Consider the following 144,179-nt stretch of genomic DNA (forward strand, 5'->3'; position numbering starts at 1 on the left):
TTTTTTTTTTGTATGAATGTTAGATTTTCCATTCAATAATTGACCTCAAATAATTGCTTATATGCTTCGTACCACTTCTTCCACATATTCTCTAACATAAATAACCGGTTGATTATATCATTCTTTTAAAAAAAATTATTTTTTAGTCAACTAGCCTGTTCAATTTAGGGTTTTAATCCATTAAGTTTTCAAAGATTGATTTTGATGCATTAATGTTTAATTTTCGATCATTTTGGTCCAATTGTTGACATGACATCCAACAAATCAATAATTTTCTAGGTATTTTTTGATACCATATCAGTATTTTTCTGGAGTCACATTAAGTATTGGACCAAAATAGCAAAAAATTAAAAATTAGTATACCAAAACCAAAATTTGAAAATTTAATAGACTAAAACCCAAAATTAAACAAGTGAGTTGACCTAAAAACAACTATTGAAAATATACATTCATAAAAAAATGAAATAATAACATAAATTACTAATATTTGGAACTTATTATTTAATAATTATAATTTTAAAAGTTTTTTATTGTAATTTGTGTCACGATCCGAGACCGAGACACGTCATCAGAATTGTTTCTTCTATCCAATGTTCGAATTTTGGGTAGAGTGTTTGCTTCAACTTGCAGAATCTGCTCTAATTTTGATGCTGCCAAGGGTTGCGAAGGGGAAAAAGATTCTTCTTGAAAATGAACAGAATTTTTGTTACAAAAGTTGACAAACTTTTTGCTGAAACATTCAGATTGTTTGTAGACGTTGTATAGCTTCATTGTGCAATCATGCAGGGTATTTATAGACCTAGAGAGATGATCCGAAGAGGTTGTCATTCAAGGCTATTACAACCCTTTTTTAAGGACTTCGTTAGCCTTAAAATGGATGTTACTTGTGATGTCAAAATAACCCTTTGAATGCCTCTTTTGAACATCATAGATGATACCCAATAGTTGTTACACGTTTGTTGAATCCTATTCAAATTTTCAAAAATTTGCATGGGTTTTGGGCTTCAGCTTTCTTCTTTTCGAATTTATTGGGAACCTTGCTAAATTCAAAATTTTCAGTGCTTCTATGTGAACAGTTTCATGTTCTCACAATTTGTCAAACTCAAAGTTCTTAAACAATATTTAATATAGATTTTCATTAAATTTATTTTTGTATCCATTTGAGATTTAAAAGCTTCACAAATTGAGCAAAAATTGGACCGACTCAGGTCAGACTAAAAGACTAATATCATAGTGTACACAAAAACACTGGTTGAACTTCTTTATCATGCAATGTAAACCATTTCTCTGTCTTTTCTTATAATCCATATGAAAGATCAGAAATAAGATCTTATTTCCAAGTAAATGTGCGATCACAGGCCAAAATGCCAAAAAAGTGGAGTTTTTCCATATAATATTGTTGGAACAATTCATGTTCGTAATCTTGCTTAATTTTGATGTTAACAAAACTTGTTATTTTTTTACTAATTAACTTACCTAAGTGTGCAGTTAGCTGAACGAAGCTGAAGCTGTTGAAGAATACAAACTAAAAGTATCAACAGATTAATCGAACTGAACCAGTTCAACTGATATATCGCAGACCAGTTCAACTTATTGTCCAGCTGATAGGCAGTTCAAGCAGAAGACCTTTAGAAGTTCGGCCAGCTGATGAAGAGTTCAACTGATGAAGAGCCCAGCTGACCAGTTCGAATGAAAGAGTGAAATTAGTTCAATTGACGAGTCGATTGATTTCACCAGCCCAACGTAAGATCGGTTCAGATGACCAGTTCATAGCATCAGTTAGAACCAATCAAGTTGCAGATCAAGACAAGCTTAAATGAATCCAACTGTGTACAAAGGTACAAAAGCAATTGTCCAATCAAAGGACAATAATAGAAGTTGCATCAATACTTAAAGCCAAAACATTCCTGAATAGTTGTCGGAAAGTACAAAAACATTTCGAGGAACAGATTCAAAATGCAACAGATACAATAATTGAGTCCCACTGTACTATCAAGCTTCGCGCCTATAAATAGAAGATGAAGATCAGTGAAAACACATGAACAAATAGAGAAGAATAGGAGTGTGAAAAACAAAAGGGCACGCATAATTCATATCAGCTTACAAGAAGCAATCAGCCCAGATTTGAGGGAATACTTCAACGCGTTATCAGCATAGTATAGAAGCCCTTTTCCCTCAGTGTGTGAGAACACCTTCTCGTTGTGTTCATTGTTCAGTTCTCACACACGCACACACTACCATTCAAATACAGTCTTGCACAAAGACAGTAAACTTGTGTATGTAGTCTTTGACACATAGACGTTAAACAAATGTTGGCTGGAAGTTGCTGTCTTCAGTCTAGACTAGGAGTTCAGTTAGGAAATATGGCAAGTCCTAAGCTGAGTGGGTTTGTACAAATATTTGTATAAATCAAAGTCTTCTAGTGGATCCAACCCAAGGTGGTAGAAGGGTTGACGTAGGAGCAGTTGAAGTCTCCGAACATCCATAAACATACATTGTGTTATTTCTGTTTAACTGCCTGTTTTTTGTTCTTAACTGATTTGATCAGTTGAGCTGATATCAGTTCAGTTCTGTCCATAACTGAACTGATATATGCAAGAACTGATCCCTTTTATATCAGTTAATCAGTTTACCCAAGTTAAAAGCTTTAAATTGATTAGCTTTCTTAACGAATGATTACTTCGAGTATTTTCCGCTTGGTTTGTAACCAAACTCGATTTAATTAATCGGTATTTACATTCTTAGAACACGAGCTATTGCAGCTCATTGATTTATAGTATTTGAAGCACCTTCAAAGCTGCAAACACACGATCCATAAATCAATTAACATGTCACGTCCCGAGATCGGGGTTAGTCGACACTGAAATTGTTTTACAACCAAACAATCGAAATCAATAAGTTTTGTAGTACATTATAAACCAAAAATCGGTTTATAACTCATAATCAAACATAAAATTGCTTTACAATGAAAATCCTCGAAATAAATAAAAATACACGCGAAAGTGTTTACTACAGAATAAAAAGGAGAACAAGTAAAAATGAACATAGATCTAATTTAATTTAGTCCATCACCAGCCCTAAAACTGGTCCGGTTCTTCTTCCTCTATCTGCTCTTCAGGCTTATCTGAGGAGGGAGAGTAAGGGGTGAGTGATATATTCGTCACTCAACAAGTGAAGGCCGTTCGAGTACATACATAACAAATATACATAAATTTCGAAAAAAATACATACCATGCCCATGATTCATATCATCAACATAAGCATATCTTGGACTAAGCACTGAGATTCTTCTATTTCTATAGTTTACTGATATAAGTCCCTAATTTTTAGAGCACTGAGATTCTTCTACTTTCTATAGTTTACTGATATAAGTCCCTAATTTTTACTCCTCTAATGGGGCGAGGCCGTATAACGATTACAATCCCACTGTGTAAGGGCCATAAAACCTCTCATAATGAGATTTCACCCATATCCAATTGAATCCTCACAGTGCCAACACATAAAACATACGATAATCGTATCAAGAAGGGGGTAGAAAAAGAATTTCACTCAACCGAATTTTCGAAAAAAGAAAAATGCATAACCAAAAATCATACTTTTAAAATAAGCCCACTTACCTCAGATCTGGATGAAAAGAATGTGGAGGGGTTCCGTGCATTGGGATTTTCGAACATTTTCCTGGATTTTGACTGCAGCAGCGCTTTGACACTCTGCAGAACTTGGGAGAGCAACATCTCGAAAATTATTAGAGGGAACTAGGGAGAATTTCAGAACTCTAAAATAACTTTCAGGTGTCATTTTCGAATGGGAGGGTCTTCTTATTTATAGGGACTGACTGCTATCTTGATCGTGTATTATCCTCGCGTTTGAACTTTTGAATCAAACTTTAAATCTAGGATAATTTATCATTCTTTATCCATCTTGGATAATTTTGAAAATAATCCCCTATCCACGCCTGAAATTTCGAATTTCATGTCTAATTTCCAGCATCCGATAAACATCTTATTTTGCATTACGATTACATCTTTCCCTTAAATTCCAAAATCTTCACTATTAAATTTCGAATTTAATGGTAATTTATCCAAAAATAGGATTCTTGATTTTGCCTAAAATCTTGGTAGGCAACTTTTAAATTTCTCGTACCTGCATTTCTTTATCATATAGACTTTTTCTTATATACATAATTTCGAAAATTATATATAAATACACGAAAAATTCGAAAGTCTCATATTGCATTATCCTCTTGCTTAATCTTGATCCATGCGTATCAATATTATCTCAAATCTTATACACTTATCTTGTATTTTCTTCCCAAATTCGAATTTATGTCTTAAAATTACTCGTTTGTATCCAATATCTCTTTATTTAATTTCTTGGATCATGATCTATTTATTTATCCCAAGATCAAAATATATGCACAATATCATCTTAAATTTCGAGCTCCCTAGAGATATTGTATACATGATTTAATTATCTCACACAACTATAGATAGACTTGACAATCTTAAATAAAATAATTAGATAAATAAATAAAAAATCTTGGATAAATTACAGAATAATATCACGAGTTTAGAATTAGTGAGTTTTACATAACCAGCTGTCCATCCTACATTATGCTCTCCATGGCCATGAAGTGGGGTGGAGGGGTTCTTCATATGCATGACAAATTAAACTTACAATTAACCATATCCTATCACTGTCTTGTACCAAGCACAAGCCCGACATCGCCAGGAAACATAAGACATGTTACAGACCAATTTTATTTACATATCCAAAGTTTTGTATCATATACAATTCCAATTCCACATTTTCTTTCAAATTTTTGAATAGATTAGTATATTTTTCTGTCTATTTAAATGTGTGTGTGTGTTCTTTTCCTTTCTCCATGATTATTCTTTTTACACCACAATAGATGCCCTTCTCTTTGCCAGTTGGAATGTTTTCTTCAAGAATTGGTTAGCCCCTTCCTCATTTCTATGGCAAAGGATTCTCAATATGGTGTCGGGATCAGACCGGTTCCATTTCCCTGTCCGCAGAATAGGTAGTTTCAGACCTTCAACCATGAATCCTATCCCACTAGCTTCACAAGCCACGATGTTGAAATGTTCGATTAGTTGCTCGGTTGATTCGCTCATCAATGCCACCACACCTTCGATCATCTCAGCTTCCCTTTCAAGCACATCTTCGACTATCAAACTTTCTCCACATGTACACAAGAGCTTCTTTAAATCTCTAAAATCTTCTTCAATCATGGCATGATCAGATCTAGAAAAGGCCCGCGAACTCCCACCGGCCAGCAAAACCATTAGGTAGGCCTCAAACGAAGCCTTCATCACTTCTTTTAGAGCTAGTACCTGAGCCCCGTTAGTAATTATTTCGCATAGAACAGCAATATTTTGCTTCAGTGTTCTCAGTGCTGGTATAATTCGTGCATTCATCACATCTCCAGCGTATAAACTTCCATAGAAAACCGAGCTCGAGTCAAGGAATATCAGACGATAGGCTGCAACTTCCGACACTTGTTGTAACCCGACTTGGATGGCAGTTTGGCAATGTTCGAAATAGGAACTTCCAAGTTGCTTGTTTCTTTTACGGCTTTTAGGTGAAGAGATCACATTTTGGGAGACGGATAGTGTTTTATCTAAGGAGTGAAGTTGGTAGATAAGGTACTGCAAGGTGTTGAGCCTCATGTAAAGACGTTGTGTCCCTCGACTTATGGAAGGATTAAAGTTGTTTCCGGAATGCCATACTTTTTCGCTTGACTCGTCTACACCGGTATTGCAAGATGCTATCTTCCAAAGTTTTGCAAATTTTGAGTCAGGGCTACATCTTGTCAGAGGAGGAAGTGTAGGGAGATAGTTTTGTTTTGATCCTGCAAAACAGAAATGACACACAATACTGAAGCAATCACAGGTAGTTTTATAAAAATTACACGTGAACTTTATAATTTTTTTTTTCACTTTAGGACTCGCCTCAACTAGCCCTCGTCTGTGCTTGACTAAATAGGAATTCAAGAATTCTTACCACATGATGCAACAAAATTAATGTAATCTTGGAAGAAATGCCCCAATCCATCCGTAAGATCATAAACTAAGTTCTCAGGTATGTTAGCCGGAATTTCAAAAAAGCTCTCCACAGCTTCCTTGGCGAATCTCACTAGTTCCACGGCCGAATGCGCGTATGGCTCACTTTTGCTCTTTGGATTCCATGTCTGCAAAAACAAATGTTGAAGTGAAGAAAAACCCATAAACTATCTGACCAATCTTTATGGATCCAATCGACAGGGGAGCAAACAAGTGGCGTTGGATTCATCAATCCCCTAAGTCTAAAATTAAATCATGGTTCAATGTATTTTATAATAAGCTTACTTCACTTTCTTTGGATTGCTCGATAAATTCCTTGCTTTTTTTCAACCTTTCTTGAATCCATTGTTTTAACAATCTTCTTATGATATAATCGACTTCGTAAGAAATGATTTCTTTGAATCCATCTTCACCAGTAGCAGAGCCATCAACCATCATTTGTATCAGCACCTTTTCGAGCTTTTTAGCCTTCTGTAAGACCAACACTGCTTCGTTTGTGAACGAGGATGTTCCAGTAAGGTACCGTTTCAGCAACGTGCCGTAGCAAGAATGCAGAGTCGCAGCAGCAAGTCTAGCAGCATGCTGGTTCCATTTCTTGAGAATAGGGGTGAATATATCTTTCTCCTTTGCTGCCAACTCTTCGGTTTCTCTGGTAAGTTTCATCAGCACCTCATTCACTTCTCTTGTTTCTTGACTCTTCCCATTGATGTTTTGATCTTCTAGAATCTTTTGATCATAGAAATTTCAGTAACAAGAAGTTTTATAGTTTGTTTTGTGGTCATATATATATCTTTCAAATAACATCAGCAAAGACTATATAAATCAGAGAGAGATTAGACAAACCTTAGCAAACGCATTTCTTATCGACGATCGGATGTATCGAGCAACCGTATTGCCATCTAAATCATCAGCCACTTCTCCCTTTTCTACACTAACATAGCAAGGTACATCCTCTTCCAAAATCTTTGTGGCTGAAATAGCTAAAGGAAGAACATTTTCCATTATGCGAGTTGTCCCGCGATCGAAATTCCCATGATAATCTAGCAATCTCTTCTCAGACCATCTCTTTACAGCATTCAACACACAAGCCAACATCTTAACATAAATGTCATCTTTTTCAACCCTTCTAGCATCATCTGCTACGTCATTCAAGATCACGATTGAAGCCCCCAGAAGATCCGACTCCACGTCCCCCGTCGCAACATACTGCTTGAAAAATACCCAAAAGAGAGACAAGTTGTGGATTGACCGGTTAATCCCCAACACAGGCCATGTTTTCTTAATCAGTTCGAGCAACTCATCAACCTCATCCAGGACTAGACTCTCATCCTTAATATCGAACACCGAGTACAACAAGGCGTTGTAAATGTAGACATTTAAAGGGTATCCATCGGCCCAATGGCATGAATCAGTTTTCTTGCCATCAAGGCCTCGGCTTGCTAAAGATACGACACAATGGCTAAGTGTTTTCATGGTTTCGGAGTTTTTCCCGGTTTCTATCGCCTTCGTTTCTGAAGATTGAATTATTTCTGTAAGTTTAACAGCAAAGGAGTCTGATTTTTCTAGTGGAACTGAAGGGTGGAGGAGTAGTCCCTCCTCTAGAATCTTCAACTTCCGTCTCTGCCATTGATAGAATTCCTCTCCGTTGTTAAATTCGGATGGTTTAAGATGGCGGAGTAGTTCGAGAGGAAGGATGATCGCCTCTGCTCGCTTACTTGTCTGTTCAAATTAAACAATTTGTTACAATCAATATTACAAACCGACACTTCATTTGAGGTAGACGATTGATGCTACAATATTTCTGAAAGAAAACTTATTTTTCAAGAACAGAAAGCCTCTCGCGTAAATTTCTACGTGACATAATGAATTGGACGTGAAAATTCTGCTCCATTTAGTGTTACAAACATTATTGTTTCAATTTATACAAATCACCACGCAGATTTTCTATCAAATAAATTCTTAATTGGTTATTTGGTTCAAAAGCATGCGCACACATACACACAAATATATACATATATGAATGCATGCCACATTACTTTGCCAACAAGGGTTCTTGTGATAGTTTTACGTAGCCTGTTGTCACTCTCCTCTGTCATCCTCAGCTGCCTCCTCATTACCTCCGCTGCAGTCATCGGCCGCCTCGCCCTCGCGGCTTGCGCCTCAGTGAAAACCATCCCACTCGACGGGTTCGACCCGCACATGCTCGCCCGCCTCGACGGCGGAGACTTCTTCACCATCTTCAATCCCAACGCCCTCTTTAACCGGCTCGTCACCGCCATCCCCACCCCAGACCACTTGACAGGAGACCCAGGACCCGATCCGATCCCATCCGCCCCATTATCAGCTGATGGATTGTGTTTTGTGGCAGCACTTCGGCCACCAAACCCGGGCGAAGACCTGCATGCAGTGAAGAAGATTTCTCCGGCGGCTTCAAGAAAATCGTCGCTGAAGACACCATCTAGTTTCCCGAATGGGTAAATGAGATCTGATGAGGAGTCCGAGTCCATGTCAGAATCGCATGGCATTGGTAAGGAAGCTGGAATTCCAAGAGAGATCGATACAACGGTGTCAGACAGCTATCAGGCGGGACAGCGCGGAGGCAGAAGCCGGCAAACACGAAATGGTTTTCTTCTTGTTTTTGTGGAGAGAAGAGAAGGGGAAATATGACACAGAGAAAGGAAGACATGCAACGTTAATTAAGATAGGGAAGGTGAAGATGAATGGACAAGAGAATATTCAGGGAGACGGGGTAGTAGAGAAGGGTTTATATTCTATCTACTATTTAAATTTCTCGTGTTAATATATATATATATATGTGTGTGTGTGTCAGTGGCGGTGTCACGCCCCGAGACTCGGGATTGACACCGGTTTAACAATCACACAATCGAAACAACAAGCTTTTGTAGTACAGTGTAAACCGAAACCAGTTTATATATCATAATTCAAATGAAATAACGATTGTCTTTACAATACCGAAATCTCCAAAAACGACGTAGTTTAAATGCGGAAACGTAAAACTAAATAACAAAATAAACTTTAAACTTAATCTAGACTCTTGAACCATCATCATCCCAAGAATTTTTTGGACTCTTCTTCCTCGAGTTCTTCTTCAGGCTTATCTGGGAGGGGTTGTAAGGGGGTGAATATTTGGGAATACTCAGCAAGTGGGGGAATATCGAGCACAATTAAACAACATGCATAACTTTCAAATTTTCATGACTTGCATACATACTTCATAAACATGCATAACATTTACCAGCCACTGTGATTTATCTAAACTTCTATGGTTTACTGACTGTCAGTCCCTAATTTTTACTCCTCTAAGGGGGCGAGGCCGTATAGTGGTTATATCTCCCACCGCGTAAGGGTACGTCATGGTTGGGATTCCCACCCATATACAGTCGACTCCTCACAGTGCTTAAAACAGTATGACAATTCGACACAAGAAAAGGAGTAGAAGAAGAACATGTACTCAACCGTGATTTTAAACCAAAACCGAAAATTACATATGAATAAAAATCGAGATTTTAATTTTACAAACAATCCCACTTACAGTGTTTGAATGCTAAAAAAACGTGGATGCTTGGCTTCGGGAATTAGGTCGCTTCTCGCTCCTCGTCCGGGCAGCGCTTCGGCTCTATTTTTTGGCTAATTTCAGGAGGATTTTCGGGCGGAGTTTGGCTATGGAGAGGCTGCTGAATTTCGAAAATATGCAGCAAGAATTTCGAAAATTTGGTGTAGGGAATGCTAGGGGTTGATGGACTATTTATAGGAGAGGATGGTGGGTCTAAACTTGTTACTCAAATCATACCAAAATTTGCTCCAAATCTCTCAATATTTGACTCCAATATCTTTGCCAATTTTCGAAAATTCATTTACCTAAGTTGTGAGATTTCTTGATCTCATGGCCCTTGATTTGGTTTGAAAATATGGTGGCTAGATCCAACGGTTTTGGTGCAAAGTTTTGATGATTTCCTTGCCAATTAACCAAACATCTAACCATCACAAAAATCTTGGCATTTATTCTAGGAGAATTTCGAAATTGCTTGAAATATTTATGCCTTAATTCCTTTAAACTTGTATGGTATTCCAATCTCACGAATTCTCTTCCCAATTTCGAAAATAATCATGCCTTGGTGTAGATATTATTATCTCGGTATCAAAGATTTCCCAATAATTATTTTTCCCATAAGCATATCTCCTTTTAATACAATAATAAAAATCCTATGCTAAATTTTCTTACAAATATTAATTACATTAGTGCAAGATTTTTCGGTTCTCACATCCCTCCCTCTAGAGATGTAAACGAACCAAACCAGTTTGTGAGCTATTCGAAACTCGATTCGATAAAAGCTCGTTTGAGCTCGTTTAATGAGGCTCGTTAAGATAAACAAACCAAACTCAAGCTTTACAGTATTCGGCTCGTTAGCTCGTGAACAAGTTCGTTGGTAAGTTAATGAGTAATCTTTTAGATGAAAAAATAATAGTTTTGATAGTTGATTTATTGATTTTGCATATTATTTATGAAATATATAGAAAAATATATTAAATTTATTTATTATAATAAATTTACAAATTTTAATGAGAAAAATATATTTTCTTTAAATATATAATTTACTTTTTAATTAATTTAATGAAAATTTAAATGTATAAGCATATTTATTAAGCTTGTTTAGGCTCGATAAAGGCTTGAATAAGCTCGTGAGCCATGCATATATTCGTTAAATAAAGCTCGAGCTCGGCTCGATTATAAACGAACCAAGCTCAAACATTCAAGAGTTCGGCTCGGCTCGACTCGATTACATCCCTACCTCTCCTTATGAGAAGTTTCGTCATCGAAACTAGAGTTGGCTTGGTCTCCAAAAATAGGTAGGGATATTCCTTTCGCATCCTCTCTTCAACTTCCCAAGTTGCTTCTCGCTCTGTGTGGTCGGACCACTGTACCTTGACGTAGGGAATGATATGTCGTCTAAGAACTTGTTCCTTGGTGTTGACGATTCTAATAGAGACTTCTTCGTATTTCAGTTCTTCTCCCAAGTTCCCTTCGACCAGGAGCGGTTTTACTTCTAATACGTGACTCGGGTTTGGAATGTACCTCCTCAGTTGAGACACATGGAACATGTTGTGGATTCTTGACATGTTTGGTGGCAGTGCCAGCCTACATGCTAGCGTGCCCACTTTTTCCAAGATTTCGAATGGTCCAACATATCGAGGATTCAATTTCCCGGCTTTACTGAATCGGACAACTCCTCTCATAGGGCGAGACTTTCACATAAGCCTTCTCGCCCACGTTGAACTCTACCGGCATTCTTTTAAGATCTGCCCAGCTCTTCTGTCGGTCTTGAGTTGCCTTGAGCTTTTCTCTGACAATTTTAACCTTGTCCACTAGTCATCTGTACTAGCTCGGGTCCCACCACAGCTTTCTCTCCCACTTCATGCCAGTAAAGTGGTGACCGACATTTCCTTCCATAAAGTGCTTCGTATGGAGCCATTCTAATGCTGCTGTGATAGCTGTTGTTATAAGCAAACTCAATTAAGGGCAAATGAGTGCTCCAGTTGCTACTGAATTCAAGGGCGCATGCTCGCAGCATATATTCTAAGGTTTGTATGGTTCTCTCTGTTTGTCCATCGGTTTGAAGATGATAAGCCGTACTTAGGGTTAATTTCGTTCCCATGGCCTCTTGAAAGCTCTTCCAAAATCGCGAGACGAACCTCGGATCTCTATCAGATAAGATTCTTACTGGCACTTCATGCAGCCTCACAATGTTGTCCATGTATAGTGAAGCCAGCTTGTCGAGATTGTAATTCATGCGGACGGGTAGGAAGTGTGCAGTCTTTGTGAGTCTCTCCACGATCACCCATATACCGTCGTGGCTGTGCCTAGACCTTGGCAATCCTGCCACAAAATCCATGGAAATATGCTCCCATTTCCACTCAGGAATTTCGAGAGGTTGCAGTAATCCTCCAGGTCGCTGGTGTTCTGCTTTGACCTGCTGACACACCTGACATCTGGAGACGAATTCAGCTACATCTCTTTTCATGCCATTCCACCAGAAATTAGTTCTTGAGATCCCTGTACATTTTTGTACTGCCTGGATGGACTGAGAATTTTGACTTGTGCGCCTCTGCCATTATCTCTTGGCGAAGGTTATCACTGTCGGGCACACACAGTCTTCCTTTCATACATAAGATTCTCTTGTCATCAATCTGGTGATCCTGAGACTTCCCTTCTTTGACTTGCTCCTTTAGTTTAGTCAGTACCTGGTCTCTATCTTGGTTTAACTTGACGGTCTCCTGAAGACAAGGCTGAGCTGAGAGGGAAGCTAGAGTTACCTTGCCTGGGCCATTCCGACTTAGCGCATCAGCCACTTTGTTTGCTTTACCCGGATGGTAGCTTATGGTTAAGTCATAGTCCTTCAGAAGTTCGATCCATCGTCTTTGCCTCATATTCAGCTCCTTTTGGGTGAACAAGTACTTGAGGCTCTGATGGTCTATGAAGGTTTCACATTTAGCACCATAGAGATAGTGCCTCCAAATCTTTAAGGCGAAGACAATCGCTGCTAGCTCCAGATCATGAGTAGGATAGTTCTGTTCATGCGGTTTCAACTGCCTTGATGCGTAAGCGATAACCCTTCCTTCTTGCATGAGCATGCATCCTAGACCTTCCTTAGAGGCGTCACTGTAAATAGTGAAATCTTTATTCTCTGCGGGCAGGATCAACACTGGTGTGGACGCGAGTTTCTCTTTCAGTGCCTGGAAACTCTTCTCACAATCCTCATTCCAGATGAATTTAGAATTCTTCTGCTGTGAGTCTTGTCAGTGGCACTGCCTATCGAGGAGAAACCTTCGACAAACTTCCGGTAGTAACCTGCCAATCCAAGAAAACTTCTGATGTCGGTGGCGTTCTTAGGTTTCGGCCACTCTGTAATCGCCTCTTCTTTCCTTGGATCCGCTGACATTCCTGGTCTCGAGGTCACGTGTCCTAGAAATGACACACTCCTTAGCCAGAATTCACATTTGCTAAACTTAGCATAGAGCTTATTCTCTCTTAAGGTTTGCAGAGCAAGGTGAAGGTGCTCTTCGTGGCTCGTCTCGTCAGAGGAATAGACGAGGATGTTGTCGATGAATACTACTATGAACTGATCCAAGAATGGCTTGACTACTCTGTTCATCAGGTCCATGAATGCTGCCGATGCGTTGGTTAGTCCAAAAGGCATCACTGTGAAGTCATAATGCCCATATCTGGTTCGAAAGGCTGTTTTGGGGATATATTCAGCCCTGACCTTCAACTGATGGTAACCTGTCCTCAGGTCCAGTTTAGAAAAGACGGCGGCTCCTTTAAGTTGATCAAACAGATCGTCTATCCGAGGTAAAGGGTACATGTTCTTGATTGTGATCTTGTTTAGTTCTCTATAATCGATGCACAATCTCATACTCCCGTCTTTCTTCTTCACGAAGAGTACTGGAGCTCCCCACGGGGACACACTCGGTCGAATTTTCCTTTTATCTAGCAATTCTTGGAGTTGTTCTTTTAGCTCCTTGAGTTCGGTGGTGCCATTTTGTAATGTGCTTTGGAGATTGGTGCAGCACCGGGAACCAGGTTGGATCTCGAACTCCACTTCGCGGTTCGGGTCCGTCCCCGAGAGTTCTTTTGGAAAAACATCTGGGAATTCTCTCACTATCGGGATGTCCCCCAGTTTCAGCTCGACTTCCTCTTTTAATTCACTGACCATTGCTAGGTAGACGTCTTCTCCGGATTTCATGGCTCTCCAAGCTTGAGATGCGGAAAGCACCGATTTTTGTTCCTTGGATTTACCGTGGAACATGACTTCTTCCTGATTTGGTGTCCTGAGATTGACTCTCTTACCCTTACAGTCTACTATTGCGTTGTTTCTGGCTAACCAATCCATCCTTAAGATGATGTCGAAGTCGACCATGATCAACTGTATTAGGTCGGCACTAAAAGCCTGATTACTGATACTGATTTTACAATCTCTGTAAATTTCGTGAGTTTCAATGGCCCTACTTGAAGGTGTGGCTTTTTGAAAGGGTTCAGCTAGATTCTCGGGCTTATGTCCTAACTTCTTAGCAAATCTCTTAGACATAAAAGAGTGGGTAGCACCACACTCAAATAATGCATAAGCAGGCACTTGCTGAATAAGTATGGTACCTGAAACGACTTCATTGGCTTCGTCTCCCTCTTCCTGAGTGATGGCAAAGATCGTGGCGTTAGGTTTGTCCTCCTTTGGTTTACTAGGGCCTGCTCCCGCATTTGGCTCAGTTCCTCTGTTCGGCTCTACTGGTCGGTTGGCGGCGGTAGGACACTCTGCAATTCTGTGCCCCTATTTTCCACACCCAAAGCATACACCACTGGCCCTTCGGCATTCCTCGGCGTGTCTAAAGCCACAAGTTGGGCATGGCTTGAGTCCTTTATGGTTATTGGTGGGGGATTGCCCTGAGGGAGGTCCACCTGACTGATTGGGCCTCTTGAACACTGATCTGCCTTGAGTAGGCTGGCTGTTAAGAGGTCGTTCGTTCCTGTTTTCCCCTTCCCTATGACGAATGTCAGCTTCGGCTCGAATAGCCGCGCCCATTAGGTCTGAAAAGTTAGCAGGTTGGTAGACTGCTAGAGCTGATTGGATCCTGATGTTCAACCCCTTCTTAAAGCGGTGCAATTTCAGAACTTCGTCCGCCATGATTGCCGGAGCATATGATCCAAGGGTATTGAACTGGGAGGTGTACTCCACAACTGACATGTCTGGAGCTTGACTGAAATTTTCAAACTCACTCAGTTTCTGCAGTCTGACCTCGGCTGGATAGTACTGTTTCAGGAAAGCTTCTTTAAAATGTTGCCACGTGATTGGCCCTGCAGCTGTCATGGCTGGCGAGATTGCTTCCCACTACTTGCCTGATTTATCCTCTAGGAAAGGCATTATCACGTCCACTTTCAGTGCCTCGAGGACTTCCAACAGTTGCAGCTAAGTCTCCACGCTTTTCAGCCAGCGCTGGCTAATTTCGGGGTCGGCATCCCCACTGAAGGTTGGACACCTGTTCTTACGGGGTGATTCATAATGGAACTTGACTCCGTGCTGTGGTGGTAGTTGATTGGCGTTCGGGTTCACCAACCCATGCAGTGTTGTCGCCACGATCGTGGCTATAGCCATTAGGTCTGCTTGGTTAAGGCTGAACCCAGGTGGTGGTCCATTACCTCCTTCGTTGGCATTATTGTTGTTAGCGTAGCGAGGGTTGCGGTTTTGCCTTAGAGGTCTACCGGCCATTTCCTACAATTTAACGTTTCTAAGAATTTGTTTGTTCATAACGATAGGTTTAAATGAATAAGTTACGCTGGGACAAATGGAATAAGCAATTAAATATAACTTTATTAAATTTGAATATCGAGAAACAACTGAATGTAAACAAATAGTACTGAATGAAAACAATCGTGCTGAATAACATAGCAATAAGGATAAAATAACTCCTAGTAATAAAGCAAGGTCACTAAGACAGCCTAGTCATCTATCTCTCCGTCGCCAACTACTGTTATAGGCTCATCTATCTCTATCGGCTCCTCCTCTTCGGTTCCTCATCTGGCTCTTCCTCTTGCAGTATCTCCACCATATGGGTGACCTGGGCGTTCTCTTCCATGAGCTGCACCACCTGTGCCTTAAGTCCCTGATCTCCGCATCAGCCACGTCCATCTCGTCATTCCAATGCTGCTGATACTGCAGATGGTACTGTTTCTTCTGCTTGATTTGGTCCTTCAGTGCTTCTACTTGGTGAGTCAGACGTTGGTTCACATACGCAAGGCTGTTCATGGCCTCACCTAAATTCTCCAATCTCCTCTTACCTTTGGCATTCTGCTGTTTCTCTTCCTCCAGCTCCTTGCGATAACGCTCCGTATCCTCTCGTAGCTTCCCATGTTGATACTTGCACTGTTCTATGACATCTCTTAGGTCCATGTTATCACCTCTAACTAGCTCACCCTGATAGATAGACTGGTTAAGTCGGACACGAATCTCTTCCTTCTCGGCGGCTAGAGTCTCGACCTCCCTCTTCCTCTCACTCAGTCTGGCTCTAAGTCGCTGAATCTGACGAGCCTGATAGTGAAGGGCTAGCTCTTCAAACTGAATGGCAGCTTGGGCACGGGTGTGGGGTCGCATGAGAGTAGATGGAGCCATTTCCTGAAATCAAAATGGAAATGCTCAGAATCAGAAAGAGACAATATAGAACAATGGACAGTATGCCCGCAATATATACGAAATTTTCGAAAATTACATAAATATATTTTTTTTTCAAAAATGAAAAGTTTGGAATTAGATATATGGGTTCGAAGCATATGTCGAGAGGATTCCAAAACAATCGACGGAATCGAATTCGGAATTTCCTACGAGAAGTTATAGGGTCTACAAATATTTCCTAAAACGGCAAAAACGACGTTTCAGAGGCCTAAACGAAGGAATTTCGCGATTTCGACCCCTACCTCACGACGAAGTGGTGAAAATCGCTCGTTGGGCCGTTTCGGAGGGGATAGCATCGGCCTTACGCAAAAATCCCACCGAAATTTTTTTAAAAAAATTTTTCTCATTTTTCCCAACCGGATTATGAACCTGGCTGCTCTGATACCATTTAAATGTCAAGTCCCGAGACTACGGGATTGACACCGGCGTTGTTTAACAATCACACAATCGAAACAACAAGCATTTGTAGTACAGTGTAAACAAAATCAGTTTATATATCATAATTCAAATGAAATAACGATTGTCTTTACAATACCGAAATCTCCAAAAACGACAGAGTTTAAATGCGGAAACGTAAAACTAAATAACAAAATAAACTTTAAACTTAATCTAGACTCTTGAACCATCACCATCCCCAGAATTTTTCGGATCACTACAAGAAAAATTTCATATGACAACGGTTTTTAACGTCGCAAATGATATTTGCGACGGAATACATATATAAACCGTCGCTAATTAGCGATTGTTTGTAACACCGTCGCTAAACTTAGCGACGGTTTATTAATAACCGTCGCTTAATATAGCGACGGCATTCATGTGCAAAACCGTCGCTACTTAGCGACGGTTTATACATTAATTCCGTCGCTAATATTTTAGGTAAAATAAAAAAAATTATAAATTTAATAAATCTGTGTTGTGAATTGATACAATCCTGTAAGAAATAAAAAAATTAAGTGTCGTGAAGTGATAAAATCGTGTAAGAGATAAAAATTTTAATTGTTTTGAAGTGGTAAAATCGTGTAAGAGATAAAAATTTTAAGTGTTGTGAAGTGGTAAAATCGTGTAAGAGATAAAAATTTAAGTGTTGTGAAGTTGTAAAATCGTGTAAGTGAGAAAAATTTTTACAGTTGTGAAGTGAAGTGGAAGAAAATGGAGCGAATTTTCATGTATTTATAGAGAGTGGTGGAAGAAAATGGAGGGAATTTTAGGCGGTATCGAATTTTTGAAATTAGCGACGGTTTGCCTACAACCGTCGCTAATTTGAAAATAGCGACGTTTTAGCTATAATTGTCGCTAACAATAGCGACGGTTGTAGGAAAACCATCGCTAAATACCGTTGTGTTTTATTCTAAACTCACACTAATCGACAACGGTTTTCTAAAACCGTTGTCGATTGTCCAAAAAAACACGCTAATAGACAACGGATCATGAAACCGTTGTCATAAACGTTCAAAGACAACGGTTTTACAAAACCGTTGTCATTGACCCTAAAAACCGTTGTCTTTGACTCCCAAAAGACAACGGTTTTATAAAAACCGTTGTCTTTTGCTTAAAAAATGATCTACGACAACGGTTTTAACCAAAACCGTTTTTAAAAAACTTTTAACAACGGTTTTAGTTAAAACCGTTGTCGTATGTGTGTTGTTGATTCTGAAATTTCTTGTAGTGAATCTTCTTCCTCGAGTTCTTCTTCAGGCTTATCTGGGAAGGGTTGTAAAGGGGTGAGTATTTGGGAATACTCAGCAAGTGAGGGAATATCGAACACAATAAAACAACATGCATAACTTTCGAATTTTCATGACTTGCATACATACTTCATAAACATGCATAACATTTACCAGCCACTGTGATTTATCTAACCTTCTATGGTTTACTGACGTCAGTCCCTAATTTTTACTCCTTTAAGGGGGCGAGGCCGTATAGCGGTTATATCCCCCACCGCGTAAGGGTACATCATGGTTGGGATTCCCACCCATATACAGTCGACTCATCACAGTGCTTAAAACAGTATGACAATTCGACACAAGAAAAAGAGTAGAAGAAGAACATGTACTCGACCGTGATTTTAAAAAAAAACTGAAAATTAATATGCATAAAAGTCGAGATTTTAATTTTACAAACAAGCTCACTTACAGTGTTTGAATGCTAAAAAACGTGGATGCTTGGCTTCGGGAATTAGGTCGCTTCTCGCTCCTCGTCCGGGCAGCGCTTCGGCTCTATTTTTCGGCTAATTTCGGGAGGATTTTCGGGCAGAGTTTGGCTATGGAGAGGCTGCTGAATTTCGAAAATATGTAGCAAGAATTTCGAAAATTTGGTGTAGGGAATGCTAGGGGTTGATGGACTATTTATAGGAGAGGATGGTGGGTCTAAACTTGGTACTCAAATCATACCAAAATTTGCTCCAAATCTCTCAATATTTGACTCCAATATCTTTGCCAATTTTCGAAAATTCATTTACCTAAGTTGTGAGATTTCTTGATCTCATGGTCCTTGATTTGACTTGAAAATATGGTGGCTAGATCCAACGGTTTTGGTGCAAAGTTTTGATGATTTCCTTTCAATTAACCAAACATCTAACCATCACAAAAATCTTGGCATTTATTCTAGGAGAATTTCGAAATTGCTTGAAATATTTATGCCTTAATTCCTTTAAACTTGTATGGTATTCAATCTTACAAATTCTCTTCCCAATTTCGAAAATAATCATGTCCTTGGTGTAGATATTATTATCTTGGTATCAAAGATTTCACAATAATTATTTTTTCCCATAAGCATATCTCCTTTTAATACAATAATAAAAATCTTATGCTAAATTTCCTTACAAATATTAATTACATTAGTGCAAGATTTTCGGTTCTCACAGGCGGAGCCAGAAATATGGCTCCGTCCGGGCTGAAATTTTAAACTCTAAAATCTTTTATTATTTTAAATTGATCTACTCAGGCTAATATCATATTATTTCAAATTTATACAAAATTTACATATACATTTTTTTAAAAAAATTGGGCCACCCGGGCTTAACCATGTGGCTCCGCCTCTAGTGTGTGTGTGTGTGTGTGTGGTAATTGAAGATTTTGATAATAATTTATCTTGTTAAATTTAGTCTTAGTTCTTGTAAGTTGCAATAATTATCTTTGCTTGGCAGAACAATCAAAACATAATAATTGAGTTGTTTTAAGACTTAAAAGATTACAGTTATATCATTACCGCTGGCTATAGTTTTTGGTAAAACAGCAAACGCTCGGTTCTACAATTTAAATCAGAGCCAAGTCCACGAGTTATATTCTCATTGATTGCAATGAGTGCAATTATTGGAAGATGAATTGTTATGGTTCAATAATTTCCTTCTTTTGGTAGCACAATTGAAACTTGATGTTTGAGCTGCTGTACGATTTAAAACATTAGAGTTGCACTATAACCACCAAATACTGATTTTGGTAAAGTGACAAACATTTAGTCCTACAGTTCGATATCGTTCAATTTTAGATTTTTTTCATCGGAAATATTGATATGACACTCACACATATTAGTGTCAGATTGATGTACGTCAATGTCATGTCGAAAAAAAAAAGATCTGAATTGGAAAAAAAAATGAAATAGTAGATTAAGTATAAAACATGACAAACATACGAGAACCAAAATCGCAAAACAACCTAAACCTACTTTACCTAATTTTATGCCTCTTTGTTCGCAACTTGCCAAAATATCAACTTGAGAAATTTATGTACTTTTGCTCTAACACAATTTTGTTCAGGTCTTCCCTTAGAATTTTAAAAAATGTATACATATGTGCATACCAATTCTTTGGCATCATCTGGCTTTGATATTTGTGTGAAATCTAAAGGGCAAACATAACATAATATGAACTTAGTATTGACATTGTCACAAGTTAAAAATTTATTTGAAGAGAGGCCAAAATGGTTTATTTTTTAAAAAAATTAATTAATTAGCAAAAAAAAGTACATGATAATAAGTATATATTATTCTATTGGCACATATATTCTAACAGAAAAAGTGATTATAAAAACAAACATAATTTAATATAATAAAAAATATGGTTTTAAAATAATTAAAGTGAAGCAACACTGTACAATTCTTAGGTTTTCAATACTTGATCATTCTATAACATGTTTCACAACAATCAAGTTGCAAAAGGCGATAAAAAAAATATTTTAATTATTTAATCCAATTCGTAATCGTTGCATAATAACATATAAAAGACAAAAATTTGTCTGAGACGGTCTCACGGGTCGTATTTTGTGAGACGGATATTTTAATTTGGGTGATCCATGAAAAATTATTATTTTTTATGCTAAGAGTATTACTTTTTATTGTGAATATCGGTAGGATTGAACCTGTCTCATAGATAAAGATTCGTGAGACCGTCTCACAAGAGACCTACTCCAGATAAATATATATGTAATCATAATTTTTGTAACTTATTTATCATGTTTAACAGTTTTAAGCTATGTTTGGATTTTTTTTCCATAATTTCAAACTCTTAAATAATCGAGTTACCACTAAGATTTAAGTAATATTTTTTAATATAAATTGGTAATTAAATGTTTTTATAATTAATAATCAGTAAATTACGATACTAAAATTTGTTTTTATAACATATACCCTTAAAAAAACCTGAAAACAGGAATTCAAAAAATAGCATAGAAGAGATTTAGAAATAAGAGATAATAAAAGTCTAAGATGGTCGTAATTTTGTCCAATAATTTTTAAATATCATAAGAATAGGTCTCTTGTGAGACGGTCTCACGAATCTTTATCTGTGAGACGGGTCAATCTTACCGATATTCATAATACAAAATAAAAATCTTAGCATAAAAAGTAATATTTTTCATGGATGACCCAAATAAGATATCTGTCTCACAAAATACAACCCGTGAGACCGTCTCACAGCAAGTTTTTGTCATATCATAAAAGGAACCGAGAAATAATTGTTCGGATGTATTTAAATCTGAGAAATTGCTCATCGGATTGTTATAGATTGTAAATGTCCTCACGTTGTTATAGTTTGATAAAGTTTTAATTTTTATTTTTATAATATTGAATTAAAAAACCCTATTTTCATCATTCTAAATTTTATTATTTGTTTTTTATTTTAAAAATTAATACTTAAATTTATTTTTCCTTGAAGAATTGGGCAAAAATTTAGAGTGTGGGATTGTTGCATATCCAATAGAAGAAAATTTCCCGTAATATTTGATCGATTGGCCATAATATTTGATGAGATGATCGTAATGTATATATAATAAATCAAGTTAATTAATTTAAAAGATAGTAACACTCAACTAATATTTAAATATTTAGAATTTGATGTTACATTTATCAATAATAAATTCAAACTATTACTTATAAGGTATAATAATGTTTCCAAAAGATTTTTTTTAATAATTACAAACAATTCATTGCTATATCAACTCGATATTACAAATGATAGAGTGAACAAACAATAACACAATATATCATGAAAGATCAGATATAGCATATTAGTGTGTGCTTTGAGAGGTTGATGTGCTTCTTTAAAGAGTACTCAAGCACTTAAATTTTTAGAAAGATGCAAAAATGATCGATAGTCGCAGTTGATTCAGTATTCTTCAATGTCGTACAATTTGTTCCTTGATATGTGACAATTTCATTGTTAATATTTTTTAAGTAAAAGATCTCAACCGTAAAATCAATCGGTATGCTTGCAGAGAATGTCGTATATCCTCGTCTCCTTTCCATATATAGTATAAGACGATAAATGCTCTTAGAAACTAGTTAAATTCAGTGAACCAACTATTAATGTCGCGCCTCGAGCCCAGGCTCGCGCCTGCGTGACTACACAACGGGCCCCTATAGCAACTACTTCGTATTCGTCCTCGCTTTTTACGAAAACGATTAGTATAAGACGATAAATGCTCTTAGAAACTAGTTAAATTCAGTGAACCAACTATTAATGTCGCGCCTCGAGCCCAGGCTCGCGCCTGCGTGACTACACAACGGGCCCCTATAGCAACTACTTCGTATTCGTCCTCGCTTTTTACGAAAACGATTAACCTAAGTTGCTGTAGAAGTCCATTGTAAGCCCATTATAAACTCATTTTAAATCTTTAATTTTTAAAATATGAGACAAGGGGTATCACAATCACCCCTCCTTCAGAATGCGACGTCCTCGTCGCGGCCTGACCTCTCGATCCACCAGCGCCGAGAATCTAGAGGTGGCTCCTACAGGTTCAAGAGGTGGCTCCCATCATGTAGCATTTTACCCCGCAGGTTCAAGAGGTGTCTCCCATGCACGTAGCACTTTGCCCGACATAGCACTTATTTCTCGGTGTTCCTTGCTGGTGACCAGCTCTGATACCATTCTGTCACGCCCCGAGCCCAGACCTGTGCCTACGTGACTGCACAATGGGCCCCTATAGCAACTACTTCGTATTCATCCTCATTTTTTACGAAAATGATTAACCTAAGTTGCTATAAAAGTCCATTGTAATCAAATTATAAACTTATTTTAAATCTTTAATTTTTAATATGTGAGACAAGAGGTATCATAATTAATTTTTTTTCAAGGAAAGAGAATATTAAGTAGAGTTTGTCTTTATCCGGAAACATTATGCTGTCATGTATAATTTAGTCACTTTCTGATGTTGGCAGCTTGATAAGGCGGCTTGTTGATTTCTTTTTGGCAAGCTTTAGGATAGATAGAGCGGATTGAATTGAGATAGTTCAGTTTGCTCTGTTAGTAGTTGGTAAAAGATGAACAATATTTGTAGGATCGGTTAAGTGTTGAAGACTGGTGATTGAAGAAACACTCCAAATTTTTTCTTTCTTCTCCCTCTGAAATATGCGCTTCAAACCTTTTTAGGAGTCAGAAGCTGATCTCGATATTTAAAAGTGTGGTAGACTACTTAAAAGTGTGGAAACAGACAACGAAAATTGATGAAACTTAAAAACAGTAGAAGGTAAAATAATACAAGGTTTGTTTCTGGAAGTTCGAAGGACAAAACCCTTGTATGCCTTCTCTTCTATTTTCAGAATGTATCACGAAAAAACTTTGATCAATACGCACTTGTAAAATTCCAATTCAGTAGGACTTACTCTTGCCTACTGAATCTTTTAGTATTACAACTTAATACTTGTTGAATTTTGATTATGGGAAAGACTCTTTCCACATATTACAAATACTTCATACTTTTCAGTGGGTGAATACAATGAAATAGTGCGTGAACAATGATACACGGATGATCTTATGAATTTGATAGAACTTTATAGCGTCATGGTTTTTTTTTTTTTTTTGGTATACTTTCAGTATGATAAGCTAGAAGGTGTACGTGATTTCACAATTTCACAAAAAAGTTAGTATTTGGGAACACATCATGAAGTCTTTCTATAAACCATCTTCAACGTTCGAATGAGAATGACTCTTATTTCCATTATGAGTACCTGAATATAAGAATAGACTTGTTATTTGTTTTTATATCCAAAATGGTATTAACAATAAATGATCCGTACGGTTCATTTAATTGTTTTAAATAAAGCGTACTATTGTACAAAACGAATACAATAAATATGGACATCTTCTGATAGATAGTACAAACAAAATAGATGTCACCAGTATTGTCTGACAGATTATCGTAAAAGGTTAACTTCCTGACTACTGCTTCTGGTTCTGTATTACTTCATTATCAGTTCAATCCCTGATATTTTTTCTTAAGGTGTGTTATGATTTTCCTTAAATAACTCAATACCATAAATTATGGTTCTGATTTTCCTTAAGATGAATACTACTTCTAGTTTTCTATAATTTAAAAGTTTTCCTTAAGCATCACACCACCTCAATTAAAAATATCTTAAAAAAACATCCAACAAACTTGAATAATAATCCAACAAGACTTCAATCAACTTTTAATTATTCAACAAGTTATTTCAACTGCTCGTGCACATTCAATAAGATATACTAACAGCCATTAAACATTTAGCCTAATAGCCTAACAGTTCGCAACTATTTGGTATCATAAAAAAATAAGATTGTTTTAATTAACAACATACGTAAAATATTAGGATCTTGATTTTGATAAGTCTGATTTATAGAAAATCGGTTTTATAAAGTAACTTATTCTCGGTCCAAAATTTTCCAACAACTTAGGCATTCCACTGGTTCACGTCCAAGGTAAATTCGGATGCGATCATGGCCTAAACACTTAACACTTTTGGAGCTGACTCTCATTTAATTTTCATAACATTGGCCCCTCCAAGTCGCCCATGGGATTACCCTCGCTCCGTACTCAAAATGTTTTACTACTCTGTCATGCTCATGGGGGCGAGTGAAGTATTATTTGTTACGACAATTACATCTATAATGAGGAAAATAGGCATAGGTTGAGAGAACTAGGAATTATGGATGACAACGGGTCGGATTCGGATATGATTCCATATACTCCATTCTCATTCTCATTTATTATATTCATCTTTATCTTCATCGGGTATTCAATTTTCATCCACATATCTATATCCGGCGGAGAATCGGATATTCATACCCTACCAAAATATCCTATTATCACTTACGATTATATTTTTTTTACAAATTTAAATTATTTATATGAAGCTATGGATATTTACAAATTTTTTTATAGAAAAATAAGAAAATAGATTAAATATAAAAATTATCAAAAAAAACATCATATAAAGAAAAAAATTTTATAAATAGTTTATCTCAGCACCATTCTCCTATTATTGTAATTATCGCGATTCAGTTAGGCTATTTAGGGTAGGAAAGTGGCGCTCTATCTTGATTTTCCTTGGCTGTTAATATGTTGTGTTGGCGCCTGCAGCAGCGCTAATGCTAACGCATTTTATTTTTATTTTACGTTTTGTTCTACTACAAATAAATCATAGATTCTACTACATACATATATATGCATATATACATATATATGCATATATACATATATTTATTGATAAGATCGATTAACGTATCAAGAGTGTTTAGAGGGGGGTTGAATAAACACTCACAATTAAAACTGATCTTTTCGAATTTTGAGTTCAGTTTGGTGACAAACTGATTCTCGGAATCTTGCTGGTCAATGACAATCAGTTAAACTAAAGTAGTTGCGGAAAGTAACTGCTGACAGATAGGATACAAAACTGAAATAGAATACACAATGATTGTTTCTGAATGTTCGGAGATTTCAGTTACTCCTACGTCACCCCTTCTATCTCAAGGATATGATTTCCACTAAAAGACTTTTATCACTGTCAAAAACTGAAACTCTTAGTATTACAAAATGTTCTCAGTGCGTAACTGATCTTAGCACTATCGAATTTAACGATTATTACAAAGTGCTAGTGAGCTCAAATTGTAGCCTTGACTGCTACGAATAAACCAAGTAAGAGTGAGCTAAGATTTTGGCAGAGTAACAACAAGCTTTGAGTAGAGTGATCTTCTCCTTTTATTCAGCTGTTCTTCTGTCATATTTATAAGCTTCCCTTCCAACGGTAACTTGAGATATATTTGAATCTTTGTATCCGTTGATTGTCACTTCATTATTTCTTAGGCATTGTTTGCTTCATTCATTATAATGCGGCGTCTTAACTGCTTTAGCCAAAATGCGTTGTTCTAAGCTGTATTGATTGAAGTGCGGCATTTCATATTCAGTTGCAGTCTTCTATGTCTCTTTGTCGGTTGAATGTTCTTTCCCGAGACATGTTCAGTTGAAGGATGCTTAGCTTAAAAGCATACGGCTGAATGTATCAACTGATCGGTTTTCAACTGGTCATTTTTCTTTATTAGATCAGCTGATTTCAGTTGTTAAGCCCAGTTGCTGAATTGCACGTATCATTTGGTACATATTTTGTCAAACGCCGGAATTTAGTTTCCAACAATTTCCCCCTTTATGGTGTTTGAAAAAACTAAGTAAATAATAACTAAACGTCTGAACTCATTGTAGATAAAATAAGAGATTGATCAACTGAATAATGGACTACACGAATCTGTAGAGATTTTTCTTCAACGAGAAGATTTCTTTTGTTGTTCTAGAATCTCTTTGATCTCTTCCCTCTTTTTGTCAAATAGCTCCATCTTCAATGAGAATTTCCGAACATATGTTGATAAAACATTAACAGTAGTGGATATGCTAGAGACAGCAGAGAGCATTGTGTTTTGCAACGAGTCTATTTTTCTTGTTACAAGCGTCTCTAGATTTTCAACTCGTTTGCTGATAACGTCTTGAGTGATGGAGAGACTCTCAGCCAAACCTTTGTTCTTCTTAATTGTTTCCATTGATTGAAACAGAGAGTTTAAGGCTTCTTGAATTGCTTTCAGTTTCTCTGAGTTGAATGCCTCAGAATGTTCTAGCTTCAGAGAATGTTCTAATTGAGTATGCTGAATCTTGTACAGATCATTAATCACTCTATGTATATCATGCTGAATTTCCTGAATTTCTGCAAGAACAAAATCAAGATCTTTGGCGGAGTTAAGATTTGGCTGATCCGAAGCTCCAGCTTCCTGTGAGACTTGATCAAAAACCACCATGGTTCTTTCAGATATCATTGTTTCAGCAATATTCAGTTCTGGAACATCTGTTTCAGTTACTGCCACTTGGACCAGATGAGGTGAAGAATGATGTTGTTCAGCATTTGAGCTTTCCTGCTGAATGTGAGAGTTTGCAGGATCTTCAGCTAGTGAGTCATGAACTGATGCTTCTGCTGGATAGTGATCTGAGATTCGAGCTGACTCTTTAGTTGGAGGATTGTCAGAAGTAGGCAACAGAGCCTCCAATCTTCTCAGCAATTTGGTGATCTAGTGATTGAGCAGACATCATTCTTGGATCATTTGGTTCAGAAATGGCGGCCTTAACTGGCTCTTCAGTTAAGATGGTATTCTCTTCAGCTGCTTGATCAGTGGAGTGATCAACTGATAAAGGTTCATTAATAACATATTCTGTTACCACTGCTTGAATAATTTCATCAATGTTGGCAAAATTCAACTCGGCTTCAGAGTACAGCTGATGTTCCACAGCAGATGATTGTGGCACATCCTGAACTATTTCTTCAGTTGTAACAATAGTTTGTTCTGAGGGTGGCTCTTTCTGCTGAGAGGAGGGTTCTTCTTCTTCTTCTTCAGAGGCTTCCTCAGGAAGAACTAACTCCTGATCCATTTCCCACACTTTTATCTGAGCTTGCAAGCTAGTAAGATCTGTATCTAGCTGAGTGATCACAGCTCGATCATTATAAGCAGTTGGATTGGTGGGAATGTATTTTGCCTTCAATTTCTCAAGCAGTTGAGATAGCTTCTTAGCTCGAATTTGGTCAAAAAAATAGGTTTTTCTCTCCAAAGCCTGAATAATTGTGGCAGCTTTGACCATCTTGAGGACAATTGCTTCCAGTTTGATAAACTTGTTCAGCTGGGATTTCTTTTTCAGCTACTTAGCAAAAATCTGAGTTCTCTGTAAGCGGTCCAGGCATCATAGGATTGAAGTTTTGATGCTGCAAAATTATTAACATGTTCCCAAACAAGGTCAATATGAGTTTGAATGGAATTGGATGGCCTGGGCTCTTCAATCAATTTGCCCTTGTCTTTTTCAAGTACTGAGGATGTGTGGAATTTTCAATCCAGTACGAGTAGTATCCACCAGTTCTATAATCTTTATACCTTTGGATCTGGCAGGTGCTAGAACAGTAGGACGATTGATATGGATTAGAGGAGCTTTGATCCTAACTGTTTCCTTTGTTGCACCAGCTGAGATTTCTGGTGGGATGATCTTCAGAGGAACTGCTTTGATAGGCTGTTGGGCATCTGAAGATTTCAGCCTTTCAGTAGGAATAGATTCTACTGTGGTTGGTAATTTTCTCCTTTCTGTTCTTGGTTTCTTGGCAACTTTCGGAGAGGGCGTCTTCTCGGAATCGGATTCACTGATAATCAGTTTTCTTTTAACTGTCTTCAGTTGAGCCAATGTCTTGGTCTGTTTAATTGATTTTGGAGCAGCCTGTTGCGTTCCAATCTCCTTTTTGATCATCACGAACTGATCAGGAGAGATATCTAATTTAGTCTTGGGTGGCAGAACATTCTTCCCATTGAAAATTTTGAATTTAGATAATCGCTCCGAATCATCAGCCACCAACCCTTTGACTTTCATCAAATAGCTCAGCAGCAATGCAAATCCTTTGGATTGCTTGGTGGAGGAAAACATATTCTTCAAGATACTGAAAATTAGTTGCTTCCAGTTGAATTTTCTTCAAGCCATAATAACCGTAATAGCTTGAAACTTTTCTAAAGTCAGGGCGGCATACGATCCTGCCTTAGCCAATAGCCAAAGGGCTACGATATCAGCCAGCAACTGAACCTCATGCTTCAATTCCTTCTTAGGATCGGAAACTTTGATTTTCCGTCCATCAGCAGAGAGTGCAGTTTGCATTTCTTCAATATCTGATGCTTTAACATCAGCAAACTATACCAGTCCATCAGAAGGTAATGAAAAGATTTCTCCGAAAGAATCTTCAGAAATGGTCACCAACTGACCATTAATAGTGGAAATTATGCTTCCATCAGAGTTGATATATCCATTTGAGTAGAGGTCCTGGAGTTCTTTTGGGTAAATCTCCTGCGAGTATTGCCCCAAGAATATCCTCAGCCCAGTTGATTCAAGCTTCAGAAATACATTTTTCACATTGACTTCTTCGACTGATAAAGCTGATTCAAAGTTGATAGCCATAGCATTCAATATATGAGCAGGGATCTGATTTGCCATTGCTGAGAGTAAGGAAACCTAAGATTTTGCGAAATTCAAGCTCTGAATGTATGAGTTTGCTCTGAGAGATGTTGTACGCGTAAGAAAGAAACTGAATTGAAGCGGGGAATTATTTATATGTATGTGACTGTTTAAATTCTGGACACGTGTCAGTCTATCAAAATTTTGAATAAAAACGTGTGCTGTAAGCGTGTGTACAATTTAAACGGTTCAAATGCTTTCACGTTTTTTTTTAAAATAAGATTCATCATTAGATAGCAGACAGTCACGTCACTTGATTTGGAATATAATATGATTAATTAGTTAACTTATGTGAGAAGATTAGTGAAATACCCAACTGAACGATCAGTTGTAAGACTGTGTCCTTTCAGTTGAGAGTTTACTAACATTTGTCTTCTCAGTTAACCGCTTAAAAACTGATATTCCCCCTTAATCGGTGCATAGAATAATTAAAGTGACGATATAAAAATAAATTTAAAGGTCAGAAAGATTATCGTTTGAATAAACGTTGACGGCCCTTCAGCTTCCATGATTTTCGGCTATAAATAGAAGTAACACGGTTAGTTTCAGTCATATTGGTGAAAATATTCAAGACAAAAAGAATGGAAGATACGAGTAGCTCGAGTGCTTCGCCGTTTGCTTTGGAGACCAGGAAGGCTGTTATAGAAGATGAAGTCTTCTATAAGAGTCTTCACTACTGGGAAAAGTTACAGAAGCTTGAGTTCCTGTATAATACTGGAGAGGCTACCACTCCCGAACTGGTGGCAGAGTTTAAAAGAGTGCGGGAGCACTTGAACATAGCTGTGTGGGTGGACATCTTTAAGGATGGTCATATCTATCAGCTAATGCTTCGAAAGGAACTGAAAATCCTTATGCGCATAGCTGTTTCTCAGAGCTTTGTCAAGACATCTACCGCACCTTTATCCACTTGGTTGAAAATGTGGTTAATTGTTGTGAGGAAAAATATGATGATGTAATCCGTGCAAACGTTTATGGTTGAATGAGTTATTTATATGAGCTTAATTTTGTTTTTCTCTTTCCTGCAAATGATAAATTTCATTAGTTGTTATATATGAATTGCGAACTTAAACAGATGAACTGATGAAAGACTAACTTATATAAGTTGATTATGAACTGAAATCAGTTAAGCATTAAGTAATAAATGAAACACTGATATCAGTTGATAATGAACAACTGATAAATAAGAAGCCTGGGTAAATGAGAAAAACGCTTCGGTTGACTTGAGACTCTTTGGTTTCTTCAACATTTAATGTCATCTGTCTATAAATAAGACGAGAGAGATAAAATGTGAGACAATAACAGTTCAATATGTCGGATTCAAGTAATTCTGATGCATGCAGCATTACGCATATTCAAGTTACTGAACAATTAAGTCCTTATTTAAAAGAGTTGAAGAAAATGATGGAGAAATATGTCTTGACGAAATTGATGTCAACATGGTTCAAAATTCATGATTTACAGAGGATAAGTAGTAGTGGTGCTGCTCCTTCTCGTGCTCAAGCAGCAACAGCAAGAAAATACATTGATCGTTTTGAAGTCAGGCATGTTACAGACCTGATTGATGAAAATGTTCTGTTACAAGCAATGCTATGGAAAGAATGACATGTGATTGAGAAGATTTCTACAACTGAATCATTTTCTAGAATCTGAATTTATGAGTTGAATAATTGGATTACAGAATGGTAAGATTCAGTTGGTTCTAAGTTATCTTCTGTAAGATGGAATCGATTTTATTCTTAATAAAGTATCATTTACAATTTGTTGTTGTGTTCTTATTTTCTGCAAAGAATTTTATTAATAAAACAGCTTCAATAATAATTTTAAGACAAGTCAATTAAACCAAGAATATTGCGAAAGTAAGAAAAATTAGTCTCGGGTAATGGTTTAGTGAAGATATCAGCTGCTTGTTGCTTAGTTGAAATATACTCCAGTCTAATGTTATTCTTCAAAGCATGATCTCTAATGAAGTGGTGCCTGACATCTATATGCTTGGTCCTTGAGTGAAGAACTGAATTATAGGTGATGGCAATTGTGCACGTATTGTCACAAAATATGGGCGATTCATTTGTAATTACTCCATAATCTCTCAGTTGTTGCTGGATCCAGATCAGTTGTGCACAACAACTACCAGCAGCAAGGCATTCTGCTTCAGTTGTTGAGGTAGCTATGGATGTCTGCTTTTTGCTGAACCAAGAGATCAGTCTATTCCTAGAAACTGACAAGATCTACTTGTACTTTTACGATCAAGCTTACATCCTGCATAATCTGCATCTGAATATCCAACTAAATTGAAATTAAAGTCTTTAGAATACCATAACCCAACATTTTGTTTACCCTTAAGATATTTCAAAATTCTTTTAGCAGCTGAGAAATGTGATTGCTTAGGATTTGCTTGAAATCTAGCACACATACAGACAGCAAATACAATATCAGGACGAGTGGCAGTTAAGTACAACAATGAACCTATTAAACCTCGATATAATGTCGCCTCAACTGATATTCTCCCTTGATCAGTGTCCAATTTTACTGATGAGCTCATGGGAGTATTTGCAGCTGAACATGATTCCATGCCAAATTTCTTCAGCAGCTCCTTTGTATATGTAGTTTGACTGATGAATATACCAATCTCCAGTTTCTTCACTTGCAGTCCAAGAAAGAATGTCAGTTCACCCATCATGCTCATTTCAAACTTATCCTGCATTAGCTTAGCAAACTTTTCGCATAATTTGGGATTAGTTGACCCAAATATGATATCATCAACATAAATTTGAACTAATAAAATGTGATCATTCTTAGCAAATTTGAACAAGGTCTTATCAACTGATCCAGCAGAAAAATCATGATCAGTTAGAAATTTTGAAAGAGTTTCGTACCAAGCTCTGGGAGCTTGTTTAAGACCATATAAGGCTTTGTTCAAATGATATACATGATCAGGAAAGTTGTGATTTACAAAACCTGGGGGTTGTTCAACATATACTTCCTCTTGTATTTGACCGTTCAGGAATGAACTCTTTACATCCATCTGATAGACCTTGAAGTTCTTGTGTGATGCATAAGCAAGAAAAATTCTGATTGCTTCCATTCTTGCAACTGGAGCATACGTCTCATCATAGTCAATTCCTTCTTCTTGCCTATATCCTTGTTCCACTAATCTTGCTTTGTTGCGTCCAACTGAACCATCCTCATTCAGTTTATTTCTGTATACCCATTTTGTACCTATAATAGTTTTTGAAATTGGTCTTGGAACTAAGTTCCATACATTGTTATAAGTGAACTGATTTAGCTCTTCTTGCATTGCATTTACCCAGTTAGGATCAGCAAGAGCTTCATCAGTTTTCTTCGGTTCTAGTTGTGAAACAAAAGCTGAATAGATAAATAAATTTAGCATTTGATTGCGAGTTCTTACTAGATCAGATGGATTTCCTATTACCAGTTCAGGTGGATGTGATTTTCTCCATCTGTACTCAGTATTTGTTGTATCAGCAATTTCTTCAGTTGGTAACTGAACACAGTTTTCAGTCTCAGTTGGTGGCAGTTTTCAGTCTCAGTTGGTGCTTCGTCAACTGGTATTTGAATGTTATCATTATGCTCTATCAACTGATCATCAGCAACGACTTCCTGCACATCTGATTGGTCCAATACTTCTAGTTCAGGTGTTTGAAGTATGTTTTGATTGCCATGACTTTCATTTTTGTCATCATCTTCCAAACTGATATCTGTAAATCGATCAACTAGCTCAACTTGATCAGTTGGCTTATCAGTTAGTTCAGTTTCATCAAAATCAACATGAGAAGATTCTTCAACATTTAGGGTTTTCTTGTTGAAGACTCTATAAGCTATACTAACTGATGAGTATCCAAGAAATATTCATTATGCAGATTTAGCATCAAACGCTTTTAAATAGTTTTTACCATTATCAAGAATAAAACATCTGCAGCCGAATATTTTGAAATAAGTAATTATACTTTTTTTTCCATGCCAGATCTCATATGGTGTTTTCATATGATTTTTATTAATCATTGATCTGTTCTGAGTGTAACACGCAGTGTTTACTTCCTCTGCCCAAAATCTTTGAGAAATACCAGAATCAGCAAGCATCGTTCTAGCAGCTTCTTTAAGGGTCCGATTTCTCCTTTCAGCTACACCATTTTGCTGAGGAGTTCTGGCTGCTGAGAGCTCATGCTTAATTCCAGCATTTTCTAGGAAATTTGAAAGAGTTTGATTGATGAATTCAGTTCCTCGATCAGATCTGATTCGATCAATTCCAACTGATTTTTCATTTAAAAGTCTTTTGAAGAGCTTTATTAGTTGCGAAGCAGTATGGTCTTTAGATTTGAGAAAAATAACCCAAGTAAATCTTGAAAAATCATCTACGACTACCAAGGTGTATTTCATTCCTCCTAAGCTCATGACTGGTATAGGACCAAAGAGATCCATGTGCAACAGTTCTAAGCATCGGGATGAAGATTTACAGCCCTTGTTTTTAAAAGAGGATCGTACTTGTTTACCATACTGACATGCTGAGCAAAGTTTTTCTTTTGAAAAGTCTATTTTGGACAAACCAGTTACACGTTCATGTTTACTCAGATAGGCAATGGTTTTAAAGTTTAAATGATTTAGTCTCTTATGCCACAACCAGTTTTTAGACGATTTGGAAGCAATAAAACAAACTGGTGCATAAGTTTGATCATTCCAACTGACTTTATATGTGTTTTTACAACGTTTTCCAGTTCGTATGATTTCATTAGTTGAAATTTTGACTGAACATGAGTTTTTGTCAAATTGTACTGAGAATCCACTGTCGCATAACTGACTGATGATAATCAAGTTATACTTCAGGTTTTCTACTAATAGAACATCCTTAAAAGTAAAGTTACCATGGATAAGCTTACCCTTACCCACAGTTCTACCTTTGGAATTGTCCCCGAAACTGATGTTTGGACCACTGTATTTGATCAGTTGAGATAACGCACTTGCATCTCCTGTCATATGTCGCGAACATCCACTGTCCAAATACCATATTGAGTTCTTGTTTGTACCTGTTACCTGCAATCACGCACATAATATAACTTGGTACCAATATCTATTTGGGTCCTGAACTGATTAGTCCCTTAGGAACCCACACTTGGATTAGTCTAACAGAATTTCCAGTAGCTGTATTCCAAATGATTTTTCTCGGCTTTTGTGTGCTTGGTGTGTAGTGTACAGATGATACAATATGTGTTTTAGCTTTATTCAACTGATTGTTCAGTCTATATCCCTTCTGAAATTGCTTGCAGTTATAGTAATTGAAATAGCTATTCGAATAGTTCTTGTGAAACCTCTTTGATGACTGACTTGGTGAATCAGTTGAGAATTTTTGATTATAACCAATCCCATATCTTCTAGCCTTGTTCATATTCTCAGTAGGTTGCTCAATCAGTTTACTGGGTTTAATTTGTTCTTGTACCACTGTTGTTTTGACAAAGTGAATGTATTTCCCTTTGTCTGTTTTTAGCTTTGGTTGAGTATCATTTGGATACATTTCTTCTTGAGTGTTGAACACTAAACCAGTTTTATCAGAAACTGATTTTTGTTAATTCTGCATCTCATTCAGTGCAGTAGATGACTTGTTCCAAGACTGAATGAGCTCAGTCTGTTTTGAGTTTTCAAGAATCAACTTCTGGATTAATGACTGATTTTTGTTTATCTCTGCTTTTAACTCAGCAATTTCCCTTTTTAGACTCAACCCATCAACTGATTCATCAGTTTTGGTTTTATTGTCTGTGGGATCAGTTTGCTTTGCTTTGATTTTTTCAAATGATGATGCAAGCTTTTGATACTCATTTACCATGTCATGTAGTGTTAGAATGAGTTCTTCTCGTGTGAAATCAGTTGAGCTGAAATCAAATACCTGTTGGCTAGATGATTCTTCTTCTGCATCATTAGCCATCAAGCACTTGACTTCCTCATCATCACTAGAGCTGCATGAGCTTTCTGGTTCTGACTCCTCACTGTCAGTTTCTGCCCATTTAGATTTGTTTTCTTCAGCTAAGAATACCTCATGTTTCTTTCTGAAGGACTTCTTATCTTCCTTGGGTCTTCTTTTATGTTCATATGATTTATTTCTTCTATCAGTTGAGCCTTGACTGTCCTTCTTGGGTTTAGGACAATCAGCAATAAAGTGACCTGATTTGCCACAGTTGTAGCAGGCATTTGATTCATCTTTGGAGCTGTTCCTTTGGTATGGCTTCTGGAAGTTTCCTTGATTCTTTCTCATGAACCTTCCAAATTTTTTGATGAACAATGACATAACATCACTGCTCAACTGATCAGCAGATTTTTCGGCTGAACTGATTGGTTCTGTTATGACAGTAGCTAGAGCAGTTGTGGCTGCAGGGGTAGATGGTTCTCCTTCTCTGGTCTGCAGCTCAAATTCATAAGCCTTTAAATCAGCAAACAGATCATGAAGTTCAATCTAGTTCAGATCTTTGGACTCCCTCATTGCCATGGTCTTGACATCTCATTCCTTGGGAAGACCTCTCATTACCTTCAGTGCAATCTCTTTGTTGGTATACACTTTTCCAAGTGCATTTAACTCATTGATGATACTGCTTACTCTTTCATCATACTCTTGCATTGATTCTCCTGCTTTCATTTTGATGTTATCAAACTTTTGAACAGCTAACAGAAAGTTTATTTTCTTTGGTTTGATCATTTCCTTCACACAGCTGGATCAGCTTTTCCTAAATTTCTTTGGCTGTCTTACACATCTTTATTTTGCTGAAGGTTACTTTGTCAAGCGTTTTGTACAGAATGTCTTTAGCCACATTATCAAGATTTGCTTTTCTTTTATCTTCAGTTGTCCATTCATCTCTGGGCTTTTCTATCCTTTGTGATGCCCCTTCTGTTATGGCAACTGCTGCATTTGTTTTTAGAATCTTCATGGGTCCATCAGTTACGACATACCACATGTCATCATCTTGTGCAGCTAAATGAGCCTGCATTCTGATTTTCCAATCATCAAATTCTTCTCAAGAGAACATAGGAATTTTGTTGAATGAAGTCATGCTAGCAAGTTTATAGATCAAAAGTATTCAAGAACAAGATTCAACTGCTCTGATACCACTTGATAGGATCGATTAATGTATCAAGAGTATTTAGAAGGAGGGGGGTTGAATAACTGATCTTTTCGAATTTTGAGTTCAGTTTGGTGACAAACTGATTCTCAGAATCTTGCTGGTCAATGACAATCAGTTAAACTAAAGTAGTTGCGGAAAGTAACTGATTGACAGATAGAATACAAAACTGAAATAGAATACATAAGAATTGTTTCTGGATGTTCGGAGATTTCAATTACTCCTACGTCACCCCTTCTATCTCAAGGATAGGATTTCCACTGAAAGACTTTGATCGAATACAAGATTTGTACTGACCCACTTCAGTTTGGACTTATCACTGCCAAAAGCTGAAACTCTTAGTATTACAAAATGTTCTCAGTGCGTAACTGATCTTAGCACTATCGAATTTAACGATTATTACAAAGTGCTAGTGAGCTCAAATTGTAGCCTTGACTGCTACTAATAAACCAAGTAAGAGTGAGCTAAGATTTTGGCAGAGTAACAGCAAGCTTTGAGTAGAGTGATCTTCTCCTTTTATTCAGCTGTTCTTCTGTCATATTTATAAGCTTCTCTTCCAACGGTAACTTGAGATATATTTGAATCTTTGTATCCGTTGATTGCCACTTCATTATTTCTTGGGCATTGTTTGCTTCATTCATTATATTGCGGCGTCTTAACTGCTTTATCCGAAATGCGTTGTTCTAAGCTGTATTGATTGAAGTGCGGCGTTTCATATTCAGTTGCAGTCTTTTATGTCTCTTTGTCGGTTGAATGTTCTTTCCCGAGACATGTTCAGTTGAAGGATGCTTAGCTTAAAAGCATACGGCTGAATGTATCAACTGATCGGTTTCCAACTGATCAGTTTTCTTTATTAGATCAGCTGATTTCAGTTGTTAAGTCCAGTTGCTGAATTGCGCGTATCAGTTGGTTCATATTTTGTCAAATGCCGGAATTTAGTTTCCAACATATATCAGTTTTGATGTGCTGCACATCTACCGTGCATACCTATGTGAGCACCGATGAGGTGTCACTCACTCATTGGATGTGATGAAATATAGAAAAATTGCGCATCCAATGGGTGAGTGACACCTCATCGGTGCTCACATAGGTATGCACGGTAGGTGTGCAGCATATCAAAACTGTATATATATATATCATAGATTCTACTACAAATACTATATTCTACTACAAATACTATATATATGTCATAGATTCTACTACAAATCTATATATAGTATTTGTAGTAGAATCTATGATTTATATATAAATCATAGATTCTACTACAAATACTATATTTATAATATATATATATATATAGTGTAGTATAATCTATGCTAAAATCGACTTAATAATTTCAAACTACTCTTAGGTTCTACCCTAAACACGAATTAGTGAAAATTTAATAATATACGTGAAGTCTATTGAAAAATCAACAAATCTCATATATATTGATAAAGTCAACTTTTAGATGCATTCTGTTAGGATTGATGAAGTGTTTAAAAATAGGTCGAATAAACATTTCAAACTTCAAATACTTTTACTTTTGAAAAGAGTGTTGAACTTTTTAAGAATTCAAAAGCTTATCTTGTACTTGGAAAGTGTGGCAGACTACTTTGATAAGTGCGAAAACAGTCCACAACATTTTAGTGAAACTAAATGCAGTAGGTTAGTAAGACACATAACTTGTTTCTAGATGTTCGAAGGACTAAACCATTCTATTCTCTCCTTCATCAGTTTTCAGAAGGTATCACTAGAAGACTTTGATTGGTACACACTTGTACAAACCAAATTCAGTATATCTTACTCTTGCCTACTGAAACTTCTAGTATTACAACACAAAACTTTAATCAATTTAGTTCTGGGAAAAATTATTTCCATGGATTACAAGTACTTTACACTTTACAATACATAAAATAATGAATAAGTGTGAATATAGCACGTAGTGATCTCCTGGATCTGATACGCTTTAAAGCGTGTGATGGTTTTATGAGGTTTTGAAAATGTTGATTCATTTTAATGATTGTTCACAATAAATGCAGAGTTCGTGATAAGTGAAAGTTTTGCACTTAAATTACCCAAGGAAGTTGCATGAAAGTGTGCAAATATCGAGCATGTGTTTTGGCAGTGTTTATGTCATTGGAGGAATCAAGCATCAGCGCATAACTTGTGACCAACAAGAATAAATTAAATTTCGAAATGGAAAAATGAAGTGAACAAGAAATCAGAAGAAGTGCAAGCGAAAATAATGAATGAACAGTAGCGTGCACGCAGCGTGGCTGCACAAATAACTGAAGCTTGCGTGTGGATGCCCGAAAGCCTGCGCAGCTGAGCTCGCACAAGAGACATAATTTGACGTACGTTTCTTGGGCTTTCAACAATATTCATGCATTTATAAAAAATTAAACCCTAACCACATGAGAGAGCGATAGTCACACACAAAAATCTAGAAAATGGGAAAAAAAGCGAAAACAAAGAATGAAGCCGAAGAGCGCATCCATCGGTTCGAAATTATAAATATAGATGTCAATGGTAATTTTAATGTAGTGAAGACCAAGTGAATCGTACCTCTAGATTATCATTCTCATTGATTTTAAATATTTTGAGCACTTTCATTAATTTTAGTTCATAATTAACAACAAAAATTCTATTAAATTTTCTAAATAAAGTCTGATTATTTTAGTTGTGGTCATTAATTTATAATTAAATTGTACTCCTTGTGGGATTTATATATGTGCTCTACCTAATACTAAAACTTGACACCGTGACTTGCGGGTAGCAAATATTGCAACAAGTTTTTGTCGCCGTTTCCGATGAATATCACTACTAATTAGTCTAGATTTTAATTTAGATTTTTTTATTTATTTATTCACTAATCTGGTTCTCCTCTGTTGATGTTTATGCGATAAACTTAGAGCTTGACTCATTGCTTTTTGACCTAGAAATTAAAAAGACCGCAAGAGCCTTCAGAAAACCATGAAGAGAAGAGGTTAATTCAATCGATGAATACAGAGAGAACGAAAACCCACTCCCTCATGTGGTGCTTATCAGATACCATTTCAGACCGCTGATCAACGCCCACTGCTTTGGGATAGCTCACAGAACGATAAATGCTAACAATTTTGAGCTAAAGCTAGCACTAATTAACATGATTCAGTAGAACCAGTTTGGGGGAGCAGCAATGGTAGATCCTCATCTGCATCTAAGAACATTTTTGGAGATTATAGACACGGTAAAAATTAATAATGTTTTTGACGATATTATTAGATTGCATCTGTTTTAGTTTTCTCTCAGAGATCAAGCTAGAGGTTGGCTCCAATCAATGTCGCTAGGGAGCATAACTACTTGGCATGAATTGGCTACAAAATTTCTTTCGAAATGCTTCGAACTGAAGGAGGCGATGAGGAGATAAAATGAATCTTCCAAGAAGCTGCAAGAGCCCGGGAAATTAGATGTACCATGTGCAATAGAGGGCCAAATTGTGGGAGAAGCTCTTTGTGATTCACGGGCGAGCGTGAACGTAATGCCAAGTTCTCTTTATGAGAAACATGGACTGAGCAAGATGAATCCCACAGAACTGATCGTGCAATTGGTAGATAAATCTGTCAAGGTACCTTTGGGGTTGGTGGAAGATGTTGAAGTACAGGTCGATAAACTGAGGCTTCCAGCAGATTTCGTTGTGCTTGACATGGAGAACAATCAGAATATTCCTATTATCCTAGGACGTCCATTCTTGGATACCACTAGATCCATAATAGATGTCAAGAAAGGAAGGTTGTCCATGGAAGTTGAAGGTCAGAGATTGGTAATCAAGGCGTCCAAGAGATCACATGATCCACCTTGAACTGGAAGAAGAGTATGGCAGATGACTTTAGACAAAGCACAATGTGGGAGGCAATTAACAAAATTTTATTTACTGCATTTTAATTTAGTTACTTAATCATTGTATTAGTCACATATTTTCACATCACGTAGACTAATAATATTTTAATGAGCAGGTCTGTGTGATGAGTTGAAAACCCCAACACATGGAAGAAAATGATGATAACGACGAGTACAGACGCTCATCACAACAAGTATGAATTGTCCTAATTTTTTTAATTCTTACATACGTTGAGGACAATGCATGTTTTAAATTTGGGAGGGTACTTTAATTTTATTTCCTGCTACTTGAATTTTTGCTATCAGTTAGTTTAATTTTTTCCCAAAAAAAATTATTCAGTGTCTAGTAGGCCAAGTGTGAAGAAGAATCAGTGGGCCAATAATGATATTTTTGCCAAAATGGTTGAGTCATGGTGTATGTGTACAATTTCTTAAAAGTTCACAACCATTTATGCACTTTCCACATGATCATCGATATATCTGATAAGGAGAGAACATATAGTGCACGCTAAGTACTACTGAGTAGACGACATAATTTGAGACTTTTTGTGATTTCTATATGATTTTGAAATAAATGTTACAAGCACAGAAGTGATCTAGGCATTCATTGAGTTTTTTTGTGCTCAGTTTAAATGTGTATAACATATCATTTGAAGCCCTTTGAGCCTAACAATAAGGAGATGTGTAATTGAATTTGTTCTAAAAATTGTCATATCATTACTTTGATGCACACGGTCGGATTGTAAAATTTGATTAGTGAATGAGAAGTAGTCTAGAACTTGATTTGACACTCTCCGAGGAGAAATACGGATATTGTATGATTTCTAGATTATTTAGGCGATTTTTAGATCGTTTGAGCCTTTCGAGCCTACCAATAGTCATATTAATCTCTAGTGTCCTAGTTTGAGCCAATCTAAAAAATCAAGGGTGTGTGCCAAGGCACAAAATAGCCCCATTAGTACATTTTTCTTTGTCTTATGTAAAATACCAAAAATCCTAAGCCTATGCACTAATTGTTGTACGAATGTGAGAGAAATGAACCCCCTTCAGCGCTTGTAGAATGAAAAGAAAAAAATACTCGTGGGAGAAAGGGAAGTAAACAAAAAAAATTATGAATTAAAAGAAGGAATGTGTAGTGTGAAGATGGTGAACATGAGAAAATAAAGAACCGTAGATGAAAAGAAAAAAAATGATGAAAAAAATCAATTAAAGGTGGAATATCAAAGAGAGAGAGCAACTAAAAAAAAATTTGTTTGTTTTCCCTCAAGCCTAACGATATATGCTTACAAGACCTATTAACCGAGCCACGCATATCCAATATACTAATGGAGAAGAATCGTTAAAGTTAAGTCTATGGACACTTCAAAAGCACTGCCAACGAGTATGAAATTTGACCATTTACACATAAACATCTCATGACATCACGTTACACTTTGGTATAATTCTCTTTATTATCTTTTGAACCAAATATATATCCAAAAGTCCAGGTGATCTTTGTGCATAGATAATTATTTCCATAGATAATAGTTTGAAACCTGAGTTAAACATTCTACGTTCTACGAGGTAAACTAGAAGCTTACATATATCACTATTTTGGGTTGGGTAGATGAGATTGATGATCCGCACACATATGAACTGCTAAATAATATGTGCATGCATCAAGCTTGAAAACCTAGACATGTGATATTTGAGACCATAATGATTACTCTTTTCCACCACTTTCATTTTGTTAATTTCCTAGAACAACATTGAATGTAATTTTTACAATTTTCTCGGGACTAGCAAACCTTAAGTTTGGGGGTATTTGATAATATAATTTTTGCACTTAAATCACCCAAGGAAGTGTCATGAAAGTATGCGAATATCTAGCGGATTTACGTGTTTTGATTGTTGTTTATGTCGTTGCAAGAATCAAGCATGAACGCATAAATTGTGACCAACAAGGAATAAATTAAATTTCAAAATGGAAGAATGAAGTGAACAAGAAAGCAGAAGAAGCACGAGCGAAAAAAAAAAAGAATGAACAGCATCGCACTGCGGGCAGTGGGTTTAGCGTGGCTTCGTAAATAGCAGAAGCTCGCGCGCGGCTACGCGAAATCCTGCACAACCCTGCGTACATAGGAGACAGAATCTGACGAGATTTTTATGGGCTTTCACAATCATTCACGCATTTATGAAAATTTAAACCCTAGCCAAAAGAGAGAGGGCAGTCATGCACAAAAATCCAGAGAACAGAAATGAGAGCGAGAACGAAGATGAAGAGCGCATCTAGCGTGGACGGAGTCGCAACTTTGATTTGATTCTTCTTCCTTTCTTCTTACTTAATTTTATTCTATTAGTGATGTTGAAGAACATGAATTTATTTTGGTGTTTTTCATTCATGAACTAATTTATTAAATCCAGAGGACGATGTAGCTTAGCTCAAATCTTTATTTATGAATTGTTGATTTGTACATCCGGATTACTCTTTGTTTATTTATATTTTTCGGATCTTATTGCTTTCAATTACGTGATCACTAATTGGATTTTCATATTTATTTGAGATCTATCACTCGGGATAGGAGATTTTAAATAAGACCGTAGGAAAATTTATCATTGGTTTTTATAGAGTTCGGAAGGTCTATAACTCTAAGGAATCCATTAAAAAAATTATCGTGCTATTGAAATTATTTATTGTTTGGGTTTTTAATAGGGATATTGAAATTGATTTTAGATAATTGATTCCTACGCACAACTTGGGAAAGAGAATATGAATAGTTGAGAATTATTGGATAGTAAAAAGGTTAAAATTATAAATATAGATGTCGATGATAATTTATTATAGTAAAGACCAAGTGAAATCGTATATCTAGATTTTTATTCTCAATGATTTAAATCGTTTGCGTGCTTTTATTAATTTTAGTTCATAATTAACAACAAAAATTCTATTAAAATTTCTAAATAAAGTCTGATTATTTTAGTTGTGGTAATTAATTTACAATTAAATTGCACTCCATGTGGGATCGATATATGTGCTCTACTGAGTATTAAAACTTGACACCGTATACTTGCAGGGTAGCAAATATTGCAACAGTTCGAGAGTTCTTTGTGAATCATCGAAAAACCTTTATAAAGTTCATATATAACGTTCAATAAAGAACGACTCTTTTCCTGTTAAGAGGGCTTGAATCCAAGAGTAAGCTTTGTTAAAGAGATTAATATATGATCTTGTACAGTTCATTTAATATCATTAAATGAAGTGCACTTTGGTAAAGAACAATCATATTAAACACGAACATTCTCTAATAAAAAGTACATACAAAACAGATAACACTAGCCTCTTATTAAGGAATATAAGATTGATGTTAGCCTGACATATTATTACTAACACGAAATCTACTGCTTATGGTTATGAAATGTTGTAATCTAGTTTTACTTAATGTGAGGCCCGAGGTCGAAAGAGAGGGATTCCAAAAAAGTGTTCAGCTATGGTACTGTGCATTTGAGAAAGATTTAAAAGATTTGATAGGCACTACTCATATCCAGAAGATGCATATTCTTTTCAGACGCTCATCACATAAGAACTCCAAAGTTAATCGTGCTTGACTTGGGAAAATTTTGGGATGGATGACCCCCTTGTGAAGTTTCTAAGGGTTATGGCGAGTGTGAGTGAGGACATAAGCACGCTGGAAAGACTCGTTGACACGCCCTGAGGACCGAGGCGTAGATGACATTCAGTATTGTTATATAACAATAAGCCTCGTAGACAAAACTAGTTTTTTTCATAAATAAATATTGTCTTTTACAATGACAATGAAATAGAAATTACATCAACAGTTTTGTGGAAGCGAAATACAAAAGAATGTAATACTAAGAGTAAAAAAAGTTGTGATCTTCAGTCTTTCGATCATATCACCAGCCCCAGAACGTTTCTTGTTCTTCATCATTCAGTTGTTCCTCAGTCTTATCTGTGGAGAGATGTAAGGGGGTGAGCTTTTTGGAAAACATTCAGAAAATGGGGGCCAATTGATTACCACAAATACATATAGAGGTAGATTTAAAATTCATATCCCAAACATATTTTCAAAACTTAGTATATCGACTTATCATATTAGAATATTAACAGAATCAGAATCAAAATGTGAAAGTGAGCTTATCGGAACAAATCAGAATAAACGAAACACTGTTATTCATCTCATTTTCTATGATCAAATTGTCCCCCTATATGTTAGTCCTCTAAGGGGTGAGGCCAGAACACAGTTTTATACCCATTGATGGGGGTCAGAAAACATTCTTATACCCACTGATGGGATCCAGATAGAGTTTACAATCTTCGTTCCATATCCAACTCGAATCATAACAGTATATTATAGTATCAAATTCATCAAACAGAACTTATCAGAATTTTGAATGGAATCAGCAGAGTCAAAGGAAATCGAGAGCAGAATAAACACATAGTACATTGATCGATATTATAACATATACATAAGCTTTTAAAACATATATAAGCCCACTTACCGTAATTCAAAGATGTGGTTCGAAACTTTTTTGATTCTTGAGTGAAGACATGGCCGAACCTGGATAACTCTTGGGCATGAATTGAGTACCGTCTCGAGTAGGTTTTGGATGAAATTCTTGAGTAGAATAACACTTTGGGTATCCCTTAGTTGCTGCCTGAAACGGACTAGCACAATAGCTCCTTTCTTGCTTGAGAGTAGTCAAATTTTGGAGGATTTTTGTCGGAGTATTTGGTGTGTCATTTTTCACCACATGATGAGGTATTTATATGTGAAAAAATGGTAGATCCATCACCACCCCCCCCAACCCATATCATCCGAAATCGATCTTCAAAATACCCACAAGTGATGGTCCAAGTAGACTCCAAATGGTTAAAGTTTATCCAAAACAAGGGTCACCTTGGTGCACTCAAGGGTCATTCCTTACATCTTAATTATGTCCAACTTCTAGCTCCTCCCATGTCTTAATTTTTTGCTCTTTTAGGACATGGATCAATGAGTTCCCTTGAGGTAGAATCTTGAGTTCATGAGCTAGGGGTTTCTCCTCCGCTGACAACGCTTCGATTATTGTGGTTTTTGAGCTAATCCCTCGAGCTTTTTGAGCTGAAAGTTTAATTCTATTGTTGAGTTTCTTTAATTTGTAATTTCAAGCTTAAATATCGAGTTTTATTGCTTACATGGTTTTCTTCGAAAATCAGGATCCTCACATTAATCTTGGTACAATGGGGACAATTGTCGAATCCGGAGCATTACAGTTGGTATCAGAGTCGACCTCTCCTAATATAGTGTGGTTCGGGGACTAACCAAGCGGAAGCTGGTGGGCATGTGAGGCTTGGGGCCGAAGAGGGCGGAGGTGATCGCCGGTGCCAATATGTTGCACGAACAATGAGCGGCTCCTCGCGTGCTTTTAGGCGAAGGTAACATGAATGAACTGATCTCATACCAAAAGGAGAGGGATTCCAAAAAGTGTTCAGGTATGAGACTGTTCAGTTGAGGAAAACTTAAAAGATTTGATAGGTTCTACTCATATCAAGAAGGTGCATCTTCTTTTCGGGAGCTCATCACATAAATACTCCAAAGTTAAGCGTGCTTGACTTGGGAAAATTATGGGATGAGTGACTCCCTGGGAAGTTTCCTAGAGTGCGTGCTAGTTAGGACATAAGCACGCTGGAAAGACCCGTCTTGGTATAGTAGAGACAATAGTCGAATCTAGTGCGAAACACTAAATGTCTGACAATGACTGTCTACTGGAATTTCTTCTTAGCAAATGTTCTGGTTCTCTCTTAACTTTTGATTTTTTCTTACCATGTCACCACAATTAAGATAACCATAACATGTTCTAAGGTAATATCTCATTTCCTGAGATGGCCTAATTAGACAGAGACCAAAAAATATTTCATTTATGTTTTCAACCCCATCATATCCCATTTTTCCCCCAAAAAAGAATGTCGTCGACTTTGCCTTCCATAGCTAATCCAAAACCCACTAAAAACATCATTATTTTCGGATAATCACAACAAATAGATCTGGCCACAGGCCGGGTGGGAAAAGGACCTGGGCTCTGACCGTGGTCAGCGGGCCGATTAACCAGGTCAACAGGTTTGAACCGGGACCTTGACCGTGACCGTGATCGTAACCAACCAAAGGCGGCTAGGTTACCATTTTTGGGTCTAAAACTCGTCGACCCATTAGGTCGGACGGGTTGAATCCAATGAGTTGACAGTATTTGATTAATTTATTTTTTTAAATGTACCACAACGATCAATAGGTCACCTGGTCGTTGATCAACCCAGCAGATTTGAACTGCCGGGTAGGCCATTATGATTTTTTTTAAAAAAAAACCTGCCACAATTTTGTAATCATTGATGAGCAATGGTCACACCTAAGACAACGGTTGTCTTTGACCCCCCAAAAAAAGGCCAAAAGACAACGGTTTTTAGAAAACCGTTGTCTTTTGCTTAAAAAGACACACATAAGACAACGATTTTCACTAAAATCTTTGTTAAAAGTATACGACAACTGTTTTAGTGAAAAGCCGTTGTCGTAGGTGCGTTGTTGTATGCCAAAATTCTTGTAGTGACAAGAAATGTTTAACATTATATCATAATTCTTTAGACCATATTACAAAACAATTTTATCTACCTCGTTGATTTTTTTTAATATTAGAAGTCACCTATACGATATTTATAATGAATATAATACCAAATATTGTGGACCAATTGTTCCACATGAACCAGCATCCACTAGTAATATAACTTCTAAACTTACATAAGCACAACTTTTATTAAGATAACGGACGAAACGTCTGTGAGAATCCTCAAATTCCAGTCAATAACTTGAGAATTATTTTACCACTACTTTTGATTTTAGTGATGCATATGAGGACACTTTAGATATATTGCGATGGTGGTTGCAAAAAACACAAGCATATTTAATATTGTCTATAATGACAAAAATAATTATAGCTTATCTCATTTCAACGATTGTAGTAGGAGTTAACTTTTAGTATTGAATGAAATACATTAGTTAGAGAAGGTCTATCTTAAGATCGGAAAATTTGAAAGACCAATGTTTAATCAATGATTGGTCAAAAGCTGCTACCCAAACACAAGATGTTAAAAGTGATTGTTAGGATTTATTTTGTCCGACAGATGCAAAAAATAATAAGACTTTCAGTATAGGATGTAAAATAGTAAATTTGTGTTTTATCAGAATTAAGTGTTGTGCCAGATGTTACAACATCTTGGACAACATGCTGCAGAATATTATATTTTGCAACACAAATTCACTTTCAATAACTAAATGGACTAGATTAAATTTCCACAAGTATAAATACTTGTGCGGTGCCTTATGGCAAAAATTAATCATTAGAAAAACCAAATCGTTTACACAAAAACCTATCACTAGTGATTCTCACTAAAATCAATTTCCTCAACACGTTGAGAAAACAAATGCTTTCTAAAACAAATAACCAGAATAAAACTAAGACAAGAAAGCAAAAACGTGTTGCTAAAAAGTAGATCCACGAGAAGCAATCTTCGGCCAACTTCTTCCCAGATGTTGTCCGCAGATGTTCTCAACATTCACAGCAACACTCTATCACAACTCTTTAAATCACAGCACGTCTCTTGAATAAGGTTTTCTCTGAAATTCTGAATGTGCACACATGAGTGAATATTGACCGAGAGGAAGAAGCCGCAAGAAAAACTCTCAATAAAAAACTCCAAGAAAATCTTCTCACGTGAAAACTCTTCACGAAAACTTCCCACGAAAAACACCTTCACGAAAAACTATCTCCACGAAAAACTCTTCCACGAAAAATCTCTTCCACTAAAACTCTCTGAATTTTTCTTCGTCTCTCTCTCTACACTCTTCTCTCTATTCGCCCTCTATCACCTCACGTTGATCACCTCTTATGTATAGCTTTCATCTCTCCTAGAGTTTATCTTCCATAAAAAAATCTATAAGATATGGTAAACAAGAATTCTATTAGAAACAAATCAATAATACCATATCATGTAAATCATTATCATAAATATTATATCTAGAAGATATTTATCACAAAGATAATATCTAGAAAGGTAAAACCCAATATTCCACATAATCTTATCAATAGGAAATTAAATTCAAGGAAGAAATCATATCACAATAAAATCTTAACATAATTTTCTAGAAATGCAAAACCATAATTAAATATTAAATATCATATCAACAAAGAAAAGATAATATTAGGGAAATAAATCAATAAGATATATCAATTAAAATTAGGAATAAATATTTTCCTTCAATCTCCCCCTTTTTGCTTTTCTGGACAAAATCAAATCAAACTCAATTTCTCAGTTGAACTCCAGTTAATATGAGAATTTTTCTTCCCCTGAATAAAATCAAGTTAGTACGGATGTTGGTCGTTGTGTTGGCAACATCTGAGACAACACCTGCAATTAAAACAGAAACACATCAGGGAAGCAGAACCTTAACAAAGCAGAACATTAAAAACGAAATCAAGCAAAGGTATCAGATAGATGGTATCATTTGATCCTTTCAATTCACACTTCCTTGAGTTTGAGTCACGTCTTCTCCCCCTTTTTGTCCAGAATGGACACTAACATCCAATAGCAGTCTGTAGTCAGCAACAAGATTATAGTAATAGACTATATCACGAAATCTTGAAGAAGAAATTATGTGAATAATGTGAAGAGAAAACAGTGTAAATCAAAAGAATAAGTATGCATGCAACGGTAACAAAATCAAGATTTACTCAAACAATCCTAAGATCCTTAACAGAAAAAAAATTTAATGGGAAATATTTTTAGCCGTTATCACCTTCCAAGAATACCGAGATAATTGCGTCCAATATCTTTTCAAAATAATTTCCAGAATTAAAACCCACATCGATCTAACACCACTGAACCATAAAAAATCACACATATTCAATTTTCAGTAAAATCTGGATTTTCATCGAATTTTCTTTGTCGAAATACTCATGTCCTCTTGACACAACAATATTCACAATGTTATGTTTATGCATGACTTATTTATGCCTAATAACATAATGTAACAGAAATAGAAACATGAAAGCAAATATGAGATATGTTCACAAATGAAGTGTTTTCACAAATGTTGGCAACATCTTCTGACAACATGCACAATTCCAGAAAATAAATTTGATTTTTCTGCACACTTGGAGATTTTTTATTATTTTTTTTATTTTTCTGACCATAGAAGTGGTAGCTCCCACACTAGAAGAACGGTCTTCTTTAGGACTCCTCTAGGTAGCTTTTTCCATTTTCTTCTATTTTTGCCTTCTGTATTAGATTCAGAAGAGGTTGCTCCCACACTAAAAGCACAGTCTTCATTGGACTCTTTTAAGTAGCTTTTTTCCATCTTTTCTTCTGATACAGAGCATATGCATAATTGATTTTTCTTTGTACTCAATCTTTTCAAGTCACTTTTCGTATGGGACAATGTCATGGAGTACATGATCATCTTTCAACTACTTTGTGATTTAATCAGATTGTTTACCATATCCAAGTGTGTCAATTAAGATAGAATAAGGAATTGTAAGTGTAACAGAAGATTAAGCAACATCATTCCAACACATCATATCACAGAATGCATGAAAATGCAGTATGTCTAAATCCTAGAAATGCACATGCATGTTAGATGTTGTCCGAGATGTTATAACATCTGAGACAACATCCATGTATGATTAGACAGAACACATGCTGAGAAATTTCCTAAGGTTGGAGAACCTCTCATAGTATAATGCTTTTGTGAATATATCGATCAATTGGTTATTTGTATCAACAAATTCCATCCGAATCAATCCTTTCTCTACTAGATCTCGAATAAAGTGATGTCTAATGTCAATGTGTTTTGTTCGAGAGTGTTTTACTGGATTTTTTTTGAAATATCAATTGTACTAGAATTATCACAGTATATGATTTCTCTCTAATGAAACTAACCCATGAAAATTGTGAGAAATCATAAACATAAACTTGACAAATAAGACTCTCACCTTTAGATTTCTTAATAAAAAGAGTTTTGTCTACCTCACCTCGTTTGAAGCCAATTTCCAGTAGATATTCACTTAATCTGTGAGTATAAGGAGCTCATGCAAATAAGTCCAGCCATCTTTCGGTAATCCACTTTTTCTTTCTTTCGAGTTTGGACACCTTCATGCATACTTCCAATTATTTGAGATGATGGATGGTTTTTCTGAATTTTACTTGGAATATTCCGTCCATCATCTACCGCGTCATCATCGTTATTCGTTTCGTCCGCAGCTTCAGTGACTTCAGTGTCAGGTGTTGTGTCAGATGTTGCAACATCTGGGGCAACATCTGCATTTTCCAGTGATATTGGAATTTCCAGAAACTCATCCACATCATCTTCAGCTGTTTTCTTTTTGAGATCTGCAAGGTCATCAAAAACAACATTAATGGATTCCATAATAGTCCTAGTTCTTAAATTAAACATGCGATAGGCTCGACTATTAGTGGCATATCCCAAAAACAAACACTTATCACTCTTTGAATCAAATTTTGCAAGTTGATCCCTGTCATTCAAAACATAGCACACACAACCAAAAACATGAAAATATTTAAGGTTAGACTTCTTTCCCATAATTATCTCATACGATGTCATAGTCGAACCACTTCTCAAATACGCCCTATTTGAAATATGACATGCGGTGTTAAGGGCTTCTGCCCAAAAATGCTTTGAAATGCACTTTGAAGTCAACATCATCCTTGCCATTTCTTGAAGTGTTCTATTCTTACGTTCGGCTATCCCATTTTGGTGTGGTTTCTTTGGAGCAGAAAATTCATGTGAAATGCCTTTCTTGTCACAAAAAGATGAGAATGAGGAGTTTTCGAAGTCCTTACCATGGTCAGTCCTTATCCTTGTCACCTTCAAATTATGAAAGTTTGTAATCCTTGTGACCAATTTTTTAAACACATTGAAAGTGTCTGATTTCTCCCTAATGAAACTTATCCATGAAAACTGTGAGAAATCATCAACACAAACAAATGAATACTTCTTACCTCCAAAACTTTCCACTTCCACAGGACCCATAAGATCCATGTGTAGCAATTCGAGGCAACGTGTTGTCCCAAAGTGGGGCAACATGTGATGTGACACGCGAGTTTGCTTACCCTTTTGACAGTCTCCACAAACATATGGTGTACTAGATGATATGTTAGGCATACCTCGTACAGCATCGTACTTACTCAAATTCTTCAGGGTTTTGAAACTAGCATGTCCAAGTTTTGGATGCCATAGGTCGAGTTCACTAACTTCTGCATGTTTGCATGAAAGTCCTTCACCTATTTGGTAGTAATTGTCCGAAGACCTTGTACCTGTCATAATGCACAAGTTAGTTTCATCAAACACTTCACACATATGTTTATCAAACTCGACATGCAAATTATCATCACACAGTTGGCTTATGCTTATCAAATTCGAATTTAATCCTTCAACATGAAGCACATTGTGGAGCTTTGGTAGTCCTTCAACATTTAATGTTCCCTTTCCAAAAATCTTTCCTTTAGCTCCCCCTCCATAGGTTACTCTACCACATTTTTGTTCAACATAATCAGTTAGATGTTCTTGTGATCCTGTCATATGGCATGAGCTTCCACTATCAAAATACCAATGACCTGCAGTGTTAGTTTTCAATGAAGTATAGACAACTTTACAGTGAGTTTTTACCTTTGGTACCCAAATTTGTCTTACTGTAGGTCGGCGGTTGGAGGTGTTGCGGGAAATGCTGGACAACATTCGGGGCAACATCTTGCTCGACTTTTGATTCATGCGATCATCCCTGAGTTTAAAACAGTATGGCCTGATATGACCAGGCTTAAAACAGTAATGACATACATACCTGCGTTTTCTTTTCCTAGGAACAGGTGCAAGCATGTTGTTTTCTTGGTGGAGAACTTTTGATTGAAGATGTAGTTTGAGATGGTGTGAATGTTTCAGTTTTTCCTTTCACAAACGCAGTAGATTTTGAAGACTCACCAATTTCAAACACACTGTCTTTGAAACCTAGCCCCTTTTTGTCATCTCTTCCCATCAAAAGTATGGAATCAAGCTTGGATGTGCTAGAATTAAACTTGGACAAGGTTTCAGTTGCTTTTTGAAGTTCTTCTTTGGTCTTACCAAGTTCCAAATCTTTTTTGCTCAAAAGTACTTCAAGTTTGGCAACTACGGCTTTTAGTTCAACGTTCTCCTTCATGAGACTTGAGTTCAACTTGTTTCTCTTGGTCCAATCTTCAAACAGCTCTTCATAAAGCTTTTGCACACTCTCAAGAGTGAGTTCTTCATAATCAGCCTCTGATCCATCATCTCCACTCAAATTTCCAGAAGTTGTGGAGTTCAAACATACTGAATTTTTGCAGATGTTGCGGCAAGGAGTGGCAACACCTAAAGGATTCACTTGCAACCAGCGTTTTTCTTCATTCCTTGGTCGAAACTGTTGTTGGACAGGAGGTTTAGGAGCTGGTGGTCGAAGTGCTCCGTTTGCAAGTGACGTGTCCATTAAATATTTCTGTCAAAACAAAATAAAAACCAGAATCAGCACTTAGTATATCAAAAGTAGGCTCTGATACCACTTGTTAGGATTATTTTGTCCGACAGATGCTAAAAATAATAAGACTTTCAGTATAGGATGTAAAATAGTAAATTTGTGTTTTATCAGAATTAAGTGTTGTGCCAGATGTTACAACATCTCGGACAACATGCAGCGGAATATTATATTTTGCAACACAAATTCACTTTCAATAACTAAATGGACTAGATTAAATTTCCACAAGTATAAATACTTGTGCGGTGCCTTATGGCAAAAATTAATCACTAGAAAAACCAAATCGTTTACACAAAAACCTATCACTAGTGATTCTCACTAAAATCAATTTCCTCAACACGTTAAGAAAACAAATGCTTTCTAAAACAAATAGCCAGAATAAAACTAAGACAAGAAAGCAAAAACGTGTTGCTAAAAAGTAGATCCACGAGAAGCAATCTTCGGCCAACTTCTTCCCAGATGTTGTCCGCAGATGTTCTCAACATTCACAGCAACACTCTATCACAACTCTTTAAATCACAGCACGTCTCTTGAATAAGGTTTTCTCTGAAATTCTGAACGTGCACACATGAGTGAATATTGACCGAGAGGAAGAAGCCGCAAGAAAAACTCTCACTAAAAACTCCAAGAAAATCTTCTCACGTGAAAACTCTTCACGAAAACTTCTCACGAAAAACACCTTCACGAAAAACTATCTCCACGAAAAACTCTTCCACTAAAACTCTCTGAATTTTTCTTCGTCTCTCTCTCTACACTCTTCTCTCTATTCGCCCTCTATCACCTCACGTTGATCACCTCTTATGTATATCTTTCATCTCTTCTAGAGTTTATCTTCCATAAAAAATCTATAAGATATGGTAAACAAGAATTCTATTAGAAACAAATCAATAATATCATATCATGTAAATCATTATCATAAATATTATATCTAGTAGATATTTATCACAAAGATAATATCTAGAAAGGTAAAATCCAATATTCCACATAATCTTATCAATATGAAATTAAATTCAAGGAAGAAATCATATCACAATAAAATCTTAACATAATTATCTAGAAAGGCAAAACCATAATTAAATATTAAATATCATATCAACAAAGAAAAGATAATATTAGGAGAAATAAATCAATAAGATATATCAATTAAAATTAGGAATAAATATTTCCCTTCAGTGATGAAGGAGACATGGACAAAACTGAAGCAACATCCAACTCCTAAGGGTAAATATGTAAAGGTATACAAACTACGATGCCTTTGATTCCTCGAGGATACATAGTCAGCTTCTATATTTATAACTATACATAAATGTAAAATTTATATATATATATACCTCGAAAGCTTGAATACTGACTGGTTCATGTAACAGAGTGCCAATTTGCTCGTCCCAGCGCTTCCTACAAATTCCAACATATTTTTGTTATTCTTTAAATTTAACAATTAATAAATTTTTTAAAAAAATACATAAGGATTGCCCTGGTCCCATAGTTAATCGGGCACGAACATGGATCCTAACCTCAGGGTGTTCAAAACTCGTACCGTAAGACTACGTTTGGTTGGAAGGATAAGATAAACTAATGATTAGTAAGTAAATGATAAAGAAAATGATTGTGGTAGGATTGTAATATATGGTGTAAAATAATATTATGTTTGGCAAGATTTTTAAGTGTAGGATAATTTTGAATTTTTTGATGAAAAGACAAAATTGTCCTTTCCCTACGCGGCGGCAGCGACGGCGACAGTCGCGGCGGTGGCCGGCGGCCGGTCGGCCGGAAATGGTCGGCCGGCGCCGGCGGTCCGTCACCGGTCGGCCGGTGGTCGGCCGGCGACGGTCGTGGCGGTGGCGGTCGATTGCGGGAAGTGGTGGTGAGTTTGAATATAAGAGAAGGGTAAAATTGGAAAAATAGGAGGTATTAAGAGTTGGATAAATAATCCTAGAGGATGAGGAGGTATTATTTTAACCTACCTAATATAACCTAATCATTCATAGGAGGGATTGACTTGGTTAAATAATCACGCGTACCAAACAGCTGACTAGACATGATAAAAAAAATAATCCCGCCTAATCACGCGTACCAAACGCTCCCTAACTATCCTTGACGCTAGTTCAGGCCCAGTCCCAGACCGGACCCCTCCTGTGGCCAAGTTTAACAACAAAAGAAACATAAATTATCTTATTTCGATGTTGAAGGTAACTAATGAAATTTAATATGAAAAATTATAAATTTGTCTTATATTTAAATATCATTTTATAAAATATATAATCTTAATAAAATATAAAAAATTATTAATCTAAATAAATCCAGTTTTTCAATCGGTTCGCTTTTGACATATATAATCCAAAATCGAACCATATAAACTTTGATTTTAACATTTGTATTAAAAAAAATCGATTTTCGATAGGATTTCCTATTTTTTCGCTTTGTATTTTCAATTTTTTCGGGTTTAAACCAAAGTTTGAAAAAGATTAGTATAATATCTTTGTTCCACATTGGTTAAAAATCAATGTTTGAAAACGTTTATAATAGAATACAATGGAATTGTATAACAACTTTAGCTAATCATTTCGTAACACGGGGAAAGATAAGAAGTAGTTGTTATAGGATACATTATCCAATGCCTCAAGCACGGGCCTGGCGTGACAACTAGAACAATCTTTTTCAGAATTATAATTATCATCTTCACCATGTAAACAAAAATTTTTTCATTATCAAAGAAAATTGAGTTATTATTATTTCTACTCGGTTATACTTTCACTAAATTGATTTATGGGAACGTTTTCCTTCTCCTTGATTTTGGAGTTCTCTATTTCTTTTTCTAACTTAAGAATTAGATTTTAAAAAAATTATTATTGACACCATGAAATTTTTATAAAATTAAAATATTTATTTATGATTTATTTATTGGTTTTTATCAAAAATAAAATATATCTATAATGTTAGGTAACATAGCTCTCCTTTCAAAAAAGAAAAAAAGAAAAAAAAGGTAACATAGCTCTTACTTAGCTCAAATCACATACGCTTGATTCACTAGACATTATAATAAATTTCAGGCCCTATGTACAGAAATTTATTGAGAATCAAGCTCACAACTTCTGTGGGCTTCGGCATGCTTTCTCCAGTTTAAATTTGGTACATTCTTTCTTCTCTTGTTTGATCTTCAGACACTCAAATTTTGTATATTATCGTGCGGATATTCATGTAAGTAAATTGTATCTTTTTAGTTTGTAAACCATTTTCTTTTTAAGTTAATGTTGTTAAATCTGGTTCCCAACAGCAATTCGAGGATGAGAGTGGCGGTCATCGGTGGAGGTATAAGCGGACTCGTGTCGGCTTACATTTTGGTTAAAGAAGGCGTGGAGGTGGTGATCTATGAAAAGGAAGACTACTTGGGTGGCGCTATACATTCTAGGACCGTTGTGGTTGATGGAACTACACTTGATCTTGATTTTACGGTTTTTGATCAAGTAAATATTTCTGTTTTGTTTTCTTCTTCAAGATTTTCTCCTCCGGAAAATTTGCATTTTTTGGTCATTTTTCCACGTGTTACTGACATGTGAAAACACTAAAATTGTAAAACAAATTATTAAAATTGTCAACAATTGAAAGTTACGAGAATAAAACCAAAATTTGATAACATGAAGTACTGAAATCTCAGTCTTGCCTAAAATACTACATTTATTTTTCATTATACTTGGTGTGAAAGAAAAAAAATATATCGGTAAAATAGAACATATATAATATAAAATGGAGCACAAGTAACATTAATATTGTTTTTTTGGAAGAAACACTAATCTTTTATTTTATATAATAAGGACAAAAAAATCATTAAATAGAGCTTTTAGAGGTAATTTTCTTATAAGCTTATGAACAATATTTTTTGAGAAAAAACTTATGAACAATATTATGTTTGAGTATAAAAGGTAAATATTTTTTCCTTTTAAATTTCATAGAGCTATATTTTTTAGTTAATTATTTCATTTCTATCAACTCTTACAATACTCGTAAAGCTCAATCATGGATATTGAGAAGACTAATTAATTTATTGGACTAAGTCCAAATTTTAATGACTTACAGGATCAAAAGCCAAAACAAGTCTATTTATATACAGGAAGATATTTATAATTTTTCATACTAAATTTCATCTGTTATCTTCGACATCCATGCATACGAACTAAATATCGTTGGATCATTTCATAGGCGAGTCACTGTCCATACATGAGCGAAGTAATCGACGGCCTTGGCGTGGATTTGGAGCTCTCTAAGATGTCATTCTCATTGAGTATCGACGACGGGCAAGGATATGAATGGGGAACTCGAAATGGTTTGAAAAGTTTGTTTGTGCAAAAGAAGAACATATTGAATCCATACTTTTGGAAACATATCAGAGAAATCACCAAGTTTAAGGATGACGTTTTAAGGTATGCATTGAAGCGAAAGGTTTGCTTGGTTTTGTTTATTTTTCAAAAAAGGATGACTGATATTTTAACAATATGTGAAAATTTTATAATTTTTTAAAATTTGTTAAGTAAAATATTAAAATATAATATTTTTGGTGACTGCTAAAAAAATTGAATATAAAGATAATGATAATCTGGATGTTTGGGAAGCCAAACTAGGGCAAAATATTTTTTGGACCACAACCTTATCTCATTTTGAGGTTTTAGTTCACTAAATATTCTAAGTTTGGTTTTGGAGTAGTAACGTTTCATTTTTTAAATTAAATTTCATCAACATGCTGACATGATACTGTAAAATACTGATGTAACACAAAAAAAAAACAATTAAAAGTCACCAAAAATTGTTGATTTATCCGGTGTAACGTCAGCAATTAGACCAAAAACAACTAAAAATCAAAAGATAGTATGCTAAAACTAAAATTTGACGAGTTACTGGACTAAATCCAAAGGAAGACAAGTTAGTAGAGCGAAAAAATTAATTTTCCTGTCAAAGTGGTAATGGTTATATGTATGTATACATATATATAACGAAAGAAATGTAAATTTTGGAAAACAAAAAATTTTTTTTTGCAACAAAAAATAACCATTACCACTTTGAAAACAATCCAGACATCGATCGCGCTGAAACGTTGAACATCTTTATCACATCACGAGGATACTCCGATTTATTCATCAAGTTTTATCTTGTAAGACCGATCGCTGCCTACGCTTTAATTATAACTTTATTTCGAGTCTAGCTGAATAATATATATATGTGTGTGCGTGTGTGTGTTTGAGCTCGATCTCCAATTAACTTCGACCTTAATTATATTCGCTAACATTTGTCCAACTTCATTCGTGTTTAATAATTTTGAATATGAATAAAATATAATTCCAATCTACTCAGAAACCTCGATTCATTTGTATATATTATGTATTTTAAGTCAAAATAGTGAACTCTGTATTTTACTTCCGTTTACAGGTTCCAATTTGTGTTTCGATCTGGTCATGTCTCCAGAGGAATTGATGAGCTTTGCAGCGTATTCAGTACTTTCATTCTGCCGCAGTCATGATCTTTTCCTGGCACGTAAATGTTAATATCCTGTTATCATATAAATAATTTACTAGTAACGGATCACAACTATTCCCGGCACTTTAAATGTGATCGTGAAATTCAAAATTTTCTATATCGTCAAATTTCATTAAATCTAGGTCCTCTGTTATTTTTTGCAATTTAGTCCTTTTTCACGTAGTGCTGTTGATATGGCTTCGATATGTCCGATGTCTCGTAGGCAGTTATTGCTCCCACGGAAAGATGACTAAAATTGTGACATAAATTACCAAAACTACCAAAACTAAAAATAAAAAACATATTTGTGTTTGTGATAAATCCTGGTAATTTTCGTTCTTTGGTCATGCAACATTATGGTAGCTCTGAATCTTTACTCGTAAGATGGGATTCGAAGAATTTTGAGAAAATGGTAATATTTAAATATTTTAAATTGAACTTTTCATTAAAAAAAAAACCCATAGAAATAAAAAATTGTATCATGAGGATGTCGAATAAGAACCAACGCGGAGGTACATTCAGTTTCAACTAATAACATTGGTGAGTTTTTAGTATCGATTTTCCATGCACGTTTTCTGTCAAGATGTGTACCTCATTATTTTTTTATTTATATTTTGGAAAATGAGCATTTTTTTACCAGCAAATAAAAATTTATGTAGTGGAAGTTCTCATTATAGATTAGTTCACCGCATATGTGTTGTGTGCTTGAACAATTTTTTTTATAATTAATTTGATTTGTGTTCAAATAAGGGTGGTAAAAAATAATTAATGACTATACTACAATATGAGGAAAGTCTATTTCATCATATTACAAGCACTTCACACTTTACAGTACAAATGATCTTTTCAATCTGATATGAGAATCTTGAGTACGTGAATGATTGAAGTTGTCGACATTGATTTGTGAATCATCAAGAAGCCTTTTTACAGCTGATCTTTAACATTCTAAACCAAATGGCTCTTTTATCCCTTAAGTATCCATGGCACAAAAAATAGACTTGTTATTTGTTTTGTGCTCAAAATGGTGGAAAACAATTAATTATGATATATGGTTCAATAAATGAGATGCGCTAAGGTACATGGACATTCTCTGACAAATAGTACAGCTAAACGAATAACAGTAGTCTGTTATAAATTGTTGTGCAATTTGTGGTTCTACTGAAAGTTATTGTTGATAGAGAAGCAATTTTCTACTGAAAATTTAACATTTCAACATAAGATTCTAAAGTTATGGCTTATGCTTTTGGTTTCTCGGTAACTATTGAGTTTCAATATGAGAGTAGCATATCACCAAAACATAAGTGTGATATCAATTTTCTATTTTTGTTGATGCCAAAACCTGTAAGATTAATAATCAGCAGATAAAGAAAGACAAAGGTAAGTAGATCCAATAATCTAATGAAATTGTCTAAAAACAACATAATCAAAAACATAAAAGATAAGAGACAAGAATTATCATATTCTTTATCCTCGTTGACTTCATCTTATCCCTCTTCGAAAACATCATCTTCTGGCTATCCTGAACCACGTTGTTGTCAATACTTATCCATTTCCCCCTTTTTGGTAGCACCAGCTTTAACCCCATAAATGAATTCAGATAAATTATTAGCAATGTTGCCAACTCTGTTGTCTCAATTCTAAAAAGAAGAGGACTTATCATCAAGCTTAGCGTCCAGATCTTCTACTTTGGAGTCTAGTGAAAGAAGAGAGTCAGCTTGAGCATCTGCAGAAGATGTGAAACTCGTCGCAACAACTTGTTCAAATGTAATGCTCTTAACTACTTCAATGATCTAGTTGCAAGTCCGCTTAACTTCTTTCATCTCAATCTCTAGGGAAATTTAATTATCACCTGATGGAGATTCTGCTTGCATGCATTTTTAGAATTCGGAACTGCGATCAGAATGATCATATGGAACAATAGTGGAGTCATTCGTATGTTCAATAGTGCAAAGGAGTAGAAGTATCATTAATGTGTTCTGGTCCAGTTTCCATTGTCTGAATTTGATGGATAAAATTCAACAGAACAATATCATTAGCAAGTGATAACATTTGTTCTAGATCAGCAGACAACAGTTCCCTCATTTCTTGTTGATGTTCAAAAGAGAACATTTCAGGATCAGGAATCACAGAAGCTTGGATTGTAGCAGCAACAATAAATGAGACAATAGGAGGGATAGCAGTAGGAGAAATAGAAGTAGTAACCAACTCTATTGTTAGGATACTGGACTGAAACATCTACTCGTTTTTTTTAAAGTTCGGAAATATTTTTTTTTTATACTAAAGCTCTCATTTGAAAATAACAATTTAAATAAATTGCATGCATGCAATCCTACTTAATAACATCATTTAAAAATTATCATAAACAATTACTCAATAAAAATATAACGAAATAAAGACGAGTGAAATCCTCTCTTCAACTGTAAAATAAAATAGCACATAAAACCATCGTATCCTCTCCAAGACATAAAATCATAATGTGCGGAAAAATCATAGGTCCTCGGGTCGTGTCGCCCACCAGGTCTGCCGACTCAGAGTTCGGCACCTCCAGTCTCCTCATCATTAAGCTCACCTGCATCACACACGCCTAGTGAGTCTAAGGACTCAACACACCTGTACCAGGAATAACAAGTACATATACATAGCACACAGCAGTGAAAAATATCATACTCAACATATATTTCATGAACTTAAAATCATAACGTAAACGTGTCGTATAAAATCATGTCATGTCATATCATGTCATCTCATATCATCATATACGTGTCAAGACAGCTCATCGTGTCATCATAGACTTAAACATTCTCTTTTACTTGAATTCAGTTCATTAGTTGTGACTTTCGTATCAGCTCTATCGTATCAGCTATATCGATGGATCCATCTACGTATAATCACAATACCGGGCGGCGAGGGACATCAGCGACAGCATTACCCGCCCATTAAGCCCGGGCCTCAGGTCATCATATCTCATGTCATCGTATACATATACATCGTCAGTCACAACCAATTCTCATCCTTAAAAAATAACATCATTTTCATCACTTAATAAAAACATGTATATACTTAACTTTTCCTTTAAATCAAGCATGCAACATATTTATCATAATTGCTTAAAAATCGTAAAAATGATGCATGAACATTTAAAATATCATATATTTGTGCTCAGGGCGCTGCCATGACCAAAATCTCACCCCGGGTGCAAAATGATCATTTTGCCCCTGCAAACCCAAAAATTACCGTTTTACCCTTGGATCTCTAAAATTGACCCGAAGCTTACCAAACTCCTTAAAATGTCACAAAACATTTTTAAAAATTGTTCTTAGACGTAAACCCAAGCCAAAATCAGAACTTAACCGACTCGTTTAAAAAATTTAGACCGGAATTCCGATTTTATCCCGAATCGACTCAAAACTAAACCAAATTTCTCCCAACTTTTTGCCATACTTAATACACCCTCTAACAGCATCTAAACTCTTCAAAATTAGTCACCTAACTCACGGCTAAACCTATTGCCTTATTGCAAATCCTCGGCCACTCACGTTATCCAACCAACAAACCAACACATGTCCCCACCTCCCTCTACCTTCGGTTCACTCTCCTACCCCCCACATGTCCAACCTTATGACTCACCAAGGGGCTAAATGAACTCCCTTAACCAAGCTAATCTTATAAACTTGCTGCTGCACACGCCATTTCCCGAAAGATACTCGGTTCTCACCTCAACCGCCTTTCACGAGCTACCCTTCACAAGATCGAGCTTCACTCTCAACCACACACCCATGATTCCCTCTTAGCATATTACTAGACCCTACTGGACCCATAAGACTCACAGCTATACTCCCATGCACACCACATCTCAACCCCTTTCGCAAATGCTTAAGAGGAGCCAATCTCAAAGGCACACTACTCTCGGCCCTTCTCCTGCACAAACCAGCAACCAACGAAACCCCCAAGACCTGCCCTTGACACCATATACAGCCCTTAATCAACCAAAATCGCAGGCCCTTGCGCACCATAATAAAACGTGAGTAGTGAGTCAAAAGTGCAAGGATTTATGTAAATCTTTCAACTAAAACGTGCACACATGATAGATCGAAGTGTTTCCATGAATTTACACAAACTTTAATAAAATATTGGCATGAATGATGCAAGGAACAAAGATGCAAGCGTGCCTTGGTGATTTGGAGTGCAAGAATGAGACAAGGGAACCCGGATGACTTTTCCTTTGCAAGAGCAAGAGCAAACCGAAACTTCTCTAATGAAATGCTCTGAAATCGAGGGAGAATGTAGCTGGGGGAAAGGGTGACGGATGATATGCGTTTAGGTGGCTGATATGCGTTTAGGTTTTAGGTTAATGACGGGTTAGGTGCTTAATTAGATATTTAATAATTAGTTAATGGTTACAAATTTCATTTAAAAGTCTAAAAAAAAGTTTTAAGTCCATTAAACTCAAAAGTGGGACCGTTAATCCAAACGCACTCTCGAAAAATATTTCGAGTTGGAAAGATTTTGAAAATAATAGGCGAACCATTGAAAGTCCCCCGATTGGATAAAATTCGTGTACCATTAAAAAATAAAATCATGAGGATAAAAATACCCATTTTTTGAAATGTACACTTAAAAACACCTTATATTAATTAATAAAAATAAATCATGTAATAAAATTATTTTTCTGAAAATTTTTCGGTCTCCGTTCCTCGTTCGGACATGAAATGCATCTTAAAAATCTTAATGCATGAGCTTTTAAAAATAACATGAAATACATTCTATCATGCAATAATTATGCATAAAATGCATAAAAATAATTAAAACAAATTAATGAGATAAACATGCATTTAATGCTTTAAAACAATTAAATAAAATATCAAAGAAATTTAATAACTTGCATGCATATAGTTCACGTGGACCTTCAAATTTTCGGGACGTTACATGGACAATCAAATTAACCACATCCTCTGCTGCAGAAATTCCCTAACAGACAGAAGTGAGGAAGTGAGTTGAATGTGTAGGAATGCTGGAGACCTCATCCCTTGGATGGGTTCTGGCCATTTCCTCTACTGGCTTAACCTTGAAGGGTTCTTTAATTCTAGCTACAACATATTCACTAAATTTTTTCTCAATAAATGATACTGCCATTTCTAAGGTTATGAGATTAGAAGAAAGCTGATTGATCACTACTTGATTATGAAATTCATTTGGAACTTGGAAATTATAATTTGAGTTTAGAACAACTAGTATCTTACTTAGCTTTTAAACTTTTCAGAAGGATGTAATTTTTTCTATTCATCGCTTCAATGACAGAGTCTTTTTTGCTCGCAGTAATAACCATTCTTTCATGTTTGAGGGCCTTGGCATAGGCACCCTTGGTTTTGAATGTTGATAGATGCTGAACTGTGTGGATGGTGACCTAGTCGTCAAAATAGAGAATATATGTTTCAACATATTTTTCAATTTCCTCCATGTGAAGGTCGATATCCAACTGAATAGAAGATTTGGGGCCTGTTACAACTGGTTCTTCAGGGACAATAGGTATTTTCCTTTTGCCTTTATCAATTAAAATTGGTTTCTTAATCCCAGAGTGAGTTGATTCTCGTAGCGGTTCTCGGATGACCACACCACCTGCGGGTCTAGGAGCAATAAGAATAGAGCTTGAGCTTACAGCTTTCGGTCTTCTTTGTGATGGGGTAGTAGCTTTGGTGGTTTTGGGTAAACGTGCTTTTGGAGGTTCAGGTGGAATAATAGTAGTAGTGTCAGCAGGCTTGAAACCTGGTGCAGAGTTAGGTTTTCACTTTCATATTAGGATGGGGTGGATGATAGATTTGAAACGGCTGCGGATTTCTTGATGCAGACGTCGGTTTGGATTGCTTCTTTGTTGGGGTTGACTAATGTATAGGTTTTATAGGAGTGGAGAATTCTTGAGAACCCGTTTGGTTCGATACTACTTGTTAGGATTTGTGGGGTGTTTAGAAAGGGATGCTGAATAAATACTTCAAACTTTTCACTCTTCTGCTTCTGAAAAGTGTGCTTCAGACTTTTTAAGGCGACATAAGCTGGTATCATTCTGTTATAAGTGCATCAGACAACTGAAAAGTGTGGAAACAATCTACAAAATTTAATGAAACAAAAAGAACAGTAAAAGTAATGTGATCCAAGATTTGTTTCTGGAAGTTCGAAAGACAAAACTCTTCTACGTAACTCATTCTTCTATTTCCAGAAAGTATCACTAGAAGACTTTGATCGGTACACACTTGTACAAACCTATTTCAACAGGACTTAAACTTGCCTATTGAAACCCTTAGTATTAGAATACAACACTTTATGAAATCTAGTTCTGGAAATGCTCTTTCTTCAGATTACAAGCACTTCACATTTAACAGTAGATAATACAATAAAAGAGTGTGAGTAATAGTATCACAAATGATCTTTTGAATCTGATAAGCCTCTAGAGCGTGTGTTGGTATTCTTTTTAGGCTTTTAGTATATATGAGAATCTTGAGGGTGCGAAAGATTGAAGTTGGCAAGAGTGATTTGTGAATCATCAAGAATCTTTTTATAGTTGATCTCTACGTTCAAAACCAAACGGCTCTTTCATCCCTTAAGTATTCATGTCACCAAAAGGCAAACAATTAATTGTGTTGTACGGTTCAATAAATGAGATATACTAAGGTACAGAACGACCAATAAATTAGGGAATTCTCTGACAAATAGTATAACTGAACGAATAACAGCGGTCTGCTATAAATGGTTATGCGATTTGTTGTTCTAATGAAAGATATCAATGATAGAGAAGCAGTTGTCTACTGAAAAATTTAACATTTTAGCATAAGACTCTAAAGTTATGGCTTTTGCTTCTGGTTTCTCATTTGTTTTCAAAATTTTAAAAAAGAGGTCTGTCAAACTGACCAATGACATGAAATCACGAGAAAATATCTTGAAATTAAAATAAGTAGGTTGTCCAACCGTTGGTTATTAATAAAAACAGAAGGAAACATGAATTTGAGATATTATATGATAAGGCCTACTGAAAAAGTAAATGCTGGAAAATTTTCTGTAGCAACGCTAAATCAAAAGAGACACTGCCTTATCAATATAACAAATTCGTAATTTGATATAACAAGATTTATATCTTAGCCATACTAAATAATATTCTAATTGAATTAATGTTTAAGATAAATCAATTAGGTCTAAAAAAATACGAAAATAGGAAAATTTAGTCTCGGGTAAAGGCTTGGTAAAGATGTCTGCCGCTTGTTGATTAGTAGACACATGTTTCAAACAAATGTCTTTCTTTTGCACATGATCTATGATGAAGTGGTGTTTGATGTAAATATTCTTTGTTTTGGAGTGTAGTAGTGAATCGTAAGTAATGACTATGCAATTGTGTCAGCACATAAGTTAGGCGACTCAAAAACATTGATCCAATATTCTTTTAATTGTTGCTGAATCCAAAGCATTTTAGAGCAGCAGCTTTCAGCAGCTAAGTATACGGCTTCTGCAGTAGAAGTGGCAATGAAAGTATGTTTTTAATTATAACAAGTAGATATCACCAAGAAATTGACAGGAACCACTAGTACTTTTTCTGTCCAACTTGCAACCTGCATAGTCTGCATCTGAATATCTCATAAGAACCGACATTCTATGTGTCCTTTAAATATTTTAATGTATGTGTAGTAGCTGCATAACGAGACTGTTTGAGATTAGATTGAAATCTAGCACAAATGCATACTGCAAACATTATCTCTGTTCTACTAGCAGTAAGATATAACAGAGAACCGATTAGACATAGATACATGGTAACCTCCACTGAAATTTCGACTTCATATTTATCGAGCTTATTTGAAGAACTCATTGGAATTGGTACTACCGTGCATGTTTCCATGTCAAACTTTTCAGTAGCTCTTTGGTGTATTTCATCTGGCTTATGAAAATTCCAGACTTAACCTGGAAGAATGTTAATTCTCCCATCATACTCATATCAAATTGATTACGTATCATCTTAGCAAATTTCTCACAAAATTTGGGATTAGTTGACCCAAAAATAACATTATCAACAAATGTTTGTACTAACAAGGTGTGATGATTTTTTACAAATGTAAATAGTGTTTTATAAAAAAATCATTAATTAACTCAATATAATATTATGTTATTTTATTTTATTTCCAGGCTGTGTTTTAATTCGTGATAAAATTCGTGAAGAAATATATGAGGGGTGCATAATAGCTGCAGATGCCCCCGTGGTTTTAGATTTGCTGGGGAATCAGGCAACGTACGACGAATCAAGAATACTTGGTGCATTTGAATTAATCACCTACAGGTGCACCATTTTCTTAGTTAATATTGGAAAATCCTATTTTTCAGTAATTCTCATAATTTTTCTCCAAAATGCCATCAACGAATTCGATGAAAATATTGATTAATAAAAGAGATTTTTAATTCAAAATTCTGTAATTTCTCGAAATCTCTCTTACAATTCAAAATCATAGTGGAACGTGCATATATCATGCACTGTTGTAGTCATGGAATAGATTAAATAAATCAAAAACTGGATCTCGATGCCATTTTAATTTCTTTAATCGCCGTATTATCGTCCGTGCTCGATTTTCTTAGACAGGTGACACTACTATGGTTACCACCATTTTAAATTTTCATGCAGCGATCTTTTTCTTCACCGTGATGAAAGTTTCATGCCGAGAAACCCAACAGCATGGAGTGCATGGAATTTTACTGAAACCATGAATAACCAAGTTTGTGTGACATATTGGCTTAATGTACTCCAGGTCAGTATAGCATTGACGTGACACAGATAATCATGTCATTGATGCTCGATTTCATGCAAGCAGTGATCACCATCGTGTTAGCAGAATCTGCCAGCACTTCGTCGAGGAAAAAGTTTGCAAAATAAAAAATTTGTCGGACTAGGACCAAACAGTTTGGTCAAGTTATAGAACAAAATTGCTATTTTTCCTTTAAAAAAATGTTCAAATTTAGTTTCACTTACAGTCTACCCAACGACCCTTTGTTTATGAAGTCACTGCTTAACGAAATCCCAAGTCCTTTCTGACCTTGGTAATTGAAATTCTTGAATTTCTTGTTACTCATAGTTTTTCCCTTGTATGCAGGATATTAGCCACAACGGGCCTCCTTTTTTTGCGACACTAAATCCACCTCGCACACCTGACCATACACTGATTAAATGGTCGATCGGCCGACCATTTCCGTCTGTTGTTGCGTCAAAAGCTTCATCTGAACTGCAACTCATCCAAGGGAAAAGAAATATATGGTTCAGTGGCGCATATCAAGGTACATTCAAATTCCTTTCATTTCCAGAATTCGTGAAATTAAGCAGAGGCAGATGCAGAAAACTTGGCCATGACGGGCATTCATGCCATCAACTTGATTATGAATATCTTACCATTACTATTGCACCAGGTTATAGTTTTCATGAGAATGGAGTAAAGGTAATTAATTTTATTCGCTTTTTCTTAAGGTTTATCTTGCAATCATATCCTTCGTCTGACGCCAGTGTCCTAAATTTGAGATGCGAGACCTAATTATAAAAAACTCCTCCCCTAAATAAAAATATATATATTATATTTTCTTGGGATATAACTCGTTCTCACCTGAAAAAATTTCAAGACCAATGAAGGGGATTAGATTATGTTCCTATTTCATAGTTCTGCTTATCGACCTTTAAATTTTGACATCATGACCTACACGAGCAGACCCAATAAACTCTGGAGAGGGATGAGACCCTGCCGGGGGAGAGATCGAAGCGACTCGATAGAATTTTAGGGATTCATTATAAAAAAGAAGAAAAAGTAATTGCATATGTAACTTATAATGTTGATTGAACATTATAAGTTACATAAATAATTGGATTTGTGCATGATTTTTAATCGTTAATTTGAGTAAAGATAATAACAACGGTTTAAAGTCAACCGTCTCTATAACAGCGACGATTTTCAAAAAATCGTCGCTATAATTAACGATGGTTTTTATTAAACTGTCGCTTAATTTAATAAGCGACGGTTTACTGAAACATGTCGCTACAGTAGCGACGGTCGAAAAGCAGACCGTAGCTATCATAAACGATGGTTTACTTAAACTGTCGCTATTAGGGACGGGTTTTCAAAAACCCGTCGCTATTAGCAAACTGTCTATAAATTGTCGCGTTTTCGGCGAATTTTCTCCACAGCACTTCCTTCACTCACATTTGCGCGCGATAAAAATCTTATCTCGTGGACATTTTTTGTTTTTTCTTATGTACATTTTTTTGCAATTCAATTCTTAGTAAATTTCTATCTTGTATATATATTAATGTATAATATAATGTTATTATCTAATAAATTTTTCAAAACTTGTTATAAATCCTGGGAGGATGTTAAAACGACATCTCACACTCCCGGTAAGGGATACGACAAGTATAAAAGGCGAAAAGTTTTTTAAACAAAATACCTGATGACACCTCATTATAAAGTAAAATACATCTTATTTATTATTTTGTAGGATAAAATGGATAACGATAGAAATTGGATGTATCGTCGGTTGGAGAATGGATTTCTAACGGCTGAATATTGTGTTGGTGTAGAGTCGTTTGTAACATTTGCACTTAGTCATCCTGAATGTTTATTAAATGGAAATATCCGTTGTCCTTGCAATCGAAAAAAATGTCAGAACCAAACATATTTAGATGAAGATACTGTCAAGGTTCATCTCGGTCGTTATGGATTTGTACCGGATTACTACAATTGGTATTTTCATGGAGAGGAATATATTCGCCCGTTCTATCCTAATTTTAATATGGAAGCTCCTTCGTCATCTTCTTCTCGTAGGGCACCACCAATTGCTCGAACTACATTTCCGGATTTTTTTGATACTATTGAAGAAAATGTTAACTTTGAAGAGAACCCTGAAAATGAGAATGAGAATTTTGGTGAAGAAAATCCTACAATAAATATTGGTCCTGAAGTTCCTGAAAGTCCAAACAGTTATATTAAATCATTGTATGAATGCATTAAATCAGCCGAGAAAGAAATTTGGGATGGAAATCCACACGGTCATTCTGTGTTGTCTGTGCTCGATTGGTTACTGAAGATGAAACATGAACACAACATGTCCGAGCGCAATTACAATGACATGTGTCAACTCATGTCAGAGTTATGTCCGTCTGATAACTACGTCCCTGATAGTTTTTACGCGTCCAAGAAAATTATCAAAGATCTAGGGCTTCCGGTTGAAAATATTGATGCATGCAAGAATAATTGTATGATATACTGGGGTGTTGACGATGTTTTAATAGAGTGTAAGATATGTGAACATCCTCGATACAAACGTAGTAGAAGTCGATCTCAAAATCCTCAGAAGAAGGGAATTCCATACAAGTTGATATATTATTTTCCGATCACTCCACGTTTGCAAAGACTGTATGATTCGAAAGCTACAGCGTCACATATGCTTTGGCATAATGATCATCATTTTGACAGTGACACTATGACACACCCTTCTGATTGTGCATCGCGGCGTCATTTTGACGCTTTGCATCCATCTATTTCATCAGAAATCCGAAATGTGATATTAGGATTGTCAACAGATGGATTTCAACCTTTTGGACAAAGTGGGCAGCAGTATTCGTCATGGCCTATCATTGTTACTCCATATAATTTACCACCTTGGATGTGTATGAAAGAGGAATACATGTTCTTGTCTGTGATTGCACCTGGACCGAGTAACCCGAAAGACAAATTGGACGTATTCCTTCAGCCGTTAATCGTCGAGCTACAATCCTTGTGGTCTAATGGTGTTCCCACGTACGATATTCACGCCCAACAAAATTTTAATATGCGTGCGGCTTTGATGTGGACGATAAGTGATTTTCCCGCATACGCAATGTTGTCTGGTTGGAGCACTTCCGGAAAACAAGCATGTCCTCACTGCATGTCTGATTCAGACGCCTTTACCTTGCCATGTAGTGGCAAGACATCATGGTTTGACAATCATCGGAAGTTTTTACCTGAAGATCATCCATTGCGTCGTAATAGGACAATGTTTCTAAGAGGTAAACAAGTGTTACAGTCGGCTCCTATCTCTAAACCTGGGGACGAATTACTCAATGAGTTGGACGAGTTTGGTTTCAGACCTTCGTATGAGATTGACTCTGACACAATCAATAAGGAAATTTGTAACTTGACTAGATGTGGTTGGAGAAGACGGTTCCATATTGGAGTACGAACCTTATAAGACATAACTTGGATGTCATGCACATTGAGAAGAACGTCTTCGAAAATGTCTTTAATACGGTTTGTAATATACAAGGGCATACGAAGGATAATTCCAAATCACGAGCTGATCTTGTTCAGATGGGTATTAGAATCGAGTTGCATCCATCTACAACAGACGGAAAATTTCCGAAAGCAAATTACATACTTGACAAGCATTCCAGACAAGTTCTTTTTAGATGGCTCAAAGAAGTTAGATTCTCTTATGGGTATGTTTCTAAAATGGCGCGTTGCATAGACATGAACAAGTTGAGGATGTTTGGTATGAAGAGTCATGACTGTCATGTATTCATGCAGCGACTAATTCCTGTGGTATTCAAAGAGTTGTTACCACGAGATGTTTGGGAGGCTCTTACCGAGTTGAGTATATTCTTTGCAGATTTAACAGCGCGGAATGTTAAACAAAGTGATATGATCCGTTTAAACGAACAAATTCCCATCATAATGTACAAGTTAGAAAAGATTTTCCCCACAAGTTTTTTCAACTCGATGGAGCATTTGTGCATACACTTACCATATGAAGCACACATCATGGGTCCTGTACAATTTAGGTGGATGTATCCCTTTGAAAGATATTTACGTAAATTGAAAAACACGGTGCGTAACAAGGCACGAGTAGAGGGTTCCATATGCAATGCATATTTGGTTAAGGAGGCTGCTATATTCTGTCAGCATTACTTCAGTGATTCGACGGGCAGCAAAACGCGAAAAACTAGGAAAGCTCATGAAAGCACATATGTTGACACTAATGACTCAGAACTTCTTTCCATATTCCTCAATCGTGTTAAGAAGATTGGAGCTGCAAAATCGCGATGGCTAACAAATGAAGAATATCATACAGTTTCAACATATGTTTTGCACAATTGCCATGAAATAAAGCCATTTGTCAGGTATTATATATATTTAATTCATTATTTTATATAATAACTCGTCTCAGATTTTTAATTGTATTCAATGTATTGCAGCATGTACGAGAACAACATCCGTATGGCAAATCCACACATGGATGACTCTTCAGTCGAGGCGTACATCCAAATCAATTTGTTTCAGTGGTTTCGTCAATATGTATAAATGACAAATTATAATTTTGTTTACATATTTCAATAAACTGTTAAATAATGTGATTTAAAGTTTTAAATTTTTTTAATCGTAGGCTACCTTGCCGGATGCTCAAATTGAAAATCCAATTATTAAACTAGTTGCAGGAGGTCCTTTGATGAAAGTGAAGACTTACCGAGGTTATTGCATTAATGGATTTAACTTTCATACAGTGCATGACACTTCGTTCAAAGGTACAAACAACTCGGGGCTTCAAGTCAGTGGTCATATGAGTAGTGGACATGTCACTGAGTTTTATGGGCAAATTGAAGAAATAGTAGAAATTGAATACCCAGGTCTACCAATGAAACAAGTTGTACTTTTTAAGTGTCGCTGGTTTGATACTCATCCTCGGTCTGGCACACGCATACACAAAAAGTACAAAATTGTTGATGTCAATCGAAAAAAGAATCTGGGATACTACGAACCATTTGTGTTTCCTACACAAGCCTCGCAAGTTGTGTATTTGACTTATCCAACAACGAAGCGAGCAGAATCAGATTGGATGCATGTGAGTACTCTACGTAGGCGAGCTTATGTCACTGATGTTGAGCCACATACTGAGCAGAATCAAATTGATGCGACCGATGCGTTTCAAAACAACGAAAGTGGATCTCATGACATCTCAACTCAATTTCTTTTGACGTCTCAAAATCTTGTCGATGTTAATGTTATGTACGACAACGAAATTGATTTGAACAGCACTGAAAGTGAAACAGAAGGGGCTCAATATTCGAGCGACGATGTTTGTGACATTTACGACGAAAGTGAATAAGGTTGAGTTTAATTATATTGAATTGTAATCTGAAAAAAATATATTTGATTTTGTGCACATAATTAACCAATTGTTTGCATACCTATATTTTGTACGTACGTATATATATGACAGAGCAGCAACATGTTACTGCAGACCAGCGACAGTGGTATTGAGATGAGTTCATTGTAAGTTTTGTTATATTAGATTTTTATTTCAATTACTTAATTAACATTCTAAATTATTGTTATAAAATTTTAATTTTACGTCATAATAACAACAAAACTAAACCGACACTAAATAAAATTAAATTTTATTTCAATTCTTTTTTCAGATATTATTTAAAACTAAAATTTGGTTAATTTAATTTTAAAATTATTCTTATAAAAATTAACACATTTAAAAAAAAAACAATTAGCGACGGTTTTGTAAAACCAAAACCGTCGCTAATGGAAACAGTTTAAAAAAACGTCATCGATCTAGATCGGCGACACTTTGACAAATACCGTCGCTATTAGCGACGATTTTAACAAAATCCGTCGCTAATGGCTACAGGTTTTTATAAACCGTCGCTATGATTTCTATATATACCGAGGTTCGCACACATTTTCTTCAGCGATTATCGTCTTTCTTCTCTGGTAGTGTCGACACTCCATCATTTTTTGCGCATGCAGTTTCGTTTTTTTATTTGTACTAACATCTTTTCGTTTTCATTTCGTGGATTTGCTCGTTCGTGTGATCTTCCAGCGTTACGTGGATCTGCATATCTTCAAGCACGTCAGATTTTTAGAGCGTTTTCTTTATTGAAAATTTAATATTTACGTGTTATTTTTGCGTAGTAGTGTAGTTATGAATTTTAGCGTAATATGTTATTTAAGAAGTTTAGCGTAGTAGATAATTTATTTTTGCATAGTAGTTTAGTTATGAATTTTAGCGTTATTAATATGTTGTTTATGAATTTTATGCATGTTATTTATCAATTTTAGCGTAATATTATTAATAAATCATGCATGATTTTTTTTAATTATAACATTAATTTTATGTTAGAATTGTAGATACTTATTTAATTTTTCGTTGTATAGTTTTTGATAATATAATTTAATTAAATATAAATATTTAAGCACTTGTAGGCTTCAAAATATAACACATGAAATAGAAGTTGGATGTATCGTATGTTGGAAAATAGGTTCTTAAGTGGTGAATTTTGTGTTGGTGTTGGGACATTTGTAATAACAAAATTTTTGGGTTTGCAGTTTACATAATATGTCTGGACATCCGCCTCCTCCACCGCCTGATCACAGGCTTGAGCTTACCATCTTGGATGTGATGTAAGTAAATTTTTTTTTTTTAATCTTAAAGTAATTGTTTGACAAAATTTCGTTCTACTTATTTAATATTTTTGGGAAAAATGTTACAATAACATGTATTCTTGGTTATAGATTTTACCCAGATAATAGCAGTGTATCGAGATACATATCGAGACAGTTCAAACTGCATGAAACGCCTCGCTCATTTTCAAAATTCTACTAGACATTTTTTTTAAAAAAATAAAAGCTTCGCAATCTCGAAATAACATTTAAAAATATTCTTAAATATTTGACAATAAAAATAACGCAGTTTTAAAATTTCTAAACTATTCCAAAATCAAACGTAAACGTAAACGAATAAAAAGCTTAAAATCGTCAACGTATAAAAAGGTTCATCTCCTCTCAAATCTCATATCATAATGCGGAAAACATGCGGTCCTCGGGTCGTGTCACCGCAACAGAGCTGCCTACTCAGAGTTCAGGACCTTCAGTCTCCTCAGCAACAAGCTCACCTACATCACACACGCCTAGTGAGTCTAAAGACTCAACACACCTGTACCAGTAATAACAAGTATATATACGTAGCACACAACAGTGAAAAATAGCATAATCAACATACATTTCATGAGCTTAAAAACATGAACATAAGCGTGTCGTGTAAAATCGTAACGTGTCAAAACGTGTCTCATCATGTTATCATATCGTATGCGTAACCGTGATCTGTCAAAACATGGTAATAGCATGTATCATCGTATTAGCATATACATGTTAAAATCTTAATTTGAATTCCGTTCATTAGCTGTGACTTTCGTATCATCATGTCATCATGTCAGTCAATGGATCCATCTGCGTGTAACCGCGGTACCCAGCGGCGGGGGACATCAGCGACACTCTCACCCGTCAACTGAGCCCGAGCCTATCATATCATCATATCATGTCAATGAAAATACGATCGTCGGGCTCCCTCTGGGGCCTTCTCCCGTAAACGGGCTCCCTCTGAGGCCTTTTCCCTCACGATATTTCCAATCATATCATCGTGTCAATGTGTTAGTCACAACTAAATCACTTCCTTCAAAACGTGTCATCATATTCATCACTTAATAAAAGCATGCATATACGTAATTTTTCCTTTAAACCAAGCATGCACCGTATTTATCATAATTGCGTCAAAATCGTAAACATGATGCATAAACATTTAAAATATCATAATTTGTGCTCAGGGCGCTGCCAGGACCAAAATCTCACCCCGGGTGCAAAATGACCATTTTGCCCCTAGAAACCCAACAATTATCGTTTTACCCCTGGACCTCTAAAATTGACCCGAAACTTACCAAACTCCTTAAAATGACCCCGGGTGCAAAATGACCATTTTGCCCCTAGAAACCCAAAAATTATCGTTTTACCCCTGGACCTCTAAAATTGACCCGAAGCTTACCAAACTCCTTAAAATGTTCCAAAACATATTTAAAACCATTCTTAGACGTAAACCCGAGCCCATTTCATAACTTAACCGATTCGTTTTAAAACTTAGACCGAGGTCCCGGTTTTAACCTAAATTGAATCGAAACTCAATCAAATTATTCCCAACTTTACCATATCTTAAAAACACTTAAAAGGTCCTAAAACAATGTCATTAGACTTTCCAACTCACGGCTGATATTTCCATAAATGCTCAAACCTCTCAGTCCTATCCTATTTAGCAACCACATGTATACCTTTCTCCCCAAAACTCATGCCACAAGTTAAGCCCGTCGCACCAGCCATGAACCCGATCACCAAGGACCTAGACCAGACCCCAAGCCACCTAACCGAACCAAGCTCCCAGCCCCATGCACGCATCTAACCGCTAGGAACCGAGACTTCACCACAAACCTCCTACCGAGACCAAAATCACTCCCCACCTCGCCCGATCGCCCATCCTCTTGTCTCCAGCATGGCTCGAGCCATTCCAGACCTTGACTCAGACCCACCAGGGTTTGGTCCAGGGCTGGAGAAGACTCTCGCACGACTGGTGTACAAGAAACCAAGGATCGAACCACTAGCACAAAGCCCCGATCTACATGGCCCTCACGGTTTCGAACAAAACCTGATCAACTTCACGCTCCTGCACCTACAACTCTCACTCTCACTCTCGATCTGCACATGCCCTTGACAACCCAACACAGCAGCCCCTTGCACCATATAACAGAAATCGTGAGTAGCAATTAAAAGAAATGCATGGAAAAGATGAAAAACCGAAAAGGATTCTTCCTGTTCAAGGACCGATCGAATAGTTTCACACATCAAGTATATATATACGTGAATGATACAGCAAAGGGGATACAAAGCATGCCTTAAATAATGCACACACGCGAGGGACCCGAGATGGAAGTCGGAGGAAATTCTATGCAAGAACAAGTGGAAAACCGATGGGGCCTCTAGCTATAATTGATGAAAACGAGAGGAAGATGGTGCTCTGAATGGGGTGTCGGCTGGTACAAATTTTAGGTTTAGGGTAAATGGTGTTTAAGGGTTAATTATAGATAAAATATTAGTTAATGGGCCTAAATTGTTTAATTAAAGATTAAAAAGATAAATAAGTCCTATAAACTCAAAAGTAGGCCCATTAAGCCCAAACTCACTCCCGAAAAATATTTCGTGTTGAAACGATTTTGAAAATAATAGCCGAACCATTAAAAAGTCCTCTTATTCGATAAAATTTGTGTACCGTTAAAAATAAAGTCTTGTGGGTAAAAATACCCAATAAAATCTCATTTTCGAAAAATACACTTAAAAACGCTTTAAATTAATTTATAAAAATAAATCGTGTAATAAAAATAATTTTCCTGAAAATTATCTGGTATCCGATCCTCATTCGAGCGTGAAATGCACCTAGAAACCCTAATGCATGAACTTATAAAATAACATAAAATAAATTCTACCATGCATGAATTATGCATAAAATACATAAAAATAATTAAACATAAGTTAATAAAATAAACAAGCATTTAATGCATTAAAACAATTTAATAACATACAAAGAAATTTAATAATTTGCATGCATGTGGTTCACGTGGACTTTTCGATTTTCGGGACGTTACAATCTCCCCCCTTAAATTGAATTTCGTCCCCGAAATTCGCTTATCCTTGATAATCACAAAATTTAAATTTAGTTCTAGTATCCCAATGGTTCACGCTTCCGCGGCGCTACTCTGATAAAATAATAAATCTTAAGATGTTCTTATGTCTTCTCGATCCTAATTATTTTGCCTGTCCAAATCCTCGTTTGTGAATCGTAATTGAAGAAGATTTATAGTGACTTAATTTTATTCTACTATGTCCTCGAATTTTGACTTTTCTCGCAATTCCCAATATCAGAAATGGCAGTCCAAACTTATCGCATCTTACTTTCCTTATAATATACCCAAGATGTTCATTGACCTATTATATTCCAATATTGAAATCTTAACATCATCATTTCTTAAATTTATTGAACTCAAGATATGTTAAAGCTTCAAATCCAAGTATTGGCATTCATGCAGTTCGACTTAGGAGATCTTAGCACCAAAATTTACTGATCGAGTTCTATCCTTGGTAATACACTTGAAACTTATCTCAACTCGATAATAATATTAACATAAGATCCTTGAATCGAATTTTTATCTTACGGCACCAACTTAACTAACTTAATTATTTACAAGTACATCCCAAATATAAAATCGTTGCACATCTTAAATTCGAGTACGTTAATCCATAAAACCCAAAATGTACAGTACCGATTTTCCACCTAAATATTAAAACCTTTCCAACATAAGTTACATGCTTAAAATATTCTCTTCCCAATTACAATATAGTTCAAGCCTAAGACCCTTGACTTTCCTCATTGGAACAAATGTCGGATTCTTACGTATCTTTAATGCTTAATTAATTCTAGCGTATAAAACTTAATAAGTTATCTCATAGCAGCCTTAGTCTAACTCTAATAAATCAACTTCGCTTATAACCCATAAAGTTCTAAAATCCTCATATCAAGATTTTGGATTTCTTATTCGATAAAAATATTAATATTCATTCATTGAATCCCCATATCAAGCTTTTAGATTTCTTATTCGATAAAAATCTTAATATTCATTTATTGATAACTTATGTTGAACACAACTAATTTTTTTTTTTGTTTTTATTTCACCCAAAATTTCCGTATGAACAAATATCTCATAAATTTGAAATTCAAACTTACATAATCCATATAGATTTGGATAAACTAATTCCAATACACATATCCGCTTAGCCCCAAGTTTCTTAATGACTTTCAAGATTCCTCAAGGCAAGGTGTTTACATCACCTCTTACATGCGTCTATGAAATACCCTAACCATCAATCACACCCAATTTTCTAGAAAATTTAAATTCCAACAAAGGAATAAATTTAACTCTTAAGATCACGATTAAAAATTATGATACCTCAAACTTAAGTTCCCAAAATTTTGTATGTCTACTCTTATAAATTAACTAACTGATCAACTTCACCTTAAATTGTCATCACTTTAAATTCTTAATTTGTCACAATATTATTTCACTAACACTTAAATTTTCCAGCCCAATGTTGATTCATTCTACAATGTCCTTGATTACCATTCCTTATAACATTATAACCCAGATGTTTCAAGGTTGTAAATATCCCTTCAAGCCTAAATCATCGAAAATTCTTATCCTTTAAACCATTCAATTATCTCTTATTGCTGAACTAGTCCCCAAATTTCTTAAAATTGCAACATTAATTCTTAATTTCCTCAAAAATTATCCAATTTTTCCTTAATTTTGAAAATGTCACAATTACCCATAAGTTCTTGGCGTTCCTAATTCCATTTTATAAGTTTCTCGTAACATAAAGCTCAATAATTTTAAGCTTACTAAACTCAAAATCAATTCTCATAACCTCGAAAAATTACTGATTTTACCTAAGTGTTCTTCAAAAGTTCGAATTTATTCCTCAAAAATTTCAGAATCTGCAATTTGATCCTTAAAGTTCTCGAAGATTACAATTTTGGCCCTACAACTCTTCAAAACTTGCATTTTTGTCCCCATAAAACTTCGACTTAGCCTCATTAAACCTTAAAATTCCCGAAACTCAGAATTTAACCCCAAAATCCGGTAAATTCGAAAATAGTCCCTTTGAATTTCATTTTTGTACTTAGGTCCTTAAATTATTGGTTATTACAATTAAGTCCTTAAAATTTTCAATTCATGCAATTCCATCCTTAAATCTAACCAGGTAGAGCATGCATCCTAAATAAATTCTACGCTTTACACTTCCAAAAATCGTCGTAGTCTTCGAATCAATAATCCTTAAATGGAATCCTCAAAAACTAACCCAACTAACAATCCCGAACCATCAATATTTTTTTAGAAGACCCACATGCCCCAAAAGCATTCATAATCTTTAAGATTAACTTATGATCCAAAAAGTAGAATATCAGTACTACTAACCAAAAATCAATATAGACAAATCATTTCCAACATTTTCCAATGCCCAAAAGAAAAATTCTTATTCATGTTCAATTCCACCACAAAGCCAACATGCATGAAAATCATATAATTTTTCAATTCATGTCGCAATATGCATACAATTTTTGAAACATCCAGTAATCTCAAAACATACTGAGAGATAAACATGTACTGTAAAACGTATATCATGTAAACATGCAGGTGATAGCATTAAAAACATTTAAAACATTTAAACTTACAGATTTGAGACTTGAAGACTGAGCGGCAGAAGCTGACGGTGGCACAACCCTATACAGGACCCTTGCTCTGATACCAACTGAAACGTCTCGCTCATTTTCAAAATTCTACTAGACAATTTTTTTTAAAAAAAATAAAAGCTTCGCAATCTCGAAATAACATTTAAAAATGTTCTTAAATATTTGACGATAAAAATAACGCAGTTTTAAAATTTCTAAACTACTCCAAAATCAAACATAAACGTAAACGAATAAAAAGCTTAAAATCGTCACCGTATAAAAAGGTTCATCTCCTCTCAAATCTCATATCATAATGCGGAAAACATGCGGTCCTCAGGTCGTGTCACCGCAACAGAGCTGCCTACTCAGAGTTCAGGACCTCCTTGTGTTAATCGATCAGCCCCCACTTGCTGAGTGTTTCCAAAATACTCACCCCTTACATCTTTCACCAGATAAGAATGAAGAGCAAATAAATGAGGAGGAACTAGTAGCGTTCTAGGGCTGGTGACCACACCAAAAGATCTAGAATCAAGACTTATTATTTATTTCGCTTCCGCAATTCTGATGTAATTTTTATTCTGTTGTCATTGTAAAGACAATATTTTGTTTTATGAAAAAGACTGGTTTTGGCTATTTGATACGAGACTTAATTGTTTTCAATGTAATTGTTGAACAATGCCGGTGTTGACTAACTCCAGTCTCGGGGCGTGACACAAAAAACTCAGGATAACTTTCAAAAATAATAATTATTATCTCCTTTTAATTTGTTTTAATCAGATTGCTTTCGAAGTAGCAAGCCTAATGAGCATTCCCATGAAATAAAATTTTCTTAAATCATCTATATTTTTAAAAAGAGTTTATGTACGATCGAAGGTTTGAAGTTTTATCAAAATCTATAGCTAATGGGAAATGTGAAACTCATACCCTTAAAATTGTGCAGCAATGCAAATATCATGTATTGATTGCTCTTCAAGTGGTTGAAAATTATTACTCCCAACATTTTATTTTTCTTTGATATGTATGTATATTTTAACATCTATCTAAAGTTCAAAAGGACAAATAAAATTTTGGTCCACAAATTTTTCCTATTTTGGTCTAATAACTTTTCAAAGTTCGGTTTTGATATACGAACTTTGAAATTTTTTGCTTTCATTCATATTTCACCGGAGTGTTGATGCGACACTAAAAAATACTAATGTGACACTGAAACATGCTACATGACTTCGAAAAATGCTGACGTGACATCGGAAATAATTAACTTGTCAAATATCACATAGAAATTTGGATAAATTAGCTGAGAATTAAAAGTTAGTGTTGCCAAAACAAAATTTCGAAAATTTAATGGACAAAAACCCATGTTTCGACAAAGTTAGTGAATAAAAAAAATTATTTTCTTAATTCAAAACTATCACGCACTTAAATATATTAAAAATTACTCTTTTCATCCTTACTATTTAGGGCCAAAAATTGCTTAACTTTCTCTTGTTTGCAACGTACCAAAAATCGTGAATGTTAGACAGATTTGGTTTCCAATGCTCATTTATCTTGAAAAATTAATGGAAAAGACACGAAACTGGTTTTGATCTCAAACAATAGAAGAAAAAAGTAATCATCTTGTTATCCAATTTTGAGGGAAGATTGAGCATGTTGGTAGCGGTTTATTAACTCAATGATCCAAAACCAGTTGGGGGGGACCTTTTTGGCACATCACAGAGATGATAGGTCAAAATGATTTTTTAGTTTGTTAATTTTGTCAAATTTTGGGTTTTGATCCATTAAATTTTCAAATCATGGTTTTTATACACTAACTTTTAATTTTCAATATTTTGATCTAATTGATGACGTGGTATCTGACATGTCAACAATTTTCGATCTCACATCGTTATTTGTCGATGGTAAATCAGCATTTTTAATGTGACATCAACAACTAGATCAAAATAACCGAAAATTAAATATTAGAGTCTGAAAACCAAACTTTTAAAACTTACTGAACAAAATCTAAAATTGAACAAGTCAGTAGACCAAAAAAACCATTTTCCCAAATGTTTTTAGGCTAAACTAATAGGTACAAAAATAGAAACATATAATAATTGTTGATTTTATTAGTTATTTATTTATCTTTCAATAAAACTGTGGAGAATGAATCATCAAAGACATGCACTTTTAAGATGCTCTTCCTATCACCACAAAAAATTAAAAAGGATAGCGACGGTTTAAACCGTCGCAACACAGGTAAAGCGACCGTTCTAGCGACGGGTCGTTGATCCGTAACCGGTGGGCTCGTCGCCTAACCCAAGCGATGGTTAAACAATAACCGTGAAAATTTTGCGACGGTTTTGAAGATAAACGCCGTCGCTACTCTAGCGACGGTAACATTAACACCGATGCCACTTGAAGCGACGGTTCATTTCAAACTGTCGCTATATTAAGCGACGGTTTTTCACACAACCGTCGCTTAATATAGCGACGGTGTTGACAACACCGTCGCTTTATATAGCGACTGTTGCTCAAAAACCGTCGCTTCAATTTGCTTAATATAGCGACGTTTTTTTAAAAACCGTAGCTAATTTAAGCGGCGGTTAGAAATGAACCGTCGCTAATCTCCAATTTTATTTTTTTTAAAAAAAATAAAAATATATTAAATATATTGTGCTGTATAATTGAAAAAAAATTAACAACAAAGTTTGAGAAATATAATCATATTACTAAACTACAAATAAGGATAAAGTGTTTGATACAAATATTCATAAAAACATTAAAAAAAAAGCGTAGCTACGGTGACTGAGTCTCGTCGTCGTCATAGTCGTCGCCGTCGATGTCGTCCTCGTCCCCGTACCCTTGCATCGGAGGAATATAACTCTGTGATAATCTGTGGATACGAGATGAAGAACCAACTGCTGCGTCACGGGATCGACCCCTGTGAGAAGTGCCTGGTCCAGGCAGCGTGCGACCTGATGTATGCGCAGTAGCTCCCTGTGACATGCCTGCAACCAGGACTCGGACATGCTCCTCTAGTGATGTCATGCGATCTCTCAGCATGATGTTCTCCGCCTCTGTAGCCCGCATCCTCTCGCAAAGCTCATCGTTACGACGTAACAATGATTCTAGAATCTGGCGCATGTCTGCCATCTACTGGGACTCAGACGATGGACCGACATCCGATGACCCACCACGTCGACCCGGAGCCATCTCATTGGGATAGAAGGTGCTGGCCATGGACCCACACCCGTACATCCTCCCCTTCTTCTTCGCCCCAACCACATTCTTGAACATGCTGTTTACCGACTGTGGGCTGGGGACATCAGGCTCTGATCCATCCTCTGCGGGAGTTATCGACTGAGCCATGTAGCGCTCCATGTTCTCCTGTGATGTTGATAAAAAATGAATTTTCTTAATGAAACGTTAATGAGAATAACTAAATTTAATAAACTTACGTGGATCAGGTGGGATCGCGTGTCAACGAAAGATCCATCTCCATGTCGATGTGTGTGAACGTATAGCTCCCATGACGTTGGATGTCTGCCATGTCGTGCTTGCTAAAATAAATTTAATAATTGTAAAACATTATCATTTATAAGTGTAATGAAAAATATATATATATATGTGTTAAAGTACAACTGAAAACTATTAAACTGGAAGAAATACCAGATCCTGCCCGTGAGCGTTGTATGTCTTCGCACCTGCAATGTGCTTCGACGTCCCTGTACCTACCCCTACAGGCTCGCTGTTCCTGTTCGACTTGTTCTTGGCGGCTCTGTCCTGCCAATCCTGCTGCTGCCATGCAGCAGTCCAAGCAGCCCATCTCTCAGGCGTGACCGTCTGTGGATGCTGGTCCCTGCTCCTCCAGCCATGAATGGTCCGGCGGTATAGGGTGACAGTGTTACGTAACCACAACTCTCGTACCTGAGTATCAATGTCAGCTGTCCATCTATACCTCAACTACAATATTTAATATTTAAGTAAGTTAATAGTTTAATAAAAATTGAAACATGTTATTGTAAAAATTGATTGTTTTAATAAAGACTTACACAGAACTTCTCCCAGTACCATTGCCGCTGGCCAGGTGTCACATACCTCCACGACCAGCCAGGATCACATGTCTGCAGTGTAACGTCCCGAAAATCAAAAAGTCCACCTGAACCACATACATGCAAATTATTAAATTTCTTTGTATGTTATTAAATTGTTTAATGCATTAAATGCTTGTTTATTTTATTAACTTATGTTTAATTATTTTTATGTATTTTATGCATAATTCATGCATGGTAGACTTTATTTCATGTTATTTTATAAGTTCATGCATTAGGGTTTCTAGGTGCATTTCACGCTCGAATGAGAATCGGAGACCGGAGGATTTTCAGGAAAATTATTTTTATTACACAATTAATTTTTATAAATTAATTTAAAGCGTTTTTAAGTGTATTTTTCGAAAATGAGATTTTATTGGGTATTTTTACCCACAGGACTTTATTTTTAACGGTACGCAAATTTTATCGAATAAGAGGACTTTTTAATGGTTCGGCTATTATTTTCAAAATCGTTTCAACACGAAATATTTTTCGGGAGTGAGTTTGGGCTTAATGGGCCTACTTTTGAGTTTATAGGACTTATTTATCTTTTTAATCTTTAATTAAACAATTTAGGCCCATTAACTAATATTTTATCTATAATTAACCCTTAAACACCATTTACCCTAAACCTAAAATTTGTACCAGCCGACACCCCATTCAGAGCACCATCTCCCTCTCGTTTTCATCAATTATAGCTAGAGGCCCCATCGGTTTTCCACTTGTTCTTGCATAGAATTTCCTCCGGCTTCCATCTCGGGTCCCTCGCGTGTGTGCATCATTTAAGGCATGCTTTGTATCCCCTTTGCTGTATCATTCACGTATATATATACTTGATGTGTGAAACTATTCGATCGGTCCTTGAACAGGAAGAATCCTTTTCGGTTTTTCATCTTTTCCAAGCATTTCTTTTAATTGCTACTCACGATTTCTGTTATGTGGTGCAAGGGGCTGCTGTGTTGGGTTGTCAAGGGCATGTGCAGATCGAGAGTGAGAGTTGTAGGTGCATAAGCGTGAAGTTGATCAGGTTTTGTTCGAAACCGTGAGGGCCATGTAGATCGGGGCTTTGTGCTAGTGGTTCGATCCTTGGTTTCTTGTACACCAGTCGTGCGAGAGTCTTCTCCAGCCATGGACCAGACCCTGGTGGGTCTGAGTCAGGGTCTGGAATGGCTCGAGCCATGCTGGAGACAAGAGGATGGGCGATCGGGCGAGGTGGGGAGTGATTTGGGTCTCGGTAGGAGGTTTGTGGTGGAGTCTCGGTTCCTAGCGGTTAGATGCGTGAATGGGACTGGGAGCTTGGTTCGGTTAGGTGGCTTGGGGTCTGGTCTAGGTCCTTGGTGATCGGGTTCATGGCTGGTGCGACGGGCTTAACTTGTGGCGTGAGTTTTGGGGAGAAAGGTATACATGAGGTGGCTAAATAGGATAGGACCGAGAGGTTTGGGCATTTCTGGAAATATCAGCCGTGAGTTGGAAAGTCTAATGACATTGCTTTAGGACCTTTTAAGTGTTTTTAAGATATGGTAAAAAGTTTTGGAACATTTTAAGGAGTTTAGTAAGCTTCAGGTCAATTTTAGAGGTCCAGGGGTAAAACGATAAATTTTGAGTTTCTAGGGGCAAAATGGTCATTTTGCACCCGGGGTCATTTTAAGGAGTTTGGTAAGCTTCGGGTCAATTTTAGAGGTCCAGGGGTAAAACGATAATTTTTGGGTTTCTAGGGGCCAAATGGTCATTTTGCACCCGGGGTGAGATTTTGGTCCTGGCAGCGCCCTGAGCACAAAATTATGATATTTTAAATGTTTATGCATCATGTTTACGATTTTGACGCAATTATGATAAATACGGTGCATGCTTGGTTTAAAGGAAAAATTACGTATATGCATGCTTTTATTAAGTGATGAATATGATGACACGTTTTGAAGGAAGTGATTTAGTTGTGACTAACACATTGACACGATGATATGATTGGAGATATCGTGAGGGAAAAGGCCCAAGAGGGAGCCCGTTTACGGGAGAAGGCCCCAGAGGGAGCCCGACGATCGTATTTTCATTGACATGATATGATAGGCTCGGGCTCAGTTGACGGGTGAGAGTGTCGCTGATGTCCCCCGCCGCCGGGTACCGCGGTTACACGTAGATGGATACATCGACTGACATGATGACATGATGATACGAAAGTCACAGCTAATGAACGGAATTCAAATTAAGATTTTAACACGTATATGCTAATACGATGATACATGCTATTACCAAGTTTTGACAGATCACGGTTACGCATACGATATGATAACATGATGAGACATGTTTTGACACGTTACGATTTTACACGACACGCTTATGTTCATGTTTTTAAGCTCATGAAATGTATGTTGATTATGCTATTTTTCACAATTTTCAAAACATAGTATATCATATCAGATCAGAATCGGAATCGAAATGTGAATCAGAGATTATCAGACAATTCAGAACAGAACAAGTCAGAACAAAAAAAACGTTGTTATTCATCTCGTTTTCCATGGTCAAATTGTCAATCATATGTTAGTCCTCTAAGGTGTGAGGCCAAAACACAGTTTTATACCTACTGATGGGGGCCATATAGAGTTTACAATCGTCGTTCCATATCCCACTAGAATCATAACAGTGCACCACAGAATCAGATGTATCAAACAACACTTATCGAAATTTTTGAATGAACTCAGCAGAATCAAAGAACATCGGAAATAAAATAAACATATCGTACATCGATCGAGATTTTATGAAATATATAATAGCATTTTTCGAAAATGGTTTGACACACATAAAAGCATGTCATGAAATACTTATACAAAGTTTAAATTACAAAGAAATATATAGCAAAAGCCCACTTACCTGAAAGATTGTTCCAAAAATCTTGAAATGAACAAGTTGGAGTTTGACACTGAAAAGCCAGTTATCTTGAAATTACTTTGCGCGTAATTGAACCGTTGGATCGATCTGAATTTTGGATATGTTGCTCAAAACACGTGTAGGTGTATTCTGAACAGTGGAGACCGGATTTGGACGTGTAAAACAATGAGCAAAACTTTCTGAAATTGGAAAGAATATTTGATACTCGAAAATTGCAACTTTTTGAGATAAATTTTGATGTTGTTTTGGTGTGATTTCATTCATTATTTTGCCACTATTTATAGGCACAAATGTGACTTTAAAGCTTCCTCCTCCATGCCAAAGGTTGCATGATTTATGGTATGTGATTTATTATCATCCATACCAAAGGTTACATGGTTTATTGCATGCTATATATTATCATCCATGCCAAAGGTTGCATGATTTATTACAAGTAATTTATATCCTCTATGAAATAATTCATCTTCAATGCAAAACTAAAATCAACTTGCACTTTGTCTCTTTATATAGTAAAATTTTGGGTCTTTACATCCTTTCCTCCTTATTTAAAGTTTCGTCATCGAAACTTGAATTAGCTTTGTCTTTGAAAATTTAGGGGTGATATCTGCGCATTCTTTCTTCAAGTTCCCAAGTAGCTTCTCTTTCGGTGTATTAGACCATTATACTTTGACGTATGGAATGATTAGTCACCGAAGTATTTGGTCTTTGGTATCTACTATTCGATTTGGAATTTCTTCGTACTTCAGTTCTTCATTTAGATTGCTCTCAACAGAAGTGGTCCAGCCTCAAGGATATGACTTGGATCGGAAATATATTTTCTTAGTTAAAAAAAGTGGAAAACATTGTGGATTCTTGACATATCGGGTGGAAGTTCTAGTCTGTAAGCAAGTGTTCCCACTTTCTCTAGAATTTCAAAATGTCCCACATGTCTGGGATTCAGTTTTCCAGCCTTATTGAATCGGATTACACCTTTCATGGGTGATTCTTTTTCGCCCACTTCAAATTCAACGGGTCTTTTTATCAGGTCAGTCCAAATTTTCTGTCAATCTTGTGCAGTTTTTAGGCTCTCCTTGATCATAGCAACATTATCCACTGTTTCTTGGATCAGCTCGGGTCCAACAATGTCTTTTTCTCCTACTTCATCCCAATATAGTGGTGATCGACACTTTCATCCATACAGAGCTTTGTACGGTTCCATTCCAATACTGTTGTGATAACTATTATTGTATGCAAACGCGATTAAGGGCAGATCAATTATCACTGAAGTTTAGAGCACATGCTCTCAGCATGTCCTCAAAAGTTTGTATTGTCCTCTCAATTTGGCCATCAGTTTGAGAGTGATATGTCATACTAAGAGTAACTTTAGTCCTCATAGCTTGTTGAAAGCTCTTCCAAAATCAGGATGTAAACCTAGGATCTCTATCTGATAGTATGCTAGCTGGAACTCCATATAATCGTACGATATTATTCATGTATAAGGCAGTCAGTTTATCCATATTATAGTTCATGCGGACATGTAAGAAGTGCGCAAACTTCGTGAGTAGGTTTACAGTTACCCATATTCCATTATGACCTTGTCTCGACTTTGGTAAACCGACTAAAAAATCCATGGAAATATGTTCTAATTTCCATTCCGGGATTTCTAATGGTTGAAGAAGTCCTCCAGGTCTTTGGTACTCAGCTTTGACTTGCTGGCACACGTGACACTTAGAGATAAACATTGCAACGTCCTTTTTCATTCTACTCCACCAAAAGTTTTTCTTCAAATCTCTATACATCTTGGTACTGCCGGAGTGGACTGAAAATTTTGACTTGTGTACCTCGGACATCACTTCTTGTTGTAACACTATGTAGTCCTTTTGGCTTAGTGCATTAGCTATATTGTTAGCCGTATGTCATAATCTTTCAATAGTTCGATCAACCGTCTTTGCCTCATGTTTAATTCATTTTGTGTAAACAGTGTTTGAGGTTTTGGTGATCGGTAATATCTCATTTGATACCAAAGAAGTTGATTCTCCGGATCTTTGGCACAAATATAATTGTGGCAAATTCAATATGATGTGTTGTATAATTTTTCTCACATTGTTTTAATTTCCTCGATGCATAGGCAATTAGTTGCCTCTCTTGAATGAGAACACATCACAATCATCTTTTGATGCATCATTGTAAATTGTGAAATTCCTGCCTTATTCGGGAAGTACTAATAATGGCGTAGAAGCGAGTTCTTTTTCAGGATCTAAAACTCTTCTCACATTCTTCAATCTAATTGAATTTAGAGTTCTTCAGAGTGAGCTTGGTGAGCGGCAGAAAATCCTTCGACACATTTCCTTAATAGACAACGCATCCCAGAAAGCTTCGAATTTCTATTCTAGTTTTCGGTCAAGGCCAGTCCATGATTGTCTCTACTTTATTTTGACCCACTGATATGCCCATTTTAGATATTATACGACCAAGGAATGTGACGTTTTTTAGTCAAAATTCTAAAAAAATGTTTGACACACATACAAGAATGTCATGAAATACTTATAGAAAGTTTAAATTACAAAGAAATACAGAAAAAGCTCACTTATATGAAAGATTGTTCAAAAAATCTTGGAATGAACGAATTGGAGTTTAACACTGAAAAACCATTCACCTTGCAAAAAATTTTCTCCTTAATTGAACCGTTGGATCGATCTGAATTTTGGATATGTTGCTCAAAACACGTGTAGGTGTATTCTGAACGATGGAGATCGAATTTGTACGAGTAAAACAATGAGCAAAACTTTTTGAAATTGAGCAGAATTTTTGATACTCGAAAATGGCAACATTTGGAGATAAATTTTGATGTTGTTTTTGTGTGATTTCACATATTCTTTTGCCACTATTTATAGGCATCAATGTGACTTTAGGCCTTCTTCTTCAATGCCAAAGATTGCAAGGTTTATTGCATGCTATTTATTATCATCCATTCCTAAGGTTGCATGATTTATTACATGTAATTTATTATCCTGCATTAAAAAATTCATCTTCAATGCAAAACTAAAATCAAGTTGCACTTTGTCTCTTTGTATAGTAAAATTTTGAGTTTTCACATTTTGTGTATGTAAAAGGTCGCAACCAAAGGTGACAGGTCCATGTCAATTTTTCTTGTCAATAATAAATATCTAATTTCTAAATACAACTTATTTCCTAATTATTAAAAGTATTTATTTCCCAATGATTATATAGAATATCATATACAATTGAACGGATCAATATATAATTTTGCGCAATTGTGTAAATATATAAAATAATATATTATAACATATAACTTTTAGGCATAGTATATTTTTATGTGAAATATAATTATATAGGATTAAAATTTTCAAATAAATTTTTTGTTTAAGTTTGTATGTTTTTACTTTTCGATTCCTTATGAAAAGTATATTTAAGTTGAAATTTTGTTTTAGGAATGAAAATTTGCAATGTGCAATTAACAAACGAATTTCATTTTGCACTAATATATATAGAGACGTTTAATATATAATTACTTGTATTTCGAAACTTAATGGTCATATTATATATAAAGGTTGAGATTTTTAGTGGTTCAACTTTGTAATATCAATTAGCTTTTACTAAAATACTATATTCATTTAGATAAGTAATATTTTTCGTATAATTTACTGGTAACTATAATATTTAATCCGTTTTAAAAATTCAAAATTTGACATATTTTTTCTACAAATTACATATTTAATATAATTTCATTATCGTTATCTAAATAATTATTAAAAAACTATAACAAAATTATATGAATCGATCTATTAATGATCATAATTCATTATGTAATAACAATTATTTTACACACGTATCGCACGTGTGTCATTCACTAGTATATATAATTTTTAGACGACCACAAATCTAATATTTAGTCAAACATTATATTTTATTATAATGGGATTCAAATCATTTTAGACTTATTAAATTGATTATGCCATAAATATTTTGAATATGAGTATATCACTTATGAGACGGTCTTACATATTTTTATTCGTGAGTCGGGTCAACCATGTCCATATTTACAATTAAAAAAAAATTTCATGGGTGACCCAAATAGAAGATTTATCTCACAAAATTAACTCATGAGACCGTCTAACAATAGTTTTTGTATTTGAATATTATGTATATACTAACATATTTTATATTTGTATCTATATTCCACAAATTTAGTTTTGAAAAACGCCAATTAATATCAAAAAAATATTAAATGCACTCTGTTGTTTGAGCCGTCCAACTTTGGAAATAGGTACAAAACTGTTTAAATAAACGGAAGATGCAATTGCAACTCACTCCTTAAACTCCGAACTTGGTTATGTTTGGTAACCATGATAAGGGAATGATTATTAAATAATCATCTCTTATCTTATGTTTGGTTCATTTTTAATTTAGCATGGAGGCCTTTGATTATGATTGAAAACCCTCACTATTTATGTTATTTGTGTGATTAAATATACATCCTCAAAGGTGTGATAATGTATAATTCTTGAATAGTGATAATGATAAATTAATATAATATTTAAATTTTTATGATATTTTTTTTATAAAATAATTTCATATTTTTTTATTATTTTCAATCATTTTAAAGAAAATAAATTATAATGTAAATCTATCTTAAATTAAATTTTTATAAATTTCTAATCTTATTAATTAATTCTTTTATGAAAATAAATATTTATTAAATTCTAATTTATTTTGTTTAATGATTACCGTAATATTTTCAAATATATTTCTAATAAATATATTTAAATTAATTTTAATAAATATAAATTATAATTATAAATATTTAATTATCTATCAAATTATTTTAAAAATATTTATAATTATTTTAAAAAACAATAATATTGTAATTATTAATAAACTTTATTTAATATTAACATTCAAAATATTATTGTCATTTTAATTATTAAAATAAATTCATATTTACAAATTTATTTCTAATAAATATATTTAAATTAATTTTAATAAATATAAATTATAATTATAAATATTTAATTATCTATCCAATTATTTTAAGAATATATATTTAATTAACACTTGGGGCATTTTGGTCATTGCAATAAAATTTACAAAATTAATCCATCATTTTAAAATCATACCAAACATCATGTTATTTATCTCACCATACTATTAATACATGGTCATTGCAATAAAATTTACAAAATTAATCTATCATTTTAAAATCATATCAAACACCATGTTATTTATCCCACCATACTATTAATCCATATATCTCATTTTTTAATCACTCTAATTACTAATCATTTACTTATTTCATGCCTTGATTGACAAAGACCGACAAAGACAGGATAATTAATAAATATTGATAGTAAGCACATCCATGATCCAACCACCTCTTATGATAAAATGATTTGACAGTAGATTAGCACATACATTTTCCATATCATTGATGAAATCCAACAACCATTTCAATTATTTGATTAATAATTGTTTTAATCATATAACCCTGTCAATTATCTCAAAATAAGAGTTGTTCATGACAAAAACTATGATAAATAAAAAAGAACACGCAAAAACTTATGTGAGACGATCTCACCGGTCGTATTTTGTGATACGGGTATCTTATTTGGGTCATCCATGAAAAAGTATTACTTTTTATAGTAAGAGTATTACTTTTTATTGTGAATATCGGTAGGGTTGACCCGTCACACAGATAAAGATTCGTGAAATCGTCTCACAAAAGAGATAAGTTTGCCACGTCTATTTTGTATTTGTCTTTAGTTTAAAAGATTTTGAGTGTCGCTAGTTTGCAATGGAGGAAATGTATGATTCGTCGTTGTAATGCTTGACCGGCGTTTTTTCATCAGTATTCTGTCCCTAATATGATTAGTGACAAAGGAGCGGTGACATTTCCATCACCATTCACTATATTTTTCACGCTCATGATGATTATATTTAAAAAATTTATTTTTTTATCAAATAATGAGAATATTTTTTTAAGGAAAACCGTAATTTTCTTTATGTATATTTGTTTCGTTATAATTATGGGTACTCGATGTTCAATTTTTGCAAATTTAGCCCTTTATCTTTGAAAATACAGATATGTCACTGTACACGTAAATATAATGAAAGAAAGATGACCAAAATTGAAAAAGAAAAAAAACAAATATATATGATTAAGATTAAAATTTGACATATAGATTATCAAAATCGCAAACATATGAATATAAAAGAAACAAATTGAAATTTGTCCTCATTTTAAAATGTAAATCTTAAAAATGATTAGCATCAACTCGGTTAATATTTTTCTATGGAGTAGGCCTCTTGTGAGATAGTCTCACGAATCTTTATATGTGAGACGGGTCAATTCTACCGATATTTACAATAAAAAGTAATATTTTTTTCATGGATAACCTAAATAAGATATTCGTCTCACAAAATACGACAAGTGAGACCGTCTCACAAAATACGCATCGTAAAACTATCTCACATAAGTCTATGCATTTTCTATGATATAAGACTTTTATGCAACGTTTGAAAGCTATTTTAAATCAATTCTACTTATAATTATCCATAAAATCATTTTCGTTTCTTTAAATACTCTCTAAGCTTTGCCAAATCCCCACAGTTCAATCATAACATTTCTCCACAGATTGAAAACTCATGGCCATCTTCCAAAATCTCGACACTTTCTTGATTGTCCTTTCCCTCGGCAGCATTTTTATCATTTGTTTCTACAGAAAAATAAGCCGAGAACTCCAATCGGAGCCTACGAATTGGCCGGTGGTCGGAATGTTTCCGGCGGCTCTTCAAAATTTGCACAGAGCCCACGAGTACGCGACGCAAGTTCTAAGAGAGTGTGGTGGCACGTATGAATTGAAAGGCCCCTGGTTCCTCAACTTAGACATCATGTTCACTTGTGAATTGTGATCCAGCCAATATCCACCACATTTTCACCAAAAATTTTCCAAATTATCCGAAAGGTCCCAAGTTCCGGAAGATTTTCGAGATTTTGGGAGATGGGATTTTCAATGTTGATGACAAACTGTGGGAGATTCACAGGAGAATAACTCTTTCGTTTTTGACTAATTCCAAGTTCTATACTCTTCTAGAGAGGAACACTTGGAGAAAGATGGAGGTCGGACTAATTCCTGTTCTTGATTATTTCTGTGAACATGGAAAAGATCTCGATTTACAAGACATTTTCCAGAGGTTTACGTTTGATTCTATTTGCAAACTTGTGTTGGATTATGATCCAGGGAGTTTATGCATTGATTTACCTTATATTCCTTGCGAAAAAGCGTTTAGTAATTCAGTGGCGCCATTGTTGCATAGACATATATTACCTGAGAGAATTTGGAGGCTTCAACAATGGCTGAATTGTGGTAACGAAAAGAAGCTAGCCAAGGCTAAGAAGGCATTCGACGATTTTATATTGCCGCGTGTTTCCTTCAAGGATGAAGAACAAGAGGATGATTTTAACGTGATGAAAATTTTCAAGAAATTTTATGAAGAGAAAAATATAGAATCTTCAGGTGATTTAAGTGAGTTCTTGAAGGACACAGCATTGAGTTTGATGTTTGCAGGTACCGGGAGTAAACCAAGCCAATTTATCTACCTTTATTATATGATTTATTTAAGACGATTAATATTATTTGCACTACATTTTATAATATTCTGCGATTTTCATCAAAAAAAAAAATTTAACTTTATTCGTTAAAGTGGAGTTCAAATAACATTATTTAATATTTTAACCATGACATGTATTTCTGATCCGGGCTTGCAGGTAGGGATACAACAAGTACCTGCCTTACATGGCTTTTCTGGCTAATTGCCAAAAACCCTTCAACAGAAAACAAGATTTTACAAGAAATTGAAATCGAACTATGAGTAAAGCAGGATTCGACCGGGATAGTCTTCAATGCAGAAGAATCCCGGAAGCTGGTGTACCTCCATGGAGCACTGTGTGAATCGCTGAGGCTGTTCCCACCCATTGCCCTGGAACACAAATCTCCGGTTAACGACGATATTCTCCCTAGCGGCCACCACCTTCGGAAGAACTCAAAGGTGATAATTTCATTCTATTCAGTTGGCAGACTTGAGACAATATGGGGTAAAGATTGCTTGGATTTCAAGCCTGAGAGGTGGATTTCAGGGAAGGGAATGATCAGACACGAGGCGTCCTACAATTTTCCGGCGTTTAACGTCGGACCAAGAACATGTATCGGTAAGGAAATGGCTTTTATTCGGATGAAAATCGTTGCTGCAACTATGATCTATCGTTATCGTGTCGAACTGGTGGAGGGGCATCCAGTTGCCCCGCTGGATTCTGTCGTTCTTCATGCTAAGCATGGATTGAGGGTCAGATTATCAAAACGAAATTGATTCCATTGGTGTAACTGTATTACTTACGTTTCTGGATGCAATAAAATTTATGATCAAATAAATTTCTTTTGGACCGTCGCCAATGGGCCGGTTTTGGCAATATTGTTTATTAATTCCATAATGAGTAACATTTTACGAATTTTGTGGTTGCAGCCTAGAATGCTCTTCCACATCAGAAATATTTTTTTGATATTTTTTTTAAGAAAGGATTATTTTGTTCAGTCTGCTAAATTGTTGTAGACATAATGACGAGCATGTACAAGATATCAAAGTTCAATGGGAGAAATTTTATGTTGTAGAAATAAATATACAAGTAGTTTTAAGAAATGAAAATTTGTTGATAGGTATTGGAGATAGACCTGAAAGAAATGACAGACAATGGAAAGTGAAATGACATTATCTTGGCTATAGCAGATGAAGTATTGTCAAGTATTTTTGAGATAAAGACGAAAAAAATTATCTGGGATACTCTAACAAAGATATATGAAATCAAGTCACTACACAATAAGATTTTCATAAAGAGAATGCTTTATACTATTCGGTTGGCAGAATATTCATCAATGACCGATCATATCAGCACTCTAAATACTCTATTTGTCCAACTCAACTCTATGAGACATAAAATTGAGGACAAAGAACGTGCAGAGCTTCTAATTCAAAGTTTACCAGATTCATATGATCTATTTATCATCAATTTAATCAAGAATATCCTCACATAATTTTTAAACTTCGACGATGACTTAACTGTGGTTCTCGGAGAAGAAGACGACGCAAGAATAAGGAAGATAAGTTGGTAACTTCGAAGCAGACATAGGCTTTACCGATGATAAGAGGAAGATTTATGGTTCGTAACTCCAGTATGAGCAAAAGGTGAGGTAGATCAAAGTCCAGAAAAAAGAAGAAAAATATTTACAGCTTTAAATGTGATTGTAAATGACACTTAAAAAAGAGTGTACGAATATCAAGAAGGATTTTCAAGGAAATGTGGCCAGGACTTCAGGTGGTGGTGAAATATTATTCAGCGAAGCAGCAACAGTTGCAGAAAGCAGATACAGATTTTGTGACACATGAATTATGATTTCAGGAGCGACGTGGCACATGAAATCTCATAGAGAATGGTTCGATCAGTGTGAACCAGTCTCAGGAGGATATGTATTCATGGGAAATGATCATACCTCGGAAATCGTCGGGGTCGGTACTATCAAAATAAAAATGTTTGATGCCATCATTCGTATCGTACAGGAGGTACAGCATGTGAAGGGGTTGACGGAAAATATTTTGTCCTTGGGGGCAATTGGATGATATCGGGTGCAAAACCCGTATCGAGAACTAGAACATGAAAATTGTGAAATACGCGCTTGTGGTTGTGAAGGCGGAAATGTTGTTGCAAATTTGTATGTACTTTTAGGAGAAACACACAAAGAGAAGAAACAAGTTGTTGCATCGATTGGTTCAAGTGAAGAATTAACAGTGTTATGGCATAGAAAGCTCGAACATATGTCAGAAAGAAAGTTGAAAATTCTTTCAAAACGGAATCTGCTGCTGGGACTTACAAAAGTTTTTACGCCCTTTTTTGATCATTGTGTTACCAGTAAACAACACAGATTAAAGTTTGGCACTCTGCCAAAAGACAAATCATATTGGAGCTGATTCATTCGAATGTTTGGCAAGCACTGGTTGTATCCCTAGGATGAGCGAGATACTTTATCTCGTTCATTGATGATTTCTCCAGGAGATGTTGAGTGTATCCAATCAAGTGGAAATCTTATGTTTTCCAGATCTTCAAATATTTCAAAGCGCGGGTTGAACTTGATTATGAAAAGAAAATCAAGTGTCTGATCACTAATAATGGAGGAGAATATACCAGTGACGAATTTGATGTCTTTTTTCAACATGAAGGAATCAAAATACAGTTCATGACGACTTACAAACCTCAAGAAAATGGAGTGGCAGTTTGAACAGAACCTTGTTGGGTAGAACAAGAGCTATGTTGAGGACTATGGGTCCAGACTAGTCATTTTGGGCGGAAGTAGTCAAAACTGCTTGTTATATTATCAGTTGTTCTCCTTCAATGGCGATTGATTTGAAGACTACGATGGAGATGTGCACTGAGAAGCCAACCGATTATTCTCAATTTGGATGCCATGTGTACGTTCTGTACAATGACCAAGAAATATCGAAGTTGGATTCGAAATCCAAAAAATGTATCTTCTTGGGTTACGCTGATGGAGGAAAGGATTTCGCTTATTTTTGTGGAAGATAAAATAAAAGGATATAAAATCACACTTAATTCAGAAACTACTATAATTCATGTGGAAAATAAGACAGACAGAGATTACATTTCTTGTAAAGCAGTACCGAAGCACGAGGAACAAGAATATGTTGGGTATGTGGTTTCCAAATTAAGGCAGTCAACTCGAAAGAGAAGACCACAAGGTTGGCTTTCAGATTATGTCACTGAAAACAATATTGTATATTTTCTATTAATAGAGGATGGTGAATCATCGAGTTTCCATGAGGCTACACAAAGCTAGGATGTATCCATATGGATTAAAACAATTCAGGAAGAATTGGAGGCATTAGACAAGAATAAAACTTGGGATCTTGTTACACTACACGAGGGAGAAAAGCCATTAGTAACAGATATGTCTATAAGATTAAGCATGATGACAAAATCAATTGGAGCGGTATCATGCTAGATTGGTGGTAAAAATGTATGCTAAAAAAAGATGGCATTAACTTCAATGAGATATTTTCTTCTGTTGTTTGGCTTACAACAACCAAAGTAGTGTTGGTATTGTGTGTTGTGTTTGACTTACATCTAGAACAACTAGATGTAAAAACGACATTTCTTTATAGACATCTTGAAAAGAAATCTATATGCTCCAACCAGAAGGTTTTGCGGAAAAATAAAAAGAGAACTAGGTTTATAGGTCAAACAAATCTCTGTACGATCTCAAACAGGTGCCGAGGTATTGGTACAAGATATTTGATTCCTATATCACGAGCCTTTGATACAACAGACTTAGTGCAGACTCTTGTACATATTTCAAAAGGTCTGGTGAGGATTATATCATTTGTTGTTTTATGTGGACAACATGTTGATAACAGGCCCCAACAAATATCAGGTCAAAATATTGAAATTACAGTTGGTTAAAGGATTTTATATGAAGGATTTGTAACCATCAAACAAGATTCTAGTGATGCAAGTTCACCGAGACAGAAGTAACAGAAAGATTTGACTTTCCTAAAAAATTATTTCAGGAAAGTCTTGCAACCCTTCAACGAGCAAGATAGTAAGCCAATTTCGACTCATGTTCTTGTTAACTTCAAGTTATTCTCAATGTGTCCTAGCACCGAAGCAGAGAGGATGGAGATGTCTCGAGTACCATATGCATCAGCAGTGGGAAGTTGGATGTTCGTCATGATTTGTACAAGACTGGATATTGCTCAAGAAGTGGGAGCAGTTTGTTAGTACATGAAAAATCTTGTACGAGAGTAATGGAGTGCGATTATTAGGATAATTAGATACATTAATGCAGTGCCCAAATTCAGTACACGTGTAACCCATGCATTGTTTAAATTGTTAAATATTTTATTTAAGTTTAAAATGATTTTAGTGATGCATGATTTATTTAAATAGCATTATTTTAATGTTTATGTGATGCACGTTAAAATATTTTTTTTTTCAAGTTTCATGTTTTCAGGCTATTACTCGAGGCGGGATCGAGGAAAAGACCGGTGACGAGTTTGGCAATTTTTAAGCGTGATATTTTATTTTTAAGTTAAGGATGGGGTATTTTAATTAATTTATTTATTTTTTAGTATTTTAAAAGCTTTACTTATTTATTTAGTTGTTTAAGAGTTTCAAACTTTTAAAGTTAAACACTTGTGTGCATTATTTTACTTTTAGGGTATTAACATTTCAATTACCTTATGATTGGTTATTATTTATTTAAATGAACTAATTAGCTCTAATTACCCTAATTACCTACACAAAACGCACGCGCACACACTTACACACACACCCTTCACGTTAGACACACACACCATTCTCTTGTGCTCTATTTTCATTCTTTGGAGAGCAACCCAGGGTTCTCGAAAAGAACAGCAGCCGCCCCTACCCCTCTGAAATTCCAGCAAGGTTTTGTTGTGTTTCTTCAAATATTTTAGCGACACGTTCGTCCCGGATCAATCCTCACGCCATCTCCGCTTCGGTATCGTCGTTCAATATTTCAAATCATCAAAAGGCACGTATATTCTGTTATTTCTGCATCGATCTCGTCATATTATGTGTTGTGTTATTTTTATGCGAAAAAAATTCATGTATGACGTTCTTTGTTTGAGCGAAAAATGGTTTGGATCGGTTTTGAAATAAGTTTTAGATCTGAAAACTCGTTTTTACTGTTTTTTTAAATACTGCGACTTTTCGGTCGTGATTCTGAGAAAACTTTCGACACGAAAATTGTAGAACTTTTTGATACCTTCTATTTGATAGTAAATTCAAAATATTTGGATAAAAATTGAGTGATTTATGACGTTTTTCGTGAGACTGCTCAAACTACGTTTTTCAGAAAATTATGTATTGATGTGTTCACGAGATTTTATTGTTGCAGGCTTCGTTGGGGATCGACGGGTGATCGTTGCTGCGTCTAGGTATGCTTAGTATGATGTTGGGTTGTTATTTGATATGTCGTTTAGTGTCGATAGGCACTCGAATACATTAGAAGACGTAGGAATCGATTTGGTGTCAATTGCCACGTTTTTGAATTGTATGTTCGTAGGGTGGACGTCGTTGCTTTGGGTGCTTGTACGAACTTGGTTCGATGTTATGGCATGCTAGGATGGGCCTCGGGGTGTCAGTTCATGGTCCGTACAATCGAGTATAGAATGATAAGTATCGCGTCTATTGAAATTTCGTGAGTTTGCTCTTCCCGTAGGTACACGGACCCCCTCATGGACCAGGGCACGAGGTCCGTGTCTTTGCTTCTTCTTGACTGTCCTTTTTGCGAGCTGACACGGACCCCTACACGGACCAGGGCATGGGGTCTGTGCCTTTGTTTCTTTTCAGTGTCAAATTTGCGAGGATACCCGGACCCCTACACGGACCCGAGCACGGGGTCCGTGTCCTTCCCTCTTTTTGGTAGGTCTTTTAGCGAACCTACAAAGACCCGTTAGCCGGACCTGGGCACGGGGTCCGTGTAGCACCTGTTTTTGGAAAAATTTATTGTGGTCTTGGGCTTTTCATATCATGGTTCAACGTAATGATTATATGAGGTCAAGTCCCGAGTGTTTTAGAATGTCTTAAGTTATTTATTTAATTCGGTGATGAGCACGAATACCTACGTTTAAGTTATGCAAGTTAAGCATTTGAATTCATGTTAGTATGTGCAGCAACGGCCCCAATCGATGTCCAACGAATCCCTCAACGCCAAGTAAGTATGTTGACGTGCAAGAAAATATATTTTTCAAGTTTTTGCGGTATGCTAAATGTCTTGTGACCAATTTATGTATGGGGTTGGAAAGCGTTAAATCATGAACGGGGACCAACCTACCCCGTTAAAGCAAGAACGGGTTATATCAGGATTGGAAAGCGTTAAAGCATGAACGGAGACCAATCCACCCGTTAAAGTATGAACGGGGATCTCATGTATGTGGCAGTGGATTCGTCCCTGTCAGCCCAGTACTGTGGTTTAGTCTGATCAGGCGATTTATGTTATGGGTCACTTGCTTTGAAACATGCCTCTACGCAAAATTATGAAGTTCATGTATGTTCAAGTATGTACAAGTATGCAAGTATGTTTATGAAAAGTTTCACGTTATGGCACGTCTAAGTTATGTACGTATGGTTATGTTTAGTGTGAGTTCAAGTTTCAAGTATGTATGTTCTATTTTAAAGTTGCATGTGGTTTTATTACGTATTATTCGTTACTCCCAGTTTATACGTGTTGAGTCTTTAGACTAACTAGACTTGATCGATGCAAGTGAGGATGTTTATGAGGAGGCTGGAGGCGGGGACCAAGGAGCAGGCTTGAACTGAGCGGGAGGCTAAACCCGTGGACCGCCATGTTTTAAGTTTTATGAAAACATTCAACACTTCTATCAAACTTTAAATTTCAAATCTTTTGTTGCAACAACTTGTGAGATGTACAGTTTATCTCTTTTATCGAATTTTGAATGTTCACGTTTCAATTAAGAAAATTTTAAATTTTTCCGCAAATTTTTAAGTAGTAAAAGTACGGTATGTTTCAGTTGGTATCAGAGCCGTGTTCTTGTAAAGGGTTATGCCTACTGCCAGTCGCAAGAAGCTCACGAAGTCACACCTCAAGTCTGTAAGTTTCAAGGTTTCAAATTTATGTTATGTAATAAGCATTAAGTTCTGATTTCAGCATGTGCATATTTTAAAGTTCAAGTACGTGCATCTTATGTGTCTATATCATGTTCATGCATGTGGGGTTTACGTGTTGGGTAAATTATTGGAACAGTATGCCTCCTAGACGTGTGATCGACCGTGAAACAAGGGATGAGGATAGAGAGGCTCGAGAGGAGAGGAGAGACGCTCCTCCTCCTCCACCTCCGGACATGCAGGCACAGATGCTTGCAGGTATGACTCAGTTCTTCGTACGAAAGATTCAGGAAGATGAATTTGAAGGAGTTTTCGGGTACCACTGACCCGATGATAGCGGAAGGATGAATTAAGTTCATCGAGGTAATCTTTGATTTTATGGAACTGACTGATGTAGATATGGTCAGGTGTGCCACGTTCCTTCTTACAGTAGACGCCAGATTATGGTGGGAGAGTACGTCAGTGGTAGTCAATCTGCAAGTGTTGCCTTGGAATGGATTTAAGGAGGTATTCTACTCCAAGTACTTCACTGAGGAAGTACGATCCAGGTAGACAAGGGAGTTTATGTCGCTGCGACAGGGAGACAGTAGTGTTGCAGAGTTTGTCATGAAGTTTGAGAGAGGGTGTCACTTTGTGCGCCTGATAGCCAATGATGCCCAGGGAAAGTTGAGGCATTTTATGGATGGGTTGCGGCCGGTCTTGCGCCGTGACGTTCGAGTTGCTGGTCCTACTACCTATGCAGTTGCCGTGTCCAGGGCTTTGGCGGCAGAGCAGGATCAGAGGGATATCGAGGCCGACCGGCAGGGCAAGAGGCCCTATTAGGCGCCACAGCAACAACAACAACGATCTCAGTTTAAGAGGCTGTTCCAGGGGCCGCCAGGGAAGAAGCCATATCAGGGACCGCCAAAAGGCAAGGGTCCAATTCAGCAGCAGGTGGCGCCTCAGAAGCCCGGTAATTTCCCAGTGTTTCCTAAATGCAACCGCCAGCATCCGGGGCAGTGTTTGTATGGGTCGGGCAGGTGTTTCAAATGTGGGGCCAATGACCTTATGCTGAAGGAGTGCCCACAGTGGAAGCAGCCAACTCAGGGCAGAGTATTCGCCATGCATGCATAGGAGGCGAACCCAGACACGACACTTTTGACTGGTAACTTATTTAATTCGGCACAGTATTAAATTTTTGCCTTGCGTGTTGGAATTTTACTTGGGATTATTAGTGTGCTAGTAATATTTTGAGTGACTTGGGATATTAATTTTCCGCTAGGCTTGAGGTTAATGTTAGAATTTTGGGAGATATAAGTTTTGTATTGTGCTAACGTCTCTCAGGAAATATTTTCATCAAGAGAATAGCTACTCAGACCCTGATAGACTCCGGGGCCACCCATTCATTTATCTCGGAAACCTTCGCTAGTAACTTGGATATCAAGTCCATTGGACTCGATGTGAATTATTCAGTAACAGTCCCATCAGGGGAAAAAATATCAGCTACTAGGGTGGTCAGAGACATCGATCTCGAGCTGCAGGGCCACTTAGTGTATGCAGACTTGATAGTGTTGCCAATGCCGGAATTCGATATTATTTTAGGAATGGACTAGCTGACGAAGAATAGGGTCTTGATTTACTTCCAGAAGAGATTAGTGCTAGTAAGACCTTTGGGTATGGAGCAGTTTCTCTTCGAGCCAGCTAGATGGAAGAGTTTTTCTCGCATGATCTCTTGCATGCAGGCGCGGAAACTTATTTCCAAGGGGTGTCAGGCTTTCTTGGCCAGCATCATTTCAACATCTGACATACCCACTCCGTCAATATCAGATGTGCCAGTAGTCAGAGACTTCCCAGACGTCTTTCCTGACGACGTCACAAGTCTTCCACCAGAGAGGGAGGTGGAGTTTGCGATTGATCTCATGCCAAGCACAGTGCCAATCTCTAAGGCACCGTACCGATTAGCTCCAGCTGATATGTTAGAACTCAAGCAGCAGATTCAGGAGCTTCTCGACAAGGAATTCATCCGCCTTAGTTTCTCGCCGTGGGGCGCACCAGTGCTTTTTGTAAAGAAGAAAGATGGGAGCATGAGACTGTGCATCGATTACCGGGAGCTGAACAAGGTAACGATCAAGAATAAATACCCGCTTCCAAGGATCGAGGACATGTTTGATCAGTTGCAGGGAGCTACGGTGTTCTCTAAGATAGATCTTCGATCAGGGTATCATCAGCTGAAGGTGAAAGATGCAGATGTTCACAAGACGGCCTTCAGAACCAGATATGGGCATTACGAGTTCTTAGTGATGCCGTTTGGGCTGACGAATGCTCCAGCTATTTTCATGGACCTCATGAATCGAGTATTCCAGCCCTACTTGGACCAATTCGTCATAGTGTTCATTGACGATATTCTTATTTACTCGAAGAGTCATGAGGAGCACAGTCGGCACTTGAAGACAGTTTTGCAGACCTTGCAGAGTCGCAAGTTATTTGCGAAGTTCAGTAAGTGTGAATTCTGGTTTGAAAAGGTAGCGTTTTTGGGCCACATAGTGTCTAGTAGTGGAATTGAGGTGGATCCAGCGAAGGTGGTAGCCGTTAAGGAATGGGTTGAACCGAAGAATGCTTCAGAGATCCGTAGTTTTCTGGGTTTAGCCGGTTACTACCGTAAGTTCATTCAGGGGTTTTCTTCGATAGTAGTGCCACTCACTTCACTGACCAAGAAGAATGCTAAATTCGTTTGGAGCGATGAATGTCAGAAGAGCTTCGATACTTTGAAGCAAGCTCTTATTTCAGCGCCAATGTTAGCCATGCCAACAGGGCAAGGGGATTTTGTGCTTTACACCGATGCATTTAAGCTCGGGTTAGGCGCAGTGTTGATGCAGCATGGTCGGGTGATAGCTTATGCTTCCAGACAGTTGAATGTGCATGAGAAGAATTATCCGACTCACGACCTGGAATTAGCCGCTGTCGTCTTTGCATTGAAGATTTGGAGACACTACTTGTATGGCGAGAGGTGTCAGATATTCACTGATCACAAGAGTCTCAAATATTTCTTCACACAGAAAGAACTGAACATGAGACAGAGACGGTGGCTGGAGTTAGTAAAAGACTACGACTGTGAAATTAGCTACCATCCGGGGAAAGCTAATGTAGTGGCAGACACCTTGAACTGGAAAGTCATATTTGTGGCACAGTTGTCAGTGCAGAGACCTCTTCAGTCTGAGATTCAGAGGTTTGGTTTAGAAGTTTATCGCAAGGGCAGAGCTCCGAGGCTGTCTAATCTGACAGTCCAATCTTTCTTGCTTGACCGTATTCGTACAGGTCAGCCTTAAGATGAGCAGTTACAGAAATGGAGGCTGAAAGACGAAGCCAAGGGCAGTGTACTCTACACAGTGTCAGATGGTATTGTGAGATACAGAGGCAGAATGTGGGTGCCTACCGTTGATTCGATCAGAAAGGATATTCTGACAGAGGCACATGCATCTTCGTATTTCATTCACCCAGGAGGCACCAAAATATATAAGGACTTGTAGATGTTGTATTGGTGGCCAAGGATGAAGCGAGACATCCGCAGATTCGTGTCTGAATGCCTCACTTGTCAACAGGTGAAGGCAGAACATCAGAGGCCAGCATGAATACTTAAGCCACTCCCCATCCCAGAGTGGAAATGGGAGAATATTACAATGGACTTTGTGGTTGGTTTGCCGAGGTCAGCCAGAGGATCAAATTTTATTTGGGTTATAGTGGACCGACTCACCAAGTCAGCACATTTCTTACCAGTAAAGACGACTTTCTCCATGACGCAGTATGCGGAGCTTTATATCAAGGAGATAGTTCGATTGCATGGGATCCCAGTTTCTATTATATTCGACAGGGACCCGAGGTTTACATCGTCCTTCTGGAAGAGTTTACATGCAGCCATGGGGATGAAGTTGCTCTTCAGTACCGCTTTTCACCCGCAGACAGATGGCCAGTCTGAGCGAGTGATTCAGATTTTGGAGGATTTGTTGCGAGCCTGCATGATCGATTTCCAGGGAACTTGGGAATCAAAGCTACCTCTAGTAGATTTTACCTACAACAATAGTTTTCAATCATCCATAGGTATGGCTCCCTACGAGGCATTGTATGAAAGGCAGTGCAGATCGCCGATTCATTGGGATGAAGTTGGTGAAAGAGCAAAACTTGGTCCAGAGATAGTTCAGCAGACCGCAGATGTGGTGGTCAAGATCCGAGACAGGATGAAGACCGCCCAAAGTCGTCAAAAGAGTTATGCTGATAAGAGAATGAGAGATCTCGAGTTTGCCATAGGTGATCATGTTTTTGTAAAGATATCACCCATGAAGGGTGTGATGAGATTTGGGAAAAGAGGCAAACTGAGTCCGAGGTTTATTGGACCTTTCGAGATTCTTGACAGAGTTGGGACACTAGCTTACTTTGTTGCCCTTCCGCCGAATCTGGCCGGGGTGTACAACGTGTTCCACGTGTCAATGCTGAGGAAGTACCTATCTAACCCTCCGCATGTTCTGAGTTATGAGCCGTTGCAGCTTGCTCCAGATCTGTCATATGAGAAAAGACCTGTCCAAATCCTAGACAGACAGAAGCGTAGACTTCAGAACAAAGTAACCAAGTTGGTCAAAGTCCGGTGGCTAAATCAAGCAGTATAGGAGGTCACTTGGGAAGCCGAAGTCGATATGAGGAACAGCTACCCGGAGTTGTTCGGTAAGATTTAATTTCGAGGACGAAATTTTTATAAGTGGGGGAGGAACTGTAGTGCCCAAATTCAGTACACGTGTAACTCATGCATTATTTAAATTGTTAAATATTTTATTTAAGTTTAAAATGATTTTAATGATGCATGATTTATTTAAATTGCATTATTTTAATATTTATGTGATGCACGTTAAATTGTTTTTTTCAAGTTTCATGTTTTCAGATGATTACTCGAGGCGGGATCGAGGAAAAGATCGGTGACGAGTTTGGCAATTTTTAAGCGAGGTATTTTATTTTTAAGTTAAGGATGAGGTATTTTAATTAATTTATTTAGTTTTTAGTATTTTAAAAGCTTTACTTATTTATTTAGTTATTTAAGAGTTTCAAACTTTTAAAGTTAAACACTTGTGTGCATTATTTTACTTTTGGGGTATTAGCATTTCAATTACCTTATGATTGGTTATTATTTATTTAAATGAACTAATTAGCTCTAATTACCCTAATTACCTACACAAAACGCACGCACGCACACTTACACACACACCCTTCATGTTAGACACACACACCATTCTCTTGTGCTCTATTTTCATTCTTTGGAAAGCAACCTAGGGTTCTCAAAAAGAACAGCAGCCTCCCCTACCCCTCTGAAATTCCAGCAAGGTTTTGTTGTGTTTCTTCAAAGATTTTAGCGCCACGTTCGTCCCGGATCAATCCTCACGCCATCTCCACTTCGGTATCGTCGTTCGTTATTTCAAATCATCAAAAGGCACGTATATTCTGTTATTTCTGCATCGATCTCATCATATTATGTGTTGTGTTATTTTTATGCGAAAAAAATTCATGTATGACGTTCGTTGTTTGAGCGGAAAATGGTTTGGATCGGTTTTGAAATAAGTTTTAGATCTGAAAACTCGTGTTTACTGTCTTTTTAAATACTTCAGCTTTTCGGTCGTGATTCTGAGAAAACTTTCAACACAAAAATTGTAGAAATTTTCGATACCATCGATTTGACAGTAAATTAGAAATTTTTGGATAAAAATTGAGTGAGTTATGACGTTTTTCGTGGGACTGCTCAAACTATGTTTTTCAGAAAATTATGTATTGATGTGTTCTCGAGATTTTATTGTTGCAAGCTTCGTTGGGGATCAACGGGTGATCGTTGCTGCGTCTAGGTATTCTTAGTATGATGTTGGGTTGTTATTTGATATGTCGTTTAGTGTCGATAGGCACTCGAATACATTAGAAGACGTAGGAATCAATTTGGTGTCAATTGCCATGTTTTTGAATTGTATGTTCGTAGGGTGGACGTCGTTGCTTTGGGTGCTTGTACGAACTTGGTTCGATGTTATGGCATGCTAGGATGGGTCTCGGGGTGTCGGTTCATGGTCCGTACAATCGAGTCTAGAATGATAAGCATCGCGTCTATTGAAATTTCGTGAGTTTTCTCTTCCCGTAGGTTCACGGACCCCCTCACGGACCAGGGCACGGGGTCCGTGTCTTTGCTTCTTCTTGACTGTCCTTTTTGCGAGCTGACACGGACCCCTACACGGACCAAGGCACGGGGTCCGTGCCTTTGTTTCTTTTCGGTGTCAAATTTGCGAGGATAACCGGACCCCTACACGGACCTGAGCACGGGGTCCGTGTCCTTCCCTCTTTTCGGTAGGTCTTTTAGCGAACCTACACGGACCCGTAGCCGGACCTGGGCACGGGGTCCGTGTAGCACCTGTTTTGGGAAAACTTTATTGTGCTCTTGGGTTTTTCATATCATGGTTCAACGCAATGATTATATGAGGTCAAGTCCCGAATGTTTTAAGTTATTTATTTATTCGATGGTAAGCACGAATACCTATGTCTAAGTTATGCAAGTTAAGCATTTGAATTCATGTTGTTATGTGCAGCAACAGCCCCAATCGAAGTCCAACAAATCCATCAACGCCAAGTAAGTATGTTGACGTGCAAGAAAATATATTTTTCAAGTTTTTGAGGTATGCTAAATATCTTGTGACCAATTTATGTATGGGGTTGGAAAGCATTAAATCATGAACGGGGACCAACCCACCCCGTTAAAGCATGAACGAGTTTAGATCAGGATTGGAAAGCGTTAAAGCATGAACGGGGACCAATCCACCCGTTAAAGCATGAACGGGGATCTCATGTATGTGGCAGTGGATTCGTCCCTGTCAGCCCAGTACTGTGGTTTAGTCTGATCAGGCGATTTATGTTATGGGTCACTTGCTTTGAAACATGCCTCTACGCAAAATTATGAAGTTCAAGTATGTTCAAGTATGTACAAGTATGCAAGTATGTTTATGAAAAGTTTCACGTTATGGCACGTCTAAGTTATGTACGTATGTTTATGTTTAGTGTGAGTTCAAATTTCCAGTATGTACATTCTATTTTAAAGTTGCATGTGGTTTTATTACGTATTATTCGTTACTCCCAGTTTATACGTGTTGAGTCTTTAGACTCACTAGACTTGATCGATGCAGGTGAGGATGTTTATGAGGAGGCTGGAGGTGGGGACCAAGGATCAGGCTTGGACTGAGCGGGAGGCTAAACCCGAGGACCGCCATGTTTTAAGTTTTATGAAAACATTTAACACTTTTGTCAAACTTTAAATTTCAAATCTTTTGTTGCAACAATTTGTGAGACGTACAGTTTATCTCTTTTATCGAATTTTGAATGTTCACGTTTCAATTAAGAAAATTTTAAATTTTTCCGCAAATTTTTAAGTAGTAAAAGTACGGTACGTTTCAATTAAAGATATCTCAAATAATGCATTATATTTTGGAGGATTGGATTTTATACTCAAGGACGATGCCGATTCAGATTATGCAGTTGATCCTAATAAGAGGAAATCTATTATTGCTTATGTGTTTACACTTGCAAGTAGAGTAGTAAGCTAGGTTTCAAAACTAAAAACAGTTGTAACGTTATCTACAACGGAGATAGAATATATGGTAGTTATCCAAGCTTTCGAGGGGGCATTATAGATTAAAAGTTTATTGGAGGAGCTTGAACACAAACAAGAGAAATTTTTTTGTTTTGTGATAATCAGAGTGTTTTACACATTGTATAAATCCAGTTTTCATTGCAGGATTAAACACATTAGAGTTCAATTTCACTTTGGACGAGAAGCAGTAGAATAAGAAAATGTGAATATTCAAAAGATCCATACAAATGATTACATAGCTTATATTCTGATCAAATTAAAAGATCCATACAAATTATTACATAGCTTATATTCTGATCAAACCTGTTAACATTAATAAGTTTAAATGATGTAGATCCTCAAGTGGCCTAGCATAATCGTAAGCAGTAGAGAATGACAAGATTGAAATGATGTATGGAGGTATATCTGATTCTCAATCAAATTTCCAAGGGAAAATGTGAATAGTTGGTAGATGCATTGATGGTGGAAGATGATGGTTGGCAGACATTATGAATTGTCATAATTATGACCACATAAATTTCGAATCTTGTTATCCGAATGAAAATTCAGTGAAATGATATATCATTCGGCGATTTCAAAGCATCCCTTCATCGAGTTATTTCTCTTGTCTTATAAGTATACTTCTTTGAATACATAATTCTATAATAGTTGTGAGATATTGTTTTCATGTAGTAAGAGAGTATGTTCTCTTTGAAAATAATGTGAGATGTTGTAACCTACAAAATATTATAGTAGAATTCTTTTCATCTTACTGTGGTTTTTACCCCAAATAATTTTTAGGGTTTTTTCTCATAAATCTCATTGTTCAGTTTTATATTTTATTTTCATATTATTATATCAAGATGTCGCACCCGAGACCAACAAAATTTTCGAACAATATTTTTTTTACCAATATTTTTAAAAATTTTGTAGTAAAAAATTTTAAAATATTACTATTTTTTCCATTAGAAATTATTATTAAAACTTTTGTTCACCTGATTCTTAAATCTTGGTTACGTCTGTTGTTGTATCAATCATGCTCTTCCATTCTTCTCACTAGAACATTTAGGCGATCATATGATTTAGTTTATTCGATGTATGCTAGAATATTGTTTATGTTTATATATTTCAATATTAAATTTTTACAGTTGCAGAACTGAATATAGTTGGGTAAAATTCAAATTTTAAGATGGTTAAAATTTTTTATAGCACATGGTGCGTCGTTCAACACATTTCAATAATATGTAGTTATCATATTTATTTTAGTATTAAAAGAGGATTGACCTAACTAAATTTTGATGGATATTATTAGTAGGATGGGCAAACGATGATAATACTAAACCGGAAAATTATATTTTTGAACTTTTTCACTTTTGATCATTTTGTCGATAAATTAATTAATACATTAAGTTGCACTTTTAAAATTTTAGTTCCTTTTTCACTGAAGCTGTTGACTCGGTGCAAGAAAATACCGACATGAATGACATCATGATGACGTAGAGCCGAACATTTTTAACGTGTCTGATGCCGATTATCTAGTGAAAAGGTATAAATTTTGAGAAAAAAATGTAAATTAGTAGATTGAGACCCTTAATTGATAAAAAATATGAATAAAAACGAAAAACTTGCAAGTTATTGAACCGAAAAAGTGATCAATAAATTATATAATAGGTTTTAGAATAAGCTCGAATAGGTTTTTGGCATTGATTCTAAGTTATAGAAATTTTTATCTTTTCATTTTCAGCAATTGATGCAATTGATGAGCAGATGGTAGGTGAAGCATTAATGAGGGGTTGGCGAAGAAGGAAAATAAACGCGGTTTCACACCTTGAAGCTCTTCTATAAATAGATGCACCAATTGATCATTTATTTCGTCCCTTTAATCGAGTTCTCTATCATCTGATAGCATTTAAGTGCTTAATTTTATAATATTTGTTAGGTTTTTGTTCTCATGTATTAAGAGAGTGTGTTTTCTGTTTGAAAACACAGTGAGTGGGTTGTAAACCATAAAATATTATAGTAAAATTCTTTTCATCTTGCCTGCGATTTTACCTTATAATTTTTAAGGATTTTCCATGATATCTCGTTGTCCAATTTATTTTTTATTATTATATTTATTATCACAAATTGTCGCACATGAGACCAACAAGTGATGTCAAAGCTTTGGTTTAAAATTTCTTGAAATTATGAGTATGCTATGTGGTGGCAGTCAGACTGATCTTCCACATCATAAAAGATTTTTTTGAGATTTTTTTATTAAGGTGGGATTATTTTTTCCAGTCTACTAAATTGTTGTAGACATAATGGCGAACAAGTACGATATAACAAAGTTCAATGGAAGCAATTATGTTGTGGAAAATAAAGATACAAGCAGTTTTAAGAAAAGATAATTGTTTGGCGGCTACTGGAGATTAACCGGTGGAAATGGCGGACGATGGAAAGTGAAATGAAATGAATGATAATGTTGTTGCCAATTACACTTGGCTATAACAGACGAAGTACCGTCCAGTATCTCTGAGATAAAAACAACAAAAGTTATCTTGGATACTCTGACAAAGATGTACGAGATCAACTCTCTACACAATAAGATTTTCCTAAAGAGAAGGCTTTATATTCTTCGGATGACGGAATCCTCATCGATGATCGACAATATCAACATATTAAATACTCTATTTGCCCAACTCACTTATATGGGGCATAACATAGAGGAAAATGAACGTGCGGAGCTACTAATTCAAAGTCTACCACATTCATAAGATCAAATTATCATCAACATAACCAAAAATATTCTTATGGTCTTTCTAAAATTCGACAAGGTATTGACTGCGGTTCTCTGAGAAGAAAGCTGGCGCAAGAATAAAGAAGATAGGTTGGTAACTTCGAATCAGGAAGAGGCTTTACCGATGATAAGAGGGAAATTTATGGACCATGACTCCAGTGGGAGCCAAAGACGAGGTAGATCAAAGTCGAGAATTAAGAAGAAAAATATTTACTATTATAAATGTGGCCGTAAGGGCACTTCAAGAAAGAGTGTACGAGTACCGAGAAGAGTTCTCAAGGAAATGTGGCCAGTACTTCAGGCGGTGGTGAAATATTATTCATCGAAGCGGCAACAGTTGCATAAGGAAGGCACATATTTTGTGACAATTGGAATTGATTTAGGAGCGACGTGGCACATGACGTCTCGGAGAAATTGGTTTGATCATTATGAACCGATCTCGGGAGGATCTATATTCATGGGAAATGATCATGCCTAAGAAATCGATGGGGTCGGTACTATAAAAATAAAAATTGTTGATGGCACCATTCACACTATATAGGAGGTACGACATGTGAAGAGACTGACAAAAAATCTTTTGCCCTTGTGGCAATTGGATGATATCGGGTGCAAAACTCGTATCAATAACGAGATCATGAAAATTGTGAAAAGAGAGTTTGTGGTTATGAAGGAGAAAAAAATTGCTACAAATCTGTATGTACTTTTGGGAGAAACACAAAAAGAGACGGAACTAGTTATTTCATCAATTGGTTCAGGAGAAGAATTAACATTGTTATGACATAGAAAGCTCGGGCATATATCAAAACGAGGGTTGAAATTCTCTCAGAACAGAAGCTGATGTCAGGACTTACAAAAGTGTCACTACCATTTTGTGATAATTGTATTACCAACAAACAACATAGATTAATGTTTGGCACTTCTACTACAAAAAGCAAAAGCATATTGGAGTTGATTCATTCTGATGTTTGGCAAGCACTGTTTGTATACATAGGAGGAGCGAGATACTATGTTTCATTCATTGATGATTTCTCTAGGAGATGTTGGGTGTATCCAATCAAGAAGAAATCAGATGTTTTCTATATCTTCAAAGATTTCAAAGCGCGAGTTGAACTTGATTCTGAAAAGAAAATCAAGTTTATCAAGACTGACAATGCAGGAGAATCTATCAGTGATGAATTGGATGCATTTTGTCAACATGAGAGCATCAAAAGATAGTTTACGACGGCTTACACACCTCAACATAATGGATTGGTGGAGCGGATGAACAGGACCTTGTTGGACAGAACGAGAGCCATGTTGAGGACTGCGGGTCTAGACAAGTCATTTTGGGCAGAAGCAGTCAAAACCACTTGTTATATTATCAATAGTTCTCCTTCAGTGGAGATTGATCTGAAGACTCTGATGGAGATGTGGACTGGGAAGCCGGCAGATTATTCTCATTTGCATACATTTGGAACTCATGTGTACGTTCTGTACAATGAGCAAGAAAGATCGAAGTTGGATTCAAAACTCAGAAAATATATCTTCTTGGGTTATGCTTATGAAATAAAAGGGTTTCTCTTGTGGGATCTTACTGTCTACAAGTTTTTCATCAGCAAGGATGTTATCTTCGAGGAAGATAAAGTAAAGGAAGACAAAGGCACATTAAATTCAGAAACTACTATATTTCAGGTTGAAAATAAGACGGACGAAGGTCGAATTTATTGTGAAGCAATATTGGAGCACAAAGAACAAGAACACGTTGAGTCTAAGGTCCAATATAAGGCAGTCAACTCGAGATAGAAGACTACTAGGTTGGCTTTCAGATTATGTCACTAAAAGCAATCGTGCATATTGTTTATTATCAGAGGATGGTGAGCCATCGAGTTTCTACTAGGCTATTCAAAGCTCGGATGTATCCTTGTGAATGATAGCAATGCAAGAAGAGTTTGAAGTATCAGACAAGAATAAAACTTGAGATTTTATTACACTACCACGAGAGAGGAAAGTAATTGGTAACAGATGGGTCAATAAGATCAAGCCTAATGGCAATAACTAAGTGAAGCATAATCGTGCTAGATTGGTGGTAAAATGGTGTGCTCAGAAATAAGTCATTGACTTCAATGAAATATTTTCTTCTGTGGTTCGGCATACAACAGTCAGTGTAGTGCTGGCATTGTATGCGGTGTTTGACCTACATCTAGAATAGCTAGATGTGAAAACAATGTTTCTTCATGGAGATCTTGAAGAAGAAATCTATATGCTCCAAACAGAAGGTTTTGCAGAAAAAGGGAAAGTGAACTTGTTTTGCAGGTTAAACAAATCTTTGTACAACCTCAAACAGGAGCCGAGGTGTTGGTACAAGAGATCTGATTACTATATCATGATCCTTTGATACAACAGACTGAGTGCAAACCCTTATACGTATTTCAAGAGGTCTGATGAAGATTATATCATTTTGTTGTTGTATGTGAACGACATGTTGGTAGTCGGCCCCAAAAAAGATCAGATCTAAGAATTGAAGACACAATTGGCTAAAGAATTTGATATGAAGGACTTCGGATCAGCAAACAAGATTCTAGTGATATAAGTTCACCGAGACAGAAGTAACAAAAAAATTTGGCTTTCCCAGAAAAGTTATTTGAAGCAAGTCTTGCAACGCTTCAACATGAAAGATAGCAAGCTAATATCGACCCTTCTTCCTGTTAACTTCAAGTTATCCTCCAAGATGTGTCCTAGCAGTAAAGCAGAGATGATGGAGATGTCTCGAGTACCATATGCATCAGTAGTTGGAAGTTTGATTTTCGCCATGATATGTACAAGACTGGAATTTGCTCAAGCAGTGAGAGCAGTTAGTGGGCATGTGGCGAATCCTTGAAGAGAGCATTGTAGCACGGTTAAGAGGATCCTTAGATACATTAGCAGTACCTCAAATGCTGCAATATGTTATGGAGGATCAAATTTTACACTCAGAGACTTTGTCGATTCAGATTATGCAAGTGATTGTGAAAAGAGAAAATCTACTACTAATTACGTGTTTCACTTGCAGAGGGAGCTATAAGCTGGTTTCAAAAATGCAAACAGTTGTGGCATTATCTACAACAGAGGTAAAATACATGGTAGCTACTCAAGCTTGCAAAGAGATAATATGGATTAAAAGGTTATTGGAGGATATCAGACACAAACAAGATAATATTCATTTGTTTTGTGACAGTCAGAGTACCTTGCACATTGTAAGAAATCCAGTCTTTCATTCCAGGACTAAACACATTAGAGTTCAATTTCATTTTGTTCGAGAAGTAGTAGAAAAAAAAAGTGTGGATATGCAGAAGATCCATACAAAATATAACATAGCTGATTTTATTATCAAACCAGTGAACACTGATAAGTTTGAGTGGTGTAGATCATCAAGTGGCCTAGCAAAAATATAAACAGGAGAGAATGGCAAGATTTAAAAGATGTGTGGAGATGTATTTGATTCTCAAACAAATCTCCAAGTAGGAGAAATGTCGGCAATTGATGCAAGTGGTGGGCAGATGGTAGGCGAAGCATTAATGAAGGATTGACGAAGAAGGAAAATAAACACGGTTTCATACCATGAAGTTCTCCTATAAATAGATGCATCAATCGATCATTTCCTTCATCTCTTCATCGAGTTATCTCTCATCTTATAGCATTTAAGTGCTTAGTTCTATAATATTTGTGAGGTGTTTGTTCTCAGTATTAAACAAGTGTGTTCTATTTGGAAACACAGTGATGGAGTTGTACAATATTAAATATTATAGTAGAATTCTTTACATCTTGCTCGTAGTTTTTACCCTAATAATTTTTAAGAGTTCTTCACGTAAATCTCGGTGTCCAATTTAGTCTTTATTTTCATAATTATTATCTCAAATTGCTGCACGTGAGACCAACATTCATTCCACATGCATTTTGTCAACTTGTCCTTAATGGAGGTAATTAGAAGCACAGATTATCCATCGTAACACAACTCGAGTAAGAAATTTTTGAGTTTTTATCATCAAATTTTCTAGAAATTTGGTCTATAATTTGAATATGAGAAATCAACCCTATTGGCTCTCTATTGGGTCAGTCCACACATTTATCGCTAAAATCATGTCTTGTTTCCCCTGTCGATCTATGGATTTTTCTAGTCCATCCAAAACTAATTAAATACAATTGAAATTAGGTATCTAATGGAACACAAGGTGTATATATAGATGCATGAGAGACAGCTAAACCAACAAAATTATGATGTGTAAATTGAAATAAACACAATAAAAGACTTTCTCCGCTTCCATCCTTTTTCAACCCGAGACATGTTCGTTGAAAACGTAGGAATTCTTACTTTTCAATATATAAGAATAATGAAAATGTTAAACTTTATCTTACTCGGATAGAATTTACTTTATTGAAAATTACAATTTTGGTCGTAGTGTTTGTCTGTTTGCCATTTTTTCCATTAGAAAATCAAATTTCATTATTAATCCATTATTTTTTTTTTTTTACAATTTTAGTTCTTCGTTTTATTATTTCAGACATTTTTGTACAATAGTTCTGACGTAAACAGAAGACTAAGAGGGACTAGAATTAAAGAACAATGGACTAAAATTGTAAAAAAAACGAAAAGCATTGGACTTGATTAGTTTCATGATTAAAAAATTACTAATTTTTTATGATATAAATTATCAAAATCTCAAACAAGCAAACATAGGATGAGTGTTGCAATTCCCTCTCCACTTTATGTATGAAACTTATTCATAAAACAGATTAATGCAACATTATATGGGGTGTAATAACATCCCTAAAAAATATAAGGTTGTGCTTGGATCCATGATTTCAAATTACTGGACTTGTTTTGATGAACAAAATTCGAGTGAAATTCAATCAACTCTGTATAAAAGTTAAGAGATTGTAAAAGCAATTGTGATAGATTTCAAATACACATAAAATGTATGTCATTTGAAATACAGTAATCGAATCTTTCCGCGAATCAAATCAATTTCTCTAAATCAAATCCATTAATTAAAGCACAACCGTATGCATTTTATATACATGACGCAAATTAAATAATCAGGCATCTAACAAGTACCAGTGCTTTAAATGGAAGTAGAAAATGGATACATTTCATTGCTAGCTGTGTCAATAAACATCATGATTAATATAACCAACGACAAATTAAAAAAAAAATTATAAAATTTAATAATGTTACATTGTTTTCTTGGAAGCTTTAAGTCAGTGTCAAATTTAATCATTTCAATATGTATTGTATGAATAATTCAAGGAAATTTGTGAAAAATAATAGATACAACAACTTCAGCATTGTTTTGTTCAGCTATGTTTGGATGAATAAATTTGATTTGCGCGAATAGATTTGAGATATGGATTTAAACTAACAACCCAGGAAACGATAATTCGTGCGCATAGATTTTTAACCTGATTAATTAATTTTTAAATTTTTATGTTGTAAATTATTATTCAAAAATTATATATTTGTATAATTTACTAAATTATGTTCTCATAATAATTTTTAACGAATGAAAGAATAATGAGTATTTTTTATCGGTCTTCTAAAATGATGACTGCAGTTACTTCAAGGTATTGGTGAATAATTATATAGTATAGACATATTAATTGAAAATATATAAAACGTGGGAAATATTTTAAAATCCATGAAATTCAGAATTGATCAACAATTATCTTTATGGATGAGAGTATATTTAAAAATGGTTCGAATCCAAATGTACCCTTGGAGTGGGCTCATTCTTAAATGTAACGTTTTAATTTTCTTTTGAGTAGGACTTTTATGAGACGGTCTCACGAATCTTTATCTGTGAGACGAGTTAACCCTACCGATATTCACAATAAAAAGTATTACTCTTAGCATAAAAAATAATACTTTTTCATGGATGACCCAAATAATATATCCGTATCCAAAATACGACTCGTGAGACAGTCTCACACAAGTTTTTATCTTCTCTCTTATAGATGGAAAAGATTATTCTATATGCACAAAATATATTTTTATTTTTTATTTTTATATATTAAGTTACCACACTTTATAATTGTTCATTTGTGACTCCAAAATGGATGCATTAAAAAAATTGATCTCCTTTTAAAACATCAGTTTAACCAAAATAACCGTCCCAAATTTTTAACATATTCAGTTTAGTCTCTTCGGAAGTTTGGTTCTTTAATTTTTAAAAAATGTTGGTTATTTTGGTTTATTTGGTTCGATATTATTATGGAATTTGAAAATTGGTTATTCAATTTTTAGTCTTTTTTATTGATTCCAAATTAGCAATGTACGTCACAATGTCATCATTTTTCAGCTGTTGCGTTAGTACTCTTATGAAAAATGAAAAAAATTTGAAAAAAAATATACAAATCAGTTTGCTAAGACGGTAAATTAATCAACAACATAAAATGTAATTTTTCCCTTCCTAAAATCGTTAACTAAAATTTAAAACTCTAAAGAAATCGGATGAATAATGAGAAACTACATGCATAAAATAAAATTTAAACATTAGCTATGATATATATAATTGTTTATGATTTAATATGTGCCTCTAAAATTAAAAACTCAGCTTAAAAAACGAATGTGGAGATATATTTTCAGGTATCATGTCAGCATTCTAAAGAAAAATTATGGAAAAAAAAAAAATCAAAGTTGACACACCCAACTAAATTTTTAAAACTCAGTGGACTTTACAAAATTGAAGAAGTTAGTGAAACAAAAAAGTTATAAACATAGCGTAGTCGTTGTTACAAACATATAATCTACGATAACAAATTTCACAATCATACAAAAATTTGAAAACGAAGAACGGGGAATGGGGGCGGAAGTCTTAGATTATCTAACGTAGAAATATGATAAGCCCTATGCTATACAGGAAGATCTTCTTCCGGTGAAAATTGGAACGTAACAATGCCCTTATGATAGATCCGATTGCCTCAACCGCATGACCACGAACGAATTTGGTTGTTTGGTTTGTACAAGAACAATGCCTTTATGCTAGGATCGAACCGGGAGAGACCCGTCCCGCGATCCAACGGCTATGCACACTCAGGGAGTTAATTTCCTACGTTGCAAAGTCTTATCCCAATAGAACGAGTCTTTCTTTTCAAATGACAATGGTCCTAGATTGCTCGGATATTTTAATCATTACAACATATTTAATAGCTAACACAAAACTAAAACAATGCGCAAAATTTTGGCATTATCAGTGTGTGTATCGAAAAAGTATGATTTCAATGGGGAAAATCGCATCATGGAAGACCCTTTAGAGAATCCCATGTACAGGTTATAATACAAACTCATTATGTTGTAAATGTTTTATTTTCAATCATCAACTGCTATAGGAAACTAGAAAGCTGAAAAACGAACCCACATAAAACCTTTTGATCCTAATCTATGGCGGGATCTTTATATCTCTTGTAAACATTGTCAATATCTGTGACAACTTCAGGAGGTAAAGGCCGCTCGGTTGTCAAAAATGCATCGATGTCCTCTTTCAATTGCTCTAAAGAAGTTGCCCCGATGATTGAACTGGTGATAAATGGACGGTCTCGTGTGAATCCAAGAGCTAACTCAACAGGAGTTAATCCGTGTTTCTTGGCAATATTTATGTACTGTTCTGTTGCTTCCTGGAATTCAGAGTACAAGGCATGTATGTATCAGCATTTGATAGATGTGAATTACTCATATGTTATCACAATTGAACAGTGATATGTAATATTCTAAACCATGGAATATTTTTTCGTCTCAAGTACGACAAGCATTGCCTAAATTTCAGTTAAGTAGAGAATGGAACCAACAAAGTTACCAGTTAAGGTCGCAGTTGGCTGGTTCATTGGGGCTTTTAATTGAGCTGTTGTATCGAATTTTAAGTCTTTTGTTGACTGGTTTATTTTCATGATTACATTTATACTGATTGAGAAACAGAATAGAAATGTCATAGAAGCATGTTTAACATTGAAACAACCAGCTTGTTTCTTTAGATACACATATATGCATTCTTCTGAGATATCAAATTCGGTCTATGGTAATCAGGAGCGACAGCTGCAATATTCATGTATAAAAGCAAGCATAAGATAATTTCAGGTTTTTGTAGATGCATACCTTGCAAAGGGATTTTTGGTATCTCTCCATGTAGCCAGGGAAGAGGTTAAACCGTCCCTTCTTTGACGCTTCAGAATTATTGTCCAGATACTTCCCGGATAATGCTCCACCAGCAAGGGGAGAATAAGCAAGTAAACCAATGTTGTAATTTTCAGGTTGACATACTTCAACAAGATCAACTGCAACGTATAAATTAAAAAATGTAAGATTAACAATGCATTACTAATCTGTTCAAAATATTACTACTGATGGATATGTGTGTGCGAGTGCATTCAGTCAAATATATAAACTAAAATATCAAAATTGTTGTTAAATTTGTATTTATACAACCTTTAAATATATATTAGTTTCTCTTCCATTGTCTTCCTAATTGTAATAGTTGTGAAGCTGATAAATAAATAAAATTAATATATTTAAAGTTATAGTAATGAGAATACTTGATTATGGTGTTTGAAATTAAATAATGAATAAAAGTCAGTAATGAAAGTGAAATGTATTTAACATTATGTGACTTTTCGTGTGTTTTGGAAAAAAAAAGTAGCAAGAATACGAATGGATATGTGTCAAATTGCATTTACACTAAAATAAGTACGAATGGATGGCAAGTGCCAAATTGAATTTACACTAAAATAACGCATATATGATAAAAATCAAAATTAATATTAAAATTCTTTATTTATCTTGTTTTCTGCTTGTATGAGTAACTTACTTTCAAACTTGCACCGGGCCAACATACTGTAACCGTTCTGAATACTGACAATTTTCGGCAGTCCTTCAATTTGAGCAGCATGAACAAACTCCATTACTCCATATGAAGTTTCATTTGAAACACCAATGTACCTTACCTGAATATATTAAGAGCTTTACTGTCAAACACATATAACAAAAAATACAAGTCAGGATGATCAGTTAATTCTTTCCAATAATGCTGTTTTCATTTTCCAATTTCTAACTGTCCCCCAGACAAGAAAGCCAGCAAACCGTAGATTGAAGAACGATCTATCTCTATATATACAAAACGGGAGTTCTATGCTTATTTGAGACCATCATGGCCAGAAAGGAATCCTAAATTTTTTACAATTTTAAATGCAGCATAGAAAACTAAACTGATGGTGGACATGAGTCGCATGATTCAGCATAAGAATGAGAGAGTATCTATTTAACTCATATTACTTGGGTGTTTATCTAAAACTTCGTTTTTCGACACAAGCACCCAAACAACAGAATGGTGGCAGTGAATCTGTCACCTGTGCTTGAACTTTGTAAAGACCAACTTGGTGCTAAATCAATTTTTATTGCATCAACTAAAAATCACTGAAATTCATATTTTATCAAGTCAGCTAAAACCAAGTAAAAATAACATAACAATTATCAAATGTACCTTTCCTTGATCAATGACTTCTTGAAATCCCCTTAGCTGCTCAATGAATGACACACTAGACCTCCATTTTGAAGGATCATAGAAGTATTCCCCAAATAAAGGGACATATCGATCAGGCCTGAAATATATTACAACAATACTGATGAGAGGAAACATAGAGTGTGTGTGAGCATGTGTCGTGGATGTCGGTGGGATACGCCTGAGTGCGCAAATGCTCATGTGCGTGTGTGTGTGAAAGAGAGAGAGCAGGAAAATCCAAGACTGCAAACACACGTAAAGTCTGCGATTTCTCACCAAGCACAGTTACACATGGTCAGCTGGCAGAACTTTGAAAAAATTAAAAGGTATATGCAAAGAGCATGAGATTTCAGCTGTATTTCAGAATCCCTCCACCGCAACAAAAGGTTCAAATATAGAAGTATGGGCGTTGATGATTAACAACTAGTTGCATAAAACACCCTCTGAAGTGAACGGAAGGATGGAATACATAAATTGGCCAAGGAGAACCTTTTGCTTAAAACATTACGCAAAGTAACTGTGTCCAACTAGTACCACAAGTTGAACATGATCCGAAACTGTTCCTTGCCCAAATCTTACCAATGAATCTGTAGTAAGTCAATATAATCTGTATTAAGCCGTTTAAGGCTTTTCTCCACACTTTCCCTGATATTAGCAGCATCAACTCGTATAACCTTTGAGTTGTCACGTAAATAAGCTGATCTCTCTGAGTAACCAGAAACTTTTGTGGCCAAAATAATCTGTTTGGAGATATTAAATATAAGGATTAGGACACAATCATTGATATCTCGTTTTTTTTTTTTGAAATGAAATTATTTCCATTAAATAAGGTAAAAAAAAAGATAGTTCGTCAACAACTACGCTGGGCATCCCCAGGAAAAAAGTTACCATGAGTTCGAAACCCTGTCTACGCTACTACAAATCATCAATAACTGAAATCGCAGTGGGAATACAACGAAATCATAAAATTTTAATATTCTTAACTATAGCTTCAGCATCCGGCTTCTGACTCTCAAACACAGCACCATTCCTTGCATTCCAAAGAGTGTAAACTGTAGCAGCAAGAAAAGACTTTTTTTTCTTTCTCCCATAATGAGCAACACTACTCATCTTATTAAGGACTGAATTACCTCGGTAGACTCCTCTAAAAACTTTAAGCACAGCTGTTGAAGATCCCATGGACTTCCTCATTCCCCACTTCCGAATTCCATCCCAGATACGAGTCGAGACACTGGACCTGAAGAATAGATGATCAAAAGATTCAGCATTCACAGTACAAAGTGCACAAGATGTATCAGTGATATGTCCAAGTCAATCCCGAGTAAGGAACTTTTTATGAGCAACTAACCAAAGGGCAATTCGATGTTTTCGGAGGATGAAAGATTTCGCCAAGAGAGGCTTCCAAGGCCATCTTCCCACTGAATTAGCAAAGAACTGATATGCATGACGAAGCCCAGTTCTGCCATTAAACCAACCATCTAAGCATGTGGCCGCTGCATGCACTGACCACAAAGCACGCACCAGCTTGTTCCTTGTACACAAAATCTGCTTAACCAACGGTGAGTCTTCCCCTCTCCATGTCCACTGCCAAACGTTACCAAAACTGATGTACATGTGATTCACCCATCTAATCCACATGCTGTCTTTCTTCATATGAATTTTCCATAACGTTTTGCAGATCAATGCCTCATTCCATGATTTAAGATTTTTCAGCCCCAATCCACCATCCTCAATTGGACGACAAAGTTGTGTCCAAGCAATTGGAGGATGCTTGCTTGGCCACACAAACTTCCAGCACATAGCAACGTCGTGCCTTTTGGGAGGATTTGAAATACTTTGGTGATAACTGCCAAGTTCCGTGGATGTTGCTTGGAGATTTTAATAGTGTATTGTCTTCGGATGAGAAAAAAAGGGGCTTACCGGTAAAGAATTATGAGATTAATGGTTTTGTGGACTGTGCTAACTCACTTGACTTGCAAGACCTTCAGTTCTTAGGTTGCTTTTACACGTGGTTCAGTCCTACTGTGAGCGGTAAATTGGATAGGGTACTGGTTAAATCTGTTTGGATGCAGTCTAATCTTGATGGCATAGCAGACTTCTTGGCACTGGGATGCGTCTCGGATCACACCTTGACAATGGTAGCACTTCTGGATCAGCATAGTATAACTAGGAAGCCATTCAAATTCTTCAACATGTGGACGCTCAGTGCTGGTTTTGGGGATAATGTGGAGAGAAATCAGTACTTCAATGGTCATGGTACTTGGCAATACAGACCTAAACAATTGTTTAAAAGGTTGAAACGCCCACTGTTGGCCCAGAACTTGGTGAAATTCAGCAACATCTCAGCACGTGCTAGGGAAGCAAAAGAAAGACTTGAAAGATTACATGTCTCGATGCTTGCGAGTGGTGTTATGGCTGATGAGTACAAAGAGATTAGAATAGACACCAAAATGTTAATGGAAGCGGAAAGATCGTTCATTGCTCAAAAGACAAAATATGATTATATCAAACAAGGGGACAGATGCACCAAATTCTTTCACGATCTTATCAAGAGAAACAACAAGAAACGATCAGTAAGGCAATACGAAAGCAGGATGGTACTACTACTACAAGTACAGCTGAAGTTGCTGAACAATTTCTTGACTTTTACAAAAGTTTGTTGGGTACTAAGGTGGATAGAACAAGTGTGCACCGAGACACCATAGAACAAGGACCGTGTGTACATCATATTCATTGGCCGCAACTCACTGCTCCTGCCACCATGGATGAAGTTAAACGTGCATTATTTGACATTGATAATGACAAAGCTCCTGGCCCGGATGGTTATGGCTCGTTGTTTTTCAAGAAGGCTTGGAATACGATTGGTAGAGATGTTTTTGAAGCGGTACAAGAGTTTTTTGTCAGTGGCAGACTTTTGAGACAGTGGAACCATTCCATTATAGTGATGGTCCCGAAATTTGCGGGTGCTTCTTTTGTCCATGACTATCGACCGATTTCTTGATGTACAATGTTTTACAAAATCATTTCCAAGGTCCTAGTTGAGAGGTTGAGGAAGGTCATTGTTGGTATAGTTGATGAGGCGCAGTCAGCGTTTATAGAAGGTCGATCCATTGTTGATAATATTCACCTTGCTCAAGAACTGTTGAGGAAATACTTTCATAAGCGAGGCACCCATCGGTGCATGTTGAACGTTGACATTCGAAAAGCATGTGATACAGTGGATTGGAACTTCTTACATGAGGTACTCACTTGCCTTAACTTTCCAAAAAAAATTGTTGATTGGATTTTAGAATGTGTCTCTACAGCGTCGTACTCCATTACGCTGAATGGCCAATTCCATGGGCACTTTGATGGTAAAAGAGGACTACGACAAGGTGACCACCTTTCTCCCTTCTTATTTACTCTTTGTGTGGAGGTATTTTCTAGGTCACTCAAGCGCATGTCAAGAGCAAGCTCGTTTGGTTTCCATCCGAAATGTAAGAACCTTCATGTAACACACTTAGCGTATGCAGATGATTTACTCTTGCTTTCTCGGGGTGATGTACAAAGTGTTTCCATGGTTATGAACTGCTTGAATGAGTTTGGAGATATGGCAGGGTTGCGAGTTAACCTACTGAAATCGAACATTTACATGGCTAGCATTGAACCATATGTCCAACAGAGTATTTTGCAAATAACTGGATTCTGCCAGGGTGAGCTCCCTTTTCGTTGCCTTGGGATACCATTACCTTCGAAGAAGCTGCGGTCATCGGATTATAGCCTACTTGTAAATGTTGTGGGTAACAAAATAAAGCCATGGCCACGTCATTCTTTGTCGTACGCAGGGAAACTTGAACTCATTAAATAAGTGATTCAGGGAGTGGAATATTTTTGGCTATCTATTCTAAGTGCCGAGAAAATTTGAGTCATACCAGCACTCAGTGACACAAAGTTTCTTCAAAGGTGTTGAGCAACGTGGCATTTTATAAAACAGAAAAAATTACGTTAACAAGCAGTCCAGCTTAATGTTGTATTCAGAATTTTTTTAAAGTATAGGTGCTAGACTACTATAGCGTACCTTATCCCGGGGCTGAGACTTTAGCCAGTTACCAATATAAATATCTGTCCGTCCTTGAGTCTCCTTTTTCACTGGAACTGGATACTGTAAGATATGGAAGAGTGTGCAAAAAGTAACTTAACCAATAGCGAAACAACAAAAAAAGAAATGGAAAGGAGAAAGAAAATCCATCTAGTTTCCTATGAATAAATTTCAGGATTTCAATTTTTTTCCTAACTCCATGGCGCAGATTATTCCAATTTACTAAAGTTGAGAAATCATAGTTCATTCATAAAAAAAATCAATATTAAATTTGTACCCCTATTATCAAGAGAATGCAATTACAAAGTAACAACGAATACGAGTGACCAAAAACCCATGTCAAATAAGAAAAAATAATGTATGATATTCAAACAATAAAACATTTCAGTACCATAAAGTACAATGAGTAAGGCTTCCAACAATGCCATTAGTTGATATTTTTGCAAAATTCAGCACGAAAAGATCCTCGACAACGAAGACCAAATTTCTTGCAGTTTTTATGGGTTTAAGATATATTAATTCCATAATTGTCACGCTCGCTATTGCGTGTAGCGAGGCAAAGCGAAGCCCCTTGGCTAGAGGATGCTACGCGCACTATACTTTGAGATAGTGAGCGCTATCGTCGCTATCAATGATCAACGCAATATCATTTGAGGCGATAGCGTCACTATAGGAAAGAAACTGAATTTTGGTTTTTTTTGGCATGGGCTTAGGTTTTTTATATTTTTTGTAAATTGAATATTTCTTCTTCATCAAAGTTGAATTCATCATTTTCATCTACAAGATTAAGTGTAGTAGGTGTTCCTATTGGTTTTTTCCTTCTAGACTTAGAAGTGGCCGCCTTCGAGCTTCCTGTAGGTGCAGATATGGTCGCCTTCGATGTATACATTAGAGTCAACAGAGATGCAGGTTGGGAAAAAATTAGAAAAATGTAAACAAAACAGAGAAACGACCTGAAGAAGAGAATGATGTCGAGAGCTATGCAATTTCAAATGAAGAAGATGATATCAATCTTGATGAAAAAGACGAAGATGAATTTTAGATTATGTTTTTCTAGTTTTACAATTGAGGTTTTATATGCTCTGGACTAGTATATTTACGAAGATGAATTTTAGATTATGTTTTTCTAGTTTTACAATTGAGGTTTTATATGCTCTGGACTAGTATATTTATTATTATTATTTAAGCATGAACAATTGAATTGATGTTAGCATATGCTATATATTATAAATTTATATACTTGTGGCGCTTTACTTTCGAATAGTCATCGCTGCGCTATTGTCATGGGCAACCTTGGCGCTACGGGGAGCTACGAGCGATTGACAACTATGATTAATTCTAGACCAAGATTATCGACATTCCCCGGACCTTATTAAGCTCTGATCTCTTAATGAATGAGTCGCTAAAATATCCCATGAATGTAGATGATGAGGCCAAATCAAGCTGCCAAGGTGAACTAATATTACTAGATTGGGTGTGGCTAAGCATATCTTTTAAATGTTTTACCAAAATATTTAATCGAATTCTACGAAATATTTTTGAGTGTCTTCCACTTGGTTTGAAAACCAAACTCGATTTAATTCATCGAGGATCAATATTTCAAAAATCGAGTTATTGTAGCTCAATGATATCTCTCAATCGATCATATCATCATTTGTCATAGAAATTCACATTTTTATTCCACTTGTACATGGTGGCGATTCCTTCGGAACTGTAAAAAGAATAAGTATAAAAGGCAGAGCCCTTTGAATACTTTGTCCTGGAAGCATAAAGGCAGAACAAATGTATATGTCCTTCAAATTCTGAATTCTAATTATATAAAGTTCTTATACAAGGGCTCATATCCATGTTAACAATTTCATATTGCAGTGCTATATCATCAATAGAGAATAGTTAGTCTAATTTCAATTGAAATTTACCATTTCAGCAGTATCTATCGCATTAATACCCCGCTGAAACGCGTAGCTAAGTTGCTCGTGAGCCTCTTTCTCTGTATTCTGCTGCCCAAATGTCATCTGCAAAATTTAGGAGAAAAGGGAAAAAAACAGACCAGTTAAGACTCAAACCAATCTATAAATCTATACTATGTCATAGTCAGTGAAGCACAACCAAAACTTCCCCAAATCCTAAACTTCACAGCAAAAGTAACAGAAAATCATCTAAATTTCATTAATCGATCAACCCACATTAGGACCTGAAACTCGATTAAATTAATCACTGAAGAATTTTAATTAAGAGAACTAACTGTTCCAATAGTTATCTCGCTAATAACAAGATCGGAATCGCCAAGTTTCCTGTACTGCAAAGCGTTTTCTTGTCGTTTTGCGCAGACAATTTCTATCCTGGTATTCTTCCTCTTCTCCTTCCACTGCCGATGAAATGAAATATTCCGGCCGCCAATGGCTGAAGGCGAAGAGTGGCGCGTGAAATCACAGCGCCAGAGAACGCAATTGGCGTCTCTTCCGCCGGGGTGAGTCGCGGCAACTACAGAGGAATCCATGGAATTGGAAGGTATGGTGATAAGACTTGCTGGACCAAGGGCGACTCACCGCGTTGCATTAAATAAAGGAAAAAGTTTATTATAATAATTTTCAAATTAACTAATTAACAAATAATTTTTATTTTTATTAAAAAATTTATGTGATTAGGAATTTTTAAGGATGATTTTTTTATAAAACAAGTTTTTAGGTACAATTATTATGTCAATTTTACTTAGATGTCTTAAAAATTGATAAACCAATATTGAGAATTTTTATTAACACGATAAGAATTTTCTGGCATAATTTTTTTGAAATTGTTTATAATGAATTTTTCAATAAGATGATTTTTATTATTTTATTGGGTAATTATTTTATAAATTATCATATGTAAACAGTATTGCATGTTTACTAGCAATAAAGTTTTTTTAGTATTGTTAAAATCGAGTTAGAGTTTAGAGAGGGTGAGTAAACTTTTTTAAAATATTTGAAAATTTTAAATTGTTTTTAACCGCGTTAAAAAATATCTTTGAACGGCTAGATTTATTGGATCACTCTGAATATAAAACAAGTGCAAAAATGGCTCGGTTAGGCTAGTGATAAACACGATAGCTGACAATTTAACAAAAAGCGGTTCGAAAATTTGAACGTGCAAGAAAGTGAAATTGCGTAATTAAAGAACAAAGAAATCTTTATGGATGTTCGGGAATAAAACTTTTATGTCACTTTTTCTTCCACTTAAGAAGGTTTCTATTAAAAAATTTTGGTTTTACAACATTTTGTAAAAATATGCTTTAGTTAGACTTATCACATTGCCTAAACTGAAACTCTTAATGATCAATTTACAATGCCTGAATGTTTAAGAACCATCTGTTCACTAGACAACACAACAAATAATAACGATGACCCAACAGTTAGTTTTGTAACGACTTGACTGGGTTGAAGTAGCACAGATTGATCCGTGAAAATGTGATATATTCTGATAAGCTTGTACTTTGGTTGAGTGGTAAGAAGGAAAGAATCTTAAGTATGGTAATAAAAAATTGGAAATATGTAGACTCTTGAGTATTGAAAGTTTCAACGTTTTGAAATAGTTTTGGTCATCTTTTCTTTGAAATGCACTGCATATTTACAGTAGAGTACTCAACGATCGAAATTTCTTTTCGATCGATCATCTGCAATGTTTCCCGAAAATATTAGCATACTCCGTAATTATCATTAAATGCTCATAAATGTTCTCTTGATTTTAAGTTCATGCTTTTGATAATGTTGTTACACCATATGCGAATAGAGTGGCTTCTTGTCAATTCGAGAGTTGATAGAATACTGTGTAATCTTTCTATCTTGAGTTTTCAACTGAACAGCTTGAAATACACCATCTTTTTGGGAATCCTTAGAGTTGATTTTCTGCAGTGCGCTTGGAAAACAACGTTTTGAACTCATTCACTGCATTTAATAGTTTGGGCATGTCACTTGTCAAAGGATGTCCTGCAGCTGGAGTTTAATAAAATAAAATGTTTGGATTTCTAGATAGAACGGCTTGAACTCCTTAAAGGTTTGAAATAATCCAACGACCTGAAAACCTTGTTAAAATAAAGTGAGCGGCTCCATCTTGAAACAACTTAATGATGTTTATTTTGTTAATCACCAAAACTTAAGGATAATAAAAAAATATTTTAACAATTTTTCTTTTTTTGTAGATGACAAAACCATGTTGCAAAATTATACAATCAGTTACAAAAATATATAAGGCCGGAAAAATTTAAGGACAAATTGTATTTCATTGAGATAATGAAATGAAAATGTTGTTAAATAAACATATTACACCTACAAAGTCAAAACAAAATCCTAATATCTACTCGAATTGTTGTCGCCGCCACCTCCTCTTTTTTTTTTCTTCTTCTGATTGCCTCTTATCTTCTTCAAATTTAGCCCTTTCAGCTCTTCATTTCTGCTCTTCATGCTTTTCGTAGTCTTCTACTTCCCTTTTTTTGGCATCTACTTTTTGCATATACTCCAAGATTTCTTGCAACTGACTATCAATAGTGGTCTGAATATGATCTAGCTGGACCACTACTGCTTGTTGGGACCTGGTAATTTGACCTGATAAGTTTAGGCCCAAGAATTCAAACTGATGTTTGACAAGAGCTAGATCGGTGGTGAAAAGCCAGTAGCTCATCTCTAGAGAGAGCAGATCATTAATAATGTCTTTCCGAAAGTTATCAAATGCAACAGTGAGCAAATTTCTTGCTTTTGAATTTGTTAATCGTTTTCGAGATGTCCTTTTTTGAGAGTAGACTTGATCGAGAAAAACTTTTGAAGAATTTTCATCGAATTCTGAGAAGACTTTCTAATTTAGATAAGAGGTAGATTCTTTTCAAGAATTGGAGAACTCGATTGAAATGACGGATGGGGAAAGTGTGAAACATATGAGTTGTCAACTTTCGGATCAGCGATTGAGTCAGCGGCTGGAATTTCCAAGTCTTCAGACTATGGATCAACCACTTCTTTCGAGCCAGGCTGCCTGAGAAGATAACAACCTCTTGAGCCGGACATAATTTTTGTTGAAGCACTGGGGTCTTCAAATATCTGATCACCAGCTAGGATTGTTGACAAGGATTTCGAATTTGGTTCTCCCTCATCATAATGTTCCTCTTTCTTAGTTGTAGGATCTTCAATAATTGGAGAAAAGAGGTCCATTATACTGCGATCAAACTCAAATTGGGACAGATAGCGGACTTCAACCACATAGATAAGTGGAATTTCTAGGAGTTCTGAATGAGTTTGAGTTTGATTGGGAGATTTAAGATGAGCAAATGCAGTAGATTCTCCTGGTTTTTCCATATATTAGTCTTGAACTTGTTGTTGAATGATGGTTTAAATATCAATTTGAGCCTCTGAGCTACTGGATGGGTTTTCCTTAGTCATCTCAGTGTCAGCTTGAGCCACGACTGTAATTGCCTCTATTACAGCTTGACTTTCCCCGACAACAGCTTGAACTATTTTAGTATCAGCCTGATAAGCTCGTAATAGTTTGCATTTTTGTTGTCGTATTTCCCATTATTACTACTTTCAACGTGCTTAATCGACACATTTTTGTGTGATTTTATTGTAGGAGGAATTTTTCTACTTCTGGGATAAATCTAGGCTAAAAATGTTGATTTTATATCACAATTAAAGTTGTCGATATGATCTTCGTGGAAGACTTGAAGCAGAAAAAAATCAGAAGTGGTCTTTCCACAAGGCGTGATCATGACTTGTGATTATTCTTCAGCTGCCGGCATAACTGAATCTGAAATCCGAAAATTTCAAAGATAAATCATATTTTAGACTCTTAATTATGGTATTTGACTTGTGAAAAATAATTGGAGAGATATTTTTCTTATTGGGAGAAATAAAGATAATTTAGAGTTTTATTCCAAAAAACTCTATAATATCTTTGGTATGTTTTTTAGTAATTAGGTTTTCTTTAATTTATTGGACTTCTTTCCTTGGCCCAATAACCATAGAAAATGTGAGAAGGCAGAAGGCACAAGAAACAAAAAAAAAAGAATAGAAAGAATCCTAAAAAAAGACACTCACGCACAACAAGAAAGAAAAGAAAAAAGAAGAGAATTCTACATCTTCAACGTGAAGAACAAGAAGAAGATATTTTTACTATTTTCAATTTATCACAGTGAGGCTTTTTTCACTTAATTTAATATTCTTGTTTTGTTCAAGTATTTGTTTATTTATATTTAATTCTATGAAAGTTGTATCTCGGTTAATCTGACAATTTAATTCGATATATAATTTTATACTGTTATCCATGAATTCAGTTATCCTTAATAGTCATGAACGATTGGTACATGAGTAGTGATAGATTAGGTGTGTTGTGATTCGTAGCATATTTAATCTAAATAAATCGACGAAAATCGATCTATCAATTGCAACTATCTCGGTTGTTAGATTTTAGGATTAACTGTTTTCACAAAACGAAAATGCTATTTTTTAATTAATATGGAACGCTATCGTGCCCAGTTAGTTATTGATAGTTTTGACTGGATGCTGAGTTTGGTCAATTAAATTAGGAAAACACAAGGATTTTAGTGGCTATCCCTGTAATTCTAAAGTTAATTACTTGTAACTGCATGAATAAATAATATGTTAGCCGATGAACAGTGACACAATTGAATAGTGAAAATCTCTTTGAATAAAAGTTTGGTAATTTAATTCTCGTTTAGTTTTATTATTTTTTTTATTTCTTTCTAATTTTAGTTTTAATATTTTAGTTTGTTCTTATCCAACAAAACCTCCATGTTATTTATTTTTCCTCGGAAGAAATAATCTCTCATTCCTTGTGGATTCGACCATACTCACCATTACACTCATTTTATTTAGAGAGTATGAATTTAAGTTTGGTGGCTCAATGACAGCACACCACAGGCTGAATTTCTTCAGAAATGGCTGGAACTTTCTCAACTGCTGGATTTTTAACAGTGCGAACTATTTTAGTAGCAACCTGAATTTCCTCCTTTTCAGTGATCATGCTAGAATCGGTTGACTTATCTTTCAAGTTTTTGTTTTCCGTATTGGCTTCATGGAATAATATTGAGAGTCTTTTTACTCATCTACCATGTCATGCAATGCCGTGACAAGATCCTCATGATTAAACTCAATTGAATCAAAATCAAATACCTTGTCATTGGCAGTCTCCAGTTCAACTTCAGAGGTCTTCGGCTCAACATCTGCCATGAGACATTGGATCTTCTCATCATTGCTTTCACTTGATGAGGTTTCCGAGCTAGATTGCTCAGAATCTGAGACGGTCCATTTGTTTTTTCTTTCCTCAGCAACAAGCACTCTTTGATCTTTCTTCTTATTGAAAGATCTTCTTTCATCTTTGGACCGCCGTTTCTCAAACAGTTTATTCTCATCTTTCTTAGGCATGTTATAGTCTGCAATAAAATGACATTGTTTTCGACAATTAAAACAAGCTTAATTATCATCATCTTGATCCTTTTTATGATAAAATTTAAATTTGGACTAGTTATTTTTCATAAAATTTTCGGATTTTTTACAAATAAGAATATAGCCTCATTGTTTATCTGGCCAGCTGATTTTCAACTATAGGCTTCTTCAACAACGGTGGGAATTGATGTTGTGGCGGCTAAAACTTTGGTGGATTGAGAAGTAGATGGCTCTTCTTCTGACCAGATTCTCAACTTAAACTCGCAGGCTTTTAAGTCTGCAAACAAATCATGAGCTCTAGGTTATTGAGGTCTTTGGACTACTCATGGCCACTATCTTTACATATCACTCTCAGGGAAGTGCTCTCATCACCTTCAATAAAATCTTACGGTTATAATATTCCTTACCAAGATATGCAAATTAAATTATGATATCGTTAAACTGTTCATCAAACTCATTTAGATTTTCTCTAGACTTCATTTTGAATTTTTCAAACTTCTAGATGACAATGGTCAGCTTGTTTTCCTTTATTTGGTCGTTGCCTTCGCAAAGTTGAGTTAGCTTTTCCCCAATCTCCTTCGATATAGAATAAATTTTAATTTGCTAAACATATTCTTATCAAATGTTTTATAAATGATATTTTCTGCCATATTGTCCAGATTGGCCTACTTTGTGTCCTCCATCGGACCGGTGTTTCTCCATCATCTGTGAGCAACTTCTGTAACAACATCCAGATTTACTTTCACAATCTTAATTGGGTCATTTTTGATAATATACCATTTGTCATCATCTTGAGCCGCTAGATGTGCCTGCATTCGAATTTTCCAATCGTCATAATCCTCTTTAGAAAAAATAAGAATCTTGTTGAATGATGTCATTTAAAAGCGTAGTTATCGGAGTTCAAGAATAACACGCTTTGATACCACTTGTTAGGATCAAGTTAGAGTTTAAAGGAGGGGGGAATAAACACTTTTAAATTATTTGAAAACTTTAAATCTTTATTAACAATTTTTAAGCTGTAAATAAATGTTCTTGAATAGCTAGATTTATTGGACCATTGTGAATGTTGAGATAGAGTCGGGGTGTATCTCAAATTAATGCTACATACAAGTCAATGGGAGTTTAAAAGAAACCATAGACTTTGGCTCACTGAAGGGATCAATCAGTTGAGGAAGTTGAAAGCAGTTGCTTTGGGGAGTTGGATAAGCTGTGGAGAATGAAACACAGGTGTAAACGGTTGCCTATAAAACGGAACTCTCGGCTGAAAGATCTCAGATGAGAAAATACACAGAAGAGTGGTGAGGGTAAAGAACACGACAGAAGAAGAGATCAAGGAATTAAGGCTTGATTGATATGTTCTAGAGTGTGATTCATCATTGCTGTATTTTTTTTGTAAATCTTCCCTGATCATTCAATAAAGAACTTGTCATCTTTCTTCCCGTGGATGTAGGCTTATCAAGGCCGAACCACATAAACCATTTGTCTTGTGCTGTTTACTTTCGTGTGTGCATGGTTATCAATAGAGTTCGTCGAGTGGCCATACTATAACAAAGTCTCTATGAATTGCCTAAAAGCTACCATCAAGTGGCGCCGTCTGTGGGAAGCTAATCCACCATTGATCGACAAATCAAGAAAATGGGATCAAAGAAAATCGACATTGAAAAATTCACAGGTAATAATGATTTTGGGTTATGGAGAATCAAGATGCGAGCCATCTTGATTCAGCAAGGCCTTGTCGAATCGCTGAAGGAAGAAGAATCATCACAAGAAGACTCGAAAGAGAGGATGATCAATGCCTCCAAGGCACTAAGTGCCTTAATTCTATGCTTGGGTGATAAACCTCTTCGGGAGGTCTCAAAAGAAACCACAGCTGCTGGGATGTGGGGAAAACTCGAGAAGTTGTACATGACAAAGTCTCTTGCCAATCGTCTGTACATGAAACAAAGATTGTACTCGTTTAAAATCGAAGATGGCAAGGGAATCTCGGACCAAATGGATGAATTTATCAAGATTCTTGATGATCTTGAAAATATCGAAGTAAAATTAGAAGAAGAGGATAAGCTTTGATACTGCTGAACTCCCTACCAAGGATTTACGATCATTTTAGAGATACCTTATTGTATGGAAGGGAACAATCCATCACTCTTGAGGAGGTCCAATCTGCCATTAAATCAAAGGAGTTACAGAGGAGAAATCAGACTCAAGGTCAGGAAGCACAGGATGAAAGTTTGAACACTCGGGGAAGAACGAAAAACGCCAATACAAAGGCAAGAGGGGATGGTCAAGATCGAAGAGCCATACAAGATTCAAGTGCTATATATGTCATAAAGAAGGGCACTTCAAACATGAATGCCCAGAACGAAAGAATAAGAGCCCTGACAGAACAAAAGATGATGGTGAGGCTTCAGTGACTTCTGATGGGTATGGATCAGCAGAGGCTCTTGCTATTGTAGACCAAGATACAACGAATGAATGGATACTGGACTCAGGGTGCACATTTCACATGTGTCCAACAAAATCTTGGTTCGAATCAATACAAGAATCAGATTCAGGCTTGGTTGTGTTGGGTAATAACAAGTCATGTAGAGTAAAAGGGATTGGAACCATAAGACTAAGGATGCATGATGGTGCTAATAGAATCTTGCAACAAGTCAGGTATGTCCCTGAACTCAAGAGGAATCTTATATCATTAGGCACTCTTGAGTCCAACGGATATTCTTTCAAATCAGATAATGGAAACATGAAAATTCTCAAAGGGTCTCTGGTAGTTATTAGAGCTGTAAGAAAGAATTCATTATACATCCTCTCAGGGAATACAGTCCTAGGTGGAGCAGCCAACATTAAAAACCGAGACATGAAGACAAAACTATGGCATTTGAGACTTGGTCATGTCAGTGAAAAAGGCCTCCATGAATTGGCCAAATAGAACCTTTTATGTGGAGACAAGATTCAGGGTTTGGAAACTTGTGAGTACTGCATCCTTGGGAAATCAAAGCGAGTAAGCTTTGGACCAAGAAACCATACAACCACCCGACAATTTGAATATGTGCACTCTGATGTGTGGGGGCCTTCAAGTACAGTCACACATGGTGGGGGAAGGTATTTTATGACCATAGTGGATGACTATTCAAGGCGTCTGTGGGTCTATGTCCTGAAAACAAAAGATGAAGCCTTCCCAAGGTTCAAGGAGTGGGTCATACTGATTGAGAATCAGTTGAATAAAAGGCTAAAACATTTAAGAACAGACAATGGCCTTGAATACTGCTCCGAGATTTTCAATATGTACTGCCGAGAGAAAGGAATTGTCAGGCACAAGTCCACTCCTGGAACACCACAACAGAACAGTCTAGCAGAACGAATGAATAGGACCCTACTTGAAAGAGTAAGGTCCATGTTATTGAATGCTGGATTGCCAAAAAGCTTCTGAGGAGAAGCTGTAACCACTGCCAGCTACTTAATCAACAGATGCCCATCCAGCGCCTTGAAGCTCAAGACACCCATGGAGTACTGGTATGGAAAGCCGGCTGATTACTCAAATCTAAAAGTGTTTGGATGTTTGGCATATGCTCATGTCAAACAAGATAAGCTTGAAGCTAGAGCACTAAGATGCATATTCATTGGTTACCCCCAGGAGTTAAAGGCTACAAAGTGTGGAACTTAGAGCGAACTGGCCCAAGGTGCTTCAACACAAGGGATATTACATTTGATGAAGACAAGATGGGATACACTCTTCAAAAAGAATGTAGTTCCACATCAGTGAGCCCCACACCTAACTCCCATGTCGAAATGGAAAACAGTGTGGACCCTATGAAAACTTCCTTGGATCAAAATGGTCTTGAACAAGTTGAAATGGATCAAGTTTAAGAAACTGAATCTGGAACAGAGGGAAATCAGTACTTGTTAGCCAGAGATAGACCACGAAGGGAAATCAAACCACCTCAAAAGTATGCACAAGCTGACATGATTTCTTATGCACTCAACATAGCTGAACAGGTGGAGTCCACTGAACCTGTGTCATTTCAGGAAGCTATGACATGCAAAGACAGAAATAAGTGGATGAAGGCAATGGATGAGGAAATGGAATCACTGAAGAAAAATCATACATGGGACCTTGTTGATAAACCTAAAGGGCAAAGAGTAGTAGGGTGTAGATGGATTTTTAAATTAAAAGAAAGCGGTTCAGTCAACTCTAATCTAAGATATAAAGCCAGGTTAGTGGCAAAGGGGTATACACAACTAGAGGGAATTGATTTCAATGAAATTTACTCTCCAGTGGTCAAACATGGCTCTATTAGACTCATGTTAGCTCTTGTCACTCAACTGGACTTAGAAATGGAGCAATTGGATGTCAAAACTGCGTTTCTCCATGGGAACCTTGAGGAAACCATATTCATGGAACAACCCGAAGGATACTCAAGCGGAGAGGAAAAAGGGAAGGTGTGTTTGTTGAGAAAATCCTTATATGGCCTTAAACAGAGTCCCAGACAATGGTACAAGAGATTTGACGAGTTCATGATACAGAAACACTTCACCAGAAGCAAGTTTGACAGCTGTATATACATGAAAGGTGATGGCTCGCAACCAAGTATTTTCTTGTTAATATATGTGGATGACATGCTGATTGCAAGCAGGAACAAGAGTGATCTTCAAGCACTCAAAGAGTCACTGAATTCTGAATTCGATATGAAAGAATTGGGGGATGGTCAGAGGATACTTGGAATGGAAATTATTAGAGATCGAAAAAAGGGAACACTTTTTCTTCATCAAAGCGCATATATCAAGAAGGTGCTCCACAGGTTCAGAATGCATGAAGCCAAGGCAGTTACTCCTCCATTGGGACATCATTACAAGCTGTCAAGTGACCAGTCACCTACTGAGGATACATAAAAGAACATCATGGAAAAGGTACCGTATGCAAGTGGTGTGGGAAGCCTGATGTATGGTATGGTTTGTTCTAGGCCAGATTTGTCATATTCTTTGAGTGTGGTATCAAGATTTATGGCTAATCCTGGATGTTCACACTGGGAAGCCTTGAAGTGGATCATGAGATACTTGAAGGACAAGCAAGATCTAGGTTTACTGTTTAAGAAAATGGTTGAAGTAACCCATCCCTTAACTGGTTTTGTTGACTCTGACTATGCTGGAAATTTGGATACAAGGAAGTCCATGACTGGAATCATTTTCACCTTATATGGAACAGCTATAAGCTGGAAAGCCTCCTTACAGTCTGTTGTGGCTCTGTCCACTACCGAAGCTGAATATATAGCTCTAACTGAAGGAGTAAAGGAGGCATTGTGGCTTAAAGGAATACTGACTGAACTTGGAATAGTGCAAGAAAGTGTATCAGTACATTGTGATAGCCAAAGTGCCATTCACCTAACCAAACATCTTGTATATCATGAACGGTGCAAACATATTGATGTAAAGTTACATTTTATACGGGATGTCATTGCAGGGGGGAAAGTCAAGGTTGAAAAGATTTCAACGCATGATAATCCAGCGGATATGCTAACCAAAGGGCTGCCACAAGCTAAGTTCAAGCAATATGGTGACAGTATACTAATCCCTTAGGGGAGATGGAAGCAAGAGGACACGCTCTTTGTGAGACAAGGTGGAGATTGTTGAGATAGAGTCGGAGTGTCTCTCAAAGTAATGCAACATACAAGTCAATGGGAGTTTAAAAGAAACCATAGACTTTGGCTCACTGAAGGGATCAATCAGTTGAGGAAGTTGAAAGCAGTTGCTTTGGGGAGTTGGATAAGCTGTGGAGAATGAAACACAGGTGTAAACGGTTGCCTATAAAAGGGAACTCTCGGCTGAAAGATCTCAGATGAAAAAATACACAGAAGAGTGGTGAGGGTAAAGAACACGACAGAAGAAGAGATCAAGGAATTAAGGCGTGATTGATATGTTCTAGAGTGTGATTCATCATTGCTGTATTTTTTTTGTAAATCCTCCCTGATCATTCAATAAAGAACTTGTCATCTTTCTTCCCGTGGATGTAGGCTTATCAAGGCCGAACCACGTAAACCATTTTTCTTGTGCTGTTTACTTTCGTGTGTGCATGATTATCAATAGAGTTCGTCGAGTGGCCATACTATAACAAAGTCTCTGTGAATTGCCTAAAAGCTACCATCAGTGAATATAAAATAATTACGGAAACGGTCCCGTTAGGATAGTGATAAACATGATGGCTGGCAATTTAACAAGAAACGGTCTGAAAATTTGAACGTGCAAGAAAGTGAAATTGAGTAATTAAAGAAGAACATATTTTTAATGTGTATTCGAAGATAAAACTTTTATGTTACCATTTATTCCACTTAGGAAGGCTCCACTAAAATACTTTGGCTTCACAAGGACTTGTAGAAACCCGCTTCAGTCAGAACTTATCACACTGCCTAAACTGAAATTCTTAGTGATCACTTTACAAGGTCTGGATGCTTAAGAACCCTTGTTTCACCAGACAATAAAACGTAATAATGGTGACCCAACGGTCAGCTTTATCACAACTTAACTTGGTTGAGGTAGCAAGAAGGTCAGTAAGGGAGGTAGACTGAAAAGTAAATAAATACAAGATTGTTTCTAGATGTTCAGATATTTCAAAACTCATACGTCATCTCTTCTTCTTCATAGAAGTTTTGCATTAAAAAAACTTTGGTAATTATACGTAATTTGAAATAACCACTTCAGTAGGACTTAATACCGTCTAACTGAAACTCTTAGTAAAACTTCAATTTAAATACTTTGAGCAGCGAGATTTCTTGCTCTCAATTACACATATTTCACAAAAAAATTCTAAGCACAAATTTGATCCTCAAAGTGATCAAATAATGATATATCAACATGTGCTTTCTATTTCAGTTTGACTCTTAAAAAGCTTTTACATAGAAGATCGGTTTGCTTTTATAATTCAAATATATATGGTGTGACTAACTAACTCAAAGCTTGTTCAATTAATCTATTTATAGTTTTAATCTGCAACAACGATCTTTCAAAATATATTTGTTTCCAATATGTAGATGTCGTTGTTATCATGTTGTCATCCTTTCTGATATGTTCTGATAGTGTGCCAAAACTTGAAATTCTATTTAAGGTTCAGTGACTGTTAGTATTGAAAAATTTATCCGATATTTCAGCTGGGCACTGATTCTTAATCACTTATCATACTGATTGCATAATAAATATATGGATTTGGTCGGGATGATCAACTAGATAGAATGTTGGTTGAGCTTCACCAGTTGGCCTAGAATCGATAGTATCCTTCTTATGTTTTATCAGTCTGGCTTTGTAAGCAGTTATGCTTCTTAGTTAAGTTTTCCTCCTTGAATAAGTTCGATTACGTTATGTAATCATCATTTGGATCATTAACCTTATTCAATCACCAAAACTTAAAATGTTCCAACACAGATTAATCATTGAAGATCTAGTATATTCTGATAAGCGTGTGATTTAGTTAAGCTGTCGGAAAAAATGACTCTTAGGTGTGTTAAAAAATCTTGGAAATATGCAGACTCTTGAATTCTTGAAGGTTTCAATCATTTTAAATAGTTTAGGTCATCTTCTATTTGAAATGCACTCATATTTATAGTAGAGTGCTCAACCGTTGGAATTTCTTTTCAACGATCATTTGTTTAGTTTCTTGACAATATGAACATACTTCGTACTTATCATTAAATGTTTTCTCTTGATTTTAAGTTCATGTTTTTATAAAACTGATACACCATATCTGAATATAGTGGTTTTCTGTCATTTTGGGAGTTTGTAGGGTAATGTATAATCTTTCTATATAGAGCTTTCAACTAAATGACTTGAAATGCCATTTTTTTGGGAATCCTTAATGAAACGTCTGCTATTCGTTTTTTTAAAAAGTACTAGAATTTTTTTTAAAAGCTCTCAAGATTTCGGCCAATACATATACATATATAAATACTTGGAAAATGCCTTGCACCATTTTAAAATAAAACATCCAACTAGTAAATAGAAATCCAAAGAAAATAGTCAAAACATGAAATCGTTAATCGTTTTACCAAACCTAAAAAGTAATAAGTATTGAAAAGTGTAGCACATACTAAACCTCTCAAAATCTCTCAAAACATAAATAAATAGTCGTAAAATCTTTAGTGTAATACATAAACTTAAATGCGGAACATAGAAACGCTGGTCCTCGGGTTATGTACACCTCCAGTCCAGTCAAATCAGGCATCCAAGCCTCCCTCAACATTATGATCATTCCCACCTGCATCAATCACACCTAGTGAGTCTAAAGACTCAACAAATAAGTAATACGTAATATAGTTCACATGCAACAGTGAAAATTACTTGTACTTAAAATAACATTTTTCGTAATAATGCATAAACTTTAACTTATATATTTTCAAAACCATTTTCATATTACCATAAACATGTTCATATCGTCCTCAACATATACATATTCATGTTCATATTCGTGTTTTGTTGAATTCAGATCGTTGATTGTGACTTTCGTGTTCGTATATGTGTTGGGCGATGGATCCATCTACATATAACCACAGTACTGGGTGGCGGGGACACCAGCGACACTCTCACCGGTCAATTGAGCATTGGCCTTACGTATTAACATATCATTGTATTCGTGTTCATATCTGTATCCAAGGAAATACGATCGTCGGGCTCCCACTGGAACCATAACCCTCACAATATCTCCAACATATCATCGTATTAGTCACAATACCTTCACGTACTTCAACATTTCGTATTTCCATCACTTAATAAAAACATGCATAATAATATCATTTTATTTTGAAACCAAGCATGCAACATGTCTTTTAAATGTCCATAATTAAGTCACAAAAATCATAAACATTTAACAATCGTTTAACATTTAAAAATTCATAAACATCCATAATCATTGAAAATAATCATATTAGCATATAAAACAACATTTAAGACATTGTCATGACGTTTACTAATTTCTAGGTGTAAAAAGATCGTTTTACCCCTGGACGTAAAAATTCCCGTTTTTTACTTTTTCTTGATTCTATTGACTCTAACATGTCCCAAATAATTATTTAAGCCTAAATTAAATTTTCCAAAATTTTATTTAGCTTAAATACTAGATTTTTTAATTAATTCGTAATTAGACGTTTTGAAGGCGTTTTAATCCCGAAAAATCCCAAACTTTAATATAAAATTCATAAATTTAAAACTTAGTCTTTTTATATTATTTTAGCCCTAGTGAACCACGACTCGACCTCCGTGAGACGTGTTTCGATATATTTTCATTCTAAAAACCCTAACTTGACCCTTGAAAGTGCACCCCGAGCCATCTTTCAATTTTCTCGAGCCACCCTCAAACCATGTTGGTCCAGACCCTGACCAACCCATTAGTACACCCGCTCGAACCCTTGGAACCCATGGACCAAGCCTCTAGACTCGAACCAAAGCTCCCCAACCAAGTACCTAAGCTGGCCGAGAAACCCCATGTGCATGATCCTTACGTTTTAGTGCCTAGGACCCTGGCTGATCGAGCCACCCCTGAACCATCATGTTGTGCACTCACCTAGGACCCTAAGGTCACACCCTAGCCCAGCCCGAAGTCCTCAGACCGAGCCCCTTAGCCCTGCGCTAGCGTTGAACCCTGCGCGCTATGCTTCCCAACTCTCGGGTGGGAGTCCTAGCCTTCCCAGCCCATGACTCGAGTCCTAGCATGGCTAGGACTCCACCCTTGAATCCCCCACGGCCCTGGCTAGCCCTGGAACCAAGCCAAGACCAATCCAAGCCATAGAGACCCAAAACCGAACCATGACCCTATGACAGCAACTTTGTGCACCAGCTTGTGTCTTTCGGTTTTGTGCAGCGTTTGTGGCTTATTCTAGGACTCTAAACTCATGTAAAACTATACTTAATTGTGTCTTAATCATGGCAGTCCTCTTAAAACAATATACCATGAATTTGGAATCAAAAACCGTGCTTGAAATCTCATGTTATGTGCAAAAACGAAAATCATCAAAAGTGTCAATTGTTTTCCATATTTTTCATGCATAAAAATATGTTATGGTATGATGATGTTTTGAAGGAAAGAAGTATGTGTGCCTTTGCATTTTAAACGCATGAATTCTCGTTGACGATGGCGAAGAACGGGGCAAGATCTTGGCTAGAACTTTTCCTTGCTTTTCTCGATTTTTCTCTCCAATGTTGTTGTGTGTGTGTGTGCCGTGAATATGGTGTGCAATTTTCTGAAAAGTGGCATGTGATTGTGTGTAGGGTTTGGGGTGATTGACATATTATATATTAATTATTTCCTAACAAGGCTTTAGGCCTATTAAGCCTAAGTTTAAGCCCACTAGTACTTGATTATGATTTAATTAAAATATTAAAATAGTTTTGTTAAAGTAAGTTTGTGAATTTATTAGCCGGGTTGCTAAAAAGTTCGTATTTTTGTTGAAAAACCAACACCGATAAAATTTACGTGACGACGTATAAAATCACTTCAAAACTTCTTATTTTCAAAAATATGAAAAACATCACCAATATTTTAAATAATTAAAACAATTATTTAATAAAAACATTTTACGTTTTTCAGCCCTCGATCTCCATTCCTCGATCGCAACTTGAATATCCCTTAAAAATACAATTTTTATGCATAATGGCAAGTAAATCCTATTTACATGAATTCATGCATGTCACATAATCATGTATGCAATTAAATCAATTAATTACTCATTTTTCATATTTCCTAGATTTGCATGCAGTTGGATTACGTCGTCTTTAATTTTGGACCTTACACTTAATGTTGACCTTTATGCAGTACGGTTGGAAAACAACGGTTTGAACTTGTGCACTGCATATAATAGTTTGGATCGGTCACTTATCAGAAGATGTATTGTAGCTGGAGTTTAATAAAGTATAGCTGTTGGATTCTAGACAGAACGACCTGAACTCCTGAAAGAATTGATATACTCCAGTGATCTGAAAAACTTATACAATAAAGTGAGCGACTAGATCATGAAACAGTTTGATGCTGTTTATTTTGTTAATTACAAAAACTTTAAGAGAGTAATAAAAAAATATTCTAACAAGTATGTTCATCAATTATCAAACATCAATTTATGGCTTTCCTTCTACTGCACACACAGTGAGAAGAAGAGAATGCAGCTACAAGAGGAGCGGGTGGCCCTATAAAGAACCATTTCTTCAATGACTGAATAGCGTCGATGAATATTAGTATCGACGAAGAAAAATTAACAAAATAATTTTCAAAAACAATCCTCAAATTAATAAACATGACAAAAAGTCACCTGAAGAAGAACACAAGTTCAACCACACAGATACCTGAGTCGCAACTCATTTGGAAGACAAGTATTATATTTTGAAATTGGAATGTTATATCCAAATTTGCAAAACAAGATCATAAATTCCAGTTTCTTATGCCAAATGTATCCTCCAATTACTCAAACTCGATCATCCTCCTAAAGTAAATGAGCAGCAACCTATGTAACAATTCATGGACGAGGCCAGCTCCAGTGTGAAAAAACAGAACTCCTAGGAAGCAAATTCAATAATAAAAAAAATTGAGCAATCATATAAGGTGTCAAACAGAAAGACGACCCAAGCAGCCATCCGAAACCAATAAGCTACATAACTCTTTACACATACATTTCCAATCCAAGATTAATATTCAAGCAAAAGTCAACGAATTACAGCCATTTATGGTTTCGATCAGTATTCAACAATACAAGAGAGTGCAAATGCAGCTCTAGAAACTACACGGCTCCAGTCATCCGAGCATTGAACGAAAAGAATGCAGGTAGGGATTACAGAAAATAGATCACAAAGTGCTG

General features: G+C 36.0%; 9 protein-coding genes, 1 long non-coding RNA gene and 1 pseudogene across 13 annotated transcripts in view; 4 read left to right on the forward strand and 7 right to left on the reverse strand.

Moving 5' to 3' along the window:
* Positions 1-4,571: 4,571 nt before the first annotated feature.
* Positions 4,572-8,759, reverse strand: LOC142547684 (protein unc-13 homolog). Its single transcript, XM_075656074.1, has 5 exons — positions 8,120-8,759; positions 6,927-7,802; positions 6,369-6,809; positions 6,025-6,211; positions 4,572-5,872 (listed from the first exon to the last, which is right to left on the reverse strand). Exons 1-5 carry the CDS (start codon positions 8,606-8,608, stop codon positions 4,899-4,901), a joined length of 2,967 nt encoding a protein of 988 aa, XP_075512189.1. The 5' UTR covers positions 8,609-8,759; the 3' UTR covers positions 4,572-4,898.
* A 4,070-nt stretch (positions 8,760-12,829) lies between these two features.
* Positions 12,830-14,962, reverse strand: LOC142544473 (uncharacterized). The gene is made up of 3 exons (XM_075651519.1): positions 14,538-14,962; positions 13,570-14,417; positions 12,830-13,419 (listed from the first exon to the last, which is right to left on the reverse strand). Exons 1-3 carry the CDS (start codon positions 14,960-14,962, stop codon positions 12,830-12,832), a joined length of 1,863 nt encoding a protein of 620 aa, XP_075507634.1.
* Positions 14,963-50,117: 35,155 nt separating this feature from the next.
* LOC142545022 (uncharacterized) lies at positions 50,118-51,438 on the reverse strand. Of its 2 annotated transcripts, none has more exons than XM_075652004.1 (2): positions 51,292-51,438; positions 50,118-50,475 (listed from the first exon to the last, which is right to left on the reverse strand). In XM_075652004.1, the coding sequence occupies exons 1-2, from the start codon at positions 51,425-51,427 to the stop codon at positions 50,147-50,149; spliced, it is 465 nt and encodes a 154-aa protein (XP_075508119.1). In that variant the 5' UTR covers positions 51,428-51,438; the 3' UTR covers positions 50,118-50,146. The 2 variants fall into 2 exon arrangements, with proteins under 2 accessions (XP_075508119.1, XP_075508118.1); XM_075652003.1 differs by having other exon boundaries at positions 51,271-51,438.
* Positions 51,439-59,675: 8,237 nt separating this feature from the next.
* Positions 59,676-67,710, forward strand: LOC142545023 (uncharacterized). The gene is made up of 4 exons (XM_075652005.1): positions 59,676-59,915; positions 66,802-66,925; positions 67,268-67,448; positions 67,578-67,710. Exons 2-4 carry the CDS (start codon positions 66,833-66,835, stop codon positions 67,697-67,699), a joined length of 396 nt encoding a protein of 131 aa, XP_075508120.1. The 5' UTR covers positions 59,676-59,915; positions 66,802-66,832; the 3' UTR covers positions 67,700-67,710.
* Positions 67,711-68,660: 950 nt separating this feature from the next.
* On the forward strand, positions 68,661-70,385 carry LOC142544474 (uncharacterized). Its single transcript, XM_075651520.1, has one exon. It carries the CDS (start codon positions 68,661-68,663, stop codon positions 70,383-70,385), a length of 1,725 nt encoding a protein of 574 aa, XP_075507635.1.
* A 2,509-nt stretch (positions 70,386-72,894) lies between these two features.
* On the forward strand, positions 72,895-73,771 carry LOC142545024 (uncharacterized). Its single transcript, XR_012820199.1, has 3 exons — positions 72,895-73,052; positions 73,529-73,603; positions 73,715-73,771. It is a non-coding gene; the product is annotated as an uncharacterized LOC142545024 (long non-coding RNA).
* Positions 73,772-82,095: 8,324 nt separating this feature from the next.
* On the reverse strand, positions 82,096-84,548 carry LOC142544476 (uncharacterized). Its single transcript, XM_075651521.1, has 5 exons — positions 84,410-84,548; positions 83,330-83,436; positions 82,947-83,240; positions 82,736-82,837; positions 82,096-82,664 (listed from the first exon to the last, which is right to left on the reverse strand). The coding sequence occupies exons 1-5, from the start codon at positions 84,546-84,548 to the stop codon at positions 82,431-82,433; spliced, it is 876 nt and encodes a 291-aa protein (XP_075507636.1). The 3' UTR covers positions 82,096-82,430.
* An 8,286-nt stretch (positions 84,549-92,834) lies between these two features.
* Positions 92,835-94,737, forward strand: LOC142547685 (alkane hydroxylase MAH1-like; annotated as a pseudogene).
* A 23,792-nt stretch (positions 94,738-118,529) lies between these two features.
* On the reverse strand, positions 118,530-127,478 carry LOC142547686 (uncharacterized). The gene is made up of 8 exons (XM_075656076.1): positions 127,179-127,478; positions 126,853-126,948; positions 124,913-124,996; positions 121,435-121,595; positions 120,838-120,955; positions 120,166-120,301; positions 119,457-119,635; positions 118,530-118,981 (listed from the first exon to the last, which is right to left on the reverse strand). The coding sequence occupies exons 1-8, from the start codon at positions 127,431-127,433 to the stop codon at positions 118,742-118,744; spliced, it is 1,269 nt and encodes a 422-aa protein (XP_075512191.1). The 5' UTR covers positions 127,434-127,478; the 3' UTR covers positions 118,530-118,741.
* Positions 121,602-124,906, reverse strand: LOC142547687 (uncharacterized). 3 transcript variants are annotated; one of them, XM_075656079.1, is made up of 3 exons: positions 122,204-124,906; positions 121,986-122,092; positions 121,602-121,885 (listed from the first exon to the last, which is right to left on the reverse strand). In XM_075656079.1, the coding sequence occupies exons 1-3, from the start codon at positions 122,653-122,655 to the stop codon at positions 121,839-121,841; spliced, it is 606 nt and encodes a 201-aa protein (XP_075512194.1). In that variant the 5' UTR covers positions 122,656-124,906; the 3' UTR covers positions 121,602-121,838. The 3 variants fall into 3 exon arrangements, with proteins under 3 accessions (XP_075512194.1, XP_075512193.1, XP_075512192.1); XM_075656078.1 differs by having other exon boundaries at positions 121,602-121,907; XM_075656077.1 differs by having other exon boundaries at positions 121,602-122,092.
* A 15,953-nt stretch (positions 127,479-143,431) lies between the features above and the next one.
* The window catches only part of LOC142545025 (mediator of RNA polymerase II transcription subunit 11-like), a 3,552-nt gene continuing 2,804 nt past the window's right edge, over positions 143,432-144,179 (reverse strand). The window contains exon 5 of the mRNA XM_075652009.1: positions 143,432-144,094. The gene's annotated coding sequence lies outside the window, so the exon portion shown is untranslated. The remainder of the gene's footprint in view (positions 144,095-144,179) is intronic.

The sequence above is a fragment of the Primulina tabacum genome, chromosome 5 (genome assembly GCF_025594145.1).
Source record: "Primulina tabacum isolate GXHZ01 chromosome 5, ASM2559414v2, whole genome shotgun sequence".
NCBI classification, from domain to species: Eukaryota; Viridiplantae; Streptophyta; class Magnoliopsida; order Lamiales; family Gesneriaceae; genus Primulina; species Primulina tabacum.

What these genes read in the sequence shown, in the direction of transcription:
- LOC142547684 (XM_075656074.1), bottom strand. Translation starts at nt 8,608, where the DNA reads ATGCCATGCGATTCTGACATGGACTCGGACTCCTCATCAGATCTCATT. An exon ending in TAAGAAATGCGTTTGCTAAG is followed by an intron (nt 6,810 to 6,926) that starts GTTTGTCTAATC and finishes TATGATCAAAAG; the next exon opens with ATTCTAGAAGATCAAAACAT. An exon ending in TAATTTTGTTGCATCATGTG is followed by an intron (nt 5,873 to 6,024) that starts GTAAGAATTCTT and finishes TCTGTTTTGCAG; the next exon opens with GATCAAAACAAAACTATCTC.
- LOC142544473 (XM_075651519.1), bottom strand. Translation starts at nt 14,962, where the DNA reads ATGACAGCTGCAGGGCCAATCACGTGGCAACATTTTAAAGAAGCTTTC. An exon ending in TCAGGTGGACCTCCCTCAGG is followed by an intron (nt 14,418 to 14,537) that starts GCAATCCCCCAC and finishes ATAGGGGCACAG; the next exon opens with AATTGCAGAGTGTCCTACCG. An exon ending in TAAAAGGAAAATTCGACCGA is followed by an intron (nt 13,420 to 13,569) that starts GTGTGTCCCCGT and finishes ATCAACTTAAAG; the next exon opens with GAGCCGCCGTCTTTTCTAAA.
- LOC142545022 (XM_075652003.1), bottom strand. Translation starts at nt 51,427, where the DNA reads ATGACAGGTACAAGGTCTTCGGACAATTACTACCAAATAGGTGAAGGA. An exon ending in TAAGTACGATGCTGTACGAG is followed by an intron (nt 50,476 to 51,270) that starts GTATGCCTAACA and finishes ATGACCTTGCAG; the next exon opens with ATCTCAAAAAGAAAACAGCT.
- LOC142545023 (XM_075652005.1), top strand. Translation starts at nt 66,833, where the DNA reads ATGCCGAGAAACCCAACAGCATGGAGTGCATGGAATTTTACTGAAACC. An exon ending in ATTGGCTTAATGTACTCCAG is followed by an intron (nt 66,926 to 67,267) that starts GTCAGTATAGCA and finishes CCTTGTATGCAG; the next exon opens with GATATTAGCCACAACGGGCC. An exon ending in GTTCAGTGGCGCATATCAAG is followed by an intron (nt 67,449 to 67,577) that starts GTACATTCAAAT and finishes CTATTGCACCAG; the next exon opens with GTTATAGTTTTCATGAGAAT.
- LOC142544474 (XM_075651520.1), top strand. Translation starts at nt 68,661, where the DNA reads ATGGATAACGATAGAAATTGGATGTATCGTCGGTTGGAGAATGGATTT.
- LOC142544476 (XM_075651521.1), bottom strand. Translation starts at nt 84,548, where the DNA reads ATGGCTCGAGCCATTCCAGACCCTGACTCAGACCCACCAGGGTCTGGT. An exon ending in CGATCTACATGGCCCTCACG is followed by an intron (nt 83,437 to 84,409) that starts GTTTCGAACAAA and finishes TATGTGGTTCAG; the next exon opens with GTGGACTTTTTGATTTTCGG. An exon ending in CGCGATCCCACCTGATCCAC is followed by an intron (nt 82,665 to 82,735) that starts GTAAGTTTATTA and finishes TCAACATCACAG; the next exon opens with GAGAACATGGAGCGCTACAT.
- LOC142547687 (XM_075656077.1), bottom strand. Translation starts at nt 122,655, where the DNA reads ATGTGCTGGAAGTTTGTGTGGCCAAGCAAGCATCCTCCAATTGCTTGG. An exon ending in AAACATCGAATTGCCCTTTG is followed by an intron (nt 122,093 to 122,203) that starts GTTAGTTGCTCA and finishes TCTATTCTTCAG; the next exon opens with GTCCAGTGTCTCGACTCGTA.
- LOC142547686 (XM_075656076.1), bottom strand. Translation starts at nt 127,433, where the DNA reads ATGGATTCCTCTGTAGTTGCCGCGACTCACCCCGGCGGAAGAGACGCC. An exon ending in GCGAGATAACTATTGGAACA is followed by an intron (nt 126,949 to 127,178) that starts GTTAGTTCTCTT and finishes TAAATTTTGCAG; the next exon opens with ATGACATTTGGGCAGCAGAA. An exon ending in GGCCCGGTGCAAGTTTGAAA is followed by an intron (nt 119,636 to 120,165) that starts GTAAGTTACTCA and finishes TATACGTTGCAG; the next exon opens with TTGATCTTGTTGAAGTATGT.